General features: G+C 41.0%; 8 protein-coding genes, 4 non-coding genes and 3 pseudogenes across 21 annotated transcripts; 4 read left to right on the top strand and 11 right to left on the bottom strand.

Moving 5' to 3' along the window:
• Positions 1 to 25,705: 25,705 nt before the first annotated feature.
• caly (calcyon neuron-specific vesicular protein) lies at positions 25,706 to 30,017 on the bottom strand. Its single transcript, XM_070828522.1, has 4 exons — positions 29,889 to 30,017; positions 28,953 to 29,069; positions 27,775 to 27,888; positions 25,706 to 25,978 (listed from the first exon to the last, which is right to left on the bottom strand). The coding sequence occupies exons 1-4, from the start codon at positions 30,015 to 30,017 to the stop codon at positions 25,730 to 25,732; spliced, it is 609 nt and encodes a 202-aa protein (XP_070684623.1). The 3' UTR covers positions 25,706 to 25,729.
• An 8,404-nt stretch (positions 30,018 to 38,421) lies between these two features.
• LOC139198927 (trace amine-associated receptor 1-like) lies at positions 38,422 to 40,863 on the top strand (annotated as a pseudogene).
• Positions 40,864 to 42,249: 1,386 nt separating this feature from the next.
• nsmce1 (NSE1 homolog, SMC5-SMC6 complex component) lies at positions 42,250 to 46,708 on the bottom strand. 5 transcript variants are annotated; one of them, XM_070827996.1, is made up of 8 exons: positions 46,566 to 46,708; positions 45,967 to 46,130; positions 45,503 to 45,624; positions 45,255 to 45,332; positions 44,500 to 44,646; positions 43,788 to 43,904; positions 42,602 to 42,728; positions 42,250 to 42,383 (listed from the first exon to the last, which is right to left on the bottom strand). In XM_070827996.1, the coding sequence occupies exons 2-8, from the start codon at positions 46,082 to 46,084 to the stop codon at positions 42,349 to 42,351; spliced, it is 744 nt and encodes a 247-aa protein (XP_070684097.1). In that variant the 5' UTR covers positions 46,085 to 46,130; positions 46,566 to 46,708; the 3' UTR covers positions 42,250 to 42,348. The 5 variants fall into 5 exon arrangements, with proteins under 5 accessions (XP_070684097.1, XP_070684099.1, XP_070684101.1 ...); XM_070827998.1 differs by having other exon boundaries at positions 45,967 to 46,088; XM_070828000.1 differs by having other exon boundaries at positions 45,967 to 46,088; positions 46,590 to 46,612.
• A 5,051-nt stretch (positions 46,709 to 51,759) lies between these two features.
• vps37a (VPS37A subunit of ESCRT-I) lies at positions 51,760 to 57,746 on the bottom strand. Its single transcript, XM_070828336.1, has 12 exons — positions 57,283 to 57,746; positions 56,199 to 56,273; positions 55,377 to 55,494; positions 54,468 to 54,571; positions 53,885 to 54,113; positions 53,517 to 53,587; positions 53,215 to 53,342; positions 53,051 to 53,109; positions 52,823 to 52,891; positions 52,399 to 52,542; positions 52,205 to 52,293; positions 51,760 to 51,934 (listed from the first exon to the last, which is right to left on the bottom strand). The coding sequence occupies exons 1-11, from the start codon at positions 57,390 to 57,392 to the stop codon at positions 52,213 to 52,215; spliced, it is 1,188 nt and encodes a 395-aa protein (XP_070684437.1). The 5' UTR covers positions 57,393 to 57,746; the 3' UTR covers positions 51,760 to 51,934; positions 52,205 to 52,212.
• Positions 57,747 to 59,814: 2,068 nt separating this feature from the next.
• LOC139199501 (small nucleolar RNA U3) lies at positions 59,815 to 60,010 on the bottom strand (annotated as a pseudogene).
• A 1,400-nt stretch (positions 60,011 to 61,410) lies between these two features.
• On the bottom strand, positions 61,411 to 61,623 carry LOC139199499 (small nucleolar RNA U3). Its single transcript, XR_011584142.1, has one exon. It is a non-coding gene; the product is annotated as a small nucleolar RNA U3 (small nucleolar RNA).
• A 561-nt stretch (positions 61,624 to 62,184) lies between these two features.
• LOC139199498 (small nucleolar RNA U3) lies at positions 62,185 to 62,400 on the bottom strand. Its single transcript, XR_011584141.1, has one exon. It is a non-coding gene; the product is annotated as a small nucleolar RNA U3 (small nucleolar RNA).
• Positions 62,401 to 63,090: 690 nt separating this feature from the next.
• On the bottom strand, positions 63,091 to 63,279 carry LOC139199500 (small nucleolar RNA U3; annotated as a pseudogene).
• A 586-nt stretch (positions 63,280 to 63,865) lies between these two features.
• Positions 63,866 to 64,080, bottom strand: LOC139199490 (small nucleolar RNA U3). The gene has a single exon (XR_011584134.1). It is a non-coding gene; the product is annotated as a small nucleolar RNA U3 (small nucleolar RNA).
• Positions 64,081 to 64,642: 562 nt separating this feature from the next.
• LOC139199489 (small nucleolar RNA U3) lies at positions 64,643 to 64,859 on the bottom strand. Its single transcript, XR_011584133.1, has one exon. It is a non-coding gene; the product is annotated as a small nucleolar RNA U3 (small nucleolar RNA).
• Positions 64,860 to 66,176: 1,317 nt separating this feature from the next.
• On the bottom strand, positions 66,177 to 96,016 carry micu3a (mitochondrial calcium uptake family, member 3a). 6 transcript variants are annotated; one of them, XM_070828273.1, is made up of 15 exons: positions 95,720 to 96,016; positions 91,435 to 91,582; positions 90,081 to 90,112; positions 88,005 to 88,083; positions 84,785 to 84,832; positions 83,801 to 83,883; positions 82,976 to 83,047; positions 81,535 to 81,576; positions 78,554 to 78,649; positions 72,596 to 72,690; positions 72,294 to 72,465; positions 69,848 to 69,956; positions 69,575 to 69,732; positions 68,376 to 68,440; positions 67,573 to 67,688 (listed from the first exon to the last, which is right to left on the bottom strand). In XM_070828273.1, the coding sequence occupies exons 1-15, from the start codon at positions 95,984 to 95,986 to the stop codon at positions 67,682 to 67,684; spliced, it is 1,473 nt and encodes a 490-aa protein (XP_070684374.1). In that variant the 5' UTR covers positions 95,987 to 96,016; the 3' UTR covers positions 67,573 to 67,681. The 6 variants fall into 6 exon arrangements, with proteins under 6 accessions (XP_070684373.1, XP_070684375.1, XP_070684377.1 ...); XM_070828272.1 differs by lacking the exon at positions 68,376 to 68,440 and having other exon boundaries at positions 66,177 to 67,685; XM_070828274.1 differs by lacking the exons at positions 68,376 to 68,440; positions 78,554 to 78,649 and having other exon boundaries at positions 66,177 to 67,685.
• Positions 96,017 to 100,409: 4,393 nt separating this feature from the next.
• On the top strand, positions 100,410 to 102,281 carry LOC139199162 (fibroblast growth factor 20-like). Its single transcript, XM_070828188.1, has 3 exons — positions 100,410 to 100,743; positions 101,754 to 101,857; positions 102,036 to 102,281. Exons 1-3 carry the CDS (start codon positions 100,410 to 100,412, stop codon positions 102,279 to 102,281), a joined length of 684 nt encoding a protein of 227 aa, XP_070684289.1.
• Positions 102,282 to 126,646: 24,365 nt separating this feature from the next.
• On the top strand, positions 126,647 to 130,323 carry kpna7 (karyopherin alpha 7 (importin alpha 8)). Its single transcript, XM_070854257.1, has 12 exons — positions 126,647 to 126,753; positions 126,827 to 126,970; positions 127,041 to 127,126; positions 127,335 to 127,503; positions 127,656 to 127,755; positions 127,840 to 127,922; positions 128,477 to 128,563; positions 128,670 to 128,846; positions 128,953 to 129,186; positions 129,646 to 129,828; positions 129,939 to 130,085; positions 130,237 to 130,323. The coding sequence occupies exons 1-12, from the start codon at positions 126,688 to 126,690 to the stop codon at positions 130,321 to 130,323; spliced, it is 1,563 nt and encodes a 520-aa protein (XP_070710358.1). The 5' UTR covers positions 126,647 to 126,687.
• Positions 130,324 to 132,777: 2,454 nt separating this feature from the next.
• Positions 132,778 to 133,545, top strand: LOC139199387 (NAD(P)(+)--arginine ADP-ribosyltransferase 1-like). Its single transcript, XM_070828451.1, has one exon. The coding sequence runs from the start codon at positions 132,778 to 132,780 to the stop codon at positions 133,543 to 133,545; it is 768 nt and encodes a 255-aa protein (XP_070684552.1).
• Positions 133,546 to 135,748: 2,203 nt separating this feature from the next.
• Positions 135,749 to 138,487, bottom strand: xpa (xeroderma pigmentosum, complementation group A). Its single transcript, XM_070827868.1, has 5 exons — positions 138,093 to 138,487; positions 137,768 to 137,873; positions 136,916 to 137,081; positions 136,199 to 136,316; positions 135,749 to 136,085 (listed from the first exon to the last, which is right to left on the bottom strand). Exons 1-5 carry the CDS (start codon positions 138,364 to 138,366, stop codon positions 135,931 to 135,933), a joined length of 819 nt encoding a protein of 272 aa, XP_070683969.1. The 5' UTR covers positions 138,367 to 138,487; the 3' UTR covers positions 135,749 to 135,930.
• Positions 138,488 to 142,134: the final 3,647 nt, after the last annotated feature.

The following is a 142,134-nucleotide window of genomic DNA, read 5'->3' as shown; positions in this document are numbered from 1 at the left end:
TATTGAGCAGTCTGCACAACACTGTCTTTGTCTCTCATCTCCAGCCGCCAGTTACAAAGCCGAGCTTCCCCGACGACTGAAGTCTGAGTTAACTAAACATTTTTTTCTCTTTATCCCCTTTTCTCTCTGTGAATTTGTGGTCGTGTGCAATCCTTTAACGAGCTCCATCTTTGACCTGGGTTGTATGTTTCCAAAGATGTCATGTCTTGTAAGTCAAGGAAAGACTTTAATGTCCACATGATTTAACATTAAAGGGAGGGATTCCAAAAACAGGGCTCGGTGCCAGAGAGGTAATAATATCCCCCTAAATGAGATATTGTAAATGCTAAATACATCCCACAGATCACGGGAATAAGACTGGGAGCTACATATTACAGAAGGCTCCTGCATTTTCTTACAAGTAAAATTGAGAAGAACTGCGCCAGCACTGGGCCTAAATTTCTTATTTTCTGTCTTTAAAATGATATAAAGGGTAAAGTTTTTAAATGCAGACAAACGCAAAAGATGATCTAATTGCCAAACAGGGATTTCACTAACTCTTCCCAGAATCAAAGCCACCATATGCTGCTTTTTTGTTTACATTACACACAAAGCGAGATTTATCTTTTTCCTCCATCCAGCTCAGCTCTTCTTTTTGTTTTTTTACTGTAAATTTGTTCTGCGTGTTTCCTGTTAAAACACACGACTTATGTCTTTATTCTTAACTTCACATCATAAGACATGAAAGAGAAGAGAAGGGGAAAAAAAGAGAACAGAGAGGGACTTTGGCTTCAGACCGTAAGTGACAAGCTTGCCACGGCATTGTTTGAGGTTTTTGCAGACCTGTAATCAAATTTGAGAAGGTTTGGAAACCTATCGTCATGGTGTGCTCTCCAAGACAGAGTGATGTCCAGTAAAAAAAACAGAAGAAGAAACACTCTCGCACACATGCAGCACGCTGAACTATGACTTTTTCAAGAAGAAATATGCCCCACAAAGAGCAATTTCCATGCACCATGAAAAACGTTCCTATTGCAAATACAGTTGTTATGTCCTTAAATCTGTTTGTTTTGTCATATTGCTCGAGGGTTGTTTCTTTTTCAGGAAACCCTGCTTCAATTAAGTGTGATGGAACACATGTGTCGCTTATCGGGCCAGCATCTTCTACTGTTGGCCTTTGAAATGACTCCGGCTCCGCTGCATAATTGGGCTTTAAAGGGGGATTCTCCCGGGGTGCAGCTCCTTGTGCCTGTCGGCGTGGATCAGCTGACGCCCACCGCGTCTATAGACTTGTTATAAGTGATCATAAGTGGTTGTGCATGTCGTCGTAGCTGCGAGGATGATAGCGATCCCAGGAACCGACTCTGTTTTACTTGAGGCCCCCGGCACACAGACAGACACACAGATTAGGGTGCCCTCAGATGTGTGACTGACTCTGATTGAATTATATGGTTCATCTTTGAAGTTTTACACTTTCTGTAAAATGGCTGTTTGTGATGATGATGTTTGTATTTTGATCGAAATGTTGACCCCAAAATAAAAAAAAATGTGCAGGTGTGTGTGTATGTGTGTGTCTGACTTTCATTAAGATGATGATGGTTACAGAGCGTAATGGTAATTTCTATCCTCACACACAAATACACACATGCACACACACACACACACACACACACACACACACACACACACACACACACACACGTCAGTTTGTGACTCAGCTGCTGCTCTTCCTGCCCTCCACAAAGAATGTGGTGATCTCCAAACCTCCACCAACATCCCACAATGGACCAGTGTTTACTGTTATGCTCCGTTTGCGTCACATCACAAAAACAACAATTTGCAGCTCGTATGTGAACAAAAGACTTCATAATAAAAGCTTGTGACAGCCGGCGCTTTTTTGTTGTTTTTTTTTTTTTTTACTCAGAAGCAAAGGGAAAAAGATAAAAGTTTATCCTCCTCGTTGCAGAAGATAGGTTTGCTCTCGGAGGCCATTGTGACAAAGACGGACGGAGCAGAATGGAAAATTGATTCCCTGCAATCATCTCCTGTTGTCTTTTGTCTACACTCAGCACCGCTTTGGCCTACACTCCAATCATGCCTGCGCTGACTGCTCTTTTGAACAGATGAACTCGTTTTAACCCTTTTTGATTTTGTTTATTTCTTTATATGTTCTGTTTATCTTTTTGCATATGCTTTCCACTGACTTAAAAGCACAAAATAATCACTGCATTGGACAGAATAACCCGCCCGACAGTCGCCCACAAACACACATGCTTTAGCTTTTTTCAAAGTAATTTCAGCCAACTATGGAAATCTCCTGAAGCTCTCTCCAACCAGCAGTGGACATCGGATTTGGATTTTACACCGGCAGAGCGTGGAGCTGCCAGGGGCTCAGAATAACTACATAAGCCGTCAACAGGAAGAGCGTGCTTCTTGACTACAGGCTAAGAGCTTTAATTGGCTGTCTGCAGGAATTTCTGCTGTAGCAAACTAATTGACCCACAACTCCCTGGTGCTTTATCAACACGGGGAAATGCCACTGGGCCGATAACAAGCCAGCCTTGTAAACCAATCTATAACCAATGGCCAATTTGAAACACGTGTTATTGGCTATTTTACGACAGGTCCCCTCCTCTACTTGACTGAGATGTTTTCGTGTGTAGCAAGGACCTTTCCAGGTTTAGACAGCAACATTTTCTGACTGACAGTTTGAAGAACAGTCATATGCAGAAAAACAGGAAGAGTGAGGTCACTGTAAGGATGTTTTGCTTTTCCAGTGAGTCTTCAGTGTGTTTTAACTGAGTTAGTAAAAAGTTGCTTTAACTTTTAACCATAATAGGTACACCCAAACTACAGGGGCTAGCTATGCAGGTACTTCAGGTTTCATTTGCCAAGGCTTGGTAAATATGTCCAAAACGATGGGAGTGAATGGTGGTGCTCACAGCTTTCAAAAAAAAATAGCACTAGCAATAGCATCACTATTTTCAGCTGCGGATTAATATACATTTAGTTTTTTAGTTAGTATTTCCAGCAGTGCAAGTGAGATGAGACTGAGTAAACTACAATGACCATGTTCATCATAATGAAGGAAGTCAAGTGAAGTCAATTTTATTTATATAGCAAATTTCCTACGGCAAGTATAGACTGAGAAAGATGTCACCCAGTGCAACAGTGCGGCTCATGAATGTGTTTGTAACAGTTCTGGATAACATAAAAGGTCTATGGATGAATATACCAACGGATGATATATTGGGCTTTGGCTGCAGATGCCATTTGTTAGTTAGTAAAATCAGCTCATTGTGGGTTTTGCTGCTTTTGGAATTTGTTGAAATATCACCAGACTTATCTCTTATGAGCGTATAGCATGAAATTTGGTAGTTTTTTGCTCTTTTTTACTTTTGAAGTGAAAAATTAACTAAGACTAAAAGTTACTGGTATGGACTTGATCTGCAAAACCAACACATTAAGTTAACTGTATATAGACTCTACCTGGCCCACTGATCCATGCTGCCTTTGCGCCAGTAGCAACACATTGGCCCAACACATGCTGTTAACATGACGTGATGAAAAGCCACAACTGAAGGGTCCAGTGCGTTCTCACAGACCTGGTATTCACTGTGAGACTTTCCCAATTGACTACAAAAATTATGCCATAAAATCTTTGAGCGAGTGTGACAGGTCCTGATCAAAACCAGCTGCCAATTAACTTAATGACTGAATCTATCACATTCAATTAGAGGGAGTCTATGAGCTGTCAATCCATCCCTCGGCCCGCTCGTTAAACAAAAACACAGACGGAGAATGATCACTTTAGGAGGCATGTCTCTGTCTTTGTGATCCTTATCTGACGGGCCCTGCGTCGTATTTGAAGCAGTCGGCCCTGACAGGTCCCACGGATAAACTGCTGTATGAAAGGGGTCACCTCAACCTCTGGAATCCATCGTCAGCTTTCTCCCTTGCGCAACTGACAAATGGTTTCAAACAGCGTTCAGGAAGCTTCAGAGAGGTATTCCCTGATGTGTGTCTGCGGAGAGAACAAGAGGAAAGTGGACAGAAAGAGAGAAAGACAAAAATGACGTAGAAGAGCGAGATGAAAGTGAAGTGAAACAAATTAATCTAAATAAAGCAGAGAATGAACACCACTTTTCCTCAATCGCCTCCTTACTTTGGCAAAGTATTGTAATGTCCCAGAGGAGTGACTATCTGGCAGGAGTTTGCTCCATGGTCAGTGTCTTTAACCCCAGATGATAACACTTAGCCTGGCCATAAAGCATAGGCCCCTTTAACTGATCCATTAGCGTCCGATCCCCGAGAGTGGACCCGCTGGTGTCTACTGAAACTTACCAGGAAGCCTTGAAGGAAAACAGCATAGCAGACATGCAAAGAGATCAAAGACGACTCCCCCTCCCTCTCCTCCTCCCCATCCAGCTCCCTGTCTCTCTATCTCTCTTTTTCTCCCTCTGTCTATATCCTCTAAGAGAGCACTTTACATTTGCAAGTGTGTCTTTTCCCCTCTGTCCACACTAAGCCTGTGTTTTTCCTCACAAAAAAAGGAGCTTTTCAAAAAATACCCTCCAGAGTGGATCAGTCTTTTGTTTATGTGTCTATTAGAGAGTCGAGTAGAGAGATGACAGGAAATGAGGAGTGAGACGGAGAGACGGGGAGTGACACACAACAAAGGTCTCCAGCCAGACTCAAACCAAGGACACTGTGGTTCATGGTCAGTGCCTTAAACCCCCTAGAGTGGATCAGAGGAAAATGTTGAATCTGAGTGTAGACAAGGCGTACAAAGGTTTTGCAAACGGATGCTGTAAGTTATCTCTGATGTGGTCAATGGCTGCACAACAGCAAAGTTGAGAGGACAAACTGCTGTTGCCTCTAACTTTCTCTGTGATCATGTGATACAGGTGTTGTCGTTAACCTGCGTTTATGTTAATTTTGTCTTTACAATCATTAAATATAGCAATCTGATCACCATGTTAGGAAAGTAAATGTTTGTCATATTACCTGTCTCACTTTGGCATGTTGGCATGCTAACATATGCTAATCAGCACTTAACGCAAAATACAGCTGGAGCTAGTGGGAATATCATTAGTATTTAACCAACAAACTAATGAAAACCTTATGATGGTGTCACGTGAATTTAAGGGGTCACCAAAGTTATTAAAATGTAACATGTGTCATGGTGATCCATCCTGTCGTTGTTAACATTCCTGTGCAAAGAGCCACCGCACTAACATGGCTAAAAACATAATTTGTTGTTTGTTGAAATGGCTAATACAACTTATGTCCATGTTTATTATGACCAGCACCTCTAATGGCTGAGTGAATTACTATTCCTGTCTGTCACAGGACACAGAACTAGTGTGTAGAGCCACAAATCTTTGTGAGCAGGAGTTCAGTGTGGATGTTTGGGTTAACAAAGCATGTGAGTTTAACATGAAGGCTGCTTTTCATCTCTCATTTCTTACTGACAGTCACTACTGATTTCTTCTTCTAACTCTGGCCTTAACCCAGTTGTTCTTTAGATCGTTTCTTCATGACTGTAACCAAATATTTTTTGTGCCTAAACTGATCAAACCTTAACTATAGTGTTGGTTTAAAGGTTATGTGTGATGGTTATGAAAGGCATTGACACACAGGTTTGTCCTGTCAGAAGGGGCGTCGGATCAGAAAATGCTCATATGTATGAACTGTCCTCTCCAGAAAAACAACAGCATCTGTCTTTTCAAAAGTTGCTCAAAAAATACATGTTTACATTCAAGTGACAAAGCATCCCTGTGGGTGTAGAAATTATGACATTTGTCAGCCAGGAGGCAGCTGCTTGTCGTCCATTTCTTACCAACATTCAACGACCATGATCGTTCCTTAACCTAACCAAAGCAGCTATTTGAACCCAAACCATGACCTTTTCCCTAAACCTAAAGTTTTTGTCTTGAGTAAGAAAGTTTTACTTTTGAAACAGTGGCTTGAAACAGTTTTGGAAGGACAAAAGATGTGGTCCCTGTGATAGGAGAGTATCAGATCACAAAGCGCTTGTGCTGCTCCACAGGGCTGCTCGTTCAGTTGTCTATAACTGAGGTGCAGTTTGTTGACATAAAAAAGATGAGGATGAGGAGATTTCTCTTGTTTTCTGTTGTGTTGGTATTTGGCACTTGAAGCGGTTCAGCATATTTCAGAAATCTTACATACATGCGAGTTTCTTTTTTTCTCTGAAATGTTTTGGTTGTATCCCCATGGGTGAAAATAGTTATTGAGAGTAACTTTAGATAAAAGTGTGAGCTACATGAATGTAATCTAAAATAGATGTAATTTTAGTGTTGACAGAGATAGCTATGAAACTGGCTCAGATGCCTTTCCTGTTCTATCTTGCTCCCCTCCCTCTTCTCCTCTCCGTCTGGACATTTCTGCCTCTTTCACTGTGTTTCTCCTTGAACTTCCCCCTCAGCAGCCCTTCCTCCCTTTCTCCTATCAGCATCCTATTTACCTCCTCCTCTTTCTCCTCCTGTCTCTCTATCATCAAAACCTCTTGCTCTACCTCCCCCTGGCTCCTCCCGACATCCCCTTGTGCTCCGTCTCTCTCCTCACAGGCCTTTACTCCCTCTCTTTACTACCAACATACCCCAGTCTTCCTCCCCCGGTGTTTTCAATTTAGTGCCACTATGAACCAGTTCAGTTTGTAACGCTATCAATTAGTCAGCGACTCCAGCACGTTTATTCAATGGGGCCGAGAGCGAGCTTTGGTGATTTACAGGCTGCGAGGGAGATGTAAGGGGGAGATGTACAGACGTGGGTTGATATGGGTTTTTAAGGTCTGTGGGAATGGAGCCCATGCACCGTGTACCTTGAGGATTTGGTCTTGTGGTTTAAGGTCCCTGTAGTAATGCGGTGAAACCTCCATAAGATGAAAAGGTTTGCTGAGGAAGAGAAGAAATGCAAAGGAAAGAGAAAATGTTGGAGATTTTCTGGAAGGCTAAATGCCTCTTTTCATATGTATTGGATTTCAACCACAGCCTTTTTTTTGTGTTCGAACCGCATTCATGTGATATGGTATGGAAATGCTTTAAGATAAAAAACAGAAGGTATAAATAACATTTTACTGTTACAAGAAAAGTTTACCTTAAGTCACAATGACACTGGTAAAAACTGCTAAGAATGATATACCGTGCATTTTCTCTTTGTCAGGCTTTTTCTATTTGGTGTATTTTTTGCCGAATTTACCAAATGTTGATGATGTGATGCCACAAAGATTGAACAGAAAACTTTCTCATTTAGTAAACATACTGTTTATAAAGGCAGAAACTGCCGAGAGATTAATTTCTTCATTTAGTTGCAACAGTCCATCATTCAATGCTGATTTTAACAAAGTGTTAGACACTACTGCTCCCTTCAGAACAACACACAGCTTAAACACAAAATCAGGCACATTCTCACTCAGTTAAAAAGAGTTCTGGGAAATGGAGGCAATAGCCAGAAATTTCCAAAACTTTGTCAAAAGAAACTTATTAGTCAAAACATCCTTATATCAAAACTATAGAATAGGTCGATTTACAGTGACTCCCAAAAGGAAATATATATGAGTGTTTTCAGTGCCCTTTATAACCTACGTGACGAGTGTTCACATTGTGAAACGGTTGCAGTTTCAGTTTAGACAGCAAAACTCCCTTGTTAGGTTTAGAAAAAAATCATGATTTGGGTAGAAAATTAGCGTGCTAGTTATGGAAGTGAAGCACGTGTGAAGTTACATCATGTACGTGACGCTAAAAGTTACGTAACATAAGTGACATAACTTAAAATAACTCATCGTTGACCCTTTGGTTTCACGAACACCAGCGTCCTGTGTTAAAAGTGATTGAGTTACATCAAGTGTTCACACACTTGATGTAACTCAATCACTTTTAACACATAGGTTATGTTAAGTTACGTAAAATGTGTGACATAAGTCAAAGCAACTCAGTGTTGTCTTTTGGTTGTACACAGGGCACGACGAGCAGTGACTCATGCATCCTCCCCAACCTCACGACGCTTTTTAATGCTACGTCACTGGACTTCCTCCGTCAATCCCGTCATAATTACTTCGGCCACTCGAGGCCGCTTACGTACACATCGGCCATTTTCACCCCGTTAAAAAGAAGACTACTGTTGTTGTTCAGCATGAGGAGGGGCTGAATCAGTGTGTGTGAATATTCTGAAGAGGGTACAACAATATTTGGTCATCAAAAAGCTAAAAAGCTAAAATGTTTTTTATGGCTATTGAATGAATTTGTGCACACAAACCAGTGAGTGGGTAGAGATTCACTCTTTCCTTTATGAGCAGAGCACGCGGAGCATGACCCTTAAATGTGTTCAGTGTGTTCACATATCAACATGCATTAATATGGACACTCACTTCCCACAGATTTCTCCCCATTCGCAGGTGTTACTCACTGGCAAACGGTCATTTTTAAACCCTACAGTCTACATGCCTGTAGCTGTAACATCTGGAGAGATCTGTTCAATAGGTGGAGTGTATTTTATGTTTCTCTAACAGCACAGGGAGCACGTGTCTTCTTATCATTTGATATGTTACACATCAGTGCCTCCTCTGTTCTTCATTCAGGTCCCCACAAAGACCTCAGTTTGGTATTGTCCCACCCACAGACAGGGAGAGAGAGAGAGAGAGAGAGAGAGAGACAGCACCACAAACTAACACCACAAAGATGTATCAACACCTCTCCAAAAGAATTATAACAAAAACTGAGCTTTGCACCCTTCACAAAGGCAGGCCTGTTGTATTAGACTGTATTAGTGTTTGCAGGGCGTACTTAATAAACTGACAACTGAGTGTGTTTTCCAAGAGGCAGGAGGCTCCTTCCTTCAATTGTGCACAACATAGTTAGAATTTTTTTCACCACCCCTCAGAAATTGGCATTTTGCAGTATGCTCACATCTACAGTCTCATCCTTTGTTGTTTTTGTCTTCATTCCTATTGGTATTAATAATACTGCTCACAGAGTTCATTGTTGGGATCTGTGAAAGTGTTGGCAACACTAAGACAGACAGACAAAAGGTTACTCAATTTTCAAAAGAGAAAAAAATGGAAAACTGGTTAACGATTACTCAAACTGTTGGAAACATCCATCACAGTTTACCGGCTGATATTCGGGTTCAACTTTGACTCCTTCGTGCTTGCCGTCATTGATCAGGCACAATGTCTTTCTGTGCAATGAAGGATGATTAGCGGACTTTCAGGTGCACTCATTGTGCTTTCTTGTTTCTTCCTTCAGAAAAAGTAATGTCAATGTGATGTCAGGTGTACAGTCTTACCATGACGGATGGAAATGTTGGCAACTATGAGAATAGGGCCCAACTGGATTTGTCCTTTAAGTGTCCTTTTCTTAAAGTACATACACTTCAATTTTTCAACGTTGCTGAGTGAAAACACTACACACTCCAAATAATATAATGTAATGTAAGTGTGTGTGTGTGTGTGTGTGTGTGTGAAACAGAGTAGGGGACCAGCCTGTTATTGGAGAACCAGAGAAGGGTTTGTTGGCTTGTCGGTGCACACAGCCAATGGCCTGTCGCCTGTCACCGAGCCCCCACCGTGTCTCCCAGTGTCTTCCTCTTAATTACCCATCATTCCTCTCGCGGCAAGGCCCCTCACAAATTACAGCACATTGTCCCCCACCGATCGGCCTGTCATCACGCGGCTCCACGTTTCAGAGCACGGCTCATTGTGGACAGAGAGCAGAGCAGGGGCGGCTGGGGAGGTACTCACACACACACACACACACACACACACACACACACACACACACACATGCACACACACGCACACACACACACCTTTAATGTGTATCTGCATGCACACACTGATTAATCTGAATAGACATGCATGCAACAAAACCATTAGTGTGTCCACATTCACACACACACACACACACACACACACACACACGTGCACTCAGAGGCCAGGCCCATTAGCTCTGGTGCCAGCTGACTCTGTGACCCAGACGGTTTTCTGCCATGTCAGCAGGACCAAATGACAGTACTATGGTAGTAATACCCCCACACACTCACACACACACACACACACACAGATACACAATAGTGCCGAGCAGAGTGTCGCTGTGGAGAATTAGACGTCTTCTCCGTCAATCAGCTGAATGATTGGCTCGCCCCCGGAGATGAGCAGAGAAAAACTGACCCTCTGTTTGCACCGTTGACCAGGTTGAGACAGCAGCAGCAGCAGCAGGTCAGTGTTTGCAGACACTTCTCAACAAGATAAAACCTTCATAAAGTACATGCAGATTTAGTGTTTGAGGATAGATAAAGGTAAATGGCTGCTATTTTATATTTTACTTACTGTCAATAAATTCTAGCAACAGTCCAACTCTCAACACTCTCATCCTTCCCCAGCTTGCCTCTGGCTCTCAGTCCTAATCCCATTTGTTCCTTTTGATAATAATTGGTCAGAAACATATACAATATTTTTTTGAAATGCTAAATAATTTCCTAAAGCAGCTGGTCACTGTGATATTTAGCAAATGCTACTCAAAAAGGAGAAAATATTATATTTGTTGGGGACTATACTCATCAGCGGATTAACACACATTTGCAGCAGCAAGATGGTGTATTTGGGATTAAGTGAAGCTAAACTGCAGCGTGTGTGCTCATGGTAATGAAACAACACCTCAGCCAGTGCAACAGTGTGGCTGACTGATGTTTTTAATAGTTTTTGATCAACAATTGAACTCTATGGCATAGAGAAGTAAGATACATGCAGCTTTAGCTACACAGACAATGTGTTGTTAGCTTTTGTCTTTTCATGGGATTTGGGAATATCAAATGTTACCTGACGTAACTTTTACAAAAGTCTAACTTACTCTAACTTATCCAAAGCAATGTCTAATATGGGTTTCAATAAATAAATAATTTCCACATATACTAGAATGTTATGGCTGTTATTGACTTGATCCAAAATATAGAATTCACAGAGGAGATCTCTTCTTGAGTTAATGTAACTTTATGGCATTACAAAATAAGTTTCAGCAACTTGCCTTGTGATATAAAATCATCCAATATTAAAACATATAAAAAAAAAAAATACTGCAAATACAGTATAAATATTTAATCTACTGTGGGGTATGGCTTTAACTTTTTCAAATCCAAGACCACTTTCTTTTGTTTGTTTGTTTTTTTTATTTTGTCTGTTTGTGTACTGAATTGGATCAGGACTTTTTTTCCCCACATACTGAGCTCACTGTTCCAATTAAACATTCGTTTTTAGTTTTCAGGAGATATTTTCACCAATAAACTGACATTTCTGTCCCAGTTGCTCCCTCCTCCCGCTCACCTTGGAAGGGTTGAAAGAGGCAGTGAGGACGACGTTTGCGGTGACATCGTCCTTCAACTTCATTCTCCCTCATTCAGACTCGCTGCGGCTCTGTTTATCACGCAGGAGGAACTTTAGCCGCTCCGAGCCTGCGTCTGCCAAGTTGTTGCATCAGCCGAACGTTAAAAAGCTATTGAAAAACAAACACATAGTAAACTTTAATTGTAGGCATTTGCCTTGGGTATGAGGGCTCACCATTTTACTGGTTCTCTCTCTTATTACCTAAAATGCAGGCAAAACACTAATTAATAATCACTAGCATATGCTGGCTGAAGTGTGGAAATCTTTTACTGTGGCATTAGGTGCAAATGAGAATAAAAGTGCAGTTAGAGCCGTTCAGACCTTCTATCGCATGCTCACTTTAAACAGCACCTCTGACAACTTGTTTTTACCTGAAATAGGCAGAAATGTTGATAGCAAAATCAGTTTTATTTAAAGATCACATTTAGAGTTCATAATCACATTAGCATTGAGCTTACAGCATCTTTGGTTAACTCTTGCGCTGTTTTTGCACTGGAGACTTTGTCCTGCAGTGTTGCTAATATGGCAAAAAAGTGCCATGTGTATGAAGAATTTAGCACCCCACAGCTCCAAAACAAATACCTCTTAATTATAAGCAATTGGCCCTCCTTTCCCACCGACCGCTGACTGGGACACATGAAAGCGTTGGTAATTGTTAGAGTTGCTGCGTTTATGTGGGGGGGGGGGGGACTGAGTGTGACGCGGCTGTAAAAAATAAAAATGGAAGGCTCTCATTGAATACAATGACTTCCTTCCTCTCACTCGCTGCCTATATCACCCAAGCTGGTAAAAAGGGAAAAAAATGTCCATTTGGCACTGATTAGGGAAGACGCAAATTTGAAGGAGGGGATTTGGAGACCACAGGGGTTACACACATGTATCTGAAGCCACGACACTCTGGGCCCCCTCTAATTTAGATGTCTAAGAATTTGCTGTATGTGCTGTCTCATGCCAGTAAGTCTCAGCCTCACTGTAAATAAATGGCACAGGGCAGTGTGCAGTCACCCCCATTTGTAACTCATTAAAATATTTTCGCTGTGACATATTAATTAGAGTGTTGCGTTCGTGTCTTCTCGCCTGCACATAAAAGTGTGCTGAAATTCTGCACGCTTGCCTGCAAATGTGTGTGTGTGTGTGTGTGTGTGTGTGTGTGTGCATCCGTGTTACATTATGCAGTGAACAGGGGACAAGATAGCTGTAAAACACATCTCAGCCATCTGTAACTCATCGGCTTATCATTTGCAAACAGACACAGACTTCCTAAGGTGACTCATACTTGAAGTTTAACAGTAAGTCATACTGTGCTTAACTTTTTAACTAGCAAACACAGCAGTGGCCAACATTTAGAAACACTTAGACCATGATGTATTCCCTCAGAAACTGTTGACCAGAAAATAAAAATGTTTAATTATTTAGAATTTTATGTATCATATTTTAACAGTTTCAGTAAATTGTATTCCCCAACTTAAAGGTCTGAGGGGTTTCCAATCGTGCTTTTATTTATGTATTATTTTACTTTTGTTGTTGTCAAACTTAAACTTGTATCACATTCCTTGATTTCTTTTAGCCACTTGGGGGCAGTGGGACAAACACAACAAAACACAGCATTAACATACAGTCATATTTGTGTTTGAAAACGCCAATATTTTCTTTCCTTTTAGCTCTGCTTTGTTCACCACCATCACCTGAGGGACAAATCTGGATCTGTGAGTATGTTTACCAGCTAGTCACTTTGTCTGTTGTTTAGTGTTCAGTGTGTAGTGTACAGTGAGTTTTTAAAGTTTTTCTGAAATCAAAACAAGCTGAAAGACATTAAAAAATCCTCTGTAGAGTCGAGGGGAGCTGCGGAGTCAGATGATAATTCTCTGTGAGTTCAACAGTACGAGCTAAGACGTTCTTCTGTCTTAGCTGTGCATATGTTTTTTAAATCTCCTCCTGTCTGCTGTGACATTGTGAATTTCCCCGTCGTGGGACTAGTAAAAGAATATCTTATCTTATATTCATGTGCTCCATTTTATATAGGAATGTATTGATTAGTGCTTTAAACATCTGTAACATATTAGCTTTAAACTGTTATTTAAACCGCCAAATTCACAAAAATTTGAAATAATGCAAAGGATGTGACTGACTTTTTTGGGAAATGTGTTGCAAATGTATTTAATTTTTCCTCAGCAACATTTTTGCAGAGAAGAAAACTGTGGAATGGTAAAGTGAAACCCAGTCAGCACACTAATCAGAAGACCTAAAGCAAACCTATTTCAGCTTAAAACTAATTGGAATTGAATTAGTAAATCTCTTAATCTCTTTCTGTCACTGATGCAAGCACAGCGCTGATTTCCCTCTAGAGCATTTTCTCTCTCTTCATGTGGATTATCTTTGTATCTCTTGGCCCGCTGGGTGAATTATGGCTCTAATAACTTTCATTCGAAGCCCCTGTAGCATCAGTAAAATGTTTACTACAAGAACACAGTGAGGTTCTTTGGTGAAGCCGTGCATTCGTTACAGAGCCTTTGACTCAATTCAATGTGTATAAATATATCCATTTCATTATGGAGGCCAGTCAAATATTTGTTTCAGCGGTTTTCCCCCCATATAATGTAAATTGCTGCAAGCTGTTGCACTTGGAAAATGTTTTCTCATAATGCTTTTCTGCCTTCACATAAATCACAGCTAAATGTTGCATTCAAATGAATACAGACAGGCAATTTATTCTTGGCTTCCCCTCGTCCCTCTCAAGAGAGGCTTGTGGCAAGAGGGTCGCTTCGGTTTTTAATAGCGACTGTCATTATTTGTTGACAGTTGTTCATCATCGTTTCCAAATTTATTGTGTTTTCTTGAAAGTATTTCTTTGTTTTCTCTGCAGTTATGACCACTGTCGAATGAAGTGAGGGGTGAAAACACGTCAAGAATTAGGCCACTGTGAGGCAATGAGCACATGACATGACATCTTTCTTTTTTTTTTTATTTAATAGTGAGGTTAAGGGGATTCTTATGCTAACCATCCCTATGTGTTGCTAAGAATCTTGCTCAAGAGACACTCTCATAAATATCAATCACGTTTTTACAAGAGCTTCTTGTCTCACATTTGGCTTCCATGCTACAACATGTAATCAGACCCAGAAACCTGGAATACCACCTCAAATTGACAGTGACATTTTCATTCCCTTAATAAAGGAGAGTAACTTTAGTGATATATCATCCACGGGCAGCAAGAAGCTCCAGTGGTGAAATGGCAGTTTCCTACAAGGCCAGGATAGTCCTGTTCAGTGTGAGTGAGAGCTGCTGCTGAGCCGTTCAGTGTCAGCTTTAACTTAATCTCAGTGGGGTTGGCTGACAGTCGGCTCGGTGTGTAAGTGGCTCCGAGTTGCCCCACTGACGGATTTTGGGGAATCTGTCAGCAGTGGCAATCAGTGATAATCCTGCAAAAATCTGAGCTTCAGCTGCCTGTTAACCGAGGACCGACATGATAATGACGATGTAGAGCAGAAGTGGAACTGATGAGGAAGGCCTGCGGACGCTGTAACCACCTCGGAAACTGGGTGTAGTGAAGTGGATCTACCTTTTGATTTTGGAGCTGCTGTTAACACGAGCTGCAGGCGGGAAAAAGACCTTCATGTCTGGCTCCTCGTGGCAGCAAGATGTAGAATATGTGGGAGTTTTTCTCTGCGGGCTCCATCTTCTGTCCTCGCCGCGCGTGTAGGGGCACAGCTAGGCAACAAGGGATTGTCTCTGAGGCTTTTCCTGAAGGCAATTGTTAAAATGGTATTGGACAAGAAATTCAGTGATGACACGATTAGACTCCATAAATAAGAGGCAAAAAGTAAAAGTGTGTAAAAGTTAATTTCAGAGTCTTGGACAGTTCCAGCCTGCCATGTTTTATCGTCTTTTCACAGGGATTTTTCTTGGTGACCACTGCTGCAATGTAAGTAAGCAATCTAATAATTCAATTTTAAGAAAGTACATGTCAAATTTCAAATGTATATGAGCCTTTACATGTCTGGTTACTACAGGAAAGTAATAAGAGAAAGTAAGAACCTATAAGTTAAGCTCACTGCCTGCTTTAGTCGTTACAGCTTAATTTGGAGTCGTTGAAGCATGGAAGTATGGTCCAAGGTGTGTTAACCGTGTTGATGGTGATTTACCACCACATACCCCCCAAAATCAGCAGCACTCAGAGTTTACAGCGAGGAGATAAGGGTGGCTGACTCGCAGCTAAATCTCCAGCTGTAGTGTCTTTTTGTTACAAAAACAGCTGTAACTCTCACAGATAATGCTACAACAGGGGGATTCAGGGCCTAGATAGAAGATATCTGTCAACATTTGACACAGATCAGACAAAATGGCAGATGAATCAATGTCAGTTAAACTGCTACAGCAACTACTAGCAACACAACAGCCGACTGAAACCTGCTGTAGAGTCGCAGCTACCCCACGCAGAATAAAACTTTGCATTTTCTCCCCTTGACATCTTCAAGTTGTTTAACATTCTTCCTGCAGTGCAGAGATGTCACTTTGCGGCTGCTCCAGCATTACCAGTGAAATGCAAAAATGTTAAGTATAAATGGCCATTTGGTTTTCTAGAGTATGTCATGGTTGTTGGGCTGTGACGCCTTTTTCAGGAAGCCCAGATGCTGGAGGGGGTCCCTGGAACATGTCAAGGATTAGAGACTCGTTGGGGGTTGTGAGATGTTGTCAAGGGTCCCAGAATTTCTTGCCACACCCTTTTTTGCTGGTCTGGACCTGGCAAACGTTCAGTTTTGTGAATATATGGTCATAAAGAAAAAGCATGGGAAATTTGATTTGATTCATTGAAAGATTATGTTGCTGAGTCTTAATTCAGTTTTGTCCCGAATGGCTGGCTAACCTGAGCTCAGACTGAGTCCAGAGTCATTCAGAATAGACACGTGGTTTGCTCAATAGCTCAGTGCTTGAATGGAAATAATTTATATGCACATACTGTTGGCTCCAAATGACTGAGCTCACATTGAAATGTATACTTTCACGTAAAACCCAGGAATAATCATAAAGTTTGAGAATTCAGCAACTTTTTACAACAGAAGATGTTATAACATGTAAAATGAAGAAGAAATATTTCTAGCATTTAAATGTAATAGATAATTAAATAGATTTCCTTGAGCTTGTGTGTGTGTGCAGATAACAATACTTCCTCTTATGATTATTGTGTATTTTCAGTTACAGCTGAGTGATGTGGAGGAACATGAAGCGCATTTCTGAAGAGACACCAGAGGGTGAGCAGCAGATCGACTGTATTTTCTTTCTTTCAGAGATTTCAGAGCAGAGATACATTCTTTTGTAATTTAAAGTCAGGTCTTGTAGCTACAGTAGGTTTTTTTTTTTTTACTGAGATGAACAGTCCTATCAATTGAGTGGATTTTTTAAAATTCCATTGTGGGGATTTTTGAGCTCTATCTTGTGCCATTATTTCACACATTTTGGACACTAAAACGGCAAAAAGCACATATAGAGAATTAGGAAGCAAACAGGGAGTGATTTCAAACACAGCTTCTCATTTTATGGACTGTTTCACGGACTGTAAAAGAGAAATAGCAGAGAAGGAGCTCTCAGTGTTCTGGTTACAATGAAGTGGAGTGAGTAATTCGAAATGAACATTGTGTTTAATTAAATGGTGGAATCCCAAATATGCTTTGTGCGTCAACGCTGACACCAGCAGAGAGGGAGATGAAGACACCCAGAGGGAGAGAAAGACAGGTCAGTGAGGACATCCTGACACAAAGAAAGAGACAGACAGACAGACAGACAGACAGACAGACAGTGTGTCATGCTGATGTTTCAACACAGAGGTACCATCACAAATAGCAGAAATCTTAAATAATTGATAAATGATAAGTTATAGAGCTGCAACTGTTTTCATCGTTCATTATTCAAGCAAAAATTCCTTGGTTGCAGCTTTTTAGTTGTGAGGATTTACTGCTTTTTTTTTTTTTCCTCTTCTCGGCTGAGGAAAACAAGATGTTGGATGTTGTGATGAGCATTTCTCACTAAGCTCTGACATTTTATAGACCAAAGTAATCTAATCAAGAGTGAGACAAATAATTAGCTGCAGCACTCATTGGCTGTATTCACATGATTCAAGTTACAAAAAACAAGTAATGTCTTATGTAGTTAATGCGAAAAAGACACTCTAGAGGTTTAGTATTACACTACCGTACAGCTGAAGGACTTACAGGAGACATTTGTTAAAAAAATCAGAGGACTTATCTTGACTTTTCGTCTGTACTATGTGTTTCGTCCATAGTGGATCCTACATTTGCTATAGTGCAACTTAACAGCACCTTTCATCCCCTTGCCTCCCAAATGGGAACTTCTTTTATTTAACACAGACTTTCCGTTAACCTGTTAACATTCCAGCCAACCCTAACCCTCATGACACGTATGTATGAGGCTTCATCGACCCGAATCCTGGACGGCGGACCGGTTGATTTTTAAGAGGCTAAAGATTTTAAATCTTATGATGACCTTGATGACATCATCAGGGTTACTTAGTCAGACTGTGGAAAACTCACTTCGGAGAAGAGAAGAGAAGAGAAGAGAAGAGAAGAGAAGAGAAGAGAAGAGAAGAGAAGAGAAGAGGAGCAACGTTCCTTTTGATGAGCAAACTGATTTCCATTTGTAAAATCAGTTGAGGATCCTTTTAAATGAAATTAGGAAATCTAAATTCAGAACTTGAGCTTCTCAACAAGTGAAGCACATCAACAGTTGAAAAGGCTGTGTTTTTGTGAGTGATGTGAACCTGGTACAGTCAGCAGTGATTATAATGAACAGTAGGCTCATGGACAGTATATTCATCTTCATAAAACTACTGATCCCACAGCGCTGGTGTTACATGACACAGAAACCAGACCTCTTGCCTGGATACATTTAGAAATCATGTTAAAAACAAATTTGCTGACAGGGAAACCCACTTTGGTTATGGTAACAGTTTGACATTGGTTTTTTCAAACTCAGAGTTTCAAACTGCTGCATCACACTGCAATTTTCCCTGCAGATGCTCATCCCGTGCTACATCTCAGCCGGTCGAGTCATGGATTCAACAGATCACCATTAATCACACCGTGACCTTTCTCTCAACCAGGCCCATCTAAAGCTCATTCATCCCCATTTGCCATGCAGCTCTGCGGGTCGATAATTGGCAAAGCAAAACACAGATTAAACCCAATTTGGAGGGTTTCAACTTGAAGCTTAGCAGAGACAGCCGAGCTCAGGCTGAACTGGAGTTCACTGCGCTCTGGTCCTCTCTGCCTGTCTGAGGCTGCACTGGGAGGGGACCGCAAACCTAAATCAAACCAGTATGTTCTCTGTGTTTGTGTTTGCATGTGTGTGTGTGTGTGTGTGTGTGTGTGTGTGTGCAGAGCATGCAACAGAGCACTTCTCCCTGCATTGCCATCCCTAATAGAAACCAACTTTCAGCGTTCAAACTCCATTTGTCTCATTAACCTATTAGCTTAAAGTTTAATTGCAGGATGTCGTAAAATGATTTGGTCTATGAGTAATGACAATATTTCGGCTCAGTAATGGCCAGAACAAAGCAAACTAAAGCTAAGCTAAGCAGAGCCGGTTGTTTTTCTTCCTCACGGCATGTCTGGGCTGCAGATTTGGGCCTTTACCTCGCTGTGTCGGTCGGATAATTGTTTACTGGCGAGGTTTTTGTTGCATGATGGCAACATCACGGCAGGATAACAAACTAATGACTAATTTCATGGCTATTGAGTCATTTTAAAAAGACCATCAGGAGGATCAACTTTAAAGAGTAACTGTGACCAATCTGACTGCAGGTTTTCAAGGTATGGTCAACAAGGTATGATTGGCCTGTGAAGTGGGAAAAAGTGGGGCATTAAGACATCTCCACATTAGCTTTTTAGTGACATTCAAGGCATTTAAGAAAATCCACTTAAATTATGTTTATCAAACTGGTGGTTTAAAGTAAGCAGAGGACAGACCACATTCCTATCTGCAACCATGGGAGATGACCCCTAGGTGGCAGCGTGCCTCATGAAACCTCCACCAGTGTAAGAACAGCATCACTCTAATTATAAAACCCACTCAATTGTCCTTGCTTTTATTTGCTCCACAGGGCAACAAAACTGGACGACAGTGCGTCCGTACACTCGATAAGTTATGATCAGCTGCCCCGGCTCTCGCTGCCGCCCTTTAAACAGCAGCTTGATAGGATCTGTGAGTCGCGCTGGGCATGTATAGTGTTACTCTCATCAAAGGGGACTGAATGGGGGTGAATGGAGGATGATGTGTGTACTGCCTCTGCTTAGTGGAGGCATTTCCAGCTGGCGCCAGGGCAGAGGAAACCCACTGAGACACACAACAACACACACAGACACAGGGGTCAGGCTGGATTCACCCTCCTCCTCCTCCACCACCACCACCACCACCACCTCCATGCCTCTTGGCCTCCTCCGCCTCCTCTTCTTCTACCCAAACCTTCACCCCCACCCCCCAACCCCCGCCTTCCCTTCCCAGGCCTGGCCGCCTCTCATCTGCTCTTTCTCTCTTGATCATCTATTCTTCTGCTTTTCTTTCCATCTCTCTGCTGTCTCTTTTTCTCCTCCTCGCTTTCTCTCTCTTTCCTGTTCATCAAACTTCAAATCCTCTCAAGAACAAGTTCAGGTGAGTAAAAAAGAAAAACAAGCTTCTTTGTTAATCGTTAAGACACATTTATCAACATACTTACAGTTTCATGTAACATTTTAGCTACTCTGAAGTGGCCATGTGATTAATCACACGTATGCTCTGGAACAGCCAATCAGACAGAAGGATTCACCCTACTGCCATAGTGTTAAAATCACTGTTATATTTAACTCTTTACTTTTTGTGTGATTCGTTTCGTTTATGTTATCACCAATCTGATGTTTTTGTAATCTTTGTATATAGAAATAAGGATGTAATAAGTGGAAACAAAAAGAAGCAGGCAGACAAAAGAAAGAAAACACGATAAGCTGAAAGTTGGTTCCACGTTGAAAAGTGCAGGACATGCATAGAAAGTGACCGAGCAACCAAAACAGGAGAGAAATGACTCAAAATTTGTGTGAGCGAGAAATTTGCGTCACTTGCACAAGTACATGAGTAACCTCACGGTTAAACTCAGGCGAGTGATGCAAGTTGAAAATTCAGTTTGGTGTGAACATGCAGTAAAGCTCAACAATGAACACATTGTACTGTGTTTGTTTAAACCATATGAAAATCAAAGTGGAAAAACAACAATTTGCCGTTTAATGGGTTGGGGGGGGGGGGGGGGACAATAACCTGCTGGAATCTCTGCTGGTTGCCTGGCAACAACTCCCAGCAAAGAAACGGTCCAGCACGTAACCCCCACGTAAAGCTGAGGCCAGGCTAGCAGTTGCCCTCCGTTTCCAGTCTTTATGCTAAGCTATGCTAACCAGCTGCTGGCTGCAGGTTAATACTGAGTCTGTGATCCATCTTCACACCCAACTCTCTCTTGCTAGAAGGCAAATAAACGTATCTTCCCAAAACGTCAAACTATATCTTGAAGCTTGTGAGCAGGAGTAAAGGTGAAGGATTTTTACTTTAACTTGAGTCCAACATTTGATTGTGTTCTGTATCACGCCCTCGTCCGTCTCCTCCCCTTGATCCACCCATCTTTATATTGAATTTTGCTGAAATGCTGACACTGCTGAGGAGGGAGCTGCATCACGATGCCTCCTGTCGGATCAGCCTCAGATACGCAGATAAAAAGGACAAGCAGGGAGACAGTACTTACATCACCACACAGTCTCCTTCCCTTCGCTCACACACTTGAGTGACATCAGGGTTCAAAAGGAATTTGACTCTAGTGGGATGTTAATGGCTAAATGACTCTTGGCACTTGGCCCTCCCTCACAGTCTTCAGAGGAAGCGCTGGGGAAGGAGGGACTCCGAACGGTCAGGACAAATTAAAAAGCCAACCCGCTATTTTACTGTTCAGATGTGTTGATGCTATAAAGCAGGAAAATGGGGCTTGGCGGCCTTTACATGACTACTCGGCTGATTTTACGTGATTTTCCCCCGGCCCTGAATCTAAGCTTTTTGGCATAACATGCCATGCCTTGACCAGGCATGGGATCTGTAAATGCCCCAATAAATATTTTTTAGCACTTTATTTAGTTCCATGCCCTGGGCCAACAGCATCTAAAGCATGTCACCCAGTAACAGGGGGGAGAAAAAAAAAAGCTAAAGGCTACACAGGGCGTAATGTAGAATTAATTAACAAGCTAAGCATGGGCGCGCACACACACACGCACACGCATACACATTAAAGGTGCACACACACACACTGAGAGACACAGGAGCACAAAGATGTACGTGTAAACCACGCAGACACACACAAAAACTTTAGCGAGCACACACATAACTGTAGGTTAATGATTTCATAGTTGCACACGTACTTCTAACAAGGCAACACACACAAACTTGAAGCCACACATCCCTGTGTTTAGAGCGATGGTGTGAAAATATGTGAGTGTAAATGAGATGCAGACAGGCTCACAGCAGTGAACCCGACAGAGAGAGAGAGAGAGGGAGAGAGGGAGAGAGAGGATGTGGCTTGGCTTTGAATTGCTAAACTAAAGTTTGAGGAGGAAGGAATCATATTTTGAATTCTATGCATACTGATCATCTTTGACCAGCAGAGCGTAAGAGGAGCTGTACATTTTTCTTCTGTTGGTAATTTAGGATTAGATCTTTTTTTTCTTTTCAAACCAGACTGTGAATAGCAAATGTATCACAAAAACCTCTGCATTGGCTTCTTTCTGCCGCGTAGCTCAGAGAGAACGAATGGAATGCAGAAGTGAGACCTGCATTCAAGATGTTACCTAAATGAAGTATTTAAGTTTTAAGCAAAATGTGCTTTAAGTATCAATAGTAAAAATTTGTCATGATGCAGAACAGAATTGGTAATACTCAACAATAGGGTACATAAATGAATCCTGCTGTCTCCGGCTTGTTTTTAAGGAGCTAATTATGACTGTGGCTTTTGTTTATTTAAAGAACGCGAAACTATCTTTTACTTTCGTAGGCAGATAAAACGGTAACTTGCAAGTTAATCCTGAAGTAATGGAGTTACTAGAAACCTCTCAGTATGATGTATCCCTTCACTTGAATGGGCAGAAAAAAGTAATTAATTCAGGCAATTAGTGACTAATGAGGAGTAATTTGTTTTGTGCTGGAGTTAATGAGGAATAGCTTACAAAGAAAGTTTGAAGTAGCTTAATTCACAGCTTTGAACTGCTCATTATGTAATTGTTCACTAAGACAGCATCTCGTGATCTGTTTTCAAGTATCGTATCATTACTTCGCTCTTGGTACCTACTCAATGTTTTTTTAATCTTATTGTTAAGTGTTGCTGCTACATTATTGTGTTTGATTATTATTGCTGATGCATTAATGTGTCAGCACCATTTCACTGCTGAGGTGGAGAGAATGGACTATTTTACGTTGTTGTTGTTGTCCTTTTTCTGGCTGCTCCCTTCCAGGGTCGCCACAGCGGATGATCCGCTTGTAGATTTTGGCGTTAGTTTTTTACACCGGATGCCCTTCCTAACGCAACCCTCGCCCATTTTTAGTAGCCGGGACTGGGAGGGAGTCGAACCTGGGTTCCCCAGGCCGATGGCATGCGCAATTATCCACTGCGCTACCGGCCAGGTAGAATGGACTATTTTACGTAATGTTTGGTAATTGAATCTACAATGAACCACCTTTGTACTACTGTAAGCTCTAGCTATCATAGTCTGTGAAGTAACTACAACAATACAGTTATAGAAGTACTCACTATAATATAAGTACTATGAAATATTGTACATTTTACACATTTATTTGACAGCTATAGTATAGGTATAGTGTATGTAGATGTATAGTTACACTTCTTTACTGACAGAATGTTTATACAAAACTTACTGAAAAAAAAAAACCCGTCCAACACTAAACATTAAAATACTACTCACATGTGAGCACTTAAATGATAGTAATCCAATAATGACACATGTATATTAATATGATCCCCTGAGGAACAACCTCTACAATTGATACTTTAAGTACATTTTGTGGCCAGTACATGTACTTTTACTCAAGTAAAATGCGAATTTAAGACTTTAATCCATAATCAACTACTTTCAATGTGTTGTTTTGCTGCTTTTATTTAAATAGTTTAAGTTACTTCCACCATTGGATAAATGTTGGGATGAAAAAGGTCTTGAGTTGCTTCGGAAATCTGAAAAATAGCATGAAATAGCAGAAGTACCTGACAGTTGTGCTGTATTACAGTACTTGTGTAAATGTACTTGTACTGCATCTATCTGAAAAGTTACTATTCACTTTACAAATGAGCCACTTAGGGAATACAAAGGCCAGTTAGTTCCCATGGGCTAAAAAACACCTAATGAAAGTTTGTTTGTTAAATCCAAACACCAATTTCTCATTGTTCTTGGCTAATCATGAATTTGGGTCATTAGAGGCAATGAATCTAAATCAACAGGGCTGGTTGTGAATGAGAGAACTCAACACTTGGGTCATTTATTTCTGTTTAGTCAGTGACATCAGAGCAGATGGGTCTGATGTAAATGTTTGGCACCTGAACCCAGAGGAACAAGCTGTGCCGTGATCTCACATTCGTCCTACCCACAGGAAGAGTTTTCTTCCAAAATGAGACATCCGCCATTTGAGAAACAAAAGTGACTCTTTGATGAAGACACAGACAGAAGGTCGGTAAAGATGAGTGATGGTACATTACGACAAATTACAAGATTTGCCAGAGAATTGTGGGTTATTCCTGGTGAAGGTCGAATAGTATTTACGACACATCATTTCCTCCTTGGAAAACGGACGAACAATCGATTGGAAAAGAACTCTTCCTACTTGACAAGGCAAGATTTGCAAATATAAACTTACAATTGAAAAGACACCAGATAATATACACATAAATAGTCTGTTAACCAAACAAATATGTGAAGGACCTTTTAGGTAGTACATCATAAGCGCTAATTTTATCAACTGCATGATTAGAGCAGCTACAGTACTCCATACATTCATATAAGGATCATGACGGGTTAACCCCGTGGTCACACTGAACATGTGCATTTACAGGCGTGTTACAGAATACATGGATTAAAAAAAAACCTTTAGTAACAAAACTCAGATGGAGCATAATTTTCACAGTTAGCTTAAATACACAAACCTACAGAATTATTGAAATTTAGATTTTTTTTTTTTTTTAGTAGCAATACATTAAAAACTCAAGTTTTATCCATAATTACAGTAAGTAGCTCACATCATAAGGATAATTCAGATTATTCAGGAAGGTTTTTTCACTTGTTACACACTTAAGTGATTGTGGTTGTTGAGTTTTGATAGTTTGATACTTTCCAAAGCCACAGCCGTAACACTTGACTTTAAAAACACACTTTCCTCCGACTTCAACTGTATGGCTGCAATTTCCAGCCTTGGGTTGATAAGATGCAGAATCAACTGATTTCGGCAAAATTAAAAATGGTCAATTAGAGTTCCTTGTCTTAATGGTTAAACTGTGAGCACATTCACTGATGATGAACTAAATGAATTGCGAGATAACAGGACGGAGTGATGAGGAGACACTCGCAGTAATCTGGTGAAAAACTTGTTATCTTCCCTTCTCACGCTGAGCTCTCGCCTCGCTGCTCTTCTCTCACCTCCAAAATTCTCCGACAAGTACATAAATCACACAGTGTATGCATACACACTGACACACGCAAAGTTCGCGTGAATGCAAATATACAGACGGTACATAAGTGCTCCTATGTATGAGAGCACTGGCAGCGGACGGCGTTTACAGAGGCCAGAATGCAGACGGCAGAGTTTAGTCATGATTCAGTAACACTGTAAAAGTCAGGCACATTCTCCAACACTTTAATAACATTCCTGCTTCTAACCACAACAACTCACCACATACACACACACACACACACACACACACACACACACACAATCAGGCACGCACACATCCTTGCACACACACACACTGCCACAGTTGGGTATTCACTTGTATTAAATATTAACAGAATATAACTGGATTCAAGCTGAATAAACTTGTGGTTTATGTTGCCGATTTAAAGTTTCAGTACATATACAGACACCGTTAAGGTTTTGGAGCACCAGTGTAGACGAGCGATTCAGTGGACTGTTTGAGGGGAGAAAAATCTAAATCCTGAACACACACACACACACACACACACACACACACACACTAACACACACACGGTCAAAAAATAAGCCACGCTACCTCCCCACCATCATTTCTTCCCCTATCTGACACCTGTATTTCCGTCAGCCTCCTCACTCCTCTCCCTCCAGGACTCCTTTCAGCACCTCGCTGCCTTGTTTGGCCGCGTCAGCCTCCTTCAGAGCGCTGATGACTGGTAACCACGGTGGCGGCAGCTCGGGCCCAGTCCTCTTCACCTGGTTGAGGTGGCTGAGGGCGGCGTACAGCCCGGTGTTGGTGCCGCTGCGGAGGCCCGGTTCCTGCTGCTGCTGCTGCTGCTCTGTGTAGTACATCTCCAGAGCGGCTGGGGTGCAGTGCTTCTGCTGTTACATCAGACAGACAAAATTTCTGTGTTAGGTAACAAACTGCTCTGATATAAACAACACAGAATACTGTATGATTATTTCTATTAATAAGGATTAACAAACATCTCTAGGACATGTTTTATACACTGAAGTGAGATGAAGTATACTTTCATCATCAATACATTAATAATTACAATAATGACAATTAACTTTGGCAAGTGTCATATTCACAGAGGTCTACAGCCATGTTAGAATGTATTCTGATGTGCTTATAGTAAAAAAATACCAAAGTCACTGGAAATGATCCCACTGGAAGAAGTCTTCTTCCTTGGATTTCAACTTAAATGCATCATTATATAGTATTTAACTGCACCGCCACAAAATTAAAATCACCCTCTAACGTTTTGTGTTTGGGGAGTTTAACCATCCCTCACAGTACTCACTGCCGGATGCAATTAATTCATTGTCAGCTCTAAAGCTGGTACGTGCTCTTTGAGTTAAGATTATTCTGTCAAACTAGCATTTAAAGCCAAGAACTTTCAAGGTCACAATTTCCTGATAATGCAGGAAATATTAAGAAAATGAAACAAGCCCATACTTTAACCAAATTCTAAGGATTTACAGCACTAATGCCCCACGTTTGACAGGCTCAGCTGTGACCAGAGAAGCTAAGGCCTTCACTCAAAAAGCAGCTTTTGCAACACCTTGAAACTGATATTGATTTGTTTTGGGGAGAGTGAAACTGTGCACGAGACAGTGTGGGGGTTTTAAATCAAACAAACTGTACATCCCTCCTGTTGATGTTATGTTTTGGAGCGAGCCCACGGAGCTGTGTTGACCTCACGAGTGTTCCCCTTCGGAGGATCCACTACCTGACCTTCCCTCACAGTGAGGAGTCCAGCCTCTCAAAAGCACAGCAGTGACTACGCCTCCCTCCATCCTCCATCCTCACTCCTCTTTTTATGTCTCCAACAACGCATTAGCGGGAAAAAAATGCTGAAAGCAACTGTAACCGGCAAAAACTTCAAAAGCCTTGCCGGAAGGTCCCCCCCTCCCCCCTTCCCTTCCTTGCTTCCCCCCTCACTGTTAAGCCTTTAATCACAGTTTAGTCACGCTCAGCCCTAATTAAAGACCCCTCCGATTCACAGGCGGGCGTCCCAATCTCTGCCTGACCAGAAAGCGGGCTCTGTCGCTCCCTCTCCTCTCCTGCTCCCTCTCTCCCTGTCTCACCCACTCTCTCATTTTCTTCTGCGAGACAGGCTCTTTAACTAACATTCGTGGCAGCGCTGGCTCTCTACACGATGCCTCCAAGGTGTTGTTGGGAGATAATGAGTTTGGGTTTCCTGCTCCAGTTTTCAGAGAATCCTCCTGAAGTGACTGATGTAAGTGTGTGCCAAGAAACAGCTGCATTGTAGACTGTGTAAGTACCCTTTGAGACAGACTACTATGGCCTGGATAATGCAATAAGAAGTCTGTGATATCCGAGGAAGAGACTCTGATATTGGCTGCTTCTGGTGGTCTCTGCTGTGCTGCAGGAAGATGATGGTCAAGATATTTACATTTCTCTTTCTCTCCCATAATCACATAAATCCATGTTTATACATGTGTATGTATGTATGTGTGTGTGTGTACTGTGTAAATTCAGTTCAAAGATAGCAAACATGAAATTTATAAAAAGTCACAAAAACTTCAAAATGATATATGCTGAGCAGCTTTTTAATGGCTTTGGCTCTGTGTGTGTGTGTGTGTGTGTGTGTGTGTGTGTGTGTGTGTGTGTGAGAGAGAGAGTGTGTGTGTGTGTGTATGCTGCCTACCTTAAGGATGAAACCCTCTGGGCAGGTGAGTTGATCGTACCACATGGCTTTATACATGAGCAGGAGGAGCAGGCTGGTCAGGAAGGCCAAAGTGATGAGGATCAGACCTGTGATCTAAGCAACAACACACACACACACACACACACACACACACACACACACACACACACACACACACACACACACACACACACACATACATACATACATACACTACTTCAGCAACAAGCAAAATCAATACTTAAAGGATAAAGCTGGCAATACATTTTTGTTATTGTCAACAAATGCCATGAAAAGATCACAACCAACGATGTGTTTGTCCACCTGTCAATACTTTCTGACCTCCCATCCCGTCTGTGGCCCAATCTCATAGGTCCGTTAAAAAAAGGCTAAATCATTTCCTGAAACAGCCGAACACTGGAGTATTTAGAAAATGCATCTCAAGCAAAACAATGTGGTGAATTTGTTGGGGACTATTTTCATTGGCGGAATAATACACATTTTGTGCTCTAGTGAGTATTTATGGCAGCAGGATGATGTATGTGTAATCGACTCAAGATAACAACAGACTCTGCATCAGCTTTCCACCACAGTCTCCTTCTTATCTAATTTACAAACATGAACATAGAGTTTGTCCTGCATCAGACAAAAGTGGGGAAAAGTAGCCTACACTGCTAATGTCAGACCAGATAGCTAAGTAGCTGCTCAGCTGCAGCACATTAAAAAGAATATAAACGCAGGCTACGTGCACATGTAACTTCGAAGAGGCACTTATTCTTCAATACAACACAGTGACTGCCCGCGACATGCAGCCTACAGTGTAAGTTTGTTTAGTTGGTCTTGTTTACTGCGGCAGCCGGCCAGCTGCTGTCAATCAAACACGGATATTGACACGCCATTCTAGCCGGCTGAAATTAAAGGAGTATTTCTGATACTCCTTTATGATTCCTTTAATGATAAACTGACATTAATCTAGATAGCAACACCACGGGGTGACTAAATGTGAATTGATTTGGACTTGATGGACGATGAACACAGATGAATAAATTACATAAGGCTTTGGATACACAGAGATTTTGGTCTTTTCATCATATTTGTTGACAATGAGAAAAATAGAAAATATAACCACACTCAGTCAGAACTTGAGCCGATTTCAAGACATCAGGTTGTTGTTGTACCTTGGCTTTATCTGAAACATCGCTGTAGAAGTTGATATTCAGCTTCTTGATATTGGGCACATACAGCTTGTTCTTCTTCTGCTGCAGCTGATATTGTGTTGACGTCTTCACAATAACCTGCAACAGAAACAATGTGCTGTCATGGTGACTCTACAGGGAAAAAACTGAGCCATTATTTGTTTTGCATTATGGTTGGTGTATGTTGTTGTGTTCAGCACAGGTTCATTGAGCCTGTGCCCACTTAAAATACTATTTAGCATGTCCACAAGTACACAAGCATCATTTGCAAAAGCAGCCAGTTTAAGTCGATGCCTTATAAAGACATTTCTAACAATCAATCAATCAATCATTATTTATATAATGCCAATTCATAACAGCGTTATCTCAAGACGCTTTCCATAAAGAGCAGGTCTGGACCAAACTCTTTAATTAAGAGAGAGACCTAGATATTCAGGAATTCAAAATTAAGGATTCAAGAATCCCCACATGAGCAAGCATGAGATATTATATTAGGCAACAGAACATTTAGGAACTACAAAGTGTTTTTCATGTTAATGATTCAGCAACATCTAATCAGCTGGTGGAACATCCTGTGCTGCAGAGTGCATCATCCAAAAAATATAATTGTGTGGGCTTTCTTCCTGCATTATGCATTCAAAGCGTGTGGGCTGACGGCAAGGTTTTAACCTGAGAGGAAAGGTAAATACATCAGTGTCGCTGTTGGGGCTTATGCTTTGAAGGTGAGGACATCCACGTTAATGGTATTTGTCAAGACAGCAGCGAGTCATAATCTGTTGGCTATTTCAGTAAATGCTGTAATGCATGGTTTGTTGTGGTCAGCGTGAAACTTACAAACACAGTATCTTATGACAGCAAACATAAATGGGCAGGCACATAAACAGACCAACAAACACAGACCTAATAGGCCATATTTACCTTCTCTGCAAATGGCTGCTGGAGCTGGTTGACCTCCAGGGGAGTGATGAGGGGGATGTTATCGAAGCCGTCGTCTGCAGACGACTGCTTCTCCAGCTTATCAGACAGATTGCTGCCCAGCTTCACCATGGCTGCTCGGCTGCCTGAAAATGCCTGGACAGATCTGGAGAGGAGGGACAGACCGCTCAGGTCAGACTGACTTAGACTGTGTGCTTTGTAACCAAATGTGACAAAACCAAGATCCTGCCAGCACGAAAGAAGGTGGAGAGGATGACAGTGATGATGAGGAAGTGTGTCCGATAGCGTGACAAATAAGTTTGAGATGCTGTGTTTCAGTCAGTTGGTCCACCACTTTGGTCCAGACTGAAATATCACAACTTTTTTTTTTTTTCTGCAAAAATTCTCAACAACTTTTGAACGGTTTACCATTAAATCTGGTATAGAGATTAATGCCCCCCTCTGGATTAATTGTAATAATGTTGCCGACCATCACATCACCATTAGCTCGTCAATTTTCTTATTTGTCCAATATTTTAGTTTAAAACTAATGACGTTCCCATCATCCTCAGCTGTACATTAGCTGGGTTTCATGCTAATCAGCAAACGTTAGCATGCTAATACACTAAACTAAGACGGTGAACATGGTAAACATTATGGCTGCTTAGCATGAGCATGGTAGTATTGTCAATGTGAGTATGTTAGCATGCTAGTGTTAGCATTTAGCTCAAAGAAGTCCAGCCTCACAGAGCTGCTAGCATGACCGTAGACTCCTGGTCTTGTCTTTAGTGTACACATAATATGAAAAAACAGAAACTATAAGTATACTCCCATCCTTATAAAAACAATGTGTAAAAACGACACTGTTTTATATTAGGACACGTGCCAGATTATTTCTTGGTTGGGAGCAATGACTTCCTGGAGTCTACCCTGGTTGCCTGGCAACTGCTCAAAGCTAAGACTTGCACATAAACCAGCACATCATGTGGTTTTTTACGCACAGGTTTTTGTATCGATTAAACAAACGAGATGTACCGTGTTATTTAATGTGCTTTAGAGGTGCTGCTAGGTCGATTTTGTTACATTTAGGCTGAGCCCCCCAATATCCTGTCTTTATGCTAAGCTAAGCTAACTGACTGCTCGCAGTAGCTTCATACCGTACGTAAAACTCTCAGCAAGAAGACAAGTATTTCCCAAAAAGTCAAACTATTCCTTTAATAATGTTAAGTGGAAGTATAATTATGTGGCTTAAAGTGAGGGCAGACTTCCGACTTCTGTACTTGCAGCCATCCTCATAGGAGAGCCTGCCTTCCTCCTGTTTATCAGATCCAACTGTCTGGAATAAACATGCGTCATAATTACTGCGTATGATTAATCTCAGTACATCTCAGCCCCGTCTCTTCCTCCAAACTCTTCTCCTTAATGTTTGTAGCTGACATGTGAATCCAACGTGCCACCAACACGCTGCTGAACGCCTCTCTGCTCTGATAATGCTTCTATTTTCTCCCCTCGATCAAATGATCATCTAAATGTGGAGGGAAGAGGTGAGGATCCACTTATCTCATTCACACGGTGCAACACAACACCTTCCCTCAGCCAAGGACCCCACGGGCCGCTCTGACGCCAGTGACTCACAATGATGATACACACTGCAGGAGGCCAAGAGCTACAGTATTTATGCTGCGGGAGAAATCCCTGATGCACAGGAAATGTGGTTTTGATAAAGGATGATGATACAGGATCATCAACTAAGACGCATCCACTGTGAATACATGGTCCGCTAAAGATGGAAGTATATTCCATCATTACGTGGAAATCTTATATGACATCATTGAGGATTTGTATGTTTTCATTTCAGGCTTTTCTGTTAGTTTTCATTTTGGATAAACCAATCACTCTACAATACTGGTGCAAACTAATAACCTCTAAACTGAGGGTAGGCCATCTTCTGATGCATAAACTATGAATATTTTTTTAGGTTAAGCAGTTAACGAGCAGCTTTAGAAAACTGGGTCTTGAATGAGTCTATTACTCAAAACTACAGTGCACAGTCCCTGGTGTCCCTGCTGTGTGGGTGGCTTCAGTGGTCATCTGTGCTGACCACCATTTTTTCCTCCCCACAGTTGGAGTGAAGTGCGAGTACATGAATCATCCTGAATGTGCGATTAACAAATGAGCCTGTCAAACACTCAGCGTTCCCACTCTCTGACAGGAAACAAGTCCAAGGAAAAGAGTGCTGCAAATGACATCCTGTGAATGCACACTTTAGCCACTGTAAGAGACTGCTAACGTACGATGGCGCAAGTATACGGTTTAATCCATCGCCACAATGTGAGGTACAATATTTATCAACTAACAGCAGAGGGGAGGAGGTGAAGACACGCTGTGCTGTGAATAGGTAAGAGTGGGCTGTTTATGCCTGTGCCTCTCAAGTTCTTCAGGGTTCACTGGTCATGCATATCCGAACTTGCTGCATTGGAGACTGCTGCGACAAGACATACAGGCTGTGTAACCAGGACCCAGAGAGCAGAGATGTAACATGAGAACAGACAGGAGGCTGATAAAAAAAACAACAACAAAAAACTATTTTTTTTTTTTAATCCAGACTAATTATAGATCTGAATTGAATATTATTCCATTTTTGCACGCTGGATCTTAAATATCATCTTAAATATGACCTTAATCTCACTCTGAACATTTTCTTCTGCTTGTTGTAATGATAATCAATTGTGCCTAAAGCCATAAAGGACAATCAATAAATTGCGTAGCCTATTTAATTGTAGCCTTTTATGTAATGTGGAGGTAACACACATTACACAGCCCCATACAACTCCTGAATACAGGACATGCTTTCCCTTTCATTCCCCCAAAGCAGATTAATGAGTTTCCAGCACTAAATCATTTAATTCAGGCTCATAAAGAGATCTCTCTCTTGTACATATACAGATACACACACACACACACACACACACACACACACACACATATATATATCCATACAGACAGAGACATACCGCAGTGGCACAGGCTCTCTCTACCCACTAACACATCTGTCTAACACGCAAATGAGCGGCTGCTCTCAGAGGAACACTCATGCAGGAAAGAGGACATAAACTTACTGTGGTCTCCGGTGCTCTGCTGTCGCCTGTGGATGGGATCGGACCCCACTGATGCTGACGGGGACGCGGTGTGAGCGCCGGTTGCCGTGGTGATGTGTGATTCACGGCAGGACTGCGCATGTAATTCAGCCCGGAGCGGCTCCGTCCTCCGGAGCAGAGCGGCAGCCCAGCGTGAGTGCGCGTCGTGGCTGATCAGGAAATTGCGTTTTTTTTTTTTTTTTTTGTCTGTTTGGAAGAAAAAAAAAAAAAAAATCACATCTCGGTTTATCTGAGTGTTTGTCACCGGTGAGGTAAGACGAGGGCCCAGGGTCTAGTTTTTGTCTTTGAGTGGAAGCACACACACAGAGAGAGAGAGAGAGAGAGAGAGAGAGAGGCGGAATTATAAACCACACAGACATTTAATAGCTGAGTTTAAGAGCGGTTTGTATTTATACTCGGGTTGTTCACATGGAAACAGGACGGACAGGATCAGGCGCAATTATGATGGAGAAATCAGCATAAAACATTAGCAGTGGTGAGCCATATCTTAACATGCAACACAAACTAAAAAATAAAGAGAAATGCTTGGGACACGTGCAACAGCTTATTCTGTATTTAGAATTATTAGATTATTTTGGTATACTTTTTTTTTTTGTTAATGAGTGAACGTGTTTGTTAGATAACCTGTCTGCTGATCACAGTGGTGGAAAGTCATTTATTCACTCAGATGCAGTGTGCAGGTACTTTTACTGAACTTGTGTAAATCTAAGCACCCTCACTTCTCATCCACCACATTTCAGAATGCACTACATTTATTTTACAGCGATAGTTTCTGGCCACCATAACACTTTATCTACATTATAACTACATCTACATTTATTAAATGCAGTTATGCATTTGTAAGCTGATATAAGGGTATTATAAAGTGTTCATTTTTACACTGGTACAGTTACAACTGGTAGAATTTCTCCTCTGAAGACATTAAATGTTTCATTCATCATCTGTTTATAAACCAGCTTCCACCTATGGCTGCACACAGGAGGAGTTCCGCTTGTTGGCCAGTACATTAATAAACATTTATATCAGTGTCTTATGAACCATCTAATACACGTTTAGATACTACTGAGTTGCCATGGCTACTTTACAGATATGATTAACTTCTATATATTAACTTTTCAACAGTGTACGTAAAGTAGGTGAAATGACCATCAAAACTCAGCTTAAATAGTCGTGCACCAATGATAACATTTCAATAAGATAACGTGCCTCTCTAAAAGGGGCCATTCCAGTACTTTAAAAGAGAACATGCAGTCGATAATACCTCTGTAGTTTTTCCTAAGTAGCATTATAAACGGAGAAGTTTAACTTGTAATGGAGGGTTTTCACATTGAGCTAATGCTTGTTTTACGCTCCAGTTGAGTTAAACATTCAAACACGAGCTGATGTGAACTTTCAAAGTTGATACTTTTAGATGAAAATGTAAATACTGTTGACAAATGTCCCTGTAATTCAGCCTGACCTATTAAGTATTTATGTTGAGGCTGGGGCCTTTACTACAGTTTAAAATAAAAGCTGTGATGAGTTTGTAACGATGAAGGCCAGCAGACAGAAACGGTGTAGCTCAGTTGCCTTTGACCTACTAACAGATATCCTGTGATCAGGATGACCTGAGGAATCTTCAAAGACATATTCAAGTATTTGTGTATTTCTGGGTTATTTACTCTTGAATCAAAGGTGTCCTGCTGGGAGGAAGAGCGAGGTGGAGCAGCTTACTGAGGGGTTTTTGATCCATGGTGACGGGGCTCACTTCTCTCAGTGAAGGTGAGGAGGAGGTGATGCATATATGCAGAGGTGTGTGTGGCGAACAGAAGACAGAGATACATTTTCAGTGTTTATTCATACATGCGTATGTGTGAGTGTGAGACAAGCGAGAGAGAGAGAGAGAGAGAGAGAGAGAGAGTGATGTGTTGGAGAAAGAGTGGGAAGATGGAGCCAGACTCGTCGGCAGATTTAGATCAACCTTTTCATGGAAAGAGGACCCATGCTGTTTTCCTCTTTGGCTGTGCCTCACTGTATGAATTCATTATGGCTTTAGGGGAGCACTCGTCCAAAAATCAACACTGCTACCCCCGCGCCCCCCTGCCAACCCATCAATTGGGCCTACATTTATTATTTTGACCTTTCCTTTGCGGGGGAGTGACATCAAAGTGGATTCTCCAGTCATTCCTCTGTAAGGAGACGGAGGTGTCATCCTCACAGTGTGAGAGGCAGACTGCCGGCCTGCGCTGGTTTTGTTGTCAGTGAAGAAGAGAGCCGGAGTCTGGGTCAACATAATTAAAATGAGAATCAATTAGGCCGCGGTGTGTGGAAGAAAAACTGGGTGAAACCAGCCGTGCTAATGTGTGTCCATGTTTGTTTGTGTGTTTAAAAACCTGTGAGACTTTCTGACGATTTCACAAATTCAATTTAGTATTTTAAATATAAATGACTCCTGCTTCAGCCTCACATAATCACAACCCACTCCTTATTCTGTTCATTATATTAAAAAAGTGTATTTACAGGCTGTCACAGCTTGTGAGACGTGGGGTAATATGTCTTGTTTGTTTAACATTGAAATATTAATAATCACCCTTCTTCATATTTTGAACAAAAAATCTACTAAACATCCGCTGCGTCATTTGTCCTATTTGTTCAACACAAAGAATTAAAACAAATCAAACTACAATCTAGAACCAGTTCATTGTTGTTGAGTCAGAAAATGTCAGTAATGCTGATTAAAGGACCTTTTATTAGTCTTAGACGTCTATAAATAGTTTTCTGCTGCTTCAGTCACCCAAAAGCACCAAAATTGTCTTGCATTAAATTTGTTCCAATTGTCGAAGTGAATTTTGACATTGGAAGTTCAGAGTGAGACCAAAAAAAAAATCAAATGTAAAGAACAGTTCTGTGCTCAAAACCAAAAATTGAAGAAAATAAAAATGTTTCCACTCAATTTTTGTAACTGGTGAAATTCAATCATTAGATCAGGTTTTCTAATCTTACCATCAGAAACAGTTTCTTTCTAAAAGGCTGTCAAGAAAAGCTCCAAACTCCTACACCCCCCCCCTCGCTCAGAAACACTTCAGCCTGCTGTGGATCTGAAGCTTTTGTGTTGTTTTATTTGAGGCAGAGCGATGACGATGTGGTTACAGCAGAAAGACGAGCAGACAGCAGCAGGTGTTCACAACAGACAATATAATCCTAGTGCTTCCTCGTGTCTCCACTGTTACTTTGTATTTTAATTAATTATTTAATTAACACAGACACATTTATTTCTTTATTTTTTTTTTAGTTTAGTTTGATATTAGAAAAAGATATTTTGGTTTAAGTTTGAGTCATTACTTTATTTAAATACTGCCCCAGGCCTGCTCCTTTATATACATATCACATGTTAAAACATTGTGTTCACTCTTATTCTAATAATTACAGACGTTCAGTGGGAGCAGGCTGAATTGTTGATTTGCTGATTGTAACCCGGAGCTCATAGCCTTTGAAGACGTAACACTTCATTGAAGGTACATGAAGGCCGTCATTCTAGACCTCATCAGTAGCATACAGTGAATTACCTCAGGTACGAGGTCTCCAGCCCGGATAAAGAGACATTAGCTCACAGAGATCTGCAGCAAGATCCATCAAGTCTAAGACTGAGTCCTTCCCCTGTACTGGTCACTCTGCTCTGCTCTGCTCTGCTATCTGACCTTCATTCACCTCTCAGGCTCAACGCAGCACTGGTTGTCCATGTCCTCCCTCTCCGACTGAAAACTCATCTTCTAAACAACATCGCCCCATTCCCACCGAAGAATTTAATCCATGCACTCCGTCTAAAAATATCCCATCCAGCTTCCTTCTCAGCATGCACTCCTTGTACTACAGCACGGCCACACTAATATTAAAAGAAAACCAAGGCCGTGGTGGCTGTTGCTTCTCTTAGTTTTGCTTGCTTGATATATTTTCGGATAAGGGAATTAAGGTGGATTTTGTGGCACGCAAAAATCTAAATACCAGTAAGAACATCAGTGAAACGTACTCAAACATACCGAGATGTATGGTACTAAAAATGATCCAACACATGCTATCCATGTATGTAAGTGTGAGGTTATAATATTAGTAGTTATTGTCTTTTCTTTAATAACAGTACAAAGAGAGTATTTATCCATTGTCTATCAGAGAATCCTAATTTGTTTGCATTAATTTGTTTTCCTGCTTTGAAATGACAATAATAACAATGTATTTCCTCTTGATAAAACTAATAATTCTGTTTGATCTGCTGTCCACTTTGTCAGCTGCACACTTTGTAATTCACCCCATGATGTGAGCAGCATTCACTGATTTTATTCTGTTAACTGTAACCAAGGCAGGCCACTCAGTACAATATATTGTTAAAGGTATTCTGGGGTCTAGGACTGATCAAAATCAAAATGTAACATGAGGTATACAAAACAATGTTCATAAGGCAGAAATGGACTGTCATCATTTTCTGAAGTGTTTACAGGCTGGGTGTCTTTTGAGTTCTAGGAGCAAAGTGAAATAAGTCGACAAAGCAACTGGAATATTTTAAGTCAGTGTCAACTGCTTTGCCAACAGGGCCATCTAGTGTCTGATTATCCACACAGACCGCTCCAGTGGAGGCTCAGGCCAACGACAGAGGGTCTGTTTCCTCCGTCTGATAACAACTGTCAGTGCAGGTTTGGATACCAGATGGATGAGCTGCAGCAGATCTCACTGCAAGTTTCCACTTCAAACACCGAGCACGCTCACAGTGAGACGCAGCCTTGGCTCGACAGATGGCAGCGCCACATCGGCGTCAGGAACATTATGGCACAACAAAAACGTGCATAATGTAAAGGTTTTCTAATGATAACAAATACATGTAAATCAAGCTGTTAATTACAAGTTAATGTTTTGTTGGAGATTATTTTTGATCGGGGTTAAATGATACAGATGAAGGTTTGTTAATCATGATGTCTTAAAGGTTTTGCTATGAACAACAGTAGGTAATGTTTAATAGATTATATCTTAGCGAAACTTCTCTTCATCTAAGACGCACAAGAGTTAAGACGAGATAAGATGTTTGTAATGATGTGATGAACGCTACCAGTTTGATATAAACTCACATCAAAGCCTACATCGAAGTTAGAATTGACAAATCAGCTAATAATGAATTACTCATTCATTCCAAATGAAGTCATTATTTACTAAGGACTTAAACTCTTAATTAGTCAGTGTTACCAAACATATAAATGTCTCTGCCAACAATCAATCAATTTCACCAACTGTTCATTGGGTTTTCATGCAGATATCGGGAGTCTGAAAATGAGAATAAGAATAAGAATAAGAAAACCCTCAGCTTCTCGATAAAAGGTTTATCATAGTTGAGCGCTATTGTAGCTTTAGTCTCAATGCACCTTTTCATTAGCCTTCGAAACAGATTCTTACTCTTTCAGACATCTTCAGAAGGTCACAAAGTATTGTTCTGCAATACACTAGACAAAAGGTCTATAAGTCTACTGAAGTGGATTTGCTGTATTTTGTGGCATAAGCTAAACAGATACTATTAATGAATTGACAAATGAAATTGGGATTAAATTATCCATTAAAATTGTACAAAATCACAAAAAATCTCCATTAACTTTATGATTAAAATATTAATATTGTGAAAATTCTCTCCTGAGAAGTAGAAACACAACCCTGTTTTCAAATTCTGCTGTAGGCCTACAGCAGTAAATATACATTTCAGCAGTCAGAGGAGCATTTAACGGTGATAGTTGAAATCAAATCTGAAAACACTGTGCAGAAAGTTTTGCATTGATATTATTTAGGACCAACACATATGAACTCACCTAACTTATGAGTGCCTCAGAGGGTGCATTAGTTTCAGCACAGACAAACATGATCACCACTGGGACGTGTTCACACCTCTTAATAATGTCTGATACCACGTTAAGCCACAGGTGAGCTCCACATCACATCACATCAGCACATGATGCAACTATTCCCACTTTACCCAGACACATCGGATACGGTAGAAACAGTGACTTTCTGTTATCCAACAACGTAATGGTAACATAAGCTAAATAAAACTCACTGAGGGCTTCAGAAGTAAAATGAAAGGGAGCTGAAACATATACAGAATAAAGCTAAAGAATCCGAGTTTCAAATGAGCAAGAGCTGCTCAGAACAGGACGTTTATTCCAGAAACTGTCTTCTGCAGTGCCAAGTAGAGGATCAGGTCAGAAAAATCCTTGAATGTGGTGCAAATAGAAGCTACGAAGCCTAAAAAGCAGCTCCAATGTGTTTTAGGGCCCCTTGGCTAACCAGGGGAGTCCTGGAATTCGAGGGAACATTTGAACTGTGACCACTGGGGACTCTGTCGGCCTTTTGTTAAACCCAAAGAGCAAGCAGATTCAAGTCGGTCCTGGATGGGCTGGTGTTCATCCCAGCTGAGGTTTAAGAGATAGAATAAGTCATCAATGAACTTCAGGGTCGACAGTTCCGTCCTGTCCACATGTCGAAGTGTTGTCGCTTTGTCGACATCCGTTTTTGAGTCCAGGCCGGAGATCCAGGTCCTCAAATAGACTTTATTTTTACTAGAAAGTGTAAAAAAAAAAAAAAATGCCAATTGCAAAGATGCAATGCAACCAGATGCAAAGTTGACATTGAGTTAGTTTGGTTTGACGAATAATCTAAAAACCAAATATATTCAAAGTGTAATGATATAAAACAGAAAAAACTAGCAAATTCTTAGTCCAGTAATAACTTCAATGAATAATTTGTTTGTTTCCTTATTTTTCGTCAGTGGACTCCAGCACTGCTGCAACCCACACAGAACTGCAGGGTTCACGAATCAAACCTTGACAGATAAGCGTCACAACACAAAGTGCTGAATGATGATTATTACCAGAATAGCCCTCAGATCCACTGCGCAGGTTTTGTGCTTTAACACGTTACACATCATCAGCCCAAATGTCTACAACTCTCAACCTGCTGGTTATCATCTCCATCTCCCACTTCAGACAGCTCCACACCCCCACCAACATGCTCCTGCTCTCCCTGGCGTTCTCAGACCTGCTGGTCGGGCCGCTGGTGACGCCGATGGAGACGGCGCTGTTCCTAGAAACCTGCTGGATGCTGGCCGATCACATGTGCGCTCTGTCTTACATTATCGGCTTCACCCTCACCTCGGCCTCTGTGGGGAACATGGTGCTCATATCTGTCGATCGCTTTGTAGCCATTTGCTATCCCCTGCAGTACCCCAACAAAATCACTTGCAGCAGAGCAGAGGTGTGTGTGTGTGTGTGTGTGTGTGTGTGTGTGTGTGTGTCTGTGCTGGGCCTGCTCGCTCCTCTACAACGGGCTGATTTTAAAGGACCACCTCCGGCACCAAGACAAACAGAACGTTGAGGAGTGCCTGCTGGTGATGAACTACATCTCTGGGACTGTCGACCTTGTGTTCATGTTCATCGGCCCCTGCACTGTCATCGTCGTGCTGTACGTGAGAGTGTTTGTTGTGGCAGTGTCTCAGGCTCGAGCCCTGCAGTCTCATGTTACAGCTGTAGCCATTACAGTCACTGCTAAGACATCAGAGAGGAAAGCAGCCAGGACTCTGGGTCTCATCATACTGGTGTTTTTGATGAGTTTCTGTCTGTTCTACTACCCCTCGCTCACAGGACAGGCCAAAGAGTGCTCCATATTGGATCATTGTGTCCTGGTTGTTGTATTTTAATTCTTGTTTGAACCCACTCATATATCCTTTTTTCTACACATGGTTTAGAAAAGCTACCAAGTTAATTGTCACCCTTAAGACACTAGAGCGGGACTCCTCTCAGGCAAAGATACTTTAAGACTCACCGCACACTTTAGTCATGACCCATATCCCGTTATTCATTCATTAAACATTAAACCTGCAGCGGTGGGTTGGGCTTGTGAACAATACAAATGCAGAATGTGACAAATGTCTCATTTCACTGATATTTTACATTGCAGTCTTTTTTTTCTTTTGAACCCGTCGCTCTCTCAAAACCAGCTAGTTAGTTTGGCAGAATTAGGACTCAAACTGCAAACCAGAGTGGAAAATTTCAGTCGATCAACAGAAACTCTTGATAATCAACTGATAACATCAAAACCTTCATGAATCATTAAAGTAATTAATCATTTAAGTGATTTTTCAAGCAATAATGCCAAACATTGTGTTTTTCTTTAAATTACAGGGGTTTTTACAGGGAATCAGTGTCTTTGGGTTTTGGATGTTTGGTCAAACAGAAAAGTGGATGTGAATTTGTCACCTTAAGCTTAAGCTTCTTGGCTATTTTCAGACATTTTATAGACCAAACTATTTATTTGAACCAGAAAATAATCATCAGATTATTCAACAATGTAAAATGTGCAGCCCTGGTGAAATAATAGTTCTAAGCTGAACCTTTGCACACACCAACATTTATTAACCTAATAGAGCGTGTTGTTTAGCTTTCACTCTGAACCCTTCTGGCCTTATAAGACTGACCCTGATGGTGGTGGTTTGGGGTTGGTATATGCTCAGGTCACAGCGCTCGTACTGTACAATTTGGAATTTAGCAACAGAGACTGTAAAAAAAGTTACTTTTCTCTAGATAGTTGACAGTTTTTGAAGAAATAAAACATGATTCCAGCTCTGGTTGAGATCAGAGATGCTTTAGTGCATTATGTCACCTCACATAGTTAAATGTGTTTAAGGGGACAGAAAAGAAAGATGGAGAAAGCTTTGTCTTTAAGTTTGGTGGAAATGTTTTTTCATCATGTCAGAAATTCCATTAAAACACAAGGTTAACATGTCAATTACACATGTAAGAATTCAGCAGCAAAGCAAAACTGATGTCCAAACCCTCTCTACTTTATGAGGAAAGATGATTTAACACTTTTGGCTTTGTGTTTCGTTGCATCTCCTGGTTTGGTAACGATATTAATACTCTTGTGATGATGAGACCAGATTTCTGACAGTCAAGAATCTAGTTGAAGAGAGAAGTTGGATGAAACAAGCTGTGTGTAATGCACAGCTAAAACTAAAAATATATACATATATCCATTACATTTAGAGGCTGCATTATGTTCTTAATAATTGAGCTTGACATGGCATGTAGAAGAAAACAATTCAGAAGGAATAAAATTACTCAAAACAGCAAAAGGAGAGAAACATTCAGCTGCAGGTATTTTGTGAACAAAATGATGATTGTGTGTGAATAAACATAAAGACATTTTAGTGAAATATATTCTCATTTATTTTGTAAAAATGTACAGTTTACCAAGTTAAAAATAAACAATTTTAACAAACAAAAATCACTTTTTTGTTGACATCATCTCCTGGACTGCGATGGGGGCTGTCTGACTTCTGTAATAAACAGAATAAATATGTGAAACATGCAAGCAAACTCATTCATTTCAATTATGTTCATCACTACATCTAAAGCAAAGCATGGAAACATTTCTGGAAGATGACACTTTTTTAAAAATAATCAGCAAATACGTAGTAAAAAGCAGGAGGTTAAATGTGTATTTAAGTGGGTCTAATGAGTGTGGAAACAACATCTAGAAATAAACAATAAATACCAGGGATTTCATGTGGCCAAAAGTCCTCACAAGCTGGACACCGCGGCTCTGCTCTCCCTTTAAAATATCTGGCCACACATGGGTTGTGTATTTTTATGCCGCATGTAGGATTCTCACAGATTTGGCACTGAAAAAAAAAAAGTATATATCACTGAGATCAAATCAATACTGTGAGCAAACTGAATGACACTGATAGTACTGCAACATCACATCAGCATTACAGATGAAACTTATTGCGCTTTTCCATCACACAGTTTTAGCACAACTCGCCTCTACTCGACTCGATTTCAGTTGTTTTCCATTACAGTTGAGTACCACCTCAATGTGGGTGGGGTCGTCATAGCAAGGCGGCCCGAAACTCCAGTGCGACACAAACACAAAACAACTAAGGACATGGAGTGTTTGGTTTGCGTGTAGCCGTTTACCTCGTTCACAGAAATAATAAAAACGCACAGTCGCTGTTGCTAGGGTTTTAAAAACAGCGGGTTTGATTCTTGTGAACGAGTCGCTCTCATGACTCAACCAGTGACGTCACTCCCTGGCCAATCAGTGGCCTGCAGTCTGGTGACGTCACATTTTCAGCTCGACTCAGCTCGGTTGGAACCCCGGCCGAGTAGGTACTAAAAAAGTCTTAATGGAAAACCCTAAAGACCGAGTCGAGTCGAGTCGAGTAGGTGCTAGTGGAAAAGCGCCATTAGTGTATCTGTTTATACTGAAGCAACACATGACATTATGTCATTAAGAAAGAGAATTCTTGGTCATTTATATTTATGTAGTTACTCAAGATCAACTCTGTGTGGCCTCCAAATCAATTAGCTTCTTTACACAAGAATGACTTTTGCTCCTCAGATGCTTATGTCAAGACAGCTTCAAATAGTTCAATTATTTTATCCAGTTTACCTAATAAAAACATCTGATTTCATATGTCTTAAAGCCTGCATTTCAATTACAAAACTGCTAGTAATTAAATCATCTTGGTAACACTACTGAATGTAGTGATTTAGCTAGCATGCTACCCTCAAATGAAGTTCTCACCAGTAACGCATAGTATTTCTACTTTAAAGTAGTGGTTTAAGGAAATTAATACCTGAAAGCTTCTAAATGACAGAACTGACAGTAACTGATTTCATTCAGAAATGTATCACACCAGTGACGACAACAACAGAAAAACAGAGGAAACACTTACCTGGAAAGCGATGTTGTGACAGATGTGGCACACTTTGACCTGGTCCTGATACATCGCGCGGATGTATGGTTCCATCTCTATAATGCATCTGGTGGACAAAGTGTATTCACCCCGTTTCTAAACCAACGAACGGAAACCCATTACACGTCAGATCAAACCAACACAGTGGGACCAGATGGCATCGTTTGTTTCAGGTGAACATCTTTGTTTGTGCACTTATATTTTAGATATTGTCACCTCAATGAATCAGAAAACTTTTTCACGCTTCAGTTTTCTTATTTCTTCTGTTATTTGATATATTTGAACTATTGATGTTGCATGTGATCAACTTGTCCCTCTTAAATGCGAATACGTTTTCTTTGGACAGTTCATGGTTAACACACCAGTTCATAAGGTATAGTTGGACATTTTGGGAATTACTCTTATTTTCTTTCTTGCCGAGAGTTCCATGATTGTCTGTATTCATGTGTAGTAACAAAAAAACCCTGTGCCTTTCCCCAGTAGGAGACTAATAAAGCAATTCTTCTTCAGTCAGCTTTGAGTCACTAGTCAGTAGTCTAAGTTAAACTCACTTAATGAAAGTGGCCCCAACTAATACGAAATGGTACGAAAAGTGCTCAAGTGTCTCTCAAATTTGCGCCAACTGAACCTTATAATAGACAAATAAATACACAAACTGTACAGAAAATCTGACTGAGATTCTGTATGTTACCTCATTCAGCCATTTGTCATGCACGAGTCGATTTAGGAGGTGCTCTGTCTCGCTCTTCTTCAGCTTTCTGGTGGTCAGGGTGTCTGCGCTGTTCAGAATGTCAGTGGACGAGGCCTTGCCATTGTCAGAGCCCACGATCAGGTCCATCTGAATCAGAGCAGCTTGAGTTAGTCTCAACATGACAAATTACTGATGACATATGTCCTATTGTGTTTTAAAACTAGTGAGAAACAGTATTACTTAGTATTTCTTTGTGCATCTGACAGAAGGTGCTCCTGGTCCTGCACTGGTCTGCAAGCTATTTTTACTTTACAGTTAAGTTAAATTTTGTGTGGTTGAAGACTGGTGACATGTGCATTGTGCAATATGTATCTGATACAAGATAGTAGTTATCATTAGACTGTTGCACTTGATTGCATTACAATGCATGGGGGTTTCTACTATTCCAGTTGCATAGTGTAAACAGCAGTTCTACTGGACAGAACCACAGCATGTTGGCCTGCTGATGCCTCAGTGCAGTGTTTTCCGATCCTGTTCCTGAAGGCCCGCTGCCCTGCATGTTTTAGATGTTTCCGTGCTCCAACACACCAGATTCAAATGAATAGATCGTTATTAAGCTTCTGCAGAGCACAATGACAAGCTGACCATTTGAATCAGGTCTGGTGGAGCACAGAAAAATCTAAAACATTTAATTCAGTGGACCCCAAGGTTTGAAAAGCAGTGTTAGAGCCCTACCTAAAAAAATTTTCACTCACCATTTTCCCGAACAGCTCCAGCTCATTGTCAGCATAGTCTGACGACATCCTGGTGACGTCAGTCTCAGCCATGTTTACCTGGACAGGAAAGTGAGATTAACGATGTCTCCTGATGACTCTACATGCTTTTAACATCTGAGAGGCGACTATCTGATTTCCTTAAAGTCAAGTTCTTGTGACTTAAAAGCAGTCGCTAATTAGGAAAGCAGGTCTGCCACTGGCCCAGTACAGGGATTGACACCACTAACCAATGCGTAGTACTGGTGACCGTTGTCTTCAGACATCCCTTTTCTAATCTGCATGAACATGGGCTGCAGCTTTGAGTTGATGGTATTGATGAAATCATCCAGTTTGTCGGGGCTGTGTTGTGCTACAAAAACAGACAAAGAAAGACCAGGTTTGTACGTCTTTAGAAGATGTCTGTGCATCTCTCAAACTTGCACTTGTTGTGTCTCCCCAAAAAAGGTGGTGACACAATTCAGTATTGGAGAGACTATTCCCTGTGTTTAAGTCATTTTGCTTAAGTTTACATACAGATTAAATAGTTAAAGGCAACAGAAACATTCAGTTGATCTTCAAAGGTCAAAATGATGAAAATACTTTGCTGAGAGGACTTTTGTCTGCAGAGACCTTGACCTGCTATGACTCCTGTCTCCTGAATGAGAGGTGGACAACATCAGTAACTGTTTAACATGTGTACAAAATGACTCACCGTTGTGGGTTTTGCAACAATACTGATAAAGTGTCTTTGCTCCTTGTTCATCAACGATGCCACTGGCCATCATGGTCTGCAGGAACCTTCGATGGCTGTCTCCCATCTGTCGTGACATGTTTCTGGACACCCACAACAAAGACCAACACAGGTGCTTATACAGTCTGCAATGGTCAAAGCACTGTTAAACTCAATGATCACAGAAAGTCCTACAGAGGTCTAACTGACCTATCACCTGAAAAATATGTGACAAACTACATCAGTGTAGATTAAAACTATAATATTATATATATATATTATGTATACTGACAGACGACGAAGTTACATTAGTTGATAACTGAAGTTATGGGTGTTAAATCTGGCTTTATCAATCTTACAGCGATTAGAGAGTATAAACAGAGCTGAATGTCTTTTTCAGAGCTTTTACATGTTGGTATTGTTGGTAAATTAGCTAGCTAATGTTAATGCTAAATGTTTCTACAAGCTAAGCTAGCTAACCGTTAACCGTTTGCTAACCTCCGCCGACGGGCAGGTTTGGTCGTTAACACTGTAGGTTATCTGTAGGTTAGTTTAAGTGCGAATATTTAGCAGAAACGAACTTCTTAAGTCTTGGACAAGTTTACCACTTCCACAGCTGCAATGCGCGCCTCCTGCGGTGTTTGTAACTCCTTCCACTTCCTCCTTCTTCTTCTTCTTCTTCTTGTCTGTTTTCGGTAGCTGGCCTGTGCGGTGCTGCCACCTGTCGCTCCGGAGGACACATCACGTGCACCACTTTAACACCAACACTGACATTCACTCTCTGCTTTGGAAAATTAAACATGGAAATGAACAGCGCATACAGAATGAAATCATTTAATTCATCTTCCCATAATTTCTATTCCAATTGTTTTGAGCTCCTCTCACTTTTAATACCTAAATATGATAGAGTATCCTCTCTTACCAACTTCCATGTATGTTGTCCTTCTGACCCTCTTCCCTCTGATTTCCTGGGTCTTATTAAGTCTTTCAGTTTAAACCAAACTGTTAAAGGTGCCACACCTTAGACCTGGTCCTCACTGGTGCCTTTCTCTCCATGAATGTGAACTCACAGACCTTCATGTCTCACATGATAAAGCTTCACCTCTTGCAGCCAGTGATCCTTGCACCACAGTGCCATCGCATGTTGTTAATGTTGATTCGCCTCGCGCCTTTAACCTCCACCTCTTTCATGCAGCATCAGTGCTCTATTGGCTTTTCAACAATACCTGTCTCTCTGACTTTGACCACATCGCCCCACTAAGAATCGGAGGGGAAAAGCACGATGCTCCTCTGCGGCTCACTGAGCTCACTCGGACCCTCAACAGACAGTGCAGAAAAGCTGACCATGTATGGAAGGCTAATAGGTTACAAGTCTCCCTTAAACAAGCCACATGGCCAACTATCAGACTGCTGATGAAGAGGACAGATCAGCCTATTTCTCCAAAGACACGTGCATGTTGTCTGCAACCCCACCAAACTGTGCAGTGCTGGCTCGGTTTCAGCCAGCCTCCCTGTCATTCCACTGTCTCTTATAATTAATTCTCTTCCCAACTCGATGTTATCCTCCCTGTTCCTTTATAAGATGTACCGCCAACTGTGAGTCCCTGTCTCATATCAATTATTAAATCCTCTGTGGCCACAGGAATTTTTCCTTCTTATTTTAAACACATGTTAATGAAATCTAATCTTGACCCACTCACCCTCAGCATTTACTGACCTACTTCTAAAATATCTAACATCACTCCCAACCTGTTCCATATATGACTGTTAACAGCAGTTTGGATAACCATCAGTCAGGTTTTTACTCCTTCCTTCCACGGCGTCTTGACATTTTGGCCGGTTGTAAAGTTGCTCCTCTAAACTTCTCACACTCTAACAGAACCTTTCCTGTTGTTGTTGGAAACTCCCCATCTGCTGTTTCCCATATCACTCATGGCGTTCCTCAGGGGTCAGTCTAGGGCTCAGTCTGTTACTGTTCCTCATTTATATGCTGCACTTGGGCCGGGTCATTAATAAACATAATGCACGATACTATTGCTATGCTAATGACTCTCAGCTATATGCCACAATACAATCAGCAGCCTAACCCAACTTCCTGCCTGCTTTTATGATATCAGCTGATCAAAACGGAAAAAGGAAATGATCTTGTTTGCCATACCCACTTCTTTCCCTCAGACAGTCTGCAATTTTATCACATAACATAAAGCCACCTGCAAGAGATTTGGGTTGTTTTGATGACCAAGTCAAGAAGGTTGTCCAGTCATGTGTCTTTTAACCTCAGAAATTAGATGCTTCTTATCCACTGAGGATTTACACGAGATTGTACAAGCCTTTATTTTTTCTCGTCAAGAATTCTATAATGCCCTCAAAGTTTTATTGTTGACCCTCAAGGCTTTACATGACCAAGCTCTTTACTGTATCAGAGATCTACTGGCCCCTTGGGAGCCTGGATGCCTTCTTGGATTGGCCGATAGTGGCTATCTGGTTCCCAGAGCCAGACTGATGACTAACAGCGATTTGGCTTTTGCAGTTTCTGCCCTCAAGCTGTGGAACGACTTTCCTGCTGAGATTAAGTTTGTTTAATCTATCTCTGCAACCAAATTATTATTATTATTATTTTTTAAATATTCTTTTATACGAAATGCTGTTGTGTGAGGCACTGGTTTATGCTACATACTTTTTTTTTTTTTGTATCATTATTATTATTATCATTATTATTACTTTGGTGTTTGAAGTTTATTCTTATTCTTTTGGAGCTGTGTGTAACAAAAAGCAATTTCCCCCTGGGGATTATTAAAGTAATTCTGATTCTGATTCTGATTGTCAGTATAAAATGTCTATATAAGTAGGGTTTAATATGTATTATATTATTCCTTTGAAAGATGCTATCTTACTTTTGTAACTTAACGCTAAAATGAGATAGATGGATGGATGTAGATGAGGAATAGTGACAAACCGTAGGGCATCAGTCCCACAACTTTTATATAGGGGCAAGGTTAATGTATTCAGTACAAATACAGCATCTGTTTAACTCATTGGCTTGCAGAAATGCTGTGACCTGCAGGGTTTATCGCCTGGTTGTTTGTGTGGTTGGGATGTTGAGTCCAGGCTTAGCGGCCTCTATTGTGCTGGCTACATTTTCCACACAACAATAAAACCTGCTGAGTATGGGTGTGTTCCAATCAGCGTTGTGTGCACGTGAGACTCTGCACACAGCTGTGTGATCAGTAGATTTAGTGGAGGAGAGACTTAAGGTAGATACTGACACACTCCTGTTCGAGCCGTAATGGTTTATTTTAATCTGTTTACTGCTGCACTGCACAGTAGAGCCACCTATTCACTGTGGTGCGCTGATTGGGTCTTTGTGAAGCCAGCAAAAAATTACTGAATGAGTCAACTCCATGTAACTTAATCGATGCGAATTCTATTTTTAACAAGTGCTGCTGGTACTGACTTAATTGTTTTTACAAGAAGTAAAAAGGTCAGAAATTGCATCAAATGTGTGTAAATAACTGCAAATGTATCAACGATACATATTGAAACAATTAAGTATAACATTAAGTATATCATTTTTATCAGTATAAGCCCTCTAAAACTTACATTTGTGCCAGTGTTATATTAAGTCTATGGTACAACCTTCTGGTGTGTTTTTACATTCTGTTTTTACCTCAGCAGTGGGAATTGTTAACATGCAGAGGGAATGCTTTAAGCTGGAAAATGTCGTTTAACTTGATTGGACCAGTGGTTTGAGTTGTTAAGGTGGATGTTGTGTGAACACGTTTCTTGGATAGGACACACATGACACCAACTGTAAGCAACTGCTTTTCCATGTTCAAACAACTATATACTCCAACGTGCCGACTACATTTTGGTGTCATTTTTCATATGGAAAACACACAACTTAACACTTAGGCCCATTATTTCACACACACATACTGTGGTACTGCTGCTGTCATCTTTCTGTTCACATGCAATGTGCACTTTATATTCACTGCTGTTTTCACTTTATCATGGCTGTAAATACTTTATTCTACCAAAGTTTACATAATGCACAGTGCACTTTATGACTACTGCTGCTGTTGGTTCAGGTATGCTACTCATATCCATTTAGGCTCTTTATTGAAATTCTTACATTTTGCCTTACTGATATCTATTTAAACCCTTTATTTAAAATTTTAGATTGTTATAACTTCCTTGGTTTGTATTGTTGTAGTTGTTATAGTTTGTTACAATTTACAAGATTGTATTTGGCGAAAGGGGTATCTGCAAAGTAAGAATTTCATTGTACAGTGTAACTGTCTGGTATTTCTGCACATATGATAATAAACATCTTGAATCTTATGAACCCTGAGCCTGAGAAAATACTTCTGTTAGAGAGCAATAGTCATGTGCAATTGTGTGACGTTCAGGGGAAGGGCCGCTATTATCCTCCTTGTTATGAGATTAATAGGGAAGGAAGTGGTGGGCAGGGTGAGCATGTCAGTATTTATACTGAAGTCAATGAATTACTGTTGGAATCGAGACAATGACTTCAGTATTTGTGTTATGATCAGATAAACGGTTTAACAGTCAGGTTGTCAATAGTGACAAGCAAGTTAAGTAAACAAGACTTATTCTAAATGCTTTATTACTCTAACAAATTAAATAAGAACATATAATACAAGGTGTCTGAGTCTTTGATTACAATATAGCCTATTATTAACATCGTTTAAATACAGTATCCAATGTCATCGAGTTTTACTGCAGCATTTAACCTAATATCCTCGACATTATCCCAAATATTCTGCGACTCCTCAAGTTCAAGTGGCGTCAGAAAGTAGTTGCGTTATCATAACGGTGCTCACTGTGATCAGTGTGTTTACACCTACACCAATAACTCGATTGTAGAAAGCACAGAGCTATGATAAATGTGTGATCAAACCGTCTGCATGGTTTACACAAAGCTAATACAGCAATAAAAAAAAAATAAGAAAAGAAAAAAAGACCAGTAACCTGGTTTGTTATTCAGATTTTGTTGACTCTGGTTTACAGTAGTCAGTAATCAAATTACAAATGTTTGTGCAAACACACTGATGCTGAGGCTGTGTTAAAGACGTTACTTAAGAAGGAAACTCTCCAACTTGACAAACGAAACGGCTGCTGTCCGCAATTCAGACTCAGAGTTTAAATTAAAAACAGCCTGAGCTAAAGATCTCCTGACAACACTGCCCGTCCTTGCTTATTTTATCCGGAGAAATAATCTTGGGTTGTTTAAGTGCCACTGCGAGTGCTGAGTTTCGTGTAAATGTCTAGAACCTTTCCGATGTAAAAAGGAGACGAGTAGTTCTGTTTGTCCAGTAGAAGTGGGACCTTTCTGGGATAATAAAGCAAGGACATGACAGTGATCTCAGAGAGGGGGAGCGCAGACACCGGCGTTAGCATTTTAACAATGATTTCATAGTGACATTTACTTGCTCACTAATTGGAAACGTGTAAGACTGGGAATAATGTCCTAAACAACTTCTTCCAAATGTGTTCACATCACCAACAGCTCTGATCAGATGCAGGTGTTGCTCTTATTGAGTAATGTGACATAAATTGTGGAAAGAAAACTCACTGTCAAGTCAAAACTGAACAAAATGCATGTGCAAAAGAAATTATCCACGATGTGATCAATCCTCAGTAATGTGTTGGGAAAAGCCCACCATCCGTCACTCTCCCCCTTTTCAGCCTCTTGCTGTGACTCGATGTGTTGACTTCTCCATCTTGTTCTCACACGATCCAGCTTCAACTGTGTGTTTTTTTTCACGCCCAGATCTGGGCGCAGTGGGCCTCTTTTTTTAGCCCACCATCACCATCACCACTGTGTCCTGTTTCTCCAAAGTGCCCATTGTTGACTCTGTGTGCTTTTCATCCCCTCAAAAGTCTTTACCCTTTACATTGGCAGCAGTTGGCTGAGAAAACACCACACCTGAGAATAAAATGTAAAACGTAAGATGCAGAATGAACAGCTGATGGTGACAAATGGTTTTCCCAGATAGAAATGGAGCACAGACAAAAACAAAACCCCATGAGGGCTGCCTGTGATGGGTGAACCCATCAGCTGAGAACCACCAGTTTCCCTTCACAATGAGACAGATGGCTGTGTGCTACATTCATGTGTGTTTTGTTTAGTAATACAAGTGTGTGTGTGTGTGTGTGTGTGTGTGTGTGTGTGTGTGTGTGTGTGTGTGTTTGGTACCTTGTGTTCTAGTGGCTGGTAGGAAACTGTCCATGTGTGTTGATGGACTGTTGCAACTTTTCCTCTTTGGCCCTTCTGCTGTGGCAGAGCTGTGGAGTAACACAAACAATCAATACTACTGACTACATTCAGACGCAAAAAAGAAACATGATCGCGCTTATCTTCACACAGACACTTCACATGTGGCTTCTCACCGTTCTCTTCTCCATGAAGCTGGTCAGGAATTCGTCGATGTCTGTGCGACCCTCCAGGAAGTTTTCGGCCGTCTCCTCCGACTCCTCCTCGGCCTGGTGGGCTGCAACTTTTAACCGGGCCTGTAGAGTACTGAGACTGCAACTCTGGTGGGGGACAAAAGACACACAAGTAAGAAACAAGGAGACAGACATATTCAGTGGAATGTTTAAAAACATGTTCAAGCACGTTTGGGTTGGTTTTCTTTAAACACTTTAAGATAAGTTTTGCTTGGGTTCCTACAATTCAAGGAAAAGCCCAAAGTTTTGCATCCTCATTGAAAACCAGCAGCTTTATCAGCTATCAGCAGCTTTATGCCACAAAAGTGCACCTGCATTCAAAAGCTTTTACAAATCAAACGTCGGTGTGATGAGTGTAGCCTCTTACCTCGCTCAGCTCATGCTGTCTCTGCATCCTCGTCTCAAAGGCGGACTTCATCTGAGTCAGTTGTTCGTACTGTCAACAGCCAAACACACTCATCAGAAGCTGCTAGACAACAGCATGAATGTGATTGTCTATTTAGGGGAGAGAGAGAGAGAGAGAGAGAGAGAGAGAGAGAGAGAGAGAGAGAGAGAGAGAGAGAGAGAGAGAGAGACATGATGTGTAATATCTGACCTTGTAGAGCATTTCTTGTCTTTTTCCCTCCAGCTGTGGCTCCATCTGAAGGTTTTTCTCTGTAAACCACAAACAGAGATGCACATATCTTAGTTAAGATCAGCTAAATTTAAACTGACCATGAAGACCAAGACCCTCGGTCCAGGGGCAGAGGAGGAACTTACTAGCCATGTCCACTATATTGGTGACCAGCTCTTCTTTATCACTGGTGACCTGTTTGAGTTGTGGCAAACTCACAAAGAACTCCAATAACACATCTTCGTTTTCAGACATGTCCGACAACTGGCTCAGACTAGGGTGGCATGCAGCAGAGGGTGGTGCACACAGGTAGATGTACAGCAGTAGGCAAGAGAACAAGAGAACAAAGACATTGATTGTGTATGTTTTCTTATCTCAAACACACATTATAATCTGAAAACAGTGTATGAGATGTAAAAGACATTGTAAGTATTTTGGAACACTTTACTTGAAGTCGCAGAGTTCAGGAAACGACTCTGGAATCTCAGGCATCTTGTACATGTGTCCGTTCAGTCCAGCCTGAAACAGACAGCCGTGGTATAAGCATTCTGCTATGAGTCCATGTCCACACTAGATTTGGCTGAACCTGGTGCAGCTTTACATATCCTGAGCTCATACTTTGCTGGCTTGTCAGAGTGTCAGTGTTTGAGATTCATTTTCTACAAAGGGTGGTGAGCCATTGACTGGGTAACACTGTGTGTATGCATTCACTTCACTTCTTAAAAGCTTACAGCTCATATCATGATCATGATCTGTGTGCTTATGAAGAACGGATGTCACCAACCCACTTGTGTACATTATCTGTTATCAGTGTACCTGTGGGTCTCCAGTGGGAACAGGCAGTGGCAGGTCAGAAATCAGTCCATATGGGGCTGGGGCTCGAGGGGGCCCGTGGGTGCTATCAATCCCCGGGTGAGGCATGGGAGCTGGAGATGGGGCTGGGCCTGGACCAGCAGGCGGTGTGTGACCGGGGCCCACATGGCGAGGACCATAGTGGTAAGCCTGAGTTGGGTAAGGAGGGATGCCTGACGGCTTGTACATATTACTGCGGTAAACACAGAAGGAAATAAGATTATTTCACTAAAGTATAACAAGCATGTTAAATGATATTATTCAGAGAAAATCAGCAACAAAAAAAACTGTTTTAGAGCTTCAATTTTTATTATTAGTATAATTTACCATGATCATGAACCTGGAACCCTGACAATGTCACACAGTATTGCCCCAAATGTACACTGTAATGATTAACTGTGTTTTGGGACTACTTTTTACTGCATTGCCCCAAGCATGATGGCCATGATATCTGATTAAGACCGAGGCTGCAGAACACCTCCACTTTCTGTTGATATGAGACAGTACTGAGAGACAAGTGTCTGAATGAATGAAAGAGGACACTCACTATGGAAAGCCAGCAGGGCCAGTAGACATCAAGGCAGGAGGACTCTTCCAGAACTCATCCAGAAGACTCTGAATGACCTTTCCCAGATCTGAGTGCATCCCAAACTACAACAAGAAACAAACAAGAAAAGCTACATACTTTGAGTAAAGTGAGAAAAACATGACTTATAAAACTAAAGCCTGAACTAACAAAAGAAGTTAAAATGAATACGAAAGACCCAGGGAAATAAAACTGCAGTGACTACCAACACTACATTTGCATGCACTGTTGGGAGGAATCAGGAGGCATTTACTAGATTAATGGAAAGTCCCTGCAGTTGGCCAGTAATCACATTTCTCCCCAGATCTCAGTTTCGAATTAAGGCTAGCATAGCTTATTATGTTTACATGCACACTAGTATCTCCGTTACGATTGAGTTTCTTCGAGTATGCAGTTCATCTATTTGTGCGTGTAAACAGCAGATCCTGGTTTGAGTACAGAAATGAGAGTGAGTGGCTGAGACGTCAAGGGATCAAAGAAAGATGATCAGTCACCTGCATAATGATGTTTCATCTAAGCATCACAGCCTTTTTCCCAATAGAGTATTTAGACTGAGGACGCAGTAAGTGGACAGACTCTGAGGACATATTTCTTATGCTACTCATGCTACTCATGTGTCTGAATCTTGAAAAGACTTGCTGTTGGGCTGTTGAAAGTACCCTACTTAGGCTTTTTCATTTCAGTTTCAGTTTTAGTTTGATGCGAGACTTAATTACTGTGGATACAGCTATGAGTAATGATCTTTCCCTTCATCCCTCCACACTGCTTCCAAAGCAGTAATTTAAAATACACCTCAACTCTTGATATTCTTGAAACCCTTTAACATTCCTGAAAGCCCCAAGATAATCAAAAGCCAGGACAATTCCTTACATTAGTGATGAGGGGGCTGGTGATCATGGTGCCATTATTGCTGTCGACTAAATGATGACCAACAGGGGGGTAGACGCTAACCACCGGCTTCTCCTGTGGGAACTGAGGAGGCAGCAAACTAGAGAAAAGAGGAGAGAAAGTATGACGAGTTCAGCTTTCAGGAATCACAATAACATTATATACAACAAGATATAAAATATGTGATATACGGTGCATTAACATTCTAATGATGTCTTATAGTAGTGCAATATTTATTTATCCCTATAAAGCCCAATGTTCTGTGAGGCCTCTAAAGTGATAGCACTTAAAGCCTTAGCACCACTAGAGGGGATGTGGTGAAGGTTTCATCTAACAGCACACAAAATCTAAAGCCAATGAGACTTTTATTTGCTATGTGAATTGTTTTTCTTTTCTTGCGGTCTTGTGAAAATAAAGCCATTTAAATCTAGTTTCTGACGTATTGACAGTAGCGCTTTAGATTTAGTATAATCAGTCGAATGCTGAGGTCACCTCCCCCTCTAAAGCTCCATGCTGACATAGCAATTTGTGAACTGTTAATACAACATATTTAAATCCTTGTGGTCATACAAGCATAAATTCTGATTTGTGCATGTTTGTGTTTGTTTGCAAACAGAAAAAAGATACAAAAGGAATAAAAGTTTTAATCCCCTGCCAATGCTGTGCAACCTCATGTGAAAATACCATTCGATGTTTTTGTCATGTCAATTCTACAACTATATTCTGAAAAAATGATGTATGTCAAGCCGTTAATTACTTAATTACTTACTGACACTGTGACAATACAGGCAAAGATGTACTCACATGTTAACACTAATGGTAGAGTTGTTGACTGTGAATGGTAATCTGTACTCCACATCCTTCTGGATCTCTGCGAGGCTGTTGGGAAACAGACACAAAGGAATATCATGATCTGTTATCTTGCATCTGCAGTCATAATCAGCACGTTATACAAAGTGTATATCTGTATTATAGATTGGAAAGTGAGAGATATATCCATAAAGAGAAACCTTTGATGACCTTTGACCATCGTCATCCAATACCTCGTGGCACAGCAACATGACACAGAGTAACAGCCAATGTACTTTCATTTTTGGTGGTACCTTCCATGTTCACTGTGCCCAATGCTCATCCCAGTATTAAATTGTCTTTGCATGTCACAAAGCCCTTAGGTCCATCTCGTACACCATCTTTTAACAGTGTGAATCCTCTTTTCCCATTCATGCATTCCTAAAAATTACTGCCATGATATGAGCAGCATTCACAACACATGAGCCTTTGTGGCCTTTGCAACTCCATCAAAGTAAACAATGGCTAAGACTTTAATCTCCGTGTTGCGTGACCAGTTGTCAAACACTGGAACGATCACAGGATCACATGGCAGGCCAGTCACAACTTGTGTCATCAGCCCTAAAAATAGACACTGTGACAGTCACCGAGTGACTTGATTAGCTAACTAGCTACCATGGCGCTCTGGTAACTCTCATGTAGCTAGTTAGCTTCAAGGAAAGGCTAGCAGACATTAGCCTGTTAGCAACCACGCCGAGGCATGACAAAACGGTGGTGTGGCTTCACTAAAATCGTGTGACATTTTCACATATGAACATAACTGCAGGGACAAATGTGTGCAATATCTAGATTACAGGTAATTTGTTAGCCTATCCTACTTCTTCTGACCCGACTGTGAGCCAGGTGGCTAGCTACGCTAAGTAAACATCAGCTGTGAGTGTGTAAACTCTGTCAACATGTTCACGTAATCCGCGTAGGTTAAGCGTCCAGGACGCATAGTGCTGGCCATATCCAGAGTCTGAAAACACATCGATTTATTTAACAAGCTAATCAGCAGCACGGGCTGTCTGGTTTAGGGACAGGTTGCCGTTCAGGTTACCTGGGATGAGCCGCTTTGAGTGACTCTATCTGCCGCTGTCTCTGCTGCTGAAGGCTGTTCAGAGGAGGGAGAGGTCCGGAGCCTTTGGACAGTGGGAAAAGCCAGTTCATCCTCTCCTGGCGACACCGTGGACTGAACTTGGTGACAGAATCTAAAAGGCCGACACCAAACGAAGAAGAAATGGAGGAGAAAGTAGGTCTGAACGGAACAGCACACGATGTGGAGATTTGGATGCTAACGCCTGTTAGCTGGCTGACTAACGACTCGGTTTGTTGTCCTCACGAGGCTGACTTTGAAGCTACGTTACGAAGTCAGATGGCATATCCTCGTGTGTCCGTCTTGACTTCAAGGGTCTGTATGTAATTTCAGCATTGCTATTAACATTACTGAGGCGAGATATTTATAGCTAAAGAAAAACAATAACCTCCCGTGTGAGCGACACAAGCTTGAGCAACTTATTTACGTATTACGTCACACAGCTAGTCTACGTCAGGCGCAACTTCCTGTTTTGTTTTTTTTGTTGTTGTTGTTGTCATGATCAGAAGCAGCTTTCTTATTATCCAAGTGTGTCACCATTCAAGGACTATGACTCCAGGGTTTCTTTGCTCTAAATGTTACACACGGTTACAATAGAGGTACAGATTTAACAGAAAGACAGTAAAGACAACAAAGCTAAACTGTTGTTCGAGATATGTCAAATTAACATAACACTGCACGACATGCATACAGTATACTAAACAATGGCCAACACACAATGTCTACACACAGGATGATACAAGATTGTTTCACAACATAAATTCCTTACAACTGAACAAAAATGTAGTTTATTTTTCATTGACCTCACGTTTGAAGTTCATTGTAGCCAAGTGATGGATTCAAAACAAAAAGAATTCAGCCTTAAAAAAAATGATTCACTATTTTTCGATAAGACCTTACTTTTGTAGACCTGCATTTCATTTGAGTAATTTATACATTTCATTACTTGCAGGACTACTGCACATTTGTAGTATTGAATTATGTTTACAAAGTACCCTTATTAGGGAGCTTTATCACAACAAAACAATGTCTTGTTCCTACGCATGCCTCACATGTGCAGAATAGAAATTTTATTCACACTAGAAACTCAACAGAGTTTTACCCTGAGAGTTTGTCAGTGCACCAGTTGTTGTCCTTCAGCTGTAGCATACTCATCAGCTTACAAGTATACCTGGTTTGTTACAGCAAAAATTTGTGTCGAACTGTATGCCAACACTGTTCAACTGAAGTCAGGTATGTCTGTGGAAAAACGTCTAACATTTGTGGTAATTTACAACGGCATCATCCAAATGCATTGAAAAGCGGAAACCAGACAAAAACAGACAGGAAGCTGCAGCTGTTACCTCTGTTTTGGCTCCAAAACTGACATCCATAGAAAAGTCTATGGTCTGGTTTTGAACTGGTGTAACTGCAGATTAATTCCATACCTGATATGTTATGATCTACTAAAGTTACGCACAATACACCATTAATAAATCCCTGTTTCTGTTATCTCCGCCACCATGTTGACTGTAAGTTTAACAACTTTATTGAAACAATTACAGTATACAACAAGTTTAAGACACATTGTCTACATCTATAAACCAGAAGGACCAAGAAAAAAGATTTAAAAAATAATAATTTTAAGGTTAACACTCCCATTTCTCCTTCCATAGTGTTCACATCACAACACAGCTGTTGCTCAAAGTACATGGCACCTCAAATGGTTGCCAGTTTGTTGCACAAGCTGCACTTTTCATGGTTGAGATGAATCAAGCAGTACAGATTAAATGACCCGGCAGGAAAGCAGCTTTTTTTTCTAAATACAACGCCCCTGCAGACTCCCAACCATTTACACCATCACTACATCAATATTAGTTCATGACCTGTGGCACCAGGCCAGAAGTCAGTCGGTCAAGAGATTGTTTTGATGATTTACAATAAAATTATTTTTTTTAGGAAAAGTGACTTCTAAATGCTCTGTGTATTCATCATAATTTTAAAAATTATTCCTCCGCATAAAAATGTTCTCAAGAGGATCTTTAAATTAATATACAGTGGTTATAGGTTTAGATTAGGTTATGGTTAGGCATAACAGAGATGGCCTGGTGGAGATCTGCAGATCTGATTTTTTTTAAATCAATATATTGATAAATATATTGTTGACTTTTTGTCATGGTAACACCATACTGTGAGTTTTTGGCATTGTTGCACCTCCAACCCTTATTAAATATTTAGTGTGGTACCAATTATTTGCTATTACGTTTAATTCCTACTTTCAATCATTTTTATGAATCACAGAGGACATTAAAAACTTGTGAATGTAAGTATTCATCCTTGTAGATGGCAGAGCCCTCTCTAGTAACCTTCACCACCCTCTGGCCAGACAAATAAATCAATACTTGGAAATGGATTAGGATTATGTTAAATAGGAAGCTTCCACTTCAGACCACATTTCAGATTAGCACAAGCCAAAATACATCATCACGGGACGTCTCCCTACTGCTGTGATCATTCCCAAGATCACACTTTTCCTCAATGTCCCACAAGACCAGTCATCAACAGAGTACATATGACCTGAAACAGTAATCTCTGTCAGCTTCATGTTCAGAAAGGAAAATCACAACTCATCATTGTTGGTGAGACCAAATACTCTAAATAACACATTTCTCAAGTCAGAAACTACAGAAATGATCCCTGACAACATTGTTTTTGTTTGACTGAGGGTGAAAACAGGATCTCAGCCACAAGACTATCACTGTCACTCAGGGTTCCTCTCTGCCATGACCAAGACCCTACATTTCTACGTCACCACAAATCACTGCAGGGACGTGCGGTCAGGGGAGGCAGGTGAAGCAGTGCCTCACCTGTCATCATCCTCCCCTGCCCTCATGAGATGTATACTAATGATAAAATAAATATTTGTCCACTGATCTGTGCTATAAATGCAATTACTGTATGATTCGAATAATTCCGATCATTTTTATAATCAAAATCGCTGTATTTTGCGTATTTCCTGTTCAATTACAGCGTAGGCAGCGAGGTGAGGCAGCACCGAGCTGTGCCTCATGTCAGATTGCGCAATCCCTTGCAAACTGGGTTGAGCGCGTGCCTTTTGCTTACTCAGTGTATGCTACCAATGTAATGCTTTATTAAAATGTTTTTATACATTGTAGACATTTTTATTATATGTCCTCACTTTCCATATAATAGATAATGTATTTCACGTATGTCTATCACTTATTTAGTGTTAGGATCTGACATAAAGCCGCACTGAAAAGACATAAGGTGAGGCAGGCAGTAGCTCTGCCTCAACGTAGAGGGCGTACGTGAGCTCAAGTTTATTCTTGTTCGGTGGTTGCTCTTCTTCTACGTAGTCAAGTAAAGTTCAATAGGAGTCCGTTATTTTATGTTTTGCTTTGACTGACTGCAAAAATGGAGGATGTAATATCTCAGCTCAAAAATTTCTCAAAATTGGACTTTCAATCAAAACGTGAAGTAATAAATAAGAAAGAGAGGCGTATGGACTTCATTTACAAGTAAAGGTAAGACCAGTGTGTGAATCCTGTGTGTGAGTGAGAGAGCGAGCGCATCCGCCGTGGTGCTGTGTGGCTTGTTATAGGCTGTCTGTAGCATCCACCTTGGGGTTTTTTGGGAGGCATACTGAACCGCTATACATTTTACATTCTTCCTTGGCCCAATATGTACCTGCTATGTGTATGGAAAGAATGCTGATATGAGATATGAAACATAATCGGTAGTTGGCAAATATATTGGGTGCATATATTTGTAAATCTGACTGTGAAAGAGTAAGTGCCTCACCAGCCACAAACCTCACCGCACGTCACTGAATCACTGCATGCTTCACAGCACACAGGCGGAAAAGAAAAGCAGTGGAAAAAGTTTCAAAATAAGAAATATTGATGGTTCACTTTTCTGTCAATCCGCTAATTAATTAATCATCTAGCTATTTCCTCTCTAAAACATAGCATCTCTTGAGCTATTTCAAAAAATTTGCAATACTGCTTGAAAGTTAATACATAAAGCAAGAGTGTCAAAGTTAAATCATTACCAGCTGTATCATTCTTTGTTCATTTACTTTTCACATTTACTGCCACTCTGATCATATTCCCTCCTTCATTGCTCTAGAAAGAAGCAAAGAACAGTCATCAATGACAGAAAATAATGTCAAAAACATTATTGTCTGATCTCTTCATGCTCAGAAGCGAACATCACAACTCGTCATTGTGGTTAGTGAGACCAAACTCATTAGAAACACATTGTTCTAGTCAGAAACTGAGAAATGATCCCTGAAAGTATAGTCTTAGTTTGACTGAGGGTGAAAACAGCATATGTTTTTCTGCCCAGTGACTCTCCCTCAGGGTTCAGAGGTCCAGGAGCTGATCGTTACAAATATCAGATTCAGGTGAGAAAAAACACACAAGCCACTGTGACACTGGTTATTGGGGATAGGCTGGCTGCAGTGAAAAAGGCTAAACTAGGCTAGGTCAAGCTAACAGGGCAGCAGCAGGCTATCCACCGGCACCAAGATCTGTTTGAAATAAATCTCACGTCTAAAGGGATCTAAACGTAGCATCTTTAAGTTAGCACCGACAAAGTGCCAGTGGAACCGTATATACTAAGAAATCACAGATAAAAACAAAGGAGGAGGGAGACACCAGCTATCGATCTCATGACAATCACAGCAAGTGTGGTTTCAGACAGTATTTTTAAGATTTAAAAAACTTGTATTAACCTCTATGTGTGACAACTTTATTAAACATTACATTGTAGCTGGGCCTTTACATTGTTTTAATAGAGTAGCACATACCCATAAATCTAATTTAAAATAATACTCAGACTTTAACATTTAACAAAGTAGCTTTAACCACTCTGATCATATTCCCTTCCTCAATGCTCAAAGTAAAAGCAAAGAACAGTCATCAATGACAGAGGACATATGAACTAAATCATTATCCTCCATCCACTTTGTGCTCAGAAGAGAATATCACGACTCATCATCGTGGTTAGCGAGACCAAACTCATTAGAAACACATTTCTCTAGTCAGAAACTATAGAAATGATCCCTGAAAGTATAGTCTTAGTGTGAAGCATGGCGCACACAGGAGGTGATTCACAGGAGAATCACTCTTGCTCAGGGTTTCTCTGTGAAGTCAACAAGCTCCTCCAGTTGCTGCATCTCATCCAGTCATGTCTCATTATGTAAATGACAAACCACAGCACAGCCAATCACAATCAGCACACAAACAAGAGAGAAACAGAGAAAGTCTTAAAGAAAATCCCTGTAAAGTAAGGAAGTAAGTAAGTAAATTGATGTTGTTCAGAGATTAAAGGCTGTGTGTAAGTCTGAAAACACACTCAAAGAACCACAATCACTGACAGAATACATGAACTGAATCTTTATTCGGTGTCGGCCTCACTCTCAGACAGGAGTACAACAACTCAGTCATTGTGGTTAGCAGATGACACTTTGAAAATCCCTCCAGTAACCTTAGCAGGGCTGCAGCCACCAACTACTTTCATGATCAAACATCCTCTCATTTCAGAAGCTAGAAACAAAGAACTGAGAATTAATGATTTCTGTTCTTTTTTGTCAACTGTCAGCATGAAACCTCAGCTGACCCTCAAACAGCCATTTTACCATTTCCCAAAACAATCACTGACTGAAAGTTACTTTCTGAAATGTGCAAGCCTAAGCTGACAGTGTACGAAGCATTTCATTTGATGAGCTTCAACTATCCTTGTTATTTCTTTTCCATGTATCTGCTACTAACCACTCTGATCATATTCTCTTCCTCAATACTCCACAAGGCAGCAAAAAACAGTCATCATCAACAGAGACCATATGATCTTAACCATTGTTCTCTGTCCACTTCACACTCAAAAGAGAATATCTCAGCACAACATGTTTAATTGTCTTCAGTCAGAAACTTGACAAATGATCCCTGTAAGTATAGTATTAGTTTGACTGAAGGTGAAATCAGCAGGTAATTTACTGGGAAGTTAATGTCTTTCAGGGTTTAAAACACAGCCGTCTGCCAAGAGCTAGCGCTAAAGTCTACTTCCCGCTTTTCCTTGACCTCATGACGTTTTCCATTGAGGAGGACATAGGATATATCTTTGCATGTTTGACTGCAGCCAAGGTGTGTGCAATTGCTTGCCCTGCACTGGGGCAATAGAATTATTATTATCATCATTTCTAATTAACTGCATTAACTAACACCTGGTTGCCATGTTAGTCAGGAAGGTGTGATATCTTTGACCATAGTTACAAATTTTCAAATTTCAAGTTTGACACTTGATTATGGTGCTGCCAATAGGACTGTGAACTATTCAAGGATTATTCAAGCATTCATAGACAATGTCACCTGAAAGGTCATCCTCAAGCAAAAACGTAATCATTTCCTCAAAGTTCCACATTTTGTGTTTCTACCATTGTAGTCACATTCCCCTCTCAGAGGACATGGTCTATTCAAAGAGCTACCACTTAATTTTACACTGTACATTTAAGTAACCTTTACCACATTATGATTGAACATCATTAACAACCACTCTGATCATATTCCCTCCCTCACTGCTTCCCAATGAGGTTAACTTTAATTATCATTGACAGAGTATGCATGAATTAACTAATTCTCTTTCCTCTTCACACCCAGGTAGGACAATCACAGATATTCATCATGGCTAACAAGACCAATCACTGTAGTAACAGTTGCCCACAGAGAGGAACATTGTAGAAATGCCCCTTTAAAATCTATATTTAGATGAATGTGGGGTGAAAACAGGATCTGATTCACAGAAGAAGCACTCTCACTCAGGGTTCTTCTCTGCCATCAAAAAGCGCCTCCAGTCGCTGCATCTCGTCCAGTCGGGGGTGTTTATGTAAATGACACAGCATGGCACAGCCCCATCACTGCAGGACGTTGATAGCACAGCTGTGATACAGAGAGCACACAGACAGGAGAGAGGCAGCACTAGACACAAAGTAAGTTCTAAAAAAGTTAAACTGACTAAATACTGTCACGACTAAAGACACATTCCTCTCACTGACTGGAAGACTTTAGATGCACTGTATTTATAACCCTCAGTTTACATTCATGACACTTAACAATTTGATCCTTTCCTCATTTATTTTGACTGATGTGTATTTTAATCATTAGACAAGTTTATTATGATAGTACTCATTTGATCCCTAGAGGCTGTCCATGAAGTAAATGACCTGTATTGGTAACTTAAAGCACTCTAACCTTTGTGTTGTTACTACAGGATACATGTTAGTATACTGTGATGGGATTGAGTTGTTTTATTTTCACACTGTCAGACAACCACTCTGATCATATTCCATCCCTCATTACTCCATCAAGAAGCAAAGAACGATCATCAATGACAGAGAACGTATGAACTGAATCATTATTCTCTGTCCGCTTCACGCTCAGGAAAGAATATCACGACTCATCATCGTGGTTAGCGAGACCAATCACTTTAGAAAACACATTTCTCTAGTCAGAAACTATAGAAATGATCCCTGAAAGTATAGTCTTAGTTTGAAGGAGGGCGCCGACAGGGAGTCATTCACAGTAAAAGCACTCTCACTCAGGGTTTTTCACTGCTGCCAGGCTGGACAATGAGCAGTACATAAATATTAGTAGTCTCAATAAAACCAAAAACAATATAATTTCAGTCGAAACTGCTGCTACAACTGTTGATTTAATGTTAAGAGTTCCATTTCAACGTACCCACAATGCTTTGCGAGTTGAGTCGCACACAGCCCTGCTTTTTATACAGTTGTTGATTTTGTATAAGCGTAAAAACCAAAACCTTGACAATGCACCGGACTGTGTGGACAAGTAACAACGAGACCATAAAGACGACGCTGTAAAAGTACGCTAAACTTGAGTTTGTACAGTTTACTCAACACACACGCTGGACTGTGCACCTAGTCTAATATTCCTGACAGAAACCTGGTAAAAGAAAAGCAGTTCCGCTTACCAACACTAGATCCGCCTCGCTTGGAGGTTTAGCTATATAATTCAAACCTTAACAACAGACAAGCAAAACAATTCTGAGCTAAGTTTCGTGCAAATCCTGAATTAATGTTTGCCGTACCGCCACGATGCTGTTCAGTTTGTTTTGGAAACGTTACGACACACGAGGGCGACATTTCACCAGCTACTAACTAGCTCATCATTTCATCCAGCAGAGCTCCAACTCAAAAAAAAAAAGAACTGTTCACGGCAGAAAACACGCGTTCACCAAAAATGACATTTATTTGTGTTAGTGCATTTATATCTCCTGACAACTGACAACAACACCTACATTATTTAAACTTTAGAGAAAAGTGGATTATTTTTCTAACGTTAACACTAGCTAACGTCTTTTAGGTGTCTTAAGGTGAATTACGTCGACGAGGCCAGCTGCCAATATATTAACTTTTATGCCTCTGTCGTTCAATAAACGACAGACAAACACAAATTATATCAAATAAAAGAGAAAAGACGTGACTTGAGAAAGCTCCCGCCATAGTATTCACTTGCTATCCGCTAGCTAGCTAAGACATTGACCGCTACAGTATTAAACTAGCTAATTAGCATTTGCACCCACAGTACGTCGAATAAACAAACTTTTTGTCGATGCCTCATTAGTAAAACACTGACACAGTTGACTTACCTGTGTAGCACCTGCACGACTGCGGCACGTTTGCGTTTTCCTCGCAGGAATATCTAGTTTTAACAAAAACTTCATCTTTCAAACTTGTCCGTCTTCATGGACCAAAAGTGGTTGCGTCGAGAGGTTTCGTTGCGCATGCTCAGTGAATACAACCGATTTCTCACGTCTTCCTAAAATAGTTTATTCATGCATGAAAATTCTGTCACCAGGTCCAGTGATAAATACAAATCCACGAATTATTGGGAACACAATGACAATTACTTGCATTAAAAGGAATAACCCACAATAGCATACACATCTAGACTTCTTCCTTCATTTCAATATATCCAAAATATATTCCATATTTCACAGAAGTTCATAAATGATTTAAATCATTTCTAATATATTACAATAAAGGTTGGGTGATGAATCACGGATAATGTACATACAATGTCATCAACGCACATATTTTCAAGTTCTGTTGCCGTGAAAAGCTACACAGTGCTGAATTATTTGCTGAAGAAGTCAGGTTTTGCAAGGTGACATCTTTTTGGATGAGAAAGGGGAAGGATAGAAGGCACCTATGTGGATATTTATGCCATATATGTATATATACACAGTATGTAATGCATGCAACTAAGACTCAGAAACACTGAAAAAGTCAAGACATCAAGGACAAATTACACACTCCTCCCTCATCTTTCATGGTCAATGTTGTCACATCCAGGTTAAAGACATCCCGATCACTGTGGTAATATTAGGTTAATATAGCATTCCTAACTGTAGCAATAGTGTTTATACACTCTCTCTCAGTGCAATAAAAAGCAGAGACTTTAGTGGCCAGATGAGATCAAACTAAATTAAGGTGGAAAAAAGACATGATGAAAAAGAGGTGACTATGATACAAACTCGTATGTTTAGAGTTCTGCTGTCTGTTATATGGATAATGTTATCATTATCAAATAGATTTTATTATTTTTAATTACTGTTGTGCTTCAGTTGTTACAGTTTATAGTGCAGCAGTCCCACTAATTACTTACTTACTTGCAGTCAATAAATGATGTTATCAATTACCTATCAAAACTATAATGCATGTTTTTTCAAGTAATTGATAACGTAATATATTGACTCAAAATACTATTCAATTGGAAGAGCTTCAAAAAAGCTTAAACTTGCTTAGTTATATCTACATAATATTGTTACATTAGGCTGGTAAGAGTGAGTATGCTAGTTAAATACATTTTAAGGACATCATTTTAAAAAATTTGACAGGTTTATCCAAAATATAAATAATGATTAGTTGCGGTTGAACAGGCTGTTGTGGAGGTGCCATGCCTAAAGGGTAAAGTCATATTCTAATCTAATTCTGTTTTAATACACAATAAATCACACTGGGGATGACTGGAGTAAGAAAAGGAATGATGCTGCTCATTATCAGCGTAACAGACTGTCAGTCTGCAGTGTGCGCTCATGCTTGTAGTTATCATCCAGAGGTCCACTGAACAAAACACGATGTTGTTCACTCAGGCCACTGATTATAAAAGTCAAAGCACAATTTGATTCATTTAATAATCAGAATTTTTCCTTCATGTTTTTTTTCTGCCTTCTGTCTTTCTCTGCCTCTATGGCTTCTCCTTGTACCTCCTCCAGAGCTGGTGAACTTGTCTTCTGGCCTCAGAGCGAACACAGCTGGAGAAGGAGGCGTGGTGTCGGCCCTTCACCTGGTAAAGGCAGAGCAAAGGGAGGCGCAGTCATGCTGGGAGCCAGAAGTCAGGCCCTTTAACTGTGAGTTACAGTGTAGCTGCAGTGATAACAAAATATTCTAGTCACAGGAAAATTAAAGGGCTGTTTTTCTTTTATCTTTTTTGGAGTGATGCCAAAAGTTCAAAAATACTTTGCACATCATTTTTAGCATGTCAGCACATCCTGGACTCTACAAAATGAAGACATAGAAGAACCCACTGTTGCAACTCTGTGTGTCTTTTGACTCAATGTGTGGTGACCTTGAGAATATACCAGTTTACAGGAAATAAAAGTAATGATCAGCGTGAATATAACACATGACCAACAAATCTAGACATGGCATGTATTTCCTAAAGAGCTGTATAATATAAAAGACAGGTTTAGATAGCAAAAGGAAAAAGTAATGTTACCACCTGACCTAACTCAAAGTTACCCCCAAGACATTGACAGATGATGCTTCTGATTAAAGTTTTATTCAAACGGCCTGATAGTCAAAGAGGAAAGGTGAGTAGTGTTATTATGGCTGACGCTGTAATGACTTCCACATTTGGGGTTAATGCGTTTTTCAAAAAAACCTACTCTAACTCAAACATAAGGTAAAATATAAAAGTAGAAATAAAATGAACACCATGAACGCAATCCTACTTTATGTTGTTGGTGGTACTTATCTGCTTGCCAGTTCCCTCTTCAGACAGGATCTAAAAGAGGTGGCGCGCTCCACAGCTTTGTAGCCCTTTACAGACATCAGGGCAGAGAAAAACAGGAAAGGAAGAAGAAGGGGAAAACACAGGGAGAGGCAGGAGGCAGGGAAGAAGTAGAAGAGGAGGGTGGAAATGGGTGGTAAAGAAGAAGAATGTTCAGGTGTTGTAATCCAGCGGTGGTTGTGGCAGAAAGAGGGGGGGGATTGAGGATGCAAGCCAAGCGAGGAGAGAGGGAGAGAAAGAGAGAACAATATTAATAAGCCAAGACTGTGAGGCCAAGACAGCATCCAAATAAATCCTTAAATAGAACAACTTCCAGCTTCACTGTTGTGCAATGTTAGTCATGTTTGTGGCGTGTCAGGCACATCCAGACTATAGTACTGTATCATGAGGCACCACTAGAGGGCAGGGGGAGACAACGCCATGAAGTCACTCAAGGTGATTTCCAGTTCAGCTCATTGATTCATTCACTTCCAAAAAGCTGTCACCCTACATGGCTGCCATCTAACCCAGCTCAAACTTGTTTTATTTTTTGGCATTTAGATGTTTTTTTGTGCTATGTGGGCCACATAATTAATTTCCTGGAATTAGTTAATTTGCAGTGGGAGAAGACCAACAAGAGCCTTTGGTGTTTTAAAACCCCTTTATAATAAATGGAAACAAGCATTTAAACACCAGAGGCCTAGTCGTTAGAGATTATTCTTCAACTGGAGCACCTTGGTTTGAACCAACAACGGCACTGTCATAGAAACAACTGAAAGATGTGTTCATGCTGGTGGTTTTCCATGCTCAGATTATTGGCACATAACCCTTTCACATAAGTGTGTTAAGCCATGACTAGACAGTTCAGGGAAGGCTGCATGTTGAACCATCCCCATGTATCTCCATGCGTGTCTTCTGTAGCAGACCTTGACCTCTAACCTTGATGTGGATGGAGGTAAATTACTTTAATGGAGATCAATAAAACGTTGCTCATCCTTGCAATGACAGGCTGTGACTTAGTCTCCTCTTACTCTTTTTCAAGTGGAGTTCAGCTAGTTGGACCACGGATCCATCCTCAGTTACTTTACTATCATTTTAAATCAAAGTAAAACAGTTCAAAGCCTAAGAGAAGTTTTTCTCCTCTAGCTGTAACCTCTCTGTTTCTTTCCCACACAGTCTCTCACCCTGGCTCCCCTGTGCAGCCGGTCCTTCATTATTCCGATGAACTCCTTGTAGGAGAGCTGGTCATCATGATCTACATCAAAGATCTTGAAGATGGTGTGTACAAGGTGACGTGTCAGCTTCAGCCCAGTGGCCACATACACCGCCCTTGCAAACTCATCTGGTAGGGGAGAGAGTAACAGCAACTTTGATCAGTTTGTTTGCTGCACACCAGGCTAGACGGAAAAACACGTCATCTGTGTGTGAGCCACAGCTGCCACTGCTTCTCTATCTACCTTGTCCAATGGAGCGAGAAGCAAAATTGTACATCTGCATGGCGATGGCAAAGTCCTCGAGGTTGTTGAGAAACTGGAAGAAGGATCTGAACTCATCAAAGGTGATTCCCTGAAATACCATAAAAACAACACATGTCAGATAAAAGCCTAGATGATGAGTTAAGCGAGAAGTATTGATGAAAGTGTTGTTCTCTGGAGGAAAAGAAGCTTGAAGATGAGTGTAATGAGTGTTTCAGCACAGACTGTCATCCAAAGGGACTTTGACAGATGTGCATAGAGCATTCTCTAGGTGGCACACCCACTCTGCTGTCTAAAACATTAACCAAAATAAAAACCAAAGAAGCAAACAATTTATACTATCAATCAATAACTAAGAGATTCCATGAAATAGTTCTATTAATGACACAGGTCATTAATGACGGCATCGTGTGTTCATGATATGGACCATTTCAACAGCAGTGTTTCATAACCCTAAAGTAGCTGCATACAGTAATAAAGCTGAAGCCATTCCACAAGTAGCTGTGAACGCCACATGCTCTTTGCCGTGAATCAAGATCAAACCTATGACGGCTACTTTAATACATTTAAAGTAATCCAGAAACTGAAACAAATAAGGAAATGCAGTCTGTGTGGGTTTACATGGACAGATGCAGATTAAAATACACAGATAAATATAAGAATAACTAGGTAGCTGTGTATCTTAACCTATACATCCCTTATATGGGGAAACAAAGAAGATGGCAACCTAATTAAAAACCAGGACAGACTGACAGATTGTAACTGCAGGTTGTGTATTGTAAGAGGCAGAGACCAACCTCCTGCTTCTTCCACAGCATGAAGAGGAAAGAGGGGAGGGACAGAAATAGAGTTGGGTTGCATAAGAACTACATGCCAATGTATAGATAGATAGATAGATAGATAGATAGATAGATAGATAGATAGATAGATAGATAGATAGATAGATAGATGGAAGTTCAGTTGTGTGTGTGTGTGTGTGTGTGTGGTCAAGTGAAGTAGTGAAGCACTGAAGTGTGGAGAGCCACAACAGCCTGAGGCAGAGACAGTGGTGGGAAATTACGGACGCTCTAGATGGCTGGGAGGTGGGAACGCCCACAAAGCAGGAAGAAGAAATGAAACAGATAGAGGATTAGGAAAGTGCTTGGAAAAACCAACAATCCAAAATGCTGGTCAAAACTTAATTGTAAAAATATCCAGCATTGTGTCATTTCGCTGTTTACAATCATTTTAATTCTGCAGCTCTTTTGTACTTTTTCCCCTGAATTTTTACATTATATCAGAAGGCCACAATCACCTATTTAACATTGGTGGTGGTGTCCAAGGGGGTGTGAGGGAAATTCCCCCAGAGAATTCTTAGAACTGAAGTGAACTGATGGTGGTACGTCATGATATACTATCTATCGGATTTAAGTCACAACTTGTTCAAGAAGTCCCAGAACCACCAGTTCATCGTTATCTAAATCAGACACCAAGTCCACAAGAGGCAACATGACATTATTTGGTAAACTATCGTGTGCTGTTCATATTTGAACAACATGGATCTACATGATTACAAGACTTTTGCCTGATTATAACAAAGAGTGGCATTTAGTTGATACAAGAAACATCCATAGAAATACAGCTACTAATTTTAAATTTTCAGCTCCCACTTTTTTGTGGTTTTCCAAAGAAATACCTAATACCACTGATCTTTTTTATGGTTGTTGTTATGATGCTGTTTGTGTGTTGGACCAATGTCTATGAGACACTTTGGCCACCATGAGGTCACCCATTGGTTTGTGGACTGCTGTTTTGAAGCTTTGAGTTGAACATTTTCAAAATCATTATCTTGGTTTATCAGCTGTCACCATCTTGATTTTCTTGGCCAGAAGTGACACATGGGGTTTCCCCCCCCACCTCTGACTGGTTAGTCATAGAGCTGTCCTGCATTAAAGCAATGCCTACTTCATTGTCTATTTTACCCTTAATGGGACCATAATTTACAAAGCGAACATCATATTGTAGTGAAGAAGACATGAAACTTCCATAAACCCAATAGGAAAATGCTTATTGAGGTAATAAATCAAGGGAGAAGTAGGCCCATTTTCTCATAGATTTCTATGCAGTCAGACGTCAGTTTGGAGCCAGTGGAGTCGCCCCCTGCTGGCCATTAGAACAAATGCAGGTGTGAGGCACTTCTGCATTGGCTTCACTTTTCAGAACTGGAATCTACGTCCGCTTCTTTTATACAGTCTACGTGTAGACCCTGCTCGCCCCAGCATCACTGCATAAGTATTACAAAAATAAGGTTACAGATTCTGTAACCTATGCACAGATACATCCATACTCAGATAGTCAACCTGAACTCAAGCTAACTAGGATGAGATAGAGAGTTACAGATGTCGATTTCCCCTCCCAGTAAAGACCTCTGTGCACGTTTGTACTGTACCTTCTCGTCAGGTATACACTGGCGGACATTCTCCAGGTAGGCGCTGATGTTCTCCACATTGGTGAAGCGCAACAGGATTTTGGCAAAGTCTTCCTCACTGATGGTGGTCATCCCTTTAGAGTAGGTCAGGAACTCAATTTCCAACACCTCTGTTTGAAGGTTATCCATAAACCTGAAAAACAGCAAGGAGGGGAAAGAGGAAGAAAGAGATTTTACAAGAGTGTTGCTATTTTGTGATTTGGCTGGTACTGTTTGTATCATTAGAACACATTTTATGCCGCCACTAAATATTTTTTTAGTACCTGTAGAAGTCATCGAATGTAAGCTCTGCCTTCCCTTTCTTCCCAAAGAAATGGACCAATAGGGTGGTGTCAATCGTGATACTCTCATCTGCTCGCTATGTATCATCAGGGAGGGGAGAATAGGAGAGAAGATCAATGAGTGACGCATCAATAATCATCAAGCACTGTGGAAGGAGGAGAAGCAGTGGGTGGGACGAGTCCATCATCAATCCAACATGGCCACCGTGGTGCCAGGCTAGCAGGAAGCCGGATGAGCGACAACAAACTGTCAATCAGACGAATCAGCTCAGACAAACAGTCAGCGGCCATCATGACATCAAATATACCAGTCTAGGCAGCAATAAGGTAAACCTTTTAAATGGGGTGAGTGTCAATTTGATAAATAACAGGTTTGTTCAGTACATTGCCATCTTGATGTCACAAGTAAAACCTGGTTCATTTCCACTGTCAAAGCTTTCGGCGAGATGAAGAAGGTGAAGAAAAAAAACAGATGGGCAAAATGAGGGAATGAAGTAAGAAGGACAGAAAGGGTCCATTAAATTCTACCAGTCAAGATGATACTTATTAATGGTTTTTGAAAGCAAAGTAAATAAAAATAAAATGAGATATATGGAGCTATATTTTTTCCGTGCTGCCTAGACTGGCGAAGAGCATTGCTCTACAGACACAAGAAGTGCTCAGGTAGCAGCACACAAAACGATATAGAGACACAATGGAAAAACAGAGGCATGCATATATACATTGAGTCATGTGTAAGCAATGTTCATTGAGCTGTGGATGGGTGTCTGCAAGAATGTAGCAAGAAGGTAGACAAAGTGTTGAACAGGGAGAGTGTAGTCGACAGAAGAGAGAAAGAGAGAACCTGGAAAGACGAACAGCGAAGGGCGACACAGACAAATACATTTACACTAAGCTGCCAAACATACACAGACACATTAAAGCCACCACATCCCATGCATTTCTCTGCAAATGCCACATTGACACACCCAAAAAGAACCTCCAGACACAAAGAGCAGCACACAAAAACCCACATAAGCACAAATGCAGAGAATGTGAGCCGATTCCACCTTTTTCCGCTAATGGACGAAAATCACAACTTTGTTTATTCATTTTTCCCTGTTATGTACTCCGTTACTCCGTTTACATATTCTTAAATCTCAGCAGTCTGCCTTCCCTTCACAGTCTGCAAGTGTGTGTTTACTGAATGATCCTCGTCATTTGAAACCCATTCAACAGGCTCTGGGATGTTTGTTCTGTTTGTTCACGCTAGAATCTGTTAGTTTTCTTAATCCCTTACAAAAACAAGGTGACATGGGTGCATCTCATGGGGCTTGAAGAAAACTGTGCCCGAGTGTGTATTATACTGTATTACACCTGACATATCTATCTCAGAAAAAGGTGACTGTGCTTTCAGACAGCCCCAGAAGAGACTCAGCCAGCGTCGGGGCGGAAAGGAGAGGACGCTAAAAGCACATCTTTTGTCTCTGTCCCTGCCGTGCCCCACCCAGAAACCCCCCCTGTCCAATCCATAGCCATGCTGAGGTATATGCAGACATCAGATTGGGTAGAATCTCATGTCCCTCTAAGGAGGAAGAGCATTTATGCCATTTCCATCGTCGTCATCATCATCAACATCATCATCATCATCATTATCATCATCACCACGATGCCGTTCGTGGTTCTACCTCAAGAGTAAAATCCTAAAAGCCGATGTGGGATAAGAAGGAAATGTCAAACAAGGACACAGGTTTACAAAAGTAAAAAAAGTTCAAGTTGGCAAACTACACAGATGTTGCAGTTGTTGTGACATAAGATTTGCATTAATTCTGTCAAAAATAAGCAAATGACCATGACTGAGGGATAATGTGTGTTAAGAAGCCAAAAACCTCTCAGGGTCTCAGTTTTGGGAACTTGCACACTGGTGATATTCTCTACAGTGAGATGTAGTGAATTAAAGCACTTATCAAATTCCAAACAAAACGCCTTATAGTAGATCCCACTATAATGGATGCAGATTGGTAACTCATGGGATAAAAATGTCTTCTGGGAAACAGACATTACAAGAAAACCCTGCTTTAGGACCACCAACATTAGTCTGACTCTCAACATTCAGTCTGATTCTGATTCACTTTGCAGTCTGGACTTTAAGTCTTTGATTACGGACATCATATAAACACAGACAATCTGAAACAATTACAGACTTATCATTCCAGTGTCTTGTTTTCTGTGTCTCACTTATTTGAGGGCCTTTTCATTAAGCCTCTGATTGAGGACAAACAGGACAAAAATACTTTTGCTCTTTTATCTCGCGCTGACGCATTATTGATGACTTTATGACACATGAGCTGTTCATACATCTAGACGGCATCCAGGTGTGTCCACCTTTCTTCCCGCTTTTCACTGTACCCCTCCTGTTCGTTTCATGATGTCAAACTGAATTGTTTTGCGGTTTTGATGGCTGATAGGAATGCTAAAAGAGGACAAACTGCAATCAATCATTTTGTTGATCTTTTATAAATGGACACATGTGCTTAAGGAATTTATAATGAATCTGATCACTGTCTAATCACTGTTGCCCCTATGAGCTATGTAACTCAGGATGGGTCTGTGTGGTAAAAAAAAATATAGTGAGTGAAGAGTTGGTACTAAGTGGAAGGTACTGTGGTACTTTTTAGCGCTGAGGGGAAGCTGCAGTCATGTGACGATACTCTGTGGGTTCATCGAGTCATTGTTATATGTTTTATATTCTTATATGTTACATAAAATGTAAAAATATTGATTAGTGCAGCTTTAATCATCATCTGGTAACTGTTTGACATTGTATTGTCAACCTCTTCCATGACAGAGGCTTCTTCCCCACTATGAGTAATTGTTTTGTCTGACCAAAGACCTCAAAAGTCTTTGTCAGTGCACAGAATTTGTGCTTTTTGGCAGATGTACAATGTAAGAAGCTGATGTATAATGTAAGTTAAGAACCCATATCAGTCTAACTTCTTGCACACGTAATGCCAAACTCACCATAACAAGCTAATCATTCCTGGAAGTGTGGCAGCACCAGTGTGAGCTCATCGTCCCCATGAAGACGTAATGTTTTCCACGCCCACAAGGCACGAGCCAACACCTGGTGTGTGCTTGTGTCTATTTGTCCGTCCATCTGTGTCTGTGTGTGTGTGTGTGCGAGCTTTAACAGTCTTTGATCATGAAGCTGAAGGTAAAAACAGTAATTATCGATGTAAACACTAAACAGCCTTCCTCACCCTCCCTATCTGTGAATAATACCTCAGAGGAAGAGCTCATTGTCGTACTTTAGTCAAGTCAGTCAGACTGTCAGTCAGTCACACCTTCCAGGGTAAAAACAGCGAACCCTCCCTTTCCCTTCCCACGACATGTTCCTTCCCCCTCGTCCTTCTCCCCGCACCTCCCTCCAAACTTTATCTCACACCTACTCTTTCTTTTTCTTTCCCTCTCCTATCACTTCTTTCCCACTTAACCTGCCCCTGCTCTGATTACTCTGATTTCCTTTCTCCTTATGCTGCCCGTCAGTACGTGCTTCACCTGACAAACATAGAGGTGATTTGCTCTTTCCTTACCTCCCTCCGTCCCAGCCTGTCTGTCAGTCACTCCTTCTCCAGACAAAAGCAAAGAGGTATAATGGTGACTAATCTGTTGAGTAAACACATCTTTCTCTAAATACAACCTGCTTCTTTCTTTTCCCCTAAATGTGTTTCCCGAACTTCTTCTCTCTCCACCCACTTTGTCCCCCCGACATTTGTTCGCTCTGCTGACCTGTGTCATCATCTTTGAGCGTCTCTCACCTGTTTGTTGTCTCTCTGATTTTATCTCTTCCTCCTTTTCTTCACCCTCAGGTTTTCTACTTATCTGATCTGGTGTTCTTACAGATTTGTTACACATCCAAAGTTTTCTATCTCTTGAATTGTTGCCTTTTTTTTTTATTGTGTTCCCATGTCTCAATTTTATTTTATATATTTTCAGTCCCCTATACTTTTAATGTCCTTGTTTTTCTTCCTTTTATTTTCCACCCCCTCCCCCTCTGTCTGATTCGTCTGTTCTGTCCGTCTGACATACCGGCAGATGAAAGGCTGCTCGGTGTAAATACAAGGTCAGTCCCATTACGCTCCACTGTCATTACCTCCACCTCAGTTTCCGCTGCCACCACAGTACACGGCCTGTCATTAGTCAGCTAGCCTGCTAGCGCTGTTAGCTGTTATTAATCATTACTAGCAGTTTCACCTTGTGTTAGATCGGAAAGACAATTTGAATTGTAGACTCAATGAAAAAAAGAGATACAAATTTGATTTGTGCAAAAATGTTTTGATTTTAGTCCTGTTTGTCTGTTTTCTTTGCAACACATTTCAATACCAACATTGGTTGGTTAGTCAGACTGAAATAGCACAACAACTCCTGGATAGATTACCATCATATTTTATACAGATATTCATGGTCCCCAACTATTTGATGGATTACCATGAAATTTGTTCAAGATATTTGTAATATGTGATAACTTGAGTGACCCCCTTACTACTTAACATCTAATGCTACCTTCAGGGGACAAATTCAACTTGTCCAACACTTTGGTTTGCAACTAAATATCTGCAAAACTAATGACTTTCCCCCCAGCCTCAGCTGTACTTTGTGTTTAGTGCTAATTAGCACATGTTAGCATGCTAACACACCAAACTAAGATGGTGAAAATGGTAAACATTATACCTGCTACACATTGGCACGATAGCCTGCTAACATAAAAGATTGAGCTCAAAGCACCACTGCGCCTACATGCAGAGTTGTTAGCATGGCTGTAGTTTTTTTTTTCTTAATCCTGTATAAAAATTACTTAAATGCGTAACGAATAACATTTGAGCTGTCTAAACTTGGAAGTATGAGCTTTTGGGAGTTGTTTGAAGGTGTCAAGAGCCTGTTAGCTGCTGGTAGTTCAGGTCACTTTTTGGTTTGAACAAATGTATGCGTGTTTGTAATTTAAAGTATAGAAGCAACAGGCTCCTGTACTCAAAATAAATTCATTTATAACAATCGGGATTTTTGTATGTGCTCCACAGTAGCCTTGTTATCATTATACCCGTGTCACTGACATGTTGTGGTGTAAACTGGGAAGGACTGGACACCAAAGCTACAACACTAGCCACAACACAGCACAGATAACAAGGCACAGATACACATACAAAAGCAAGAGTGAAGAGACCAAATGACAGAGGGCAGGTGAGAAACAGAGAAGGTTATTAGAATATGGACATTACAATATCTATCATCTAACTAACATTATTGGACCAGTACAACAGATATAATTCCAAAAAACAAGTAGGTCCATGTCACATTTCTTCATTGGAATTAAGTGAATGACAAAATGAAATGGGGAGGGCACTTGAAACATTTGGAGGAGCCTCCAGATAAGTTTCTCAGTTTTAGAAGAGATCAAGCTCATCCAAACAGGAATGTTATCACAAGGGAAAAGGGAACGGAGGAATGGATTGAGTTTCTGTATCCTACTTGGGCCTGTAAACCTAAATAATATATGAAGTAATGCTTAGGAAAGCAAGGAAAAAGGAAAGATGGCAAGTCAGTCTAATGTAAATTATCAGTATCAAGCCAAACCAGAATAAAGAAGTCAGGGTGCTTGTAACTTTTTGCAATAAGTGCATATTGACAAATATTTGTTTTCTTCTCTTATAGCCATGAAAAAACAACGTTTTGGTCCAAATAAATGTCAAGTAGTTTAGCATGATTGCGCTTTCTCTGGGTGTCAGCTTTTATTTTGAAGGTAAACATTTCTGGTCTTATTCCGGCCGAGCTTGATGCAGCTACATTATTCTGAATCTATGGGTCTACTTGGAGGATCAACACTAACTACAGGGAACTGAAGAGGAAGAGTGAAGGATGAAGAATGGAGGGATGTAGGGACAGAGGGCAGCTGGGTCTGTGTACCTCCGCCAGGTCAGAAAAGAGGACTTGACTGGCGCTTCGCCTCAGAACGTCCCAGTAACTCCGCGCCACAAACTCCTGACTGTCTTTTTTTAGCACCTGTAGAAGCGGTCAAGCAGGGCCAGGGTCAGTTCACCTCCAACTCAACCACTTCAGGTAGCAAACTTCAGCTTCAAATATTCACTCCATCCTAACAGTCAATATGTACATACAGATTTTTTTAAACCACTTGTTTTAGAGTAAATATACAGCATATTCATGATCAGCGTTACAAACAGCATTAAAAAGTAGTCATAAATAATCCATTCTGTTTTTCCACACTAGAGAAAATAAATAGTAAACTACAGAGATTGTAAATTATTTGCTAATCCTACATGGATGAAATGTTTTTTATTAGGAAAAATGGCAAATACGGCTAGAGAGAAAGAAACAAAATGAAATGTTTAGAATTAATGTTCTGTCATTAATACAATTTACAGTACTAATATCCATTTGTAGATATATCTAAGAGTGGTTCCAGTGGTTTTGTTCAACATAACAACGAGGAATATCTATTTGCTGTAAGATCTTTATATTTAAAAGACTAAAGCTATCATATATTATTTTGCCTTCAAGTAAATCTGATTGATCTCTGAAGTAAATACACATTTTTTCTACCCAAAAGCTATGGTAGTGAACCAGCTGAACACATCGCTGTCCAAAACGCCACCAGAGCTGGTTTTGTTAGAGTATATTCTGCCTTTCTAAAAGACAACCACAGTGCTGCTGACCACCCACCTCGTCTTTCTCTCCAGGGAGGACGCAGCAGCAGCCATTTTAACATGACCCTGCACCGCCCTTAACTTCACAGTGACAATGCAGCTATCAATCACAACACTGACACGACAAGGAGTGTCTGCGTGTGTGTTTGTGTGCGTTTGTGAAAAAGAGAGAAAGAAAGAAGGAAAGCTCATCATCTGTATAGAGACTAGTGGGTGGTAGCCCTCAGTTACTGGACAATACATATCTGACAGAGAAAATATTCATCAGCACTCAGGTTGGGCAAACAGTCTTTATCATTGTATCTCAAGGAGTAAATAAGGACTTAAGGACTTTTGAGTACTGAAAGTGTCTAAATCTCGGGCATCCTTTTATTATTATGTTTTGATTTAACACTTACTGTATTTCCAGCCACATATGTGATCAATACGTGATCAACAGAAACTGTAATTGAGCTTTTCTTTAACAATAATCAGTTTAATTTTAGATGCCACATCACTCAGTAGACAAATGCACCCTGTTTGATCTCTTTATAATGTAAATGTGAATGTGTTCAAACAATAGAAGCAACTGTCTGTCAGTAGCCTAGACCTCGCTCGATAAAAATCTCCTGCTCTCTCTTAGCATTAACAAAACTCAGTAACGCTCCCGACAGGAACGCACACACACACATACACATACACACACACACACCCACTGCCAAACAAACAGCACGTGTCCTAAAACACTCTAAAATGGACAGTGTCTCATTGTGTTTAGAGCATTTGAGTGCTCCGTGTCATTCTAAATCACATCACCCTCTTTTTGTGAACGTTCATCTCTCCTGACCCCTTAAACGTATTACTCCTCTTCTACCATCCCTCACTTCATTCATCCTACCCTCTGCCATCGTCCCTCGATCAATCACTCGGCTGACCTGACAGATGGACACCCTGGCTTGAAGGGAGTCTTTCTCTATTGCTCTCATTCTTTCTATCCGTCCATCCTGTCAAGGAGTCTGCGGTGTACATTTTACTGACCTCAGAGGATCAGGTGGACTGGGCCAGGGTTAACGCTTTTTCAAAGACCAGGTCAGAGCACAAAAGTGGGTGACGGGCATTAAACAGAGTCCTCCAAGTATCTCACTTTAATTGACATTTACTCCCCACAAACCTGCCCCAGAGTGAAGGAAGACAGTCCAAACAAACTACTTCATTAGTAAAAACAGGCTTAATCATTCTTGATTAGCCAGATACCCAGCAGGTTGTGGAACTGGTGCAGGATAATGAGATTCATTATTTGGAGAATCTGGTCGCAATCAAACTCTATTATCTGAACCTATTATATGTCTAATAATCCCCTGTTGCCTCTGTCCATCCATTACTGTATAAATAATTCTATGCCATAAAACTGTAATGTGACAGAGGCAACGATATATTTTTGTGTGATGTAAAAGGCTAAAGGGAAATTAACAGTTAACATTTTCAAAAAAGCGTTCTTGTTTTGAGTTAGATGAAAAGATTAAAACCACTTCTATGTCCGTGCAGCTATCAGCTAACATTTATTTGCTTTCTTGCCAAGAGTTGGGTCAGAGGATACCACACTCATATCTGTCCTCATAAACTTAGCTTATCATAATGACTGGAAGCTGGGGGGAACAGCTAGCCTAGCTCTGTGTAATACTAAATAAATGAGCCTAGCATCTGGCACGGTGACTTGATAGAGTTGATTGGGTATTATCATCTTTGAACAGAGCCAGGCTAGCTGTTTATCCATGCATCCAGTCTTTAAGCTAAGCTAAGCTAGCAGGCTGCTGGCTGCGGCCTTATATTCAAAGGATAAATATGAGAGTGGTAGTGGTCTTCTGACCTAACGCTTGGCTAGACCGAGAATTTGAAAAATTTGGAACCATTTCTTTAATTATATTTCCCAATATTGAGAAATGCACACTGAGTAGAAATTAAGATTTTTACCAGCTCTAAAGAGTTTCTAGATATCCTGAAATGCTGTTCATAAAATACCTTTCTACCATGATGGCCTAACCTTTCATCACCACCATGTGTCTTTACTATCTTAGAGAATTGTAAAGTATACTGCCTTTTTCCCCCAAAGGAAACTATGTGGCATAACTCAGCTGGCAGAAACACATTCAGTCTCATTTCCTCTGTTCATTCTTCAGCCCATTTCTTAAACCATCTAAAGAAAAGCAGAAAGAAAACTAAGGGGTTATGGTTTAGGATACATACGCTGTTCATGGGAGCAACCTGATATCCATAGAGCTGCATACTCTAACACACGGAGAGAGACATGAAGAAGAGATAGAGGAGGACAGAGCATGCAGTCAGAGAGGAGGAGGAGGAGGAGAGAAGGTAAAAGACATGTTAGTACATGCAAGGAAAGAGGCTGTGGATACACTCAGCAGAGGGATGTCTCATTTTCAACACATCTATGATTACGTTTCAGAACAACACACACTTTGCATTACAACACTGTGCACTGAGGGAGAGGTGATTTGTAGAACTGTACGCTTGTGAGGGAAAGCGTAACTTATCTTTCCCTTATTTCAACCGTAATATTAACTGCATTAACCGCGAATGTTATTGATAGCACTTCCTGTGGGCTGAAAGCTTTGCCAGGACAGATCTGCAAGACATTAAGTTCTTAGAGCAACAAATGTATAAACTTTACCATAAGAGGTAATTGGAAGTCGTTACTGTGATGACTTTGTAGTTGATACTTAAGCCCATTAAGGTTTTAAAAATCAGTAATAATATGTTCTTGTGCAAATACAACAAAAAAAAATTGGGGTTGCCAGGTTGTCATTTTAATCAAAGTGTCTCTTTTGTTGTAGTGCTGAGTGTCCTCTGCCAACACCTCTTAATGAGAAAAGGTTATAATGATATATCCACCAATGTGCATAGTTTTACCTTAACACAAAACAAAATCAAAGATTTTTGACAAGACTACCCCAAAGATGTCTAATGCAAGAGACAGAGGAGAAAAAAACCCTAGTACAGTGCTCTATTTCTACATGCAGGCTTCATAGATGATTTAGTTTAAACCTACACTTTACGATTAGCCAGTTAGCCTGCAAATGTAAACTTTAAAACCCACATCTGACCCATTAAGCAAAGTGAACTGTGTCGTTCCAAAGCTTCAATCACAGAAGTGTTGAAAAGGACAAATTCTTATGTGAGTGTTTCCAATTTAACAAGTACACAGTAGGGACAAATGTCATACTAATAACAGAGGAGATACCACGCTGTCAAAAACAGTTTCTATAAGGCAGCATGCACTCAGACATGGTTATGTTTGTGAAAGGTTTAGTTAACTTTAGCACCTGCTTAAATGCAGATGGCTATTAACTTAGATGACGATGTGCCATTTTCAATACATCCGCACGTACAGAGTGACACAGCATTCACTCTGCACCTTCAGTTACATTAAAGAGTTAACAGGAGAGGTGCTGTGCCACATTACACTCATGGGTGTATTAAAATGGTATTTTGAGAGGGAAGTAACTTTACAGTAATGATTACAGTTTAAAACAATGCATTTCAAGTCTACCCCACTGATGGCCATAAAAACCTATGATCCACGGTCACTGTTAGCTGTACTGAGGGCAATTAGCAAAATAACCTAATTTGACATTCGTACACATCTACCTCTCCTTGTCAACTGTCTTACCAACTGAGCTGACTTCTCTGCATCTCCTTTCCTCCCTTTCTTCTCGTTTTTCTTCCGGAAGATCTCCTGAAGCTGTAATGAGAGAAAGAACCGGGATCTCATTACCAATTCAAAACCACATTCAAAGCTTTGTTTGAAGCTTAAATGCTCATTTGAACAAACATTCCCTGAGTTCACAAAGTCATTCCCTCTTTCATGCTGGTCTGTGATTCAATTGTTGGCCTTTTGACAGCTTGATTTAGAGGGTGTCAGTTACCTAGTCTGGCTTTCGAAGGGACTTATTGTTAATTATATTACAGAGTAAATCAGTGCTGAATCACACTGAATTGTTACCTATAGCACTAAAACAAACAGAACAGTGACAGACGCTGTTCATGTGGGGTTTATTTGAATTAAATATTTCTCTTCATTTGACTAAAGATGTCATCTTTGGCCTATAGTTGCATTCAAGACAGCAGAAAAACCACAGCCTAGTGCCAAACTCATGGTATGGGAATGAATTTTTCGTCCCACACAAGCCCACTTCAACCACTAGCACCCCTCCCTCCCTCCCTCCCTCCCTCTCTCCCCCCCTCTAATGTGCAATCCCATTTTCAACAGCGCCCACAGTGATTCTCATCACAAATCAGCTTTTAAATGCAATTGGACGATGGACCAGCTGTGAAAAATGTTGAAGTGGAAACTTCTACATCTTAAATCTTTGTAAACACTGATCAATATATCGGATATCCTACGCCTTGCCCTTTTGATGGCAGTAAAAGATGATGCTTAAGATAACATAAATTCAATAATGGGATAGATTTTCTCTCAGTATCAGAGACTCACCACCAAGAACTCCCTCTTGTCCACCATCTGGTTGCCGTCTGCATCAAACATATTGAAAGCAATCTTAAAGCCAGCATGGGGCTCTGGGGAACAGAGAGGACAACACATAGGATGAGTGTGTGCAAGCGTGCGTCTGTGTGCTAAAGGAAATTTTAAATCCAGAAATAGCATGGGATGAGGGTTCATATAGGTGAGACAGGAGGGAGACAAGCAGGTGGATAAATCTATATAACCTATAGGCTCGGAGTTTTTAATGATCAGACAAATCAGATAAAGCTTGACTTTTATTTTAGAAACACCACAAAGAACACACGTTTGGCCCAAAAATTAAAAAACATTTGAATGAAACAAGAGTTGTTCGCTGGTCCTTTAACCTGAGTAAGAAAGTCCAAGACATTAATTTGGTATTATTATTATAAGGAGCTCATGACTAGTTTGAGTGAAGTGAAATTCAGTTATCAATAAAAAATCTTCCAATAACTTGTCAGAAATTAAGTCATTACATTTTTTAATTTTTCAATCTGAATTTCAAAGTAATAACTCAAACCCTTGACACCCTGTGACTTTCTCTAGGAGGAAATGTTGCTGCATTACTCATTATATTGATTTAAAGAAGGATAATAATATTGTACATTGACACTGTTTGGTTTCTGACCGTTTACAAAAGAGAAAAAACACTTAAATGAGGAACAAGTCTCACATTCCTGTCTACATTTAAGCTTTGAAAGGTTAAAATAAAGGTACTTTTTCCTCTTCTCTCTGTCTCTCTCTCTCTCAGTTCTGCCTTACCCCAAGGGGAAGGGGAAAACCAGCAGATTTGTGCCTTAATTGCCTCTTGTTAAGTTCTGGGTGGGCCTGCGTCTTGTTCATATCACGTAGCTAAGCTAACCACAGCATGCTGCTAAGGAGAAGTGGCAGTAAGATAGTACAAGAAAGTAGAAGGTGAGAAGAAGTGAAGGAGGATACGTAGAGAGACTGACTCACTTGTAAGGATGCAGAGCAGGAACAGGTACTCTGTGTACGAGATGATGCCTGGTGATTAGACCGGGACAGAGAGAGTTAAAGAAAAGGTCACATTCAACACACACATACACACACAATGTTTACAGATGTTCAAAGACCGTGGGCCTCCTGGCACACACACACACTCACACTAACACACATAATCCTCCCTTTCATGAAGATAGCATCTTAAAATGTGTCTTCTGGAGCGAGCTGCCAACAGCCATTTGGCCACACACCGTTTCGGTTTCCACACCCCAAGTGTCCACAGCAAAGACACTGGCTGGTAGAGGTGCGTGCATGTGTACGTGTCTCTGTTTGGATAAGCAAGTGAAAAATGTTTTAGGAGATGATCCTTCCTTGCCGCGGGCCCATTTAGGAATCTTTGTAGCTCCATCTCATTTCTCTCTCCCTCTTTTTCCTTTTCTGTCTGATCGTTCAGATAGTTCAGGGTGACTTGCTTGAGTGTTACGGGAGACTGCTTTCCCGTGTGTGTGTGTGTGTGTGTGTGTGTGTGTGTGTGTGTGTGTGTGTGCGTGTGCATGCGTGTGTAAGTGAACATGACACCAGCTAAAACCAGAGTGGGCCTTGTGTTTTCCTGATGCTCGACTGCTTTGTGTAGAGGAGCTGGTTTGGAACTGAATTCTCTTCTCACCGTGTAGTCTGAGCTGTGCGAAGACCTGGAGATACACTCTGACACTACTCAGGTTTCTACAATACATTCTGCATGTTTACACTCACATACTTTCAGATATACTGCCGAATTAAAAAGATGGGTTAATGTTGAGCCCGGCGAACAACTTTAGGTCAATATTCAGTCTGAACAAAATTGTCTTCAGTTTGATGCTATTATGCTATTTATGCTATCTACACGATATATCTTCATATTAACTTAAAACTCCACAGTGTCCTGCAGATTGCAGCTAATATAATTTGCGACAATTCTTGCTTCTTGGTTGCAAATCTCAAGTTCACAGTGAACTACCTGCCCAAGGTGAAATGCCACAGACACAAAGAAAAACGACAGCTGATGAAGAGCATTAGGGATCAAGCAATTAAAGAAAACTGATATTTTTCTCAAGGATCAACGGACCACATAAGAGCTAAACTATGAAAAAAAAAAGTTTGACTTGCAACACTTGATAAGCTGTGATAAGTCAGGTGTATTTGTGTAAGCCAATATGATATACAATGTCTCAATGAACAACCCGTATCAGCAACTGACTTAGATAAAGACGACGCTTAATTAAAGCTGCAGATACCCGATAATACTTCAATAAAACAATGGCAGGCACATGGACAAATCTCAAATTACTCTCAATTTAATTCCCAAGTGTAAGTATTGTGTACAGTACATTCAAACATCAACTGATATGTCTGACAGCCGACAAGATGGATTTATATTTACTATGAGCTGTAGTTTGTCATATAAATGCCCAGCGTGCCATGGTGTAATAATCACCTAACCATAAACGCCTCACAGTGCTGGAGACATCCGATGTTTCTAGACCAAAGGAATAATATTACAGTGGCAGGTTATTGTGTAACACACAGCCAACCAACACTGATATATTGTTTAGCCCACCACACACACACACACACACACACACACACACACACACACACACACACACACACACACACACAGACACACACATACACACACAGAGGGAGAGAGAGTCAACAATGTTCAGGCAACACTGTGCATTCCTTTCCCTGTCATTCTCAGAAATCCAAAGCCATCCCATGGATTTTAACTGTCCTCGCTCAGCATGGTATGAAGATGAGAGCATGTTCTGACATCAACGCACACGCACACACTTACACACACACTTACACACACACTTACACACTGTCAGCATTCAGCAGTACCTCTCAATGTGTACTTATTTGTTTTTAATACCTTTAAACCACTCAATTGTTCATTTACACATTAATTTTGTTCAGCTTACTGTTGAATTAGCTGTGTGTGCGTGTGAGTGTGTGTGTGTGTGTGTGTTTGTGTGCGTGAGTGCGTGAGTGTGTGAGTGTGTGTGTGGTCTTGGCAATATGCCACCAGCAGTTTGAATAGACATGCGGTGTATATACCTGCTTCTTCCTCTAGAAGTCTTAGGATAGGTTTGCAAACTCTCTCTCTTTCCTCTTTTTCTATGTGCTCTCTTTCTTTCATTTCTCGCCCTACTTTGTCTATTTTTGTGTTTATTTTAATTCCTTTACACTCTATCTCCTTCTTCAATTTCTCTCCATCACCCCACCCCCCTCTTACACGTTTCCTTTTCACTCCTTTTTTGTCCTCATCTTTTTCTCTGCTCCCCTTTCTCCCTCTTTCCATCTCTTTTTTTCATTTCCTCTCAGTATTTTGGCCGTATTTTTTCTCTGTGATTGAAAAAGGGATGAAGGCAATGCTCCTGGATATTGAACTGTAAACGTAACGCACACTTGCACGCAGTAGTTACATGGTGTAAAACATTATCATGGTAGAGGAAGAGAGGGTGTGTTATATTTAGCATCTCCCTGTGTGTGTGTGTGTGTGTGCGTTCATCTCTGTGTGTAATTATCACTACGGGGACTTACTCCCAAACTGTGTGATTCCTCTGTCACACTCTCTTGAAGCAAATGCTTTAATTAGGGGGAGCTTCTCTCCCCCTCTCTCCCTCTTTGGTGCTGTATAATTTGTTCTGTTTCCATATGCGTTGGGGAGAGGAGAGGAGAGGAGAGGAGAGGAGAAGTGAGGAGAGGAGGTTTATTTTTAGTTTTTTCAGCAGGTTGTTTGGCTGAAAGGAGGGACCGCATGGCTCCAACCCCGGATTAGAGACACCTACAGTGACACGCACACACAAGCTCACAAGCACTATTTAGTCACACATCGGCAGGTAAGCCGTGGTATACACACACACAAGCAGGTGTAAAATGTATAAAAGTGTTTCTTCCTTACTCATCATATCAACAGGAAATTTGATGAAAATCTGTACATAAGTCAGTGTGTAATTAGTGTATTGAGCCTATTTATAAAGTAAATTGAACTGTAATGGTTAAAAATCCAACTCCAAATCCAAATGTACTGACATTGACTGACCTTGTTGTTATCAGACTGCGACTTATTTGCTGTGTGCGTTTGTATTAGGGAGTGAAAAGATAGTCAAGGTGCCTTTGCTCCTGTTTTTTGTTTTGTGTGTGTGTGTGTGTGTGTGCTCTCTCCAACCTCGTTCTCTCAGGTTGCGGAACAGTTTGGAGGATCCTCTCCATACTGGGGGAGTGTCTGTCAAAATTTTCTCCAGCTCCTGACACACACACATAAAAACAGTGAGTAAGTGCCCTGAAAAACATGAGCTACAAACGTTCAAACTTCAACTCATGACTTTTACATACACAGAAATGGGTGAAGACAGAGAGAGAGAGAGAGAAGGGGAGAGAGGGAGAGGGGAGGGGGAGAGCAAGGCCATGAAGAGGGGAAAAGGATTCACTACAAAGTATCCATCTTGACACGTAATTTATTCTTGTACTGTATCTAAAATGTTATTATAAAATGATGTTCGATATTATCTCTTCTAATTAGGCCGCCAACCCCCCCTCTGCATCTCTCTGCCTGTTCTTCATCTGTCTTTTCTATTTCATTTCATTTTTCGAACACTTCCATTGGTTATAAATAGGTCAACTGTGGAGTTTTGACAACTGGTGACCCTATGGACCAATGTTTGATTGGCAGTTTCCAATTTAGCTTCTACCACATTTGTAAGAAGATACACAGTCCTGCCAACTGCAAAGAGCAGTAATTCAAGTGTGTACTGCATGCAAGCCACGTTTTCCTACTGATAAGTGGGAAACAAGAAGAAGAGTGATAGCTGATGTAAAAATTGATGTAAAAATAGGTTTTAGTATATTTAAAAACATTTTGTGTGCCAATGTTTTCTGGGGAAGGAAAGGCATTCAACGCACTCGTTATGAGCGACAAAGTGTTGTCACTTCAATGGAAGCATTGGACACAAAGCTAGAAACTGACACCTGACACTGACAGCAACAGTTACATTATGGAAGCAAATTGAAATAATGTATCAGAGGCTGCACATTCATATACTGTATACTGTATTATCTTTATTTTTAATGTATTTAGAAATAATGATCAGAGAAGTAAATGTATTTAAAATTATAACACACATAAAGGGTCTGGGTACCTTCTGGAGCCACAGTATATCACACTGTAAACGTGTGGACTGCTCTGTGTAGTCTAATGCAACAACAGCTTTGACCCACGTATTGTCTTCTCTAAATGTTGACATTTTGTCATTTCCTCTTGCACTAATGCAAGACTTCCGGATTGGCACAGTATCCACTGTTGAATGCAGTGTGGAGGCCAGTAAAAGCTTGTGTCACCTAACTTGTCTTTTCCTCACATGTTGTGACAATGAATCCAATAATGATCTGCAGTCATACACTAATGCTACATGCGGACCCTTTACATTTATATCAGGATTTTAAAGGATAACTGTTTTAAACCTGGGCCCTATTTTTATATATTTAGGTTTCCAAATACTAAAAGTGCTGGTGTTTGCCACTGGCTGGCTCAGATTTTTATTCTGACCTGTAAAATCTTTTTTGTTTAATCAGAAACAGCTGATGTATCACTCACTTCAAAGCCACCAGACTCTATTGACAAAAACAGTGATTTTACATGACAGAAGAGGAGATTTGCTGGTCTACTGCTGCCTCAATCGGTTAGTTTGTTTGTGTGACTTTGGTCTTTTACGGGGTTTGTTCAGATCCAACACAATATTTGTGTAGCACACAACAACACACACAAATTAATCGATCAGGTCAGTGGTAGATCAGCAACTCCCGCGTTCTGTAACATAAAATTACTGTTTTTGTTAATGGAATCTGGTGGCCTTGAACCAAGCGATACAACAGCTGTTTCTGTTTAAATAAAAAGGATCTTAGAGGTGTATCTCTGTAGGGATCTTTTCTGTAATGTTGTCAGACACAATCTGAGCCTGTGAGTGGCAAAAACAAGTACTTTTAGTGGACAATTGGCGCAGTTGCCCCAAAGGATAATGTTGCAGCCATCGTAGCCTGGTCGCAGCTGCCAGCTGAGGTGACCTATTGGACCACTTACAAAACATTTTGTACCAACTACTCATTTTGAATTCAAAATAATATAAAAAGGTTTAAAAAAAACACCAGAGTTATCCTTTAAATTTTCAGAGTATACAAAGGCTGCAACAGATGTAACATGCAACAGATTCCTGCAGAAAAAAAGCAGCATTATGAGTGTGTCTCCCACCTGTTTGGTCAGGGACCTCCAGGGCCTCTTGTCTGTCAGGGAATGAGACAAAGGAGGAGAGAAGAAGAAGGGAAAGAGGAGAAGAGAGTTTGGGTGGGCTTGGTCAGATAGCATCTGTATGATCTAGAAATGGGTCTTAATGTGCCGGATACAGTCACAACACACACACCAACACACATAGACACACTCACTGTATATACACTGTCATCATCACAGGCCCATTTGTACCGTCTAAAGTGCCCAGTGCTAGTCTTTGTAGTACGTGGAATGTCCCCGTAAAAGCACATACTACTTTTGTTCTGTTTTATACAACAAAGTACATCTAATTCAACTTCAAAGGGAGCATTAGAGGATGTCGGCTGCTGAGAGGGCATGTACGGCTGTATCGTATGTCAGTGAGCCACGGTGGATGTAAACACACACATACAGGTGCACAGTTTGCACGCAATCCAATCACGCTGAAGAAAGGAATGTTTGTGATAACCTCAGCTTGTAAGGACATTTTTGGAGCAGTTGCCACAAAGTCAAAAAGAAAAGTTGAGTGTCTGGTTTAGATATTTACTGGTTAACAGAAAAGGGCAAATGTGAGAAAATGTGGAATGTAGACAAGTTGAGGACTGTGTGTGTGTGTGTGTGTGTCTGACTAACATTAACTTCAGACTAAACAATAGCTGCAAAGCCATCTGCTTTGAGGCTGGCTGGCCAGGACTAATCTGTTAGGACTGGCAGCAGGATGACAGAAACAGCAAAGACGTGTTCAAACATAAGAGTTTTAAGTGTTTTACAACTCATTTCAAGTTAAAAATAATCTTTTAAAAAAAGGATCTGCCTTACACCTGTCACTGGCATTCCTAGTAGGAATTAATTTTAGATAAGAGACATCAACAAATTAAAAGCACATCACATTTACAACAAAATGTAAGTCTACAGATATGGAAACTGAACGTCACTAAACTTTATTTTGATCCAAACTGAGCAAACATGTTCACAAAAATGGTAATGGTAATTATAAGATGGTGAAATAGCAAGATTCGATAAATAAATAAGATTAATTAGATAATTAAATGCATAATGTCTCATGTAAATGTAATGCACACAAAACCTAGATACAGTCCAGATGTGAGCCACATATTAATGCTAAAGCTGAAACTGGGATTAAGGTAATAAAAATAACTGTATATCTGTGTCAAATTAAAAAGCATTGACGCAAATAGAGAAGGTAATTTTTCTCAAAGTAACAATCTTTCACAATGTCTTGTTTCTGAAGTTCAATAACATAAAAACTACCTTAACTTTAGTATATTCTGTCCCATTCTGAGAGTGTCAAGCTCAAGTGTGAGTGTGAGGAACGTACTTCTCGGCTCGCTCATGGTGACCGACTCGATGAAGTTCTGTGGAGTCATGTACAGCTGCCCTTCGTACTCCACGGAGCTGAACATGCGGAAGCGATGCTCGTGGGACGACATGTACACGTCTCCATCCTCAAAGTCAAACGGACGAGCCTGCAGACATAAACCAGAATGCACAACAAAATAAAGGACTGTGTTGTCTTCTCCATGTGCTGTGCTGTTTCATGTTGATTTTATTATTTTTAGGACATTTCTTCCACTCAAAATATTTTAAGGTGGCGACCGACAGTATGAACATCATATGTAAAATTGCACTTTTACCATTTACCCAGCAGATTTCAATAATCCACAGAGTAGTAGGTGTTAATTTGCCCCAATTATTACAGTATGAACGTGACTTCCTGAGCTGTGATAGCTTTCTGTGAAGAGAAGACTCTCTGGCCTCTCGTACAGACAGCAGAATCTAAACTGTATGCTCCTCTTCACTGCTTTTGAACCTTTATAATGAGGGGATCCATCTATTCTTGGCATCAACTCTCTCCATTTAGCTCTCTGAGATTATAAACAGTCAGCACCTCTGGCACAGTACAATAACAGGAGAACAGGGGCACACACGAAACACGAACACACACACACACACACACACACACACAAATACTTTGTCACTACTTTCTACTTGATTAGCGTCTCTCTCTCTCTCTCCCTCTCTCTCCCTCTCTCTCTGTGAGGAGCCAGGGCTTCAACTTGATTAGCTGCAGTGTAGGAGAGCTGCTACGCCAACAGATTGTGCTGCATGAAGCTGTGCAATTAGCAGAAAGGTTTCCAAATTTAAACCTGTTTGGCCGCAGGGCCCAGTGCACCGAGGTTCCTGCTCAGCTCAGCTAACATGCTAATGAGCACACAGATTCATTCATAAAGCTTTGATGCTGCCTTCACCAAGGGGGCTTTTGAAGGCATGAATAGGAGATGAGTGCTCGGCTTCATAGGAATGCACTGTAATCAAGTGTAAGAGCATAGGCGCCCATGGCTTTGACTCCCACTAATGGACGAAGTTTATAAAGTTCTGCAAAGGCAGCTAGGTTCACATGCCATGCTGCACAACATGATGTAAAAGTAACATAACGCTCCCTGGAAAAAAATAATGAAATGGCATTGGATGGATTTGAAAAAGACATTCAGTGTGGTGCGCTGTGTTTTTGTGCAGTTATACTGTCTCGTAGCCACAACTAAACCAGCTCCTGTCGCCTCGTCTTGTTATCCAGACTGCACAGCAGATGCTCCAGGTGTTTCCCCCTCAGGCATTCTAGCGTTCTCCATTCACAGCTGCTGCCTTTAGTCCATCTCCTGTTTTCTCACAGCTAAACTGTCTGAGCCCGGAGCTTCCTGACATCAAGACATCAACATGAGTTCTTACAGTCCAGCCAGCTAAAGTCCCAGCAGATATCAACCATCTGTCAGAGGTGACAGAAATTGTTGTTTTTTAGCTCAATTTCTTAATTGCTGGGTATCATACAATTTTCACACCAAGCCCAGCCCTCTTATGCTTCTGGACCCCCTCAGACCTGTTCCCCAATGCAAGCAGATCTTGCTAGCGGGCCCCCTATATCCAGGTCTCTGGATCCTCAATTGACCCCCTCCTTCGTTTCCTGCTAGTTCGGTTTTCTTGTATCACTGTCTTTCAAACATGTATGACTTTATGTTTCCTTGCAGCTTTGTTCCCTCTCCCTGCAGTTTCTTTAAACTTGATTCTTCAGAACTCTTATAGGCTACATTTACTGAGTAACAGATGGCTGCTTTCCCTTTCCCCACTGGAGATATCCTGTTCCCAAGCTGGGTGGCTATGTAGTCAATTTGTTCCGCAGTCAGGTAGCCTGCCAGGGCTCTTATGGGCTAGCTGTCCTGCTGTTAAACTCCTTCATCCCAGTGTCCCAACAGGTTCTACCCCTGGAAATTCAGAGGATCTAACCTTAATTTTACAACCTGCACATACGTATTATTGATGGCCATTTTACCACAAGTTTTAGATTGATTTATTACCCTCCAATAAACCATTTGTACTGTGTCAGTTCATTTCAGGAGGCCTACAAAGAAACAACTATAACAGCTGTTCATTATATCAGCACTGCATATCTTCTGAAATTAAATTCTTCCTTATCTCATTTTCAGGTTGTAGCTTCAGTGGGTCAGGAGCTAGAGTTAGTGTTAGGGTTAACCCATTTAGGTAAAGACAAGGATCGAACCAGACTCTGCATCTGTCGATATATTAAAGGACTCAGCTCAGGGCCACAGTAACTTCATCAGGTGATATGTGTATCTAACATAATGTAACAGTCCATGTTTCTTTGTTTGTGCAAGCTTGAACAAGACACTAGTAAAAAACTCACAGTCACGCTGGAACTGGGGTTTCTGCACTGCTTGCCGTTTATTACTCACATACACATCAACCTCACCAAACCTCGTTGTTCAGCTACTATTTTATCATACATGAACAAAGCGGAGTCCACACGTAACCCAACCGTGGGTTAAGAGGCAAAAAGGAAGAGGTGAGCTGAACAATGTACCTCTGTCCATAAAAGGTACGCTGCTCAAATAACCCCAAAAAAACGCGCTGTCTGATGACGTTGCCTCTCTTGTAACTAGGCAGCACAGTGCGTCTTACAGGTACAGTTCACAATTTCAACTTGCTAGCTGCCAAATATCTGGTGGCACGGTTAAGTTACCAGTCTCTATAGTAAATAGACGTAGATGTGCTCTTTGTTTTGCTGATTGTTTTGCGTACTCTGTTGTCTCTGGCTTGTGTAAGTAATAAACTAGTGGAGGATTACCTGGTGATTTTTAGAAGCTACTTGTCAGTTCAGTTAGTTGATGCTTTGGGGCAGACGCTGCTGTAAGAACTAATATCTCCATACAAAAAAGTAGTTTATTAGTATTGTGTTGTTGTAAATGAGTAATGAGAAAAATAGAAATGCAATATAAAAGTATCCAAATATTAGCGAATAGTGAATCGATGTCAAAAAGAGATAACAGTGACCCAAAAGATGTTGGTGGAAGCTTAAACCTACCGTTCCAACAAAAAGTACAAGTGCATAACTAACATAATTTCTGAACAGGCTATACAGTATGTATGCACATACACATGTATACAAAAATATAGCCATGCATGTGCAGATATTTCTGTATATGCATGTGCACATGCAAACATACATGTTGGCACGATATGCATACATAAGTAGATTTACAGACATCTAGAAATTAGGGCTGCAAATTTGAATATTCTATATACATTGAATATTCTCCCTATTCTGATTGAACATACTATCTGCTCGACCAATCATTTTGTCTATGACGTGGCATGAAGTGCATTATCATAGACAAAATGATTGTAATTAAAGTAAGTAAAAAATCTGGATATCCTGGGACCTTTCTTTGGCATTTTTGCTTGAAAACTGACTAGTTCAACTGATCAACTGATCAACTGATCGATACAGCTCTACAAGGAACTAATCTGTAGTCCAAAGTAACTACGTAGAGTACATTTACTCAACTACTGTCTTTACTGTCCATTCTTGAGGTACTTTACCATCGTACACTACTTTACACTTCCACCCTTCTACATTTCAGAGCAAATTATATTCAAGACATGTTATCATCATTTTCTTTACAGCAAACTTATATAAAGTAGATAAAATAATCTCCAGCTCCAACATTAAAATGCTGCTGTCATGTTACAATTAAACACACACTGGACACACTGAAATAGAAACTAGCTGTCTGATCTCAAGCAGGTTAACGTTTAACATTGAGCCACAGAGACTTGATGGAAAGTTTAGCTATTCAGTGAGCGAGTAACAGCTCGGACATGTCTGCATGTTATTTCTTACTCAACATGTGTGCAGCTGTACCATCCTGAGCGTGCTGTCATTTCAGCACCAGCACGAGCGGAGAGCGCCATTCCTGCGTCTGCGCGCGCACACCGTCCCGCAGCCAAACAGTGAGCGAAATGTTTCCACTGGGCGTGCAGGACATGAATGACACCGTTCATCCGCCCGGGAGGAAAACATACAGACTGCCATGAAACTACCATGGCTACAAAACACAGGGGAGGGCCTGTGTGGGACTAATTTTAGTGGAAGGAGATGTGAAAATAGTCGGCGCTGTCTGCCTCTGTCCAGTCCTCCACACCGAGGCCCCCCATGTCAACACATTTTCTGCGGACGACCCACCACCGTGTCCCTAAAGCCTCCTCGTTATCGTTTCCCGGTCCCATTATGAGCTCGGTGAGCCTCCTACCTTCTCCTTGGCCCGAACCGTGGGGATGGACGGTATCAGATCGCTGATGCTGCGGGGACTCCTCATCCTCTTCCTGCCTCTGCCGCTCTTCATATCGTGGCACAAGTAAAGAGCCACGGCGCCTCCCGTTGCGAGACACACACCGACAGCCACACGCCCCCGGGCCCGTCCTCCAGCGACCCTCTGACCACCGACGAGCTCGTTTGTCGCCGCCGACCAGCGGGTTATCTTCCCGGCCAGCGCTGCCACTCTGCGGAAAGCGGCCATTGCTGCTGCGGCTGCTGCTGCTGGTGGTGCTGCTGCTGCTGGTTATAACTTTACAGGCGGAACACAACACAACTATCGCGTGTCCTCGCTCTCATCGCGAGATGTGCGACCGCTGTGTTGATGCTGAGGCTGGGAGCAAAGTCCCGCGCAGGAGAGAGGATTTGATGCTTCACTGGGTGAGAGTGAGTGGTTAGTTTGAGCCACGGTCAATTATAAACAGGAATGTGGTCGAAGATGGAACACTGGACTCAATTCACCCAGTTCACATGAATAGAATTTAACCCAATAAACTGTCACATTCAATAACTCTTAAATGACTTTATAGTTGATGCATCAGTCAGGATCATCATATTTCATAGTCATATTATCAACTACCAGTGTCGGAAGAAGTAATTAGATTAGTCCTGTTTTCAGCAAAATGTAACATATCAAAAGAAAAAACACCCATTAAGCAGTAAAAGTGCCCCTGTTAGAGTTATGGCATTATTATCATCATTTTCATAGGCTGCTGTTTGGTGGTATAATCTGCATCTCCATATCTGCATCACATTTTATAAATTGATCAGCTGATTTGTAGGCTGTGTTCAATCTTAATCAGCAAAATAATCAGTGTGGTATTATGTAATGGAGTAAAAGGTACAGTTATTCCTTCTCAAATGTAGTAAACCATAAAATGAGAATACTCAAGTAAACAATGACCTCAAAGTAACCAGGCAAAGACGCCACATTTGTTAAACGCCTGTGACCTCAAACGTCTCACAACAAGTGAGCCTACATCTGTGAATAAGCTTGAAAGACATCTGGGTTTAGCTGAGGGGAATTCATGAGTGACCAATGATATCAACATTTGCCAGTCTTCACTTTTCTTCAAGGGTCAGTGTGGTGTCACATTTCCAGTGGGAAGCGAAGGATCAAAGGGGCCAAATGGAGAGCAGATATCAAACAAATATCAAAGATGAACTCCTCATTTAAGTCTTCACGTGTAGGACTAATGTTAACCTGATGGGGCTTTTCTTGTGACTTTGATGCTGAGAGAATAAAGGAGAGAAGTCTAATAGATGGGCCTGTCACCTGTTCACACATGAAGTACGGTGGATCACCCCAACCTGTGAGCTACATTTAGCCAAAGGTTGAAAACAGATCAAACGACGACTATCAAAACCTCTTGGTAGAAACAAACCCTTTAAAAGCTTAATTACAGCCTAGCTATTAATCCCTTAATTTGCTCCTTTGATTTTTATTTTGTTCATAACCCAGACTAGATTAATAGTCTGACTAATCATAACAGTAGGTTCCCTAATTGGTTGACTAATGGAGGTGGAGGTGTTTAACAATCGATGCAAAATACAACAGAGCTGTGAAACGAATCCTTAGATGTTGAAAGCCCACCATCTTGACATCTAACTCCTTTAACAAGACAGCATTGACTGTTGCATGAAATCTGTCTGTGTACATATTTGCACATAACACAGCTGTGAGCAGAAACACATGCACACCCTCAGCTCGTGCATAAGGTACAAACACAGTTGCTGTGGTTGACTTTGGAGCTCCAGACCTATTTATGAACATGGGTGTAAACCCTCAGATGCTCATATCTAACTGGTAAACAGCTGAGTGGATTATGATTAAATTAAGTCTACATTTTGATATGGAGGCCTTCTGAATGGATCCCTGGAGTTCATCAGACCTGCTTTGGAAACCACTTGCATTAATAACCTCTAGGCTACTTTTTCAGTTATTCCATTATCCAGGCAGTCGATTAGGTTGTAATTTCTTGTGTGTGTGTGTGTGTGTGTGTGTGTGTGTGTGTGTGTGGGTGACGGGTGGGGGGGGGGTATAACCCTGGGGGCCTCCTCCTCCACCCCTCCATGACTGCCATGGTGGCTACATGGTCAGCTTCACTCTGTTACAAACAGGACAGTGGACCTATAGAAAATACATTTTATAGCGAACCATGTGACCCTGGGAACGCTTTCCGTTCACGTTGTGAGCGCGCGTGGAAATGTTGCATAGTAGTTGACACCCTCATTGTGGCCGGATCGATATCCAATGTATCAGGATCTGATCAGCCTGGAGGCGATCCGATCGATCTTGTCTCTTTTAAAGAAAGTTCCTTATGGATGGTCATAAATACTAATGAATCGAGGCGAAGAGGGAGAAGGAAGCGCCCACTCAGTTTGTCTGTCACACACACACACACACACATTCAGCACAGCATATATAAATACACACAACGTGTGTGTGTGTGTGTGTGTGTGCACAGTGAATAGATGAACACAACATATTACAAAAAAATAGGCCTAACGTATCGTTCACCCACAATGCCTCTGTCTTCCTGTCATGCTGCAGAAATCGACGTCAGCACAAAATGACCTACGTTTAGCGACCACACACACACACACACACACACACACACACACACACCTCTGCACCTTCAACCCATTCATCAAGGCGACTCCCAGGGGAGGGGGCAGCTGTGTGTGCGCGTGCGTCTGTGCTTCTGTCTGTATAGCTGCCAAAATCAATGCCATATAGGCTGGGACGTGGGCCCACGTGCCACTGCTGAGACCAAAATCTGAGTCCTCATGGTGGATCAACGCTGCTCTGAGCAGAGTATACGGCATTATCTGAAGAAAAGTGCACAAATTAGATATTTAAGTCAAGCTACAAGGGAAAATTTGACACTTTTGATGGACAACTGAATTGAAATTTGACCATCTAATGCGAATAGTAAACACAATGTGAGAAAACTATGATAATCTTTGAGCCACCTCACCTAAACATTCATAAAAGTAGACAATCTAATCATTTGTCCTGCAAGTAAAGCATATTTGATTTATGTAAATGAAACATATTGAAATGATTTATTCATCAATGAGTTCAATACCAATCGCTGGGCTGCATTATGGTCAGCTGTTACACAAATGTAATCAATATCTTCACAGTTATGATCAATAACGTTTATTTACATACTGAATTAACAGCTACTGATTTTCCTCTGAAGCCCTTTAAGTGTCAAGTGTTGGGGTATTATCCAAGCTTGCAGTTCAAACAGGTATATTCCCTTCTTCTGGTTGTTAGTCCCTGATCCCCTTACAAGATCTCTGCACTTTGAAGCCTCTGTGTCTTTGATTCGTCTTTTAAGACCACAATTAAGGATATATGGGCTCCTACACTGTTCAAAGCGTCGTAGAAAGATCAATGAAGGGATTGACAGTCAAGTGATGCCGTTTGCACAGGTGTGTGTGGCTCCGTGCATGTGTGTGTGTGTGTGTGTGTGTGTGTGTCGCTGTAAATGTGCGGCCGGGTTACATAAAACAGGGGCAATAAATCAGCAGCCGAGTGCGAAAATTACGCAAATGGGGGCTTTCCTCTCTCTCCAGCCGCACCTGAGTCATTTCGAAATGGGGGCGTGGGGCTGTAAAGCGTTTAGAGTAATGGTAATATCACTTTCATGCTGTTTGACATATACACACACTCTCCCTTTCCTTGTCCACTTCGCACACAGGTTGCTGCTGAGTTGCGCACCCCTCTGCCACACACACACACACACACACACACACACACACACACACACACCCTACTGAAGTGCCCATGAGCAGTACAACACTGCCTCTGTATGAGCTGCGTTGCTGTGAGGGGACGCCAGTAGGGGGGAAAAAAAGCCTGTCAGGCTAATTTCTATTAGTAGTTTTTAATTTCCTCTCCAAGTCCCTGCGCTTTCTCTGCGCTGAAACTGAACATCAAAGGTGCGACGGGAGAACGACGAACATAGGGATGGGGTGGGTGGGGGCGGTGGGGGGCACAGTTTCAAACGGGAACAGAAATGAGCCATAAAGGGAGGAGATGGGGGCGCATTTGCATAAAAAGGCAACTCAGGGTGAATTTCCATAGGGAGGTTTGCGTTATATAGACGCGGAGCGCAGTGTGTGCTGGTCTCGCTGCGCTACACGCTGCTGCTGAGGGAGAGGAGGGTACCGCAGAAATAAAAGGCTGGAGTGAACTGAGAGAGAGAGAGAGAGAGAGAGAGAGAGAGAGAGAGAGAAGCCTGAAGCGCTCCGGTGCTAGGGGGAGTATCCCGAGGTGAATGAGAGAGAGAGGGAGCGGGCAGAGGACAGGAGAGAGGGATAAATAGCAGAAGAGGGGGAGAAGAAGGGACACGGGCTGCTGCAACCGGGGATACCTGCACACATCAAGATAACGCGGGACTTAAATCTCAATTAGATGCCAGTGTAATTAAGGCTGCTGGTCACTGCGCTAAAACGCGCACTCATTGGGAATTTTCTCTGGCCGCACGTCCAACTTTTCTCCTCCTGCGTTTCACGGGCTGACCCTCGCTCGCTGGCTCGTACCGACACTCTCCGCTCATCACCTCGGCTTGGATCTCTGGAGCTGTAAAACCGGATCGGGTGTCTTTTCTGTGATGGGGGCAGCGGCGGAGGTTGGGAGCTTCGCCAACGGATTTCTGGACAGCTTTGGCCCCGCGGGTGCTGCTCCGGCTCCCGTTGGCTCTCATTTCGTCCTCACCCCCGCCGGGGCGGTGGACTACAACTCGGTAAGCGGACTGATGATGGGGGGACAGGGGCAGCAGCAGGAGCACCTGGTGTCCGCGGAGAGGCTGTCCCGGAGCCTGGCGGACCTCAGCCATCTGAAGGGGATTCTGAGGCGGCGGCAGCTGTACTGCAGGACCGGCTTCCACCTGGAGATCCGTCCCGATGGCACCGTGCAGGGCACCAGGAAGGACCACAGCAGATTCGGTACACACATAAAGCTTCATTCTCATTCATTACCATCATCATTAGAAGTAGTAGTAGTAGTTGTAGTAGTCTATTGTCAAATTTCTGCTATAGGGTCTATTGTAAGATACAGTAGACTGACAGGTATCCTTTTGGTGGAGACACTGGAGCACACACACAGACACACATTGAGAAAGAGAGAGAGAGATAAAAAATAGGGGAAAGTTCAGTGTAATGTATTCATTTAATGTCTTTATCCTCTTTGCTAATCCACAGTATATATAAATGTGATTTAAATGGCAAGTAAATGAGAAGGAAGTGGTGGAGGAGGTAGTAGTGGTGGTGGGGGGCAACACAGGAGGACATAGCAGCACCCACTTCATATACCCATGAAAACTGTAAAAATCCCATGATTATACCCATGTCACTCCAGCCATACAAGTCACTATAATCAAGTACTAATCATGTATGAAGTAGCCAACTGTGATGGCAGCTGCCGTTGCCATTGGCCCTAACACCGATCTGCAGTCTTAAGTGCTGCCAGTAGATGTTATCATAAATCAAGAGAGACATAATTAAAACAAATAAGCCTTCCAAGTGGGACACTTTGAGTGTTTTATGTTTGCACATTTGCACCGCATTTCCTCTTTGAGATTAGATTGGAAGCTTTTCTTTACTTTTACCAGCTTATCTGCTGTTATCAAGATAAACAGCTGCAGCTTACGGCAGATCAAAAGTAGACCTCTCAGAGATTTCTGTCAGTGCTGCGAGGCTGTAGCATTTCTGGCATTTGATTCATCCCAATGCACCCAGCCGTGCTTGTCAGAGTCAGCTGGTGTGGATGTACAATACACAGAGTTATTTACTGTACTTTTTTTTGTAATGTGCAGGTCAGTTTTAGCCCCAATGTCAACCCTCTTCAGATGTGTTCCATTCGACTTGTATATTGAAATGATTTCACAAATACATATTGTAGGACTGTAAATCAGTTTGACGAAACATAATTAATGTAACGTGATGTGTGTTTGCAGGTATTTTGGAGTTCATCAGTCTGGCTGTGGGACTGGTTAGTATCAGAGGGGTGGACAGTGGCCTCTACCTCGCCATGAACAGCAAAGGAGAGCTGTATGGATCGGTGAGCACACAGTTACCTGTATACCAATATTATTGTAATAATATAATGTAGTAATATTGTATTACTGTATTACTGTATACCAGTTCTCAGCATATCTGATGTGTAGGCCATGGTCAGCAGGTGGCACATTTTGCATCACTAAACTCACATTTTTCTCTGCTTGTCTTTCTCTCTGCAGGAGAAGCTGTCTGCAGAAAGTGTTTTCAGGGAGCAATTTGAAGAAAACTGGTACAACACCTACTCATCCAACATCTACCGGCATGGAGAAAAAGGTGCATTTTATTTTGTTGCTCTGAACAAAGATGGAACGTCGCGGGATGGAACGAGGTCGAGGCGACATCAGAGGTTCACTCACTTCCTACCGAGACCTGTAGATCCAGATAGAGTACCGGAGCTGTACAGGGACATACTGGGCCAGAGCTGAGACTGAAGGGGCATAGACCCTGTCAGAGCCCGTCTGAGCTGGAAAGCAACCCAAGTGCACCTAGTCCTCATCCCTACTTGAGGGAGATGGAAGATCTTGTTGCTCTGGACAGAACAGGATCATAAAAAGTGCATCAAATCAACACTCCCCACTGCTGGTATGGAGGAAAAGAAGAGACCGTCTCTGAAGCAGACTAGCTGGGGAGTGCGACTGAACAGCACCAGGGATCCTCTGTGGAAGACGTGAAGGCCCAATGACAGGCACAGAGACTATCGGGGCCCCTAATATTGCCCCCCTATTGGCCTATGCAGAGGCCCTGGTGGCCAAATAGATGATTTATGGATTTTGCTTAAGTTTCCACTAATTAAATCCAACAACACTGGTCCAAACTGCATGTTAAAGAGGACAAAGATGTGGGAACTAATAATAACAACTGGCTGCTAGTAGCTTTTTACTGCTGTGGCTGATGAGTCTTGTCAATTCCACTGTTTTCTGTAGGCCTTTTAATTTTGTTCAAAACACTACTGTGGCTGCTAAGTAAATGATTTATCAAAAAGGCATAATCCACTACACAGTGTGGCTGGTTTACACAAAAAAGTAGTTTTATGCACTGGAAAGCAGTCCGGGAGCTGCTTGGATCACCTGTATTGGACTGACTGCTGTGATAACACGGACGGATTCCTTCTGAAACTGCTCCAAAGACAGATGCTGCTCAGAAAAGAGGACTTTCCTACAAAGTGCATGACGAACACGAGAATTAGAAGTACCAACGCAGTTTTATGAGGACTTCTTCTTCTGTGGTGTCCTGTGGCGGAATACTGTGTTCTGTTGGAATTCTAGAGACTCGTTCTAGAACCCAGTGAAGGAATTCCGTTGTTTTCCCGCTGACTGCAGTCAAACGAGGAGCACGGGGTCGAACAGATTTTATTCTTATTTATGAGTTTTTGTTTCCTAGGACACACAGTATATTTATTTCATATATTTATTTATTTTGAGAATATATTTTTACAGGTATGAGATAAAATAAAAAAATATCCAGAACAAGCCACGAGAGAATCTTCTTATTTATTGTATTGCCACAGTATAAACTTCTGTTTTCTATTGTCGCAGTGTGATTGACGGGGTACATTTCAACTTTGTGTTCACAACGTTTACCTGTAAAATAGCCTTGGGTCGTATGGGTCAGTGTTAAAATACCACAAGTCTGCTTACTGTGTGGATATCTGAGCTGATTTTAACTTGATCTACTGCTTGACAGACTTTTTCAGTTCAACAAGAGTGATCCAAAATCTGGCTAAACAAGTATTCAACCTAAAAGCTGGTGTCCAGAATAATTAAAAATACACAAGTAGTTTTGCACTTTAATAAATTTGGGGGACTTGTAAGAAACAGATAAAAAAAAAGTCCAAGACTTTGGAAAATGCTGGATCCTAAAAATTCACATATTTCCTGTAGTGCAACTTGATTGCGTCTTTTGTTAGCTCTTCCTTGGCTGAGTGGTACTCCACAAGATTAGTAAATTGACTTTGACATTGTAGTGCCCCTTTAACTGTATATAGTATCTATCAATATGCCAAAGTATACACAGCACAAACCTACTTACTGCAGATTCTCCACGTTCTAAGAAACTGACAATTGGATTGTCATGCTCATCCTCGTTGATTAAGACTGTTAGTCAGTCTCGGTGAGACATCCCTCTTGTACTTAACACAAGTGTTGTTCGTACCACTAGCTGGTGCATATGCCAAGATTTGTAGTGGCTGATTCATATAAAGCAGCAGACACACCCTTCACAGGCACCATACAACAACTTATTCAACATTTCTTTATGATCTTGCAGCTGCAGAGGACAACACACAGCAGCACCAAGAGATTGTTTGGACAGGATATGAGCTGCTGTAGCTCACACTCTCTCAGTTTTCTCCAAACTGTAAGAACAATCTGAGCACTAAATCAACTGGTGCGCAACTTTTAACAGGAAAACTTAAGAAGACAACATAAGGATTCGCCACAGCGAATGATTGTATCATCTAGTAGCTCTCGGCTTCAATGATATCCGGGAAAGATCGAGAGCTAGGTTGAAAGGGCCATTCTTTGTAATACTATGAACCGATCTTAAAAGTAAACTTTATTTTCAATTGCTGCAATCCAAGAAGAGGAAGAAGAGGCCAAGGTAGATCACAGTTACACATGTCTGAAGCTTCATTGTTTTTAAGTGCTGGAGGACCACCACGCTGATAAAATTATTTATATATATATATATATATATATATATATATATATATATATATATATATATATATATACATATATATATACATATATATATTAATATAACGCATTAAGACTTTGAATTCCAGATCAAACTTTTTCAAGAAGGTCACACCTCTTTGTCTTAAAGTGTTTTAGTGAGAGACATACAATGACTGTATCTCTTAGGTAGCAATAAAGACCAGAATTCCTTTAAGAATAAAAAAGCTCAGTTTCATGCATTTCTCTTTTTCAGACATAACATACAATAGTGCTGAAATTAAAATGCAAGGATGAAATATAATATCTATAAAATAAAATATAATTCAGATGTAATACTGTGGTAGCAGGTGTACAGTAATGACAAAATGAATAAACTCTAGAAACAGAATGGTGTATAACTAGTTTACATTTTACTGCAGATAGAAATGACTAAAAGAAGAGTTTTTAGTTTTATATTTAGCTTTTAACTGACCAAAAATGTGCTCCACAAGAACAAAAAGGAGAAAGAAAGACAGAATGAAATGAGAGAGAAGTGACAAATGCTTCAGAGTATGGCTCAGCTAAACGAGATAGACAGAGTGATGGGAGTAATGGGAAAGGAGGAGAAAAATAACATGAAGTCATCCGTGTGAAGACACAGCACACGCTTCCTCTGACAGACACTGCAATTAGACAAGTGACTGGCAGGCCCAATGCACTGCTGCACTCTTTTATCCTCCCCTTCACCATCCCTTTATCTCTCTGTTCATCCGCCTGTGTTGGGTGAGTCATCCCTTGTTCTTATGACAAATGAGACTGAATTGACCAGATGTCAGTCTGGCACAGATAGGTGAGAGACAGAGAGCTGCGGAGACAGAGAGTGGTGGTGTGCATGGGACTTAAAGTTTAACATAAGTTTGTTTTTTCCCTGAAGCTAGACATCCAAACAGGGCTAAGCCAGAACAAAAAAAACTGTCTGATCTGAAATGTTCCCTTGCCTTACTCAAATGTATGTAAGGGCTAACTAGCCCTGTGCAGTACAAAAACAAAGCTGCTCCTTCTCCATCATTAGCTGGTGAAGAGTCAGTCAGTCAATTCCAACAGCTGAGCAAACTCCATCTGCTGAGGATAATCATCTTTCATTGTCTTATCAATCTCTGTTGGTGTTACCAAATATCATTCTAATGATTCAAATGTAATCTGTGGTGGCCAACAAGGGAAAAAAAGTGCTACAACAACGGAAAACAAATACAGCTACAGAAACATGCTGCAAATGAAAAAAGAAAGTGCTGCAGAAGGCCAGAACAAATAGATTAACAGCAAACAAGCTGCAAATGCAATGCAAAAACAATGCAAAGTGGAAAACACACAAATCCCAAGTGCTCTATGTGTTTTTAACTTGGAGTTTCTGTATTTGTTGTGTGTTTGCTGTTAATGTATTTGTTCTGGCTTTCTGCAGCACATTTTTTTTCATTTGCAGCACATTGCCATTGTGATTATTTTGGGATTTTTGTATGTGTTTTTTGTTTTTTGCCCTGTGGGAATGTTTTGTGCCATTGTAACTCATTTGCCCTTGTAGGCCACCGCAGTGAGTAAAGTAAAGTAATACTGCGAAAGAGGAGTGAAACTGAAGCATAATTCAGTTACCAGAGCTCAGTAACTTGCCAATTATTTGAATTACCATTACCTTGGCCCACCTTAAACCCTCTTTCCTTTGAACTAGAATCACCTAGGGAACCTTGTGTGATGTTGGCGTTTACCCCCCATGTAATATGTAGTAACCTTTGTTCTACTGCAGGCTCTACATGAGCAAAGTACAATGCTTGAACCCCCTCCTGTGTCACTCCCAGCAGCCCTGCGTACAGGTGATGGGAGTGAAAAGGCTCGACAAAGCCTGACTGACCTCAGAGAGCACTGAGACAGAGCTCTGTGCTGCCTGTCTGCCTGTCTGCCTGTCTGCCTGCGTCCTTCAACATCTGGCCTATGTGTTTCCGACACTGGGGAAACACCAGTTCTTTCAGATTTGCCTGAAATTGTTTTATGTCTCCAGCTGCAACTCACATCAAGGAGATATTGCCGTGGATAGGTCAGTGCCAGCATACAGGCTCATCAGCTCGGCAGAGTGTTTCAGATAAGATTACAGGACACTGTGGTTCACATCTTCCCAGTTATACAGGCGGGAGCATGGCTACATTGTGTCTAGTTAAGACATGGTTCAGTGTGTGTATAATCCTCTGATAAGGGCATATAGTGTAGGATGAGACGGAGAGAACATCAGACAGACAGCCCCTGAGTACCAGCATAGGAACACTGACACACACACACACACACACACACACACACACACACACACACACACACACACACACACACACACACACACACACACACACACACACACACACACACACACACACACACACACACACAGACACAGACACAGCTTAAAACCAGGCAAGAGAGACAGGTATGACTTGAAAGTTTGTAAGAAACAGGTGGGTTTCTGAGAAGAAGAATTAGAGAAGAAAAGTTGTATGTGGGTTCTGAGTGTTGCTGGCCTGTCAGGTTACAATCTTCCTTTGAAGTGTGTGTGTGTGTGTGTTTGCAGGGAGGGGGAGGCATGTTTATGTGAGTCAAAGTGACTGCGTAGATTCATGTCAGCACAACTTCAATGTGTGTGTGTGTGTGTCTGTGTGTGTGATCTGTGAATCTGTGTGAAGGTGAGCCAGGGGTTCTCCTGACTAGAGGGCTGTCTGACTGATGTGTGAAGACTCGTGTATGTGCGTGCATTTGTGTGTGTGTATGTGTGTAGTGCCGTGCCTCCACCCCCTCTCTCCCCTCTCTGTCTGTCCTCTGTGGGGTTTTCCATTGACTGGTTAGATCTCCACTGTTGGATCCAACAGGTAATGGTCCATGCAGAGATAACCAGAGAAAAAGAAGTGGAAAAGAGAAAATTTAGTATTTTCTCTTTAAATAATTTCACCTCTTCTTGCCTCTTTCCTGTCCGTCTGCTCAGTGCGCTGTGTGACATAGCTTTATAAAAATTACAAATGCCTTTTCAGGTTTGTTTCTATGATTTACCTAAAAATCAACAAAAAAATCTGGGCTTATGGCAGCAGTTTAGAGTTAAAATCAAATAAGAAAGTAAAAACAATAATCATTTTACAGACAAATTCTCTAAATTTGTCCAACTCTTTTTAGTTACTGTCCCTTTTATCTGTGTGTGCGTGTGTGTGTGTGTGTGTGTGTTGTTTTTCTCAGCAGGCAGGTGTAGAAGTCAGTGATCTCTGCTGGTACGTATCTACGACTGGCCGAGTCCACACAGGTGTTCTTCCTGCAGTTGTCAACACACAAGTACACACACACTTAAGACGTGCACACGGTCTGTCATCGCCTCTCTGTGTGTGAGATTAATGGTGCTGCGGCAGTGACTCAGCTGTGGTGAATTCAGACAAAAAAAAAAAAAAAAAAAGTATCCTTCCCAAATTCTTAGACATATTAGACAGCTGTGAACTCATCCAGCTTTTGACTAAACAAATGACTTAACCACCTAAACTCTGACATACCCACTAGTGGCCCCACGAGTGCAGCAATACACTGTATCTACAGGTTGCACCCTACAATTGAAATACATGCAGCTCAAATGTGTTTGATCCGAGTGAAACATCTCATTGTGAACGGGGCGTTCAAAAGTTAACCCATGTGTGTTTTGTTTTATGAGAGCGGAAGGAAAAGATCACATTAAAAGAAATGAACGTGTCTCTGGAGCTATAAAGTCTCATGCTTTCTACGTCATACCATCTCTGCACACACTTTTTGCAGCAGTGGAGTATCACACTTCTTTTCTATTTTATGTAAACAGTGGATCAAATGAATATGTCAAATGTGCAATGTGTCGCTCGCTGTGACGAACCACAGAGGACTTTCAACAATTCAGCAGTTCCTGTCAGCTCAGCGGAGGATTGTGGTGTCTTTCAGCTCGTTGTTTTGGTTTTACAGCTAACACACTCAGTTTTTTGGCTCAGTCTTGCTCTGTCATCAACCTCATCTTCAGCCCCAGCAGGCAGCTGCTTTAAGAATTTAAAAATCTCCAAATAAACCCTGCACTAAATGGCAAACACACAAAGTTAGTAACTGGTGAACATTTAGCAGCTAAAAAGAAGGGGTTGGTTGAGACCAAAACAGAACTACAAGGAGGGTGAATATTATACTTACATTCACCAGGTTGATTTATTGATTGTTCATGAATAGTAAAATGGTAAATGGTCTGTATTTGTATAGTGCCTTGTCAAGTCATTTCGACTACTCAATGCGCTTAGATTACATCCTCATTCACCCATTCACACACACGAGGAACCTAAGTTGGAGGAGACTATTCTTTCATACAAATTCACACACTGATGCTATGTTTCAGTAGCAAATTAGGGTTCAGTGTGTTGCCCGGGAACACTTTGCCATGTGGACTTGGAGGAGCCGGGGGTTGAACTGCCGATTTTCCGATTGATGGACGACCCACTCTACCGCTGAGCCACAACATATACTGCATTAACTATATACTACACTAAAATGTTGCAAACTATAACAAAAATGTGACCTGACCTGCCAGATGGTTTGCTACACAGAACCATCTGGGAAGATGGAAAGACTTGGCAGGTGATTGGATGAATCATCTGTGAATCACCATCTAACACAGGCCAACTTCGACCAATCAGATCAACGAACCAACACAGGTAAACTCGCCATTGTTGTTTTTCATCAAGCAGTTGCTTCTTGCAGTCGGCACACCTACACTCGGCTTGTAACTTACGACGATTGGTCTGAACCACCATGGTTTGGCCACAAACAGTTAACTTGGAGCCTGGCAGGATGGATATCTGTGTGATCTCACATATCCAGCTGCCTCACAAGGTAAACAAAAATGTATTTGACTAGTAAAGGCATCAGTATTTTGGAAAGGAAATGCATTTGAAATAACAGAAAGTACAGTCCAAACAGTGAGAAGAAGTTGGCCGATCCAACTGTTAAATTATCTCAGAAGACGCAACAATACACAGTCAAACCACATCACAAGCTAAAGTAAATCAAGTGCAACTGATGTCTGCCGCCACACCTTCCTGCTGTTTTCTCTCGGTCTGTTTCAATGAAAGAGTGTTACTTGACATATTGCAGATGAAAGATTCACACCGGTGCACATATTTTCAACCCTGTTATCATCGACAGGTCTGAAGCAGGCGTAGAACATGTTGTTGAGCAGAAGGCACCGTGCAGATTCCATGTCAAATACCCATCTAACCACCGTCTTCAGCTCGTATCCACAAACCACAAATTACACACAACATGGAATAAAACTGCGCAGAGAATGAAAAGTTTTTCTTTTAAAGACAACTAAGTTTCTTACATGATCATGATCATGACAATCATTATGCATTTTTGTTAGTTTACAGCTTGTGTTGCCATAAGGACTTTCATTGGCCCTAAGGTCACAAAACAGTGCCAGCACAAAAAGAAAATCCCTTTTCAGTCATGTAAATATATCAACAAGTCATAACTGGAATATAACTGCAAACTGTTACCACCATATCACTTTAATTAATTCAGTTGACTGAATCATGCTCTTGGGTGCCCTGAAATGCATGTTTGCCAGTTCAAGATGACAGATGAAAAAATGAACAACAAACTCAGTTGAACCTGCAGGTGTGATCTCAGCAGAGGTTGTTTTTTAAAACCTGTTCAGGAAATGCTCATTGTGACGATGAACTCAAGCAGAATAACCATCTAAGCTGATGGAGCTGAACATCCTCCGTTAAACAATAAGAGAGTTTAAGTTCATTTCCTCCTTCTAGATGTTCTGCGTGAAATCTCCGGGCTCTTGAAAACTCTTGTGTACTTGAAAGCAACTGTAAAAAAGAAGTGGAGGTAGCTTCCGGGTCTGTAAAGTGAAGCCAATGCTAAGTGACTTAAACCTGCATTCTTTCCAAAGAGCAGCAGGTTGCAAAAAGAAATCTGAATGAGTGGAAGTCCAAGAGAAAATGATCGTACTTCTCACTTGATTTATTACCTCAGTAAACACTTTCCTAATGAGTTTATGGTCTAAGTTGCTAGTTTTAAGTCTTCTTCAATACAGCATGGTGTTCATGTTGTAAATTGTGGTCCCATATAGAGTAAAATAGACGATAAATGAGGGTATGCTTTATGGTGGAACTATATTGTGACCAATCAGAGGCTGTCTTCGTGGAACGGTTCCAAAAAACCAAGACGGTGACGGCCGTGCAACCTGAGGCTTCAAAACGGCGATCCACAAGCCAGCGGGTGGCATCATGTCTTTTGCGAACATTTCTGCATCAAGCTGTTTTTGATTTATCTTCCTGTCGTGTGTGAGAGCTCACTGAGTGGAGGTGCACAGAAAGAGGTTCAGAGGAAAATGAACCGATAGGAGGGAAGAGACGGGATTAGAGATGAGACAGCAGATATTTATTCCCCTGTGATTCCCCACCTTTGTGGTGTAAAATCATTTATGTGGCTTACGGCGGACATGTTTGCTCAATGCTATGGATTCACAGACAATTTCACTCCAAAATTCTTAACAGGAGCAGAAGCATCCATTAGCAGATAAGGAGGGATCCAGGGAAGGAGAGGGTGACAGAGGGAGAGAGGGAGAGAGGGAGCGGTAAAGTCTGCCCCAGTAAAGACAGAAGGTGAACAGTGGGAGAAGAACATAGATGATACTGCACATGTACTGCATACAGTGTGTGTTGTACTACGTTAGTGAAGTGCAGGAGCATGGCTTGATTTGTTTCTGTACACCTACACTGAGTTCAGGATATTTCACCTTTGAAATGATAAAGACAGACGACATTATATCAGATGAAATTCATAAAAATCTGTGTCATTTGCCTTTATGAACTTTGTGGATACACTGAGCTCCTGGCAAACAGGAGCAAACAATAGATTTATTTATTTATTCATTTATTTATCCATGACTGACTATTTCAGTCCAATTAATGTATTTTTTTTTTCTGACTAACACACGTGGACCAATTTGGGGATCCATGTCTAGCTTAACCCTTTAACCTTCTGCTCAACCATATGGTAGAGCACATTTTGACTCATTATATCTTATTGAAAACGTGTTTTACTTACGACATCTCAACCGTTTGGTAGAGGCCAATATTTCAAAAAATGTGGGGTCTGTTCATAAAAAAACATAGATTTTTGTAAATAGTGCTCCAAGGAAATAAAATATATAAAGAATACATTTTTCCATCACTTATTTCTTGGTGCGGACCTTAAAGGGTTAAGGACACTTTGACAAGACGACAAGAAGAGCAGGCCAAACTAATAGTTGGGCATTTGGAAAATGTACTTTTTCCTCATCTTGCCCACTCTCATGTCTAAGTTTGGTTCCGCTGGCCTGACTCTGTACTCTAAACTTCACTAACTAACACGATATGTCTCGTTTGTCTAATTGGTACACCAAGTGACAATGACAATTTATGCATTTATGTGCTTTAAGAAAATCTGAACTTAAAGCCACAAACATGAGAGTGGTATTGATGAATCATCTGACTCTATGCAAGATATTCTATACAAGTATTTCCCAAAGTATTTTGAACTTTGACAACTTAACACAGCCCTGAATCCACAGCTTTGGCCTCCATAAGAACTTCACACCACTGCTGCCTTTGTCTCAAAGACACAAAGGTCATAATTTGTACAACCACAAGAGCTCCTTGCAAACATTTTACTATCATTTTATCAACTGAAAAAACAACTGATGGTGTTTTTTCATGAGCACAGTCTCACGGTTGTTGCCATATGCTTGTCTCAAGTTAAACCCAATGCAAGATAAAGCATTTGGATGTATACCAGTATTGGCACTTGAGCCTATAAGACCATGTGTCTATTTCATCCTGAGCACAACACCCCATCCTCTCAGACATCCTGGTCAAAATCTAATGTTTACTTAATTATAATAAAGCCAGCAAGAGCGTTTTCAATTATTATATGTCCTTGTGGGCTCATCAACGGCATGCTGACGTTAACCTACTGGGTCACATATTCTTAATCACTGGAGGAAATCTAGCAGCTGCAAAAATTTCGTATTTAACAAAAATGAAAAAATAAAAAAATTAAGATTATAAATCAAAACGCTATATGAAATGGACACACAGATTAAAATTTACCACATTCTTTAAATAAATTCACACCTTGAGGGGCCACAATCCCCAGGACCATCCTAAATACTCAGCAGACCCTGAATTCAATAATGACTAAAGCTGTATTTTGTTATCAGTCTTCATGGGTAGTCTAACACCACTCAGCCTGTGGGAGTACACATGCGCACACACACACACACACACACACACACACATGCACACACACACACACACACACATGCTGGAAGTAATTAAAGCTAGTGGAGCTAAATTGAAGTATATTGAACTCATCTCTCACACGCTCCCGCTCTGTCGATAGATCACTCGCCAAGTGCTATCGACCACTGCAAAGACTTCCCTCTGCAAAACACTCTTCTCCGCAGTGTGTGTGTATGAGTGTGTGTGCGTGTGTGTGATGTGAGCTAGTGAATGAAAGGAAGGGACAGAAGCAGAGAGGACAGGACAATTTAGAGAGAGAGACAGAAAGTGATGCTCCATGCAGCAGAATTTACAAAAAACTAATTTTAGGATTGCCCTTCACGCTATTTTTTAAACTCTTCATCCCTCATTTACCCCCCCCCCCTTTTTCTCATATTTCCCTGTCACCTCATCTGCCCTGCTCTCTCCTTCCTCCTCCCTGTTTTCTCCTCTCTCTAAATCCCTTTATCTCTATCTATCTTGTAGGAGGGGTAATGATTTTAACTAAATGAGAGTCTTGCACTTCCCCACCCCACTAGATTAGAGGATCAATGGAACAGGGTTTGTGTGTTCATCACGGGGGAGATGCCACTGTGTGTGTGTGTGTGTGTGTGTGTGTGTATTTGTTCAGTCCCCCACAGACTGTATAGTCATCGTAAATACCCAGTACCACAGGTGACTCTGCACTGCACTGAGGACAAAGCCCTGCCGATGAGAAGTGACAAGAAAAAACATGACAGCAGAGATTTTCCAGAAACGGCGGGGGAGTAGAAAACTATGGATTTTTACTGAATAATCGGTAGGAATTCTTCACAAGGTCTTGACATGACAAATGTGTGTCAAACACACCATCAATGGTGGAGGAGAAGAATGCCTCTGCTGCTCTGTTGAAATGCCTTTCCCCTCTGCTTGATGTGAATTCAATTGGAGTTGAATTGATTATCTCCTATTTGTGATCAATCCTAAGTGGGTTTGCGTCTGATGGCTCAGTCCTTCTACTGTGGGACTTCTGCTCCTCTAAACCTTTTTCTCCCTCATTCGTTCAGTTTGTCATCTTTCTCCCTCCCTTTATCCCTCGCTATGTGTGCTGATTTTGTCATGTTTGATGTGATGGATACAGTTGAAAGGTTACGTTTTTTTTTTATTTGATTAATGTATACAATACTTAAAATAGATAAATGACAAAAATATGCATTAAATGTCCTATAAATGCAAACCAGGATGCGTCACCCAAAAAAGACCACTTTTCCTAACTATCACTACCACGCAGAGTATTCTCATGGACATTATAAGAGAAGTCGATTCATGCTACAAGATGATGTCCATTGAAATCGCTCACTGAGCGCATTTGCCAAAAAAGTTTCTTCGGCTTCTCTGGGTGTCTGAATTTTGGGGCTAGTTGCCTGACCTCAACTATCCCATAGCTGCAATGTGCAGATATTGTAGACAGAAATAATCTTAATCATTGAACATAATCCAGGAATTGCAGAATTGTCCAATATCAAAGCTTCTGATAACCATAAGGTTGCTTTACATTGAGTGTTCTTGCTAAAACACATTTATCTTTAAAAGCTAACATGTGCTAAATCCATATCCTTCCATGTGATGCATTTACAAATTATTATTTGAAACCTGTGGCCTCATTTATCAGCTGCACGCACAGTGTTTTTAAGCATAGTTTTGTGCATGCGTCTGCTAATATGTGCACATAGAATCTGTAACTTCTTTGTCCTTGCTAATGCGTGCACATTCAGAACCACTCCTGACCAGGTGTACCAACAATCTCCTAGTGGTAGACAGGTAAAATCAACCCCACGTCTACTGCCAACCATGTAACAATGATATGAATTAATGATATAATGATATTTATTCAACAGCTACGTTTTACAAAAAAGAAAATTAAAACAAATTTCTAATCAATGAATTGTGTTTAAGAGTCATTATGTCCACTGTCTATTTTGTATTCTACAAATCTCGAGTGACTGTATGTGATGGTCAAATAATCTTTCAATCACCTCTCCCCACACTGTATCTTCACTAATCTTGGACAAGCCACGTGTAGAAGTGTTGAAAGATAAACAATTTGGCTTAATGGAATCTCATTTCTCACTGTTGTTGCTATTCGGGCTCTTAGCGACACTAGCGGAGCATAAATTGGACACTACATTGATAAATTAGGCTCATCTATGTTACATCCATGTTTACATTGACTTGCATCCTTTTGCTGGTGCATTTGTACATTTTTGTGTTGCTGACGCCAGCTGTCAATCAGTGGAATACCGTGACTTGCATGCACCACACATTTGCATAACCGCAGTCGACTGGAATGTGTATCGCGTCACCCGCATGCTTACAGGTGTGGGCTAGTAGAGCTCAACATGCAATACAAATAAAACATAGATCCTCTCAGTTACATGTTGCTCCACAGCGCCACTAAAAGTTAAAAAAAAAAAAATTCACATGGTGCTTTTAAACTCTCAAAATCAATCGGAAATGATCCATCTATCAGTGTCCATACCAAATGAAAGTAATACATAATTTGATACACCGATGCAGCGTCCTGCTGAATTCAAACAGTCGATCAGTGATGTTTAGACTCGCCACTATCTAATATATATTTAGATATAAAATGGACTTATTGAGCAATGAAACCTGATCATATTTGGCACACAAACAGAGACACACACACGTCCCTGCATGCTATGTGCAGTTTTGAGTTCAGTGTGAAGAGCCTATGAAAGCATGGTGGTTTCCTCCTGTTAGTGTGACATCTCTTAAGCCTCACACATGAAAGACTGACAGGGAAGTTTTATTACACCTTTTCTAAAAGCAAGTGTGTTTGTGTGTGTGTGTGTTACTGTGTTCTCAGCTGGGAGAGGTGTAGACAGAGGGCAGGCTTAAGAGTTGCCAGATTTTCTGAACAAAACATGACTTCATAACAACACAGTCTTCCTCGATGCTTTTATCTGTTGCTCTTTTAAGAAACATGTAGCTGTCAATGCAGACATGAAGGATTAATCCTCACACACACACACACACACACACCAACACACCAACACACACACAGACTCACACACACATACACACAGACAAGGTTCAGCTGGTCTGAAATAGTTATGGATTAAAGCTTCTGCGGGAGTACAGTGCACTGTAACACTCACATTAGTAGACTAGTGCATGCAGTTACACAAATATTTTGGGACAATTTGAAAAATTTAAATGACCTTATCCAGTTATTACCCAGAAAAAAAATATCGGAGGCAGTACACAATTATTTGACTTCTATATTTTTGGCATGACATTGTTGCATCAGCAAATAGGTGGCCTGCCTCACCTGAGGAGGACATCCACTAAAAGAAAACGCTTTTTTCAAATAAAATATTAATTTTCATGAGAAGAAGTGCTGTTTCACACTAAATGAAATGTATTGTAATGTGTGTGTAATGAGTGGACTAAATGTTCAACACAGCTACATGAATACAAAAAAGCCTTTGTTGCAAGTGATGACCTGCATAATAACTGATTTTTTGGCCTCTTTGATGATTGTAGTTTTAAATTCACTCCTCTCTTTTAGCTCTGTTTTGGTCTCCACCAACTGCTGAAGGACATTTAAAAATGTATTTATTTTTTTTTACTAAAAAAGCCACCTGCTGCGTCTGAAACGATACAGATGACAATGGTCACAATGAAGCAAAAGTTGCGAGCGGGAAAACTAAAATACTTTCTTGAGAAGAGGGTAACTACAGTTAGGTAGGTTTGCCTTTACATTTTCATCGTGCACAAAGTCAATGTGATCCGATCCATTATTAATTTAAAGACATAATTTTAAACTGCTGTGAAGAGTTTGAGCGCTGTGCATGTGATGTCCAAAAAGCTATATGATGACTACAGGCAAATTTTTTTTGATTTTTTTTACATTTATGATTTATAGAGCACCTGACAGAGAGTTACTTGCTGTGTTTGTTATGTGATATGTAGTCTGTCCTCCAATAGTTGCCATTTATTTTATAACAGACATGCCAACTTCTGGGTCACTCATTGACCTCTGAGGTGCATCCAAAGGATGCCAGATTTCAGGATAACCACCCTATATGTAGGGAAGAGAACCTGGTTTAGGTTTAATATGGCAGATAACTACAACAAAAAGAGGATTTCCCTTATAAAATTGCACATGTGAACTATACTGATAGTATACTATTGTATTATTCACTGGGCTTGTACGTAACAGTCACAGCTGCTGTGCAGACACAGGCACAAACAGGCACACAGATAGGAGGTATCTGGTCATCCTATGATCCTATTGTAGTTGTGTCACCTCTGCTTCATGATGAGTTCACTTTGAATGGAGAAAAACCTCAACAAGGAAATAAAGAGAGACAGAGAGAAGAGTTTGCTTGTGATGATAGTATCCATACCTGAGGCGTTACAACATGTGGAGGTGACAGACAATATTTGGGAAAGTATCGGTGTGTGTGTGTGTGTGTGTGTTCATGCAGAATAAATGGCAGCAGAGCAAAGGAATGCTTGTCTTACATGTGCAATAGCAGCTGTACTCGTGAACGAAGACAGACAGTATCTATGGCAATAGAAACATATGAAATACTTTAAGAACCACACACACACACACACACACACACAAAATACCCACATAGGTGTTGTTATCAGAAGATCAGAATATGAGAGATCACTGCGTTTCTAAGCCAGGGAGTTTCCTGTCCTGGCTGCAGCTCGATGAAATTAGTGTGTGTCTGTGTGTGTCTGTGTGTGTCTGTGTGTGTGTGTGTGTGCGAGCACGTGTGTGCGCTTACCACTTCCAAGCCTGACCTGCCAAGAGATAAACAACATAGTCACCTCAGGTTGTTCTTAAATATACACCAATTACACACTCATCAGTGCAGGCAAGCACATGCACTCACACACTCTTTCAAACACATTTACACACACACATGCGTGCACATAAGCATACACACCCACGTGCACGCACACACAGACACACTTTCTCATCGGAGCAGCAGTGTATCATATTTTTGTTCTTCATTGGCAAACTTGGTAGTGAAAAAAAAATCAGTGTTCAGTCATCAGGAGCCCCATTCAGTAATTCTGTCACTGTCGTATCACAATAAAAGCTGTAAATGACACTAAATCGTACACTTCAACACTACAACTAAGGTTTTCTGAGGGAAAATATCATCTGTCTCCTAAACCCAGTGCACATTGGTAAAAACCCAACAAGTAAATAAGACATATTGGAGCAGCTTGCAGCCTTTGTGCAAAGCCAGGCTGAACACATCCTGGACTAATTTCTGTTCTGAACACACAGAGAAGAATTTGATATAGATTCTGTAAATTAGTGTTTCTGATGTAAAGATTATTCATAAATATTTGGTAAGTGTGAATCCTTGTTTAAGGCTGCAGATGTGGGACATTGACCTTCGACTCAAATCACAACACTGATGACTTGAGACTTGACTTGGACTCCATTGCTGAGACCTGACTTACTTGAAACTCGACTCCCTAAAGACTTGAGACTCGTGTTTAGGAGTAGTAAAATCCTGTAACTATAAAGCCTTGCATAGCCAACCAAATTAAACAAAATTAAACAAAATTAAATTAAAATAAAATAAATTCAATAAATGGTCTTATATATGCAGAGAGAAGATTGGACTTGACGTTATGTGACTTGAGATGGGACTTGGACATGCAGCAGCAGACCTAAAAGCTGCTTCGGATTCAATGACTTAAATCTCAAATGTTGAGATGTTAAGACATAAAAGTTTCCCCTGAAGCCCCTCCGACAGATATGACAGATAATGTACGGAGCGCTACGACAAAGAAACTAACACAGCGGAAATTTGACATTGGCCTCCTGCTGCTCCTGTTTCCACCTCTCGCTCTCTCTCCTCCTGAGAGGCTGAATCCAGGCCTGTCCTGCCCAGCTGTGGTGCACTGAGTGTGGACATGTCAGGACACGAACGTTCCTCCACCCCCCTGAACATCCACAGCACTGGTGATTTATCGGTGTGTGACTTTTGTGTGCTTTTAATCGCTGACAAGAAATACACACACTCACACACACACACACACACACACACACATGCAGGCACATGCACAGACACAGACACAGCGGCAGGTGGGCTTTGCACTTACAGTACATGAGAGTGTTTGTGAGAGAGTACAATTCTGCTGTGTGTGTTTGTGAGTTTTCAAGAGTGTGTGCATGAGTGTGCACATGTCTCTCTCTATACTCGTGCTTGAAGTCAGATGGGCTGGCACATCTAGGGTCCCCTTTGAAGGTGTGTTCATGTATGCGCACATACAGTACACACACACACACACACACACACACACACACACACACACACACACACACACACACACACACACACACACACATTGACCAGCTGTTTCTCTCTTCCACTGCTCTTTGATGTCTCTACTTTTTCCATCCTACCCACTGTACATGCATCTCTCTCTCCCTCACACACACACACACACACACACACACACTGTAAAAACTATCTCTGCTGTAGCTCCTTATACCATCACATCATCTCTTAAAATGATATTACAACCGCTTAGAACTTTAAAAACTAATAGTAATGGACCTTTTTTAACTTTTATTAAAATGAAGAGTTACGAGGACACATGGCCAAGATTCTAAGGTCAAAGTTTACAACAGCAACACTGTTTAAGAAGTCAGGACCATTACTAAATGCAAAAATCACTCTTTCAAATCAATCACTCGTTCCAAAGGTAAACCTTGTTATCTTGAAGTCTCACTAGATGCATGTACTCGGTGCTGCTGCTTATTACATGTATCGTATAGATGTTGAGACCTGACTTACTTGAAACTTGACTCCCTAAAGACTTGAGACTCGTGTTTAGGACTAGTTAAATCTTTTAACTATAAAGTCTTGCATAGCCAACCAACTTCAATAATTATTGAAAACTATTTCAGTGTGAGTTTATGGTCTCAGCTATGAAACAAATACTAAAATTGCAACAGAAAATGTTCAAATGTATCGGTGCTGAAACATGACACAGCTTTTAAAAGTCTTGAAACAGGGGAAGTAGAGTGATTCCTGGTCAAAGCTAAATCTCAAAATTCTTAAAATTAAGCTAAATGACAGCTTATATATTGTTTATTGGGATGGGGTTCATATTCAAATAACATACGTATAGTCAACATTGTCAGCGCTTGGTTACTTTATAGAGTAACCAATAAAGTTACGACATTAACAATGCAGCCAGCAATGAAATTACACCCAAACCCGACATGTACAAAACATAAAAACAATTAGGACAATGTAACTGGTAAAACAATGATTAAGAAGTCTTAAGAGTTAAAGCAAACTATTAAAGAATAATTTGTTCGTACACACACACACACACACACACACACACACACAGTCAGGTATGGTAATTATTGTTTAGATTCAGCCCTCTGCAGTGGGTCTGCTGTAAAATGTACAGAACAATGCAGAAATCAACACGCCTCTCCTTTCATTAATGTCACTGCTGTTGTTGCACGGGGACACCCCGGTGCTAAAACACGGATCAGTTTCACATTCACGCATACACAATCTCTTTTGATAAGTGCGCGCAGACGTAGACACACACACACACACACACACACACACACACAGATGTACTATTTGGGCTAACGAGTGCAGGCCAAATAGCCAGGTCTTGGCTTGGCCGTCTTTTTTAAGTAGAGAGTAAAGAAGCAATAGTTTAGTTTAAATGCATTTAATTGCATTATCGATTTATTCAGTGGGATTTTCACCTTGCTTATACGCTGAATAGGCACGCTTCTGGACCATAAATACACAAGTGGTGCTTGTGAAGCACTGCCCTGTTCAGTTATTCAAAATGGCTGCCTGAGAAAAAGGTGACTCTTGGTGGTGGAGTCTCAGATCATCAAAAAGCTCATGTTTTTAACCCAACATTTTCCCATGTAATCTTCTTCTAACCATCTTCCCTTCTCCTTAGGAGCCATTAAGACCTTCTAGTGTTACCTGGCCTGTCTGTGGCCCGGCAGAGCCCCAGAGCCCCAGCCTTTGTCCAGGCCCGGGCAGCAGGTGAATAGGATGCCCATGTGAGGGGCCTCTCAGTCCTGATACACCTGATACCTGGCTCACACCCCCACAAAAACACCCACCCAACCAGAGTCCCCACTGGACCCCTAAAGCCCCCCACTCCTCTTCCTCTTGTCTGCCTGCCAGCTGGCTTCTTCACTCACAGACACTCAACAAGAATGAAGGATATTATTGTTGACAGTATTAGCAGCTTTGCCCCCCACTGTGTGCATGTTATGTGTATGTTCTCAGTTCTGTCCTTTTTGTAGAGTCTATGTGGGCTCTGCCCTGTTGTCTGAGCCTCATATCTGTGTGAACTCAGTGTTCACCTTTGAAGTTCTCTACCATGCATCTCTGCGCCCCACCGCCCCTCCCAGTCTCTCCTCCACTGCTTTGATTCCCTTTCTTGTTACGGGGAGTTAGCTGATCCACAGATAATGCCACTCAGTCTCTTCTAGGCTACATGTTACTGGAAAAAAAAAATCAGCATACATGGTTCAGGTGCAGAGCAAATGGAGAACTTTTTTTTTTTATCTTGCGTGATCTGCTCCTGGTTTCATTTGTTTATTTTTGCATTTAAACATGTGAGTATGTAGTTAGAAAACCAACCATACAGGCAAACATTCAGGATAAGCGTTTAAGACACTGCACAGGATAAGTGGAGACAACAAAAAAAAGAAATATGGATGGTTTTAAAGTATCCCAGTAACTTTGTTTGAGGTGGATCACTGGTGTGCTTTCTCCACAAACTGTCTATTGCTCTCACTTTTTACTGCGTGTCACCAATGTGCGGAAATAGCGCAGTAGCTTTGAAGGCACACAGGTGGATTAAAACAAGCCTCACTTTTGCAATTAGGACACTTATGCATGCTGACGATAGTTTGACTGGGCTGGCTTAAAGACAATATAGTGAAAGCTTTTCATTGCTTTTTACTGCATTCACAAACAGTCGTAACCATTAGAGGAGGTTCCCGCTACGTGTCAGTCAGACAGCGTCTTTCTTTTCAGGGTGAAACAATTTTGGTTTGGCCTGAACACTGAACACTGCTGTGATCAGGCCTACTCTGCAGTGCAGAGGTTATCAAATGCAAATTTAAATTGGTTAAATTGTTTAAAGTGGGGGGGATAGCAGAATGTCCTTATATGGTATTAAGCAATCAAAACCTTTACAACTGACTACTGTAGCTGACAAAACGATCTCACCATTTAGTCCCTCTTCTGGAGCTTTTGATGTTACATAGAAGAGCAGATGTTAAAATTTCAATTTTTTGTTCACTTTAAGAGCTTCTCATCCATTTTGGCTTATTGGTTGCTGCTGAATGTTCATTCTTGATGTTGGAAATAGCAGCTGACAAAACAAACTCACCACAAGATCCATTTAGTTGCTGTTCTGGAGCCAGATTTCTGTTTCCAGCTGACAGCCCTGTAGCTCGGGCCCCTTCTACCTCAAGGCCATCCTGCGCCACCCACCCACCCACACCAAGCACAGCACACCACCACTTTTTGCATGCAAGTGCACACAGGAAATGTAGTTTCCAAGGTACAAATGATAAAAAATCCACTATCTTCTTTTTTATGCACTCAGTGTGTAAGTAAGTTCTCTCTTTCATTGCTTCATAAGGGGTTTTGTTAACTTAATTTCATTAATCTTATTTCCTGCTTCTACATACTATAAACTTTTTATGTTTTGACTGATTATCAGAGAAAATCAGATTTTTCAATCCTGTGTGCCAGATAACATCTGTCTGTGTGTGTGTGTGTGTGTGAGTATGAGTGAATGAGAGAAAGAGAGAGAGAGAGAGAGAGAGAGAGAGAGAGAGAGAGAGAGAGAGAGAGCGTGCATGTGTTTATGTGCACTGTGACTGAGCGAATGCTGGTGTCCATGGGAAATGATAAATGGCTTATTTCGATCTCTCAGCTGTGGAGTCCTCAGCCCGTTTATACAAACCAACAACTGGGGCTTTGTCAGCAGAAACAAATAATCTATCAACTGCACACACACACACACAGACACACGCACACACACACGAATTTAGCAGCTTGGTCAGTTGTGAGTATGATGGATTGGACCTGAGGTGTGTCTTGTCTCCATTATTGATAGGCAGGTATTGGAGTGGCAGCATGAAATATTAATAGAGTGGAGCCAAACTGACAAAGACTGAGAAGGAGAAAGAGAAGGGCAAAGATAAAGAATGTGAGAGAGGTTGCAGTGACAGTAGCCATACCTGAGGCATGACAGCACGTAGAACTGATGAGCAGCATTAGAAAAGTGAGCGTTCACGTACGTGTGTCTGAGAATTTGAAATATGTCTGATATCAGTATCACTTTTTTCTTTTCTCAATGGAAATTCCCTCCATCTTTGATATATTTCATATGCACAAACACACGCACACAGAAGCACACACACTCAAATCTCTCTCTCTCATTCTGTCACTCTAACCCGCATCCTGTTGTGGTTCCTTTTTCTCTGCTCTGCTTTGATATCTGAGAACCGCTGACTTACGTGGACAGACAAAGCACAGCTTTGTCTTTGCCACACTGCACGAGAGTTTGTCATCATTTTCGCAATCTTTGTTTGACTATGACCGACCTCTTCCTACCGTAATGATAGCAACCCACACACACACACAACAGTAATCCCTTGCCAAGGATTTATCCTCAGTATTACATTTTAAACAGCAAAGAGGGTTGAAACATCCCTCCACTCTTAGATCCAGAGAGGGCATATTATGCACAAATCTGCGTGCGTGTGCGTGCGTGTGTGTGTGTGTGTGTGTGTGTGTGTGTGTGTGTGTGTGTGTGTGTGTGTGTGTGTGTGTGTGTGTGTGTGTGTGTGTGTGTGTGTGTGTGTGTGTGTGTATTGACGCAGCACTGCAGAACAATCTATACTAATGATTTCCCATAGACACCTCAAGTTGATCTGGGAACCGGGAGGGAGAGAAGTCAAAGGAGACGAATGAAGAGATGGAAGGGAAAAAAAGCAGGATAAGGCCGGAGCAGCGTAAATCCCAGTGATGTGAATCCTCAATTTACAGGCGAAATAATGTCAGAAATGTGTTGACTTGATGATGCTTGTGCTTTTTTAGGCACAACTTTGTTGAGAATGTGGCAACATTTTGTAAGAGGCTACACAAAGGATTAATGCGTTGTAACTTATTACTTTACTTTATAAATCATTTACTAATACTTTATTGATTAGTTATACGCCATTATTAAGGGCAAGACTTGGGTTGCCAGGTTGTGAAAAATGCCTCATGTTGGTGAGTCATTAATAATCACGTCAATAACAGACAAAGATTACTAGTAGTCATCTGCTATTATAATATTAATGCGTTTTAAGTCTGCAGTTAATAACATAAGAGGAATGAATTGTTAATGAAGCCATAAGCAGAAATTTATAAACACTTATACGAGAGTAGTATTAAGCCGCCTGGTTATGTTTGTGAGCTTTGAAACTTCAAACTTGAAGCTGTGGTTTCTTTAGCTTTTGGACATTTTGGGAATAATTATCCAGAATATGAAATCTGAAGTTTGTAGCTGATGAAGAGTCAATTTGGGTTCAACACTTACTTTTTTAATGTAATAAAGTATAAACTATTAAAGGGACCATTCTATGGTGGTATTGGTGCCTTGGGAAGCAGAAGTCATGTATACTTTTTTTGTGTATACATGTGTGTGTGTGTGTTTAAGAGGCCTTGCACAGTGAACCTGCACAGTGGAATTTCCTCCATTCACTTCACATTGTTCAGACTAACGAGACAAAGTCAAAGGAGACAGAAAAACTCCACACCCTTCAGGGCGACTCTGAGGAACCATAAGCACTTCCAGGTCAAACGGCCAGCAGGGTGATCTCAAGGACAACAAAACCAGCTCACACACACACACAGTGCAAAACACTCCACATCAACAGGTCATTATGCCACAAATTATGTCTGGAGATGTTATATTTTGTTAAACCAGTGAATCTCAGTAGAGACATTACAGTGGAGTCTTCCAGTGGAGTAACGCCATCCAGTGAACAGCAGGACAACACATTATAAAACCTCTGGTAAAGGCCCACAGTAGCCCAGTCGTCCACTGAAGGATATTCTGACCTCTGTGGTAATGATAATATAAATGCAGCCAGAGAGCATGAGAACAAATGAAATCATCCATCTCTGTTTATCCTCCCTGCTTTCCCACGCCTGGCCGAGGGAAATCATCAGTAGTGAAACAGGGATGAGAAAACAGAGCAGAGGTAGAGAAACCGTCAGCGGGAGTGTCCTTTTCCTTTGATTGTCTTTTAATAAAGAGCAGGTATAATTCAACAAAACTCTTCACTGGATAAATCAACCAATCCAATAGGCTCTGAGGCATTTGGAATTCTCCATGAAAACCCCAAAATGATTGATTACAAAGACAATTGAAAATGGGAGAAACGTAACTCCTTAAAGCACCATTTAAGAACTTTTGGCCCAAATCATCATATTACAATTATATCTGGCTGTTGAGCTAATATGTTAACATCACCTCAAGCACGTAACAACGCAACACTATTTAGTATTAATGTAAACATTTTTGGTAAAGATGTGGCACAGACACCAACATGCGTGTACTAAAAGTGTTTCCCCCATTTACACAACAGGATCAACTTCTTTCACTCACTTCTGGTCAAAAATGGGACTCAAAATGCGGCCGAAACAGCAATCTGAGGAGAGCATCTGTTTGTGTCTGTGTGTGACAGCAAGGTGTAAGAAAGAAGGTTTAAGGTGCTCCAATAAGGAAACAACCATGAAGGGGATTGTGACCTACACTCAGACTGGTGGTGAGGCTGCAGAAAGAAAAGAGTGTGTTTATGCATGTGTCTGAGCACACAGTCACATGACCCTGTGTGTGTGTGTGTGTGTGTGTGTGTGTGTGTGCATAAGTTATCAGGAGGAAGTGATTATAACATGGTCAGCGGGAAACCTCCACTTAAGCTGCTATTGTTCAGCCCTTCCTGGTGGTTGCAGAGGAAGACATGACTCCATCACTGTCACACTTTTTCTCTGCCTCACTTTCTCTCCTTCCCTCTTTTTGCTCTAATAACTTATTTGATCTATTTATTCAGTTTTCAGTCATTTTTCTCTACTTTGATATCCCGTTTTCTGAAGTGATCCCTCTATAAAACAGCACATAGAAGGTTATAGAGGGTTTAGAGAGGCATTTACACACACACACACACACACACACACACACACACACACACACACACACAGGTAGGTTGGATGAAAGTTATGTTATGCTGCCATCTATTGTCTGCATGCCATAGTGGAAGCATCTGCAGTTAATCACCGCAAAAATATTGAATATTTCGAGGCTTATTTTTACTTATTTTTGTTTCTTTCTATTTTATGAAAGCCACTTGGATATAATAATGATAAAATAATAATAACAATGGTGGAGAGCTGCTAAGTTTATTTTTCCTTCGTGATATTAAATTCATCACATAAAGGCAGTAGTTTCACACCATTCTGCTACAGACTGCAAAAAAAATGCACTTTAGTCTCACCAAACTGGCGCTGGAGGGAAAGACTGACTGTAACGCGCACAGCTGCATGTGAATAAATCAGCAGGACGATCCGTCAATCACAGCTGATCAGGTTCACCTGAGGCGGCTCTCCTCTTTAAAAGCTCCCTGCAGAAGGTTTCATTACATTATTTCATTTCCATCAGAGCCAGTCTAGCAGTGAGGACGTCTCCACTGCGCGTAAAACTCCATCATGCCCACCAAGAACGTTGTGGACGAGCGGATCTCCAAGTTCAAAAACAAGGGCAAAGATCCGGCGGTGAGTTCAGGTTTAATACTTATTGCCACGTGTGTTAATAATTTCACTGACACTGCGTCTTGTGCTCTTGCAGAAACTTCGTGAGAAAAGGATCTCGGAGTGCGTGGAGCTACGTAAAGCGCACAAGAATGAGAGTTTCCTGAAAAGGAGGAATATAACTCTGTCCTCTCTCCCGGACGAGGAGGCCCTCTCTCCAGAATACATCTCCAACGAGATGGTCTGTTCACAGAAACCGTCTGACTATTTACTTAGAACTGGTGGAACCTCTAACTGTATCTGTCCTTCAGGTGGCTCTTTTGCCCATCGAGGACATAATTAGAGACGTGAACAGCGACTGCAAGCAGTCCCAGACCCGAGGCTGCCAGGCAGCCAGGTGAGGCATCAGGGATGGAGAAGGGCAGACTGAGAATTTCACCTGGGAAACTTGAATGAGTCTCTTCATGTTCTGCCACTATTGTGCAACAACTTACTGTGCTACCTGAATATCCCTGCACATGTTCTGTCCACTGAAACTAATGGAGGGAGGAAGAACTTGAATAAAACCAACATGGCTCAGTGTATTTCCTCCACTCACCCCTTAGGAAGCTGCTCTCTCAGGAGCGCAACCCTCCTCTGAAGGAGATCATAGATGCAGGCCTGCTGTCCCGCTTTGTGTCCTTCCTGTCAATGGACGATGAGCCGACTCTGCAGTTTGAAGCAGCTTGGGCTCTCACGAACATCGCCTCAGGGACGTCTTGGCACACTCGACAGGTGTGAACTGAGCATCTGAGGCACAAAACTAACCATATCAATCAAGTTAAACTGAGGGTGCCATGCCTCAAACACCCTGAAATATAAATTAGACTAACAGACTTCAGTCTTCACTGTCTTGCTGGTGGCTTGAAAACCCATTTCTGTCTCAGGTGGTGGAACAAGGGGCCGTACCAGCTTTCATCTCCTTGCTGGCTTCACCATTGTTGCACATCAGTGAACAGGCTGTCTGGGCTCTTGGAAACATCGCAGGTAAAATGCTAAGTTGACTTAATGTTTGTATTTTGACTTAGTTTCACTGCTGTGTTAACACCACAAAATGGAACTACTTGACAGGTGACGGTTCGGCTTATCGAGACGTCCTGATCGAGTGCAATGTTATCCCAGCCTTGTTGGCCCGCATCTGCCCAGACACACCAGTAAGTCAAAACACTACAAGACTGCTCCAACTTCAGGGGATATGATCTATGTCCTCTTGACTATTGCAACTTCAGAGGTTTGGGGCATGATGATTTGAATTAGCCTGCTCTTATAAACCCTGAAAGTGTAATTTAACTTCAGTTACATTGCAATACACATGTTTATATACATGGACTACATCTACTCCTGATCTGTCAAAATTGCGATTGATTAAAGTTTATAGATTACTTTCCTGAGAGCACTCCTGTAATGTTTCATGATGGGCAGATTTTAAAATGTAAATTTCCTCGTTTCATTCTGGTGCATACATTCTCCATAACACAACTTGATGAAGATTCAGAGATTTAGTTTGTCATGCTGGTAGTGGCTAAAGGCATCACATTGCTAACCTCAAGCAGAGGCTGTCTGGTAATGCAGTATCATACCACAGATGTCATTTTTAATTTCTGACCAGTAAATTCTATTAATGTCCTCTACTTGATCTACTCAAACTGTGAATATGGATGCCCCTAATGACTGTAGTCTTACTAGTCATTACGGTTTATCACTCTAGGTTGGCTACCTGCGTAACCTAACATGGACCCTGTCCAACTTGTGTCGCAATAAGAACCCATGTCCACCTTTGTCTGCAGTCCTCCAGGTCAGTGAAATCTCAGCCCTGTAATAAATGTGCTTACAGTCGTATCTGAGCTGAAAGGTGCAATAATTCCATCAAGATGACAATTTTACTGTAACTGTTCCTTCAGGTGCTCCCCTCTCTGATCCAGCTGCTCCATCTCAATGATAAGGACATCTTGTCTGATGCTTGCTGGGCAATCTCATACCTGTCAGACGGTGACAATGACCGTATTGATGTCGTAGTGAGAACTGGAATCGTCCCTCGGCTGGTGGAGCTCATGAGCCACAAGGAGCTCAGTGTCATGGTAGCGTGTTCTTGGATCATTAACCCTCCCAAGTGTCCTCAAATGCACCATATAACCTTTTTACCATAGACTGTCTGTAGTGAAGTAATCGATACCTGACTTCCAGACTCCAGCGCTTCGCTCCATCGGGAACATCGTGAGTGGCTCAGACCTGCAGACCCAGGTGGCGGTTGATGCTGGCGTTCTGAACGTCCTACCTCAACTGATGAGGCACCCGAAGGCCAGTGTGCAAAAGGAGGCAGCGTGGGCCTTGTCAAACATTGCTGCAGGACCCTGTAAGCAGATCCAACAGCTCATTACCTGTGGCCTGCTCCCCCCTCTGGTAGAACAGCTCAGAAATGTGAGTAGACTGAACAGTAAGAGCGCTTGGCACTAAAATGCTCTGCATCAGCCTTTCAGACACTTGACAGATCAGTTAGAGGAGCAGGTGGAAAATCTGAATTCCATTTAGCTGCTTCAGTTTCAGGGGTTTGGTACTGATGGTGGTAGACTGGAGCCACTGTTCATGTTGCACCTGATTGCCTACTGCACTTACAGATAGTACATCCATTTAAGAATGGTTATTTGAATCTTGATCACAAAACTTTATGGTGATGCAAGCAATTTATAAAATTAAACTTTTTGAATGACATCCTCAAGTTCACAAATCAACACTCTGAAAATGTGACTCTTGACTGGCAAAGAAATGGCTTGGTTTCTGTTTTGCAACAGTATTTTTCGTATCTAACTGGCTATTCAGTGTTTAAGGAGGCTTTCCAAATGTTGAGCAGCTGAACTTTTTTGTTACCTTTTTTCTCAGGGAGACTTCAAGACTCAAAGGGAGGCAGTGTGGGCAGTGACGAACTTCACCAGTGGCGGCACGGTGGAGCAGGTGGTGATTCTGGTGCAGAGTGGTGCTCTGGAGGCAATTGTCAACCTGCTCCAGGTCAAAGACGCCAAAGTCATTCTGGTCATACTGGAAGCCATCAACAACATCTTCATGGTGAGGGAGGAACTGACTTGACATCTAATTGGTCTAAAACTTGCTCCACTTTGACCCGGAACTTAAAACTAGCAGATGGATCAGGTTTCCGTTGCGCGTGACCTTTTCAGGCAGCAGAGAAGCTTGGGGAGACGGAGAAACTCTGCCTGCTGGTTGAAGAGCTCGGAGGACTGGACCACATTGAGATGCTGCAGAACCATGACAACGAAGTGGTTTACCAGGCTGCACATAACCTCATAGAGAAGTACTTTGCTGATGTAAGTAGTTGGGTGGCAAATTGCCTACATCAAACATTGGAGTGTATTTAAAGTTTGACTGATGCATGAACACATCACTTAAGGCATTTTCTTCATGCAGCTTTAAACAAGCAGTTTAAACACCCATTTTTCTTTGTCCTCTTCCTTCTAGGGTGACATCGAGGGAGTCAAGGTTGACTCTACAGAGGATGCATTTGTATTTAAGAGCTCAGATAGTCAGACGACCTTTGAATTTTAAACTGAAACTTGACTGTTTTAACTTGAGTTCAAAATAAAATAAATTGTCATACAGTACATTCACTGGAAGTATACTTGATGGTGTGTGGTGCAGAAACTGGAAGATGAGGCTGAAACCGTCCAATTTATGACCGGCAGTTGCAACAAAGCTTCTACCTACTCTATGAATGCTTGTCAGTAAAAGGCCAAAGGATTTGTCTTAAACTTCAAAACCAACGACTTGTCTGACCATTTTAGACCTACACTCAACTGTCTTTGAACGAAGTCTTGACCATAACTTAATTTCATGAGCTATGACTCATGAAGATTAAAATAAGGACAATGGAGCAGTTGAAGGGACTTCCCAAACAGGAACACACTCTCTAGCAATGTATTTCACCAGACTGGTTATTCTCATTAAATGTAAACTGGGTCAAATTTTCACTTTTTTTTTTTTTTTAAAAAAGTACTCTACTTTTAACTACTCATGGCCACCCAAAACAACTTTTCCCTCCTGAAATATTGGAGGTAAATTTTCAAAGGCTTGTTTGTAACTGAAATTGTTATTTGGTATAATGAGTATTAAGATTTAAAATAGCCTTTGTGTTCTTTGCTGAAACACTGAAATGCAAAGTGTGGATTTTGTGAATGCAAGACATGAACACATGTGTATTGCATCTCCAGACTGTCCATAGTTAGTTGGGCTGCGAGGTAGACGGTTCTAGCACTGCACTGTGGCTGGGAGTAGTAAAGCACATAACATTCATACATTGCCCACTGGAATTAATTTTCTCCAGTTTAGAGGCTGCACCCACATGAGAATTTCTTCCTTCCCGCTCCCTGTAGCCTTTCAAATTATGTCAAGCAGCACAAGCTTTAGATTGATGTATGTGTGTTTTCTGTAACAACTTAAATTTTTCAGGACTCAGGAAAATCTGTATGTTAATATGCAATTCCAAATACAGCTAAAAGCTTTTTCCAGCTGTGACTAACAGACAACCCACCCCTGACTGAAAAAAAGTAATTTGAATCTTTGATTTTGTCTAAATTATGATACTTCAAATCAGGTTTCCAGCAATTTCCAATAAACACATTTTCTTAACCTCCCATAGCACTCTATCTGAAGGAAATTCTTGACACCCTCTTTCTCCAACATTGATATGTCACAATCTGGGCAAGTAAAACCAAAACTCTGCATGGGTTAATACCACATGGACATAAGAGAAAATATATTTTTTTGTAACTTGGGTGAACTGAGCCTTCAATCTTGTAACTTCCATCTTTTGGAGTTGTTGACACAGACTGAAATGTGTATTTCTGACTGAATTTTTTTTTTTTTTTTACTAGAGGTTCTGATTGACAGTATGGTGGTTTTTCCATCCTGACCCCACCCCTTCTCTGATATAAGAAGAGATGGCTGCCGTCATATGGGCCAAAAACCTGACTGGGTCTGACAGTTAGAGCATCTGCTGCACCTGGTAAGGTCAAATTGAATGACTGTAGATTTATAATGTGCTAGACTGGATCACAAAATCACTAAATGACTTTTTTTTTCTTTTTAGGTATCTTTAATCATGCTGAAGGCTAGTATGTTGTTTATTGTCCTCTGCTGCCTCTGTGCGACGATAAGGTCTCTGACAGCGAAGACGGTAAGATAAGACGGATACATACAGCAACATATGCACCAACATCAAATGATGTGACAATATTCCACCAACTTATAAAAAACTGTTTTGTATCCTGAATAGTAAAGTGTCTTATGTATTTAAAATGACGCATGCTGATGCTTCACTAGTTTGTCTTAAAATACCTGAACTTAATTATCCTAAACTAAAGTCAAGTATTCACATGTTGACCAGCCACTCAGTGATGCTCTAAAACAAAGGCAATGGAGATTAAAAAGCTCTGTTAGAGAGCAGCTTTGTAAACATGGGATATGAAATTTGAATTTTTTGATGTATCCAGTTATAAGGGTTGGGTCGTAACGGACTACATGTAATCAGGATTAACAAATCAGATTACAAAAATAAGTAGATTCTTTTCTTTTCTTTTATTCAGTGCTTTTATTTGCACTGAAAATGTTTTACAATGCTTGAACAGACAAAAGAATATTTGTGGAACTCAAATTTTTGTAGCTGGCTCAATTTCTTTGTGAAATAATTTCAAGTCTTGATTTTGAAGAAATCCAAAATACAATTTATATTCGGTAACTGACTACATTTCAAAGTAATCTGACCCAACCTTGCCAGTAAACTGTTCAATTATATTGTTGTAAATTTCTCTGGTCAAGACTGTTTATGTTGCAGTCCTGCATCTCAGTAACCTACATGGTCTTATTTTTCTGCAGCTGCCTGAACAGGACACCATAAAGGCTCCTTTGGAACGTCCTGATGTTAGGACCTCCTCTCCACAAGAGGCTAAACTGGCTCCAACTGAAGATCCTGCACATGTTCAGAATATCTCCATTCAGGCTGCCATGCAGAACCCCACAAATGCCTCCCTGAAGGCATCTGGTGCCTCGGTGCAGGTCCCATCAGGTCTGTCCAGGCTCATCAGAATCCCTCTGAGCTTGTCTCTGGACGCCGTTGATGACATGTATTACGGCTGCACCCAGAAAATGCTGATAAAAGTGAAGCGTCACTACCTCCCGAGGAGCACCAGGGATGGCCTAAACTCCACATACACGAAACTTTGTGCCCTCAGAGCCATGAAGACCAAGGACATCTATGACTCGCTGTCCTGGAATCACTTCAGGGCCCTGTGTGCCTACACAGCAGGAGCGTACGACAACTTAAACCAAGCAGTCCGCAAGGGGAAGGCTTCCTACAAGACCTCCTTTGAATTCCACGCCCTCCACTTCCTCCTGTCGGACGCCATCCGCCTCCTGAAACTCAACCAAAGAAGCTGCTACACCACGTACAGGAGAAGCAGACTGCTCTTCAGCGGGGAGTCTGGACAAACCATCCGCTTCGGCTCATTCGCCTCCAGCTCCCTCAACAAGGACCTGCATCAGTTTGGGCGGAGGACCTGCTTTGAGATAAACACATGCTTCGGCGCCTACCTCAAGTCTTACTCAGAGTTTGACTCAGACGAGGATGAAGTGCTGATTCCTCCATATGAGATGTTCAGTATCGTCTCTGTGGACGTGTCAGGAGAGAATGATTTACACTGCGAGGTTTTCTACAAGCTGGAGACCGCTGGGGTTTACAGCAGCCTCAACTGCCAGGCTGTGGACCTTCTTTAAAAACTGCAGTGTGTAATTTTAACAATGTTTGCTCTAACTTTGATACATCAGTACTGTCACCAGAGAGACAGCCTCCACATGGCCGCGTGTCTATGATGCTTTACTGTCTTGGGTTTACTTAAAAAGGGCATTTTTGGAGATTGACAGTGTATTCCTTGGAGTCAGCAGCAGACCACACAGCCAGTTACTTTAATAGCTCAAAAAGATTAACTCCTGTGTCTCAAGTAATATACAATACAGGCTAAAGGACTACGAAATGTTAAGTCACATGAATGTTGGCTTTTATTTGCTTACTGTGAATTGTTCTGTTTGATGGGAACGTTTCTGAGAAACCTGTAAATTTGAGAAAGTCGTAGATTTGTGTTTCTTTAACAGTTGAAGAGATATTAGAAATACAATTATGGAATATTACATCATGAGAGACAGTTCGGTACCTGTAATCAGTAAAAACTGCATCAGTATGTCAGGGCCCAACGTCTAAAGCCCTTTGATACACAGCAGGCCCACAACACAAATAAGATTCACATTAAAATATTCTAAGTGATTTACTAAGAAATCTGTCGCTTGTATAAAAAATTTTTTTTAAAAAAGAAAACCTGGCTAGGACAATTTTAACCCTAGAACACTAACGTCGGGTGATTTTCACCCACACAATTCTTGTCATGTAATTTTCATTGTGTTGCTGCTGTCTGAGTTGCATGGGTCCTTGGGTAGCTTCAGGCTGCTCACTGATGTTATTAATGGTATGTTTGTTTCCCTCCTCCCATCTATGGTTTTTTCAAGAGCCATGCATTCGGGTGATTTTCACCTGACGTTAGTGATAGAGAGTAACATATTTTATGGGTGGAATTTACCCGATGTTAGTGTTTGTGTTTAAATCCCACAGTTTTTTGTTTGGAAATTTCTCGTTAAGGATTACCTGATTTTTCAATAATTTTGCTGCCTTTTTAAAGGGTCCCCCATGGTACCTTTTTTTTTTTATTTTATGTGATATTGTATATTGGGAAATTAAAGAAGAGTACTACAATTTGGCATACAAGGTTGTACTTTTACATAAATTGATAAACTGTATTTTATCCGGGATATTATATCGGGTAAAATATACCCGACGTTAGTGAGAGTGTGATACTAATTTTAACGTTAGTGTTCTATTAAGAATGTCTACACTTTTATTCATAGTAAATGATGTATAAATAAACAGCAAAACTTGCCATATAGATGAGGGAGCATGTGGCCGCACCACACCACCACTAGTGCCTGTCGTCTTCTTAACAAACTTCAGCTAGAAAGTTCACATCCAAATTATGTACCAGGCCGGGCCAATCAATTTGTCTAGTCACAAATATCTAATTTTCTAACTAAGATGAATGGAAGTGGCATGAACCTAAATTAAATCTCTAGTAGACACAACTTTTTAATAAGAATTTTTACATGGCAAAAACTCATATTACAAAGATGAAGACATGTTTACTCTCATTACAGTCTTTTAAGAAATTATCAAAATAACTCCTGAGCAAACTTGCAGCACCAGTCTGAGTCACGATCCCGACAACAGCAGCTGATACCAAACACTAGTTCACAGAAACAGTCTGAAGTTCTCAGCTATGTTGTGTCGTCTGACACTTTCCCCAGACACTTCAAACCAGACTGAGGTCTATGCATCAGTACATGAGGATGAATTATGTTGTGGGAAATTATGTTAAAGAGTGCAGGGTGAGAGAAATTTGATATTTGAGGTGCAGCTTTTAGATGTACTACCAGAAAACCTTGTGCAATAAGCCACAGTGAAATGTGACTTATGACCTATGAGGCCGCGAAGGTGATAAGAACTGTAAATGTAAACATTTAGACATGATATGATGACAGTGAACACATCACGGCACATATGACCAAAGCGAAAAACAGGAAACCCTAAAACTGGACCTCCCTACTTAAAATTCACATGCTCGAAGCTCATATCTGTTCCAGTCATTAAGTGAGCCCCGCAATTCACTATTTTATGCAAGACAGCATTGTGCCTTTCTAGATTTGCCCATTGAAATGGAGGAATGCTATGAAAACAGGAAGTGTAGCAACATGCAGTGGAGCGGAAGGACAAATGGCTAAAAATACAAACTGAGGTCAATAACAGTTGTTTAAAATAGAAATGACTACAGAACCAGAAAAGTCTGCAGTTTGTGTCACACTGGAGTGATTTGGCCCCTTATAAGTGATCATAGAAGAGTGTTTTATTAATGCCATAGAAAAACATGTAAATTCCACCAGAAAAACAGGAAAACACGTCTAGAGGGGAGAGGGGGTTTGTGAGGCACAAAATATCTTCTCCTTGTAGACTGAGCCTCTAACAGTCAGTGCATGTGTGTGTGTGTGTGTGTGTGTGTGTGTCTACATCTTCTCGTAGGTGAGTTCATGTCCGCAGGTGGTGCAGGTTTTCTTGTAGAGGTCCTCCTCTGGATCCACCACCTCCTCTGGCCCGTACTGATGCTGGTGAACGCTGGTGTCTTTGGTCCACATGCTGCTCCTCACCGCCCTGCGCAGCTCTGACACACAGACGCACACACATGAGACACGGACGCGTTCAAGGCTGATTGAGCTCGTCCCAAATCCACATGACCGTGTTTGGGGGATTTTGGCTGAAAAACATGAAACTGACCTTTGACCTTCTTGTTGAAGCGTTTTTGTTTCTGCACCTCTCTGTTCTCTTCCCTCGTCTCTCTGGCCTCCTCCAGGGCCTCCTCCGAACCCCACACCTCCATACACCTCTTCTCCACCTGAGACACACACACACACACACACACACAGTCAGACTCATTCAAACATACCTTGCACAACAATGAGGGATTGATTGGCCTTCGACCAAAATGCTTGTGGCTTTAGTTTATTTCTTAAAATTAATTATTTAGTCTATAAAACGATAGAAAATAGTGATTTTTCCTGAGCCCAAGCTTATACTATATCTTCAGATGTCTTTTGTCAGACAGTTCAAAACCAAAACATTATTCAATTTACAGTTATATAAAACAGAGAAAAGCAACAAATCATCACATCAGAGAAGCTGTTTTTACTTAAAGATTTAAATGAGTAATCATACATTTTCTCATGATTGACGGATCACTTCAGCCCCTCATTATTTAAATAAAGTAAAAGCTTCCTATATTTTTCACTCCTAACAGACACGGTGCTTGACAGGTGATGTTTATAATCGAGCCAATCAGACTGCAGATGGTTTGCATGTCATCTTCACTGCTGCACGTGGCATTCAACTGGTAAGACGGGAAGGACAAAACAGATTCACAGACAGACACAGACAGACACAGACAGACAGACAGACAGACAGACAGACAGACAGACAGTGTCTTCTAGTGGGCACCTGTAGTTTGAGGTAGAGCTTCATGTCTCCCCACTGCGGGTTGTGGGGGTTTTTCTTCAGTATGAACCTGAGCGGAGGCTCTCTCTTGTCCAGGTCGCAGTCCTTCAGCAGGTAATGCTGCTTGGCCTCAGTTCTGGAGATCAGCTTGTGCTTCTCCTCGTTGTCTCTGAGGGGCAAAGAAGCTCCCACTGTTAATCCACCTGATTGATTCTCACTCATGTCAGTGTAAAACAAAAACTGTTATGATCTGAGAAGAAACAGAGACCTTCTCTGTGAGCCCCGGGTATCTTTTAACAATACAGTAGAGTCTAATTTAAGACCAAAGAATAAAGCAAAAGCTGGTAAAACAAACTTAATGATTAAAAAGGTTATTTAAATATCACATTACATCTTTGACAAATCCATCTGTGATGAAAACAAACATCTGAGACTTATTATATTAACCCCTTTTCATCCTAATGCCACTGTCCATTTTTTCAGTTATTTTGGTGAACCTGTGAATTTATATACTTTACTTTTTAACCTTGCCTCAATATCACTGCATGTTAAGAATTTATCATTTTTCTTTTTGATCATTATTTTGACCATCTAAACATAATCCATTAATTCAAGCACACCAAACCTTTAGACTGGTTAGATAAGAACCAAAAAGAAGAAATGCACTTATAAAAGGTATCTCGCCAATAAATAAAAGAAACAAATACAGCAAAGACAACTAAAGTTACATGATATCATTATGAAATAACTACATGGTACTACTAAAAAATACTATACTTGGATTTCCTGCAACAAACACCTTGTGAGTTTGTGAGTTTGTGAGTGTGTGTGTGTGTGTGTGAGTGTGTGTGTTACCTGCACTTGTCACAGACACACAGGTCAAAGCTGTTGCTGAGGTATGAGTCCATAAAGGGTTTTTGACAATCATCACACACCAGGTAGTCTGGTTCAATCACTGGAGCTGGAAACAAAACACACACACACGTTAACTTAACACACATGTAAATCATTACGACACACACACACACACACACACACACACACACACACACACACACACACACACACACACACACACACACACACACACACACACACACACACACACACACACACACACACACACACACACACACACACACACACACACACACACACACACACACACTTACTTACTTACCTGGCTGATGCACAACCTTCCTGGTCCTCCGCTCTTCCTCTCCGTCCTCCTCCTCCTCGATGAAGAAGCCGGCGCCGGAGTCGATGGTCTTGGCCACCTTGGCGGAGGTCGCTCCCTCCACAGCGGACTGAGAGCGGCTCGCTAGTCGGGCTTGCCGGAGCATCAACGCCCGCTGCCGGTTCCGCTCGATCTTAGCCCGCATCGCCGCGGAGAGTTCGGGTTTGGGGGGCTGCTCACCGGCAGGGTGCTCTCCCTGCGGCTCGGACGGGTCCATGCTGCTCTCATACAGCGATCACCACATGGACATGGATGAAGAGACTCTGCTCACACCGCCTGTGTTTTCTTCCATTCAAACTGCAGCGTTGTTCTGTTGTTACAAAACTGACAGCTGCACGCTTCCGGCTGCTTCTTCCTCTTCCTCATCCTCATCCTCTCCTTTGTTGTTTGGAAGTTTTATGCGCATTACCGCCACCTCCTGTTTAGGAGGAGCACAGGCTCTTAATCCTACAGTGCGATGTAAATGTTCTGGTTAATAAAATCAAAGGGAAAAATCGATTAAATCTGCCACTTGACAATTTTATTGCGGTCTTTGAACAGTATCAGTATTTGCATTAAAAAGATTTTTGGTTGCTGTAATTAAGAATAAGAATGACTTTATTTATCCCGGAGGAAATTGTTGTGCCAGAGTGCGGTACAGAGGTCAAGTCACAACAATACAAAATATTGAAATACAAAATTGAACAGAAAACACAATAAAATACAATTAAATTAAATAGTCTGTCCCTTTTTAAAACAAAAAGCACAGATTGAAAAGTACAAATTTGTGAAAAGTTTCACAGTGTGTGAGGTGAAGTGTGCAAAGTAAGTGAAACTATACAGAATAGAATACTTTAACAATTAAATATGATATGTGCAAAGTGCAAACTACAAAACGGGAGACAAAGAGAAAGGGAATGACCTTTACGGTTATTGCACATGATGCTGAATGAGTCCGTTACGTGTCCCTCCTGCTGGTGGAGGAGGCGTTATACAGTCCCCCTGTCCTCACCTGCCACTGGTCCCTTTCAGTGTCAGTGATGATGCTCTCTGAAGTTGAGCTGAGGGCAAAATGAAGGCTTGAATGGCTTCGGCAGCCAGAGTTGGCCAGGTGAAGCAAATATCTGAGAGTTCTGAGTAGATAATACAGCTATAATATAGTATACAATTTAAAGCTGTGGTGGCATCTCTTCTGCCAGAACCTGCAAGACTGAGATCAGGGGTGATTTTACTTTCTCACAAGATGCACAGAGCCTGAGCTCGAATCTTATCATGTTTATTCATCAATGTTGTTTTTGTAAGGCTGAGCCATAAATCACACAAGTTTTCATTTCTCCTTCATTTCTCCATTTATATAATACCAGACACAGACACTTGAAGTGATTCAGACGAGGCAGCGGGCGGACATCCTCAGCTGTCAGTGCCCAGAAGCAGGCAGGTGAGTACGTCCTTTGTTGGTTGTCCTCAGGAGTTCAGTGAATCCCTGTTGCATCACGCTGATCATGGCAGCGGCCCATGTGTGCTTCTTTAAGAGGCTTGTGTCAAAGTAAAGCAGATCACATCCTGATAGATGACACTGCAAATCTGATCGGTGCTGGGAAGCAGCTCGAGAGGCAAAGTGAACTGACTTTCAAACTGCTTTGTTAGCGCTTTAAAATGTCTGTTAATGTCTGAGTTGTCAAATGGTATTCCTCATCTGTATTGTTCCGGTTAGTGGTCAGAAGATACACAGCGGTTTGAAGACACACACTCAGGAATGGACATACTTCATACAGGCACATATATATATGCTGTTAGTGTTCCTGATAAATAATGTTGCTTCTATCTGGTGTTGATAGTATCTTTCCTAAATAGCTCTGTGTAAAAGTAACAATATAATAATAGTTATTATGTAGATCTCTACTTTAAAGATAGTGGAGGATTCTCTAATTGGATTATACAGAAACAATGTTGTGTTTCAAACTATTTAACTACTAACGAATATCAAAAGACCATGTGATATGTCTTGACCCCAAAGCCTTTAGCATTGTTGAAAAAACTGGCCTGAGATCAGCAAATATACTCCGTGAATGCACTGGTGAAAATTTGAGTTTTCATTTATTTCATAACGCTTTATACAGAGTGGAATGATATATGTTTTTACAGTATAATACACAGTTCAAGTAGTACATGAATATGATTCCATACTTGCATAACATACAAGGGAAATACAAAAGCATTTTACCATTTGTCATGATATTCAAACTGGTCGAGGATGGATTTGTGTTTCTAAATGCACTCATTCACGCACACGTTTCTCACATTCACGTCCAAGTGAGACAGATTCAGAAATTACACTGCATAGACATGGAGTCTGACGATAAAAGTTGCGTTGAGGTTTGTCAATCATGTGTCGACTATGTTTACATACAGGAGCTCATATACAGTTTACAAATCTTTTATACACATAAACACACACAGTAAAACACATTTTTTGCAAGATAGAGAATAGTTGGGGTCAATTTTATGGAGAATAAACTGCTCTTCGTATTCATTTGAACAAAAAATGTCACAGTTTATGAAAATGTTATGATAAAAAAAAGAAAAATTGGTTGGGTGGACATCTCCCTTTGGGAGTGTTAGACTGATGTTTCCATGACTATTTAAACAGGAAAATCAGATTCATTTATCTAAAAAAAGAAATAAAAATGTCTATGTTACAACAGAAAGAAAAAAAAAATAAAGACAAATGTATACCTGAGTAAATGTGAGTGCTCTGATACAGTAGTAGTAGTATAGCAATACACAAGCTTTAGTCATGTTTTGTGTCGTTACAGGGTTGTTCTGTAACACCTTAATCTTGTAGCATCACTGTAAGACGTAAAGAGCAGAGCAGGATGTGTGTCCACAGATGTCTACAGTACCTTTATTGAGCATTTCTCCTGATTGCTGGGAGATTGAAATATAAAATATCACCTACATTCAGTTCCACTTCATATATCTGACATAAAAAGCAGGCAACAAGAGGAAAATGAATGGCCGATGAATGATAATGTGCGTTGCAGCTTGAGTTGCTGTGCTATGCAGGTGGTTCAACTAATGAAGATCCATATTTGATGGGACAGTAAGTCCTTAAAATCAGTGACTACTATCAGTAAGCATGTTTCCTTCTGTCTGTTTTTAAGGACGGTTTGACGTTGCCCATTAAAAACCATGTAAACACCTTTAAAAAAGCCCTAAATTACACAAACTCAAAGAGAGAAATGCAATAATAGTAATGGAAACAGATTTTTTTACAGTTACAGGCTTCTTTATTGTGTTATTCTTAAATGATTCAATCTTTCTTGAAACCTCTTAATTGATGGAAAATTTGTGTAACACTGGAATGGAAATATACCCCAATTTACATGTTTGTTAGGAACTGCTAAGATATACAAATGTCACAACAGTTTTGTATACAATTAAACATATGGACCTACTTGATGTTTTTTTATAGCAATGTCATACACTGAACACAGCGGAGTGGTATGTGAATGTTGCAGCGATGGCTCCAGATTAGTCCAGTTTCGTGTGATACAATACAAAAGGCCTACAGCAGTGGAGATTTAGGAAAACAATCCAAGACAAAAATACTGCTATTATTTGCATTATACAGTACATGAGTTGTTATACATCAAAACATTACAGACGAAACCCAGTGATATGTGTTGATATTGAACATTCCTTTTTATAAATACATAATTCAGGAGTTTAACAAGTAAAATCCAATGGAGAATACTAATCTTTAGTCCGCCACTTGTTGTTCAGACCGTACCATCTACTGAGGAATGTGACGCTGGATGAGAAAAATTGTCCAGTTTTAGTCAGGATTCAGTGGTAATCTCTCTCTAAAGTGGTGCATGTGAAGGCAGAGCAAGCTCATTATAAGAAAAACCCAAATAAGTGAGTTGGGATATACAGACATAAGCAGAAATATAGAGCCTGACATGACTTAGCAAATTTAATCTTGGTCCGTTCTATCTGTGTG

Source organism: Pempheris klunzingeri, chromosome 3, assembly GCF_042242105.1.
Source record: "Pempheris klunzingeri isolate RE-2024b chromosome 3, fPemKlu1.hap1, whole genome shotgun sequence".
Taxonomy (NCBI): domain Eukaryota; kingdom Metazoa; phylum Chordata; class Actinopteri; order Acropomatiformes; family Pempheridae; genus Pempheris; species Pempheris klunzingeri.
The sequence above is the reverse complement of the archived record's forward strand: the minus strand, read 5'-3'. Positions and strand labels throughout refer to the sequence as shown.

Coding starts and splice junctions, on each gene's coding strand:
- caly (XM_070828522.1), bottom strand. CDS start 30,017: ATGGTGAAGCTGGGCAGCAATCTGTCTGATAAGCTGGAGAAGCAGTCG. Junction 29,070..29,888: donor AGCAGCCATTTGCAGAGAAG/GTAAATATGGCC, acceptor TTTCTGTTGCAG/GTTATTGTGAAGACGTCAAC. Junction 25,979..27,774: donor CAGAGGGTTTCATCCTTAAG/GTAGGCAGCATA, acceptor CTGATGTAACAG/CAGAAGCACTGCACCCCAGC.
- nsmce1 (XM_070827996.1), bottom strand. CDS start 46,084: ATGTCACGACAGATGGGAGACAGCCATCGAAGGTTCCTGCAGACCATG. Junction 43,905..44,499: donor ATGACAAATGGCTGAATGAG/GTAACATACAGA, acceptor TCGTTGGTTTAG/AAACGGGGTGAATACACTTT. Junction 42,729..43,787: donor GTCACAACATCGCTTTCCAG/GTAAGTGTTTCC, acceptor TTTTTTTTTCAG/TGCCAAATCTGTGAGAATCC.
- vps37a (XM_070828336.1), bottom strand. CDS start 57,392: ATGAACTGGCTTTTCCCACTGTCCAAAGGCTCCGGACCTCTCCCTCCT. Junction 56,274..57,282: donor CTCAAAGCGGCTCATCCCAG/GTAACCTGAACG, acceptor GTTTCCCAACAG/CCTCGCAGAGATCCAGAAGG. Junction 54,572..55,376: donor CCAGCCCCCTCATCACTAAT/GTAAGGAATTGT, acceptor TTCTTGTTGTAG/TTTGGGATGCACTCAGATCT.
- micu3a (XM_070828272.1), bottom strand. CDS start 95,986: ATGGCCGCTTTCCGCAGAGTGGCAGCGCTGGCCGGGAAGATAACCCGC. Junction 90,113..91,434: donor CACCATGAGCGAGCCGAGAA/GTACGTTCCTCA, acceptor ATTCCCTGACAG/ACAAGAGGCCCTGGAGGTCC. Junction 72,691..78,553: donor TCTTTTCTGACCTGGCGGAG/GTACACAGACCC, acceptor GATGATACATAG/CGAGCAGATGAGAGTATCAC.
- LOC139199162 (XM_070828188.1), top strand. CDS start 100,410: ATGGGGGCAGCGGCGGAGGTTGGGAGCTTCGCCAACGGATTTCTGGAC. Junction 100,744..101,753: donor GAAGGACCACAGCAGATTCG/GTACACACATAA, acceptor GTGTGTTTGCAG/GTATTTTGGAGTTCATCAGT. Junction 101,858..102,035: donor AAGGAGAGCTGTATGGATCG/GTGAGCACACAG, acceptor TTCTCTCTGCAG/GAGAAGCTGTCTGCAGAAAG.
- kpna7 (XM_070854257.1), top strand. CDS start 126,688: ATGCCCACCAAGAACGTTGTGGACGAGCGGATCTCCAAGTTCAAAAAC. Junction 126,971..127,040: donor AATACATCTCCAACGAGATG/GTCTGTTCACAG, acceptor TCTGTCCTTCAG/GTGGCTCTTTTGCCCATCGA. Junction 128,564..128,669: donor CTTTGTCTGCAGTCCTCCAG/GTCAGTGAAATC, acceptor CTGTTCCTTCAG/GTGCTCCCCTCTCTGATCCA.
- LOC139199387 (XM_070828451.1), top strand. CDS start 132,778: ATGCAGAACCCCACAAATGCCTCCCTGAAGGCATCTGGTGCCTCGGTG.
- xpa (XM_070827868.1), bottom strand. CDS start 138,366: ATGGACCCGTCCGAGCCGCAGGGAGAGCACCCTGCCGGTGAGCAGCCC. Junction 136,317..136,915: donor AGCTCTACCTCAAACTACAG/GTGCCCACTAGA, acceptor TGTGTGTCTCAG/GTGGAGAAGAGGTGTATGGA. Junction 136,086..136,198: donor CTTCAACAAGAAGGTCAAAG/GTCAGTTTCATG, acceptor TCTGTGTGTCAG/AGCTGCGCAGGGCGGTGAGG.